This window comes from Eublepharis macularius, chromosome 7, assembly GCF_028583425.1.
Source record: "Eublepharis macularius isolate TG4126 chromosome 7, MPM_Emac_v1.0, whole genome shotgun sequence".
Classification (NCBI taxonomy): domain Eukaryota; kingdom Metazoa; phylum Chordata; class Lepidosauria; order Squamata; family Eublepharidae; genus Eublepharis; species Eublepharis macularius.
This window is the reverse complement of record NC_072796.1, coordinates 74,433,207-74,555,102: the sequence shown is the minus strand read 5'-3', so window position 1 is coordinate 74,555,102 and position 121,896 is coordinate 74,433,207. Positions and strand designations below refer to the sequence as shown.

At 41.3% G+C, this 121,896-nt stretch overlaps 1 protein-coding gene across 5 annotated transcripts; it reads right to left on the bottom strand.

Moving 5' to 3' along the window:
* Positions 1 to 7,810: 7,810 nt before the first annotated feature.
* On the bottom strand, positions 7,811 to 70,094 carry RBBP8 (RB binding protein 8, endonuclease). 5 transcript variants are annotated; one of them, XM_054985586.1, is made up of 19 exons: positions 69,953 to 70,094; positions 63,066 to 63,271; positions 57,442 to 57,484; positions 53,596 to 53,691; positions 53,265 to 53,377; positions 49,467 to 49,542; positions 48,178 to 48,335; positions 45,483 to 45,584; positions 43,433 to 43,518; positions 42,611 to 42,687; positions 39,042 to 39,918; positions 38,691 to 38,817; positions 38,288 to 38,379; positions 35,410 to 35,524; positions 29,867 to 30,040; positions 29,624 to 29,693; positions 28,821 to 28,917; positions 17,593 to 17,734; positions 7,811 to 8,401 (listed from the first exon to the last, which is right to left on the bottom strand). In XM_054985586.1, exons 2-19 carry the CDS (start codon positions 63,175 to 63,177, stop codon positions 8,304 to 8,306), a joined length of 2,655 nt encoding a protein of 884 aa, XP_054841561.1. In that variant the 5' UTR covers positions 63,178 to 63,271; positions 69,953 to 70,094; the 3' UTR covers positions 7,811 to 8,303. The 5 variants fall into 5 exon arrangements, with proteins under 5 accessions (XP_054841561.1, XP_054841563.1, XP_054841562.1 ...); XM_054985588.1 differs by lacking the exon at positions 69,953 to 70,094 and adding an exon at positions 66,308 to 66,343; XM_054985587.1 differs by lacking the exon at positions 69,953 to 70,094 and adding an exon at positions 64,633 to 64,699.
* Between the last annotated feature and the right edge of the window lie 51,802 nt (positions 70,095 to 121,896).

Below are 121,896 nucleotides of genomic sequence, written 5' to 3'. Positions count from 1 at the left end.
ACCAACCTTCAGGCTAACAGTTGGTTGCTGATAGGATTTTGTTTTCAGAGGGGGAGTGTGTGTGAGACTCTGACAAGGAAGGTCAGACAGATTTCCCTGTGGAGTGAGGAAAAAGGAATCTTTTGCCTGAACTGTAACGTCATTGTCCTGAGGAAGAATTCTAGTTAAGAATTCCAAGTATAAGAACACAAGTTGAAGCCCTTTTACACAGCCACGAGAGAACTGGGAGTGTGTGTTGGCAAGAGTGATAGAGTAGTGGGTTGAGACTCCCTGTCAAGCCAAAAGCAGAAGGGTTATATATTCTTAAGAGAAGATTAATTCCTGCTCAGTTTCTATTTTTTTTTTAAATTTTTTTTATTGGATTAGAAATCTCTATAATATCTATTACAATCAATTTCCTTTAAATATTCCAGTTCTAACCCCCTCCCTTTCCCCCCTTTTGTTGACTTCCAACAGTTTTCCAACCCCTTATCCGTTTTTCCCCCCTACTCATTTCAAACTTATTTTATTCTATTAAACATATACTTTCACTCTCTTCTAAGCTTCTATTATAACACAGTGCTATCTCTATTCCCTTTCCCACTTAACTTATCAACTAAATATTACATTCCTGGCATATATTCTTTAATAATAACAGTCATTTGTCTACTTTTGTACTCCATATTCTATCTTATTTCTTGTCTCGTCAATATGGGGCAAACAATTTGTCCCTTATTCTGCATAACTTTAAGTACTTCTATAAGCATTATATACATTCACTGTAAGTCAATCAATTTAACTCATACTCTATATGTTGCTCTTTACTTCCTTCTTTAATTCCTGCTCAGTTTCTAAAGGGGGTTTGGGTCTGAGAGGCCCCTGAGTCTGTTGTGAAGGGAAAACAGTTTTAAACTAACTCCAGGAAACCTGAGTTGTCCAAGGAAACTGTGAAGAAACACTGTTGCTGTAACTAAATAATTAAGTAAAATACCTCTCAATGTTAAGAATCATGAACATAAGTAAGTAATGAATGAATTTATTGTATATGGTCGTAGGCCTTCAACAATCCAAAACCATTACAAGCAAAAAAATACAAGAATACAGATATAATACATACATATAAATAAAATTATTATAAAATGCATTTTACCTAAAATGTAAAAGTTAACAACATTAAAACTCTCCTGGTTGCCACATTTGCCCATATTTTCCTAGCAGCCAGGGTATAGAGGGCCATCCTGTTTGAAATAAAAGGGTCTGTATCTGAAAGTATAAAATTTAGTTTATCAAAATCAGACAGAAGATGGAGACCAGATAAAATATTCGTGAGAAATTTTCCCTTGGTTCCTGGTATAGGGGGCAGTGTAAAACATAGTGTGGTAAATCTTCAATTGAGGGACCATGAACATAAGAAACTAAGCTTCAAGGAAAATGTTTTGCCTATTACTCATAGTGTAGTTTGTACTATCAAACAAATTCTACCTCAGCACTTTCATTCCCTGGCTACACCTATTCTATCCCTGCCTGTTCAATAAAGTTATTTCTTTTGAATGTTACATAGTCTCCAGTGCCATTTCCAACACAAAGGAAGAAGACTTCTGCTTCCCCCCATCAAGTTCCTGGGCTGGGCTAAAAAGCCAAAATTATAACTGCTTATCAGGGTGGGACAAACAGACTTTCAGACCACTAACAGAGACATGCTACTTGAGGTTGCTCAGCCAAAATGGGCAAACTTGAATTTTAGCAGGAAAATATGCCTCATAGTGGGGGAGTGAAGGGGAGTCCGTCATAGCATCATTAATGACCTGCAAGGTATACTAGAAAATGATACTGCTCTCTCATAGGCATTGGGAGGCAAACCTTTTCTTGCCCACAGACAGCACCCCAGTCTTAACTCCTCAGTCACAATAATTCACTTTCCAATGGGGACTGAATTGTAGGACCAGGGCTTTCAATTAACCAAGAAGCCAACTCTGTCCCCATATTCATTCCAACAACACAAATCACTGGACCTAACAACACCTGTTATACCACCTCAGGCTCATTCACTTGATTATCTTCCATCCTATGTTTATTTACAAATTTAGAACAATGGACCCCCCCCCCCGCCCTCCAGGATTGAATCAAGGCATAGGATTTTTTTCGCATTACAGATGCTAATTTTCTGCACTTTGTACAAATGCGAATTTTCATCACTTTGTTCTATCAAGCTATTGGTAGAGAGTGCCCTAAGTTATAGCTGACTTAGGATGACCCCAGTGGAGTTTTCATGGCAAGAGACTAACTAAGGTGGTTTGCCATTGCCTGACTGTGCAACCCTGGTCTTCACTGCAGGTCTTCCATCCAATTACATACCAAGCCAACCCTGCTTCGCTTCTGAGATCAGATGAAATCAGGCTCACCTGGGCCATCCAGGTCACAGCCTGTCAAGCTATTTCAACATGAATTATAGCTAGCTTCCTGACACTCTAATTTACAATAGCTCTCCCACCCTCTGCCTGGATTATAAAGACTCCTACCTTTTCCCAATCCTCATTTCTTATAAATGACTCTCAAAAGTTCATAACTTGGAAATCTGGTTGGTTTTTAAGGTGCTACTGGACCAAAATCTTGTCCTTTCCCTTGGTATTCTTTCATATAATTAAGCCTGCCTGTAAACAAGAAGAGGGACTTCTAAAGGTCAAGACTGCCTCATATCTGTCATGTCTGAGCTCCATGCATGCCAATGCTGATGCTGTTGTTCTGAGTCAATGTTTCATGCTGTAACTTGATGTCATATTGCCAATGCCGTAACTATTTCTTTCACAGCTTTATTGCAGGTGCTTTATCTAACGTAGAAACTTTCAGTGCTTCTCTCCTTGTAGACTGCTCACTCCCATACACTGCTATGTCTTGACTTTGATCTCTTGCTTTCTCACTGTCTCAACCTGATAGTACAAATATGTGAGACATTCTCAGGACAAGTTCGTGCCAAAAGTCCTGTTTACTGTTGGGAGGGGGAAGGAGTAAACGTGTATGTTAAGAGGAAGGATTTTCCCACATGTTACTATTCCTGTCAATCTTGCTCTTACTGTTTAGATGCTTACCTTGCTTCTGAGTAATCCTATTGATGTATCTGTGGAAATGATTTGATTTCTGAATAAAGCCATTTAACTAAGAGCCTGGATTTCTTGTTGCAATGGTACAGGGATCTATCTGCCATAGCCTGTCATCCATAGCCTAACAATATCCAGAATCTCTGCAGAACTGATATTAACTGATCTACCAATGACAGGATCAGATATATTTATAGTCTTTTTTAGACAGGGTTGTGGGAAACCTGAAGATCAAGCAGAGTTTTATCACAGCTCAGACTTTAGCCCTATGTGAAGCACGGGAACATTCCTGCGACTAGCATGATTATGTCACTTCTGGAAGTGATGTCATTGTGCCAGCTGGTGTGCTACCCATTTGCCTGGGTTGCCTGCCCATGGTGGACAATCACCAGGTGGCTTGCCACCTGGGGCAAACTTCCAGGAGTTTCCCTGCCACCAGCAGACACCTGGTAAGCCTACTTTGTACCCTTAGATATTTACATTCATCCTGGTTAACATAAAATAATGTTAGTTATTTACCAAACAACCAGAAGAACAATCAGAAGGTGAATGCCTGACTTGCCTTTTTATAAACCTAGTTATTAGTCAGATAGTATCTTCCTCACCCACACTCTTAGTGACATAAACCAATCAATAGGTTACAAGCCACAAGAGGAAGGAATTGTGAGAAGCCAATTAGAGGTGGTAAATAGCATGAATGACATCATGAACATGAATGGGGACAAACCATAACATTTGAATATGAGATTCCAGGAATGATACAGTTTCTACTTGACACCACTCCTAGGTGGATTGACCAGGAAATTCCCTAGAGCAATTCAGAACATTTAATAGTCTTTAGGCAGCAGATGAAAAAATAGAAGTAAAAGGTAAAGCCTGCTTAAGTGAAAGAAAGGAATCCTCATAATGAACAGACTAATAAGTACATAAGAAGAGCCTTACTGTGGTGCAGCATCCTATCTCACACAGTGTCCAACCAGTCTGGAGGGCTAACAACAGGGCCTTTCCTTGATGTTGCCTCCTGGCACTGGTATTCAGAAGTTACTACCTCAGTTTAGTACCTCTAAATGTGGAAGTTCCTTTTCGTCAACATGGCTAGCATTTTGAGAGAGTGAGAAAAGATCTCTGTTCACGCTCTACTCCATGCACAATTTTATAAATTTCTATCATGTCCCCATCAGTCATCTTTTTTCTAAACTGAGAAATCCCAGACTCTTCAGCCTTTCACCATAGGAAAGATGCTCCATCCTCTTATCTTGATTGTCCTTTTCTATACTTTTCCAGCTCTACAATGTCCTTTTGGAGGGTTAGTGACCAGAACTGTACACAGTATTCCAAGTGAGGACACACCAGAGATCTGGACAGAGCATTATAATATTTGCTGTTTTATTTTGAACCCATTTCCAAATAAACCCAGCATAGGTCACCTTTGTCACCACTTCGGTACACTGGATTGACATTTCATTGAGCTATCCACTAAAACCGCAAGGTATCTGGTATCCCTACTAGTCTCAGGAAATGCAGAGCCCCCCCCCCCCCAGTGTGTATTTAAAGTTGGGATTTTTTATTCCAGTGTGCATCACCTTACACAGAACTTTATTTGCTACATTCTTGCTGACTTCCCACAAAATGAGTTTTGTCCTTTTTAAAATGGCAGCTACTTAACATTTTAGCCACCCTCATTATCATGGTTAATATAAGCTAATGAGTGAGGATTGCTTTTCGCTTGCCTCCAGACATCAGCAAAGGTGTGGCTGTGTTAATATGTTTTATTGCTGTATTTATATAACTGCTTCTAGAGTTTAAATTGTTTTTATTATATGTATTTACATGTTGTTAATCTGCTCTGAGCCCATGCGTGAAGAGAGCAGAAAACACATAAAATAAATAAATAAATAGTACTGCAGCTATAAGCCTGAGAAGGAGGGAACTCTTCCACCTTAGCAGTCATTGTAGATGAGAGTTGCTACTGTTGCTGTGGGAACAATCCCCATAGTTGCTTTATTAGAGCCTCTCTAGATGAGACCTCTTACACAAGGACGCTCAAGCGAAGGAAGACGCAATGCTAGCCGGGAAGTGTAGTTAAAGAGCCAAAGGCCCTGTCAGTTTCACCTCTCTGCAGAGCTGGCAAAGTGCGCTCCTCAGAGGATTTATTAATTTCCTCTTCACCTCCTAAAGGCTATGTTAATTTCATCTCCCAATAGGGAAGGCGAAGAGGAAATAAACAAACCCTCTGAGGAGCACGCTATGCCAGCTCTGCAGAGAGGTGAAACTGACAGGGCCTTTGGCTCTTTTTAACTACACTTCCCATCCCAGCTAGCATTGTGTCTCCCTTCATTTGAGCGTCCTTCATGTAAGAGGTCTCATGTAGAGAGATTTAGCCCTGCAAAAGGAGACTCACAGGGAGGGAAAATTATGCTCTCTCTCTCTCTCTCCTGTCCATCTTGCCCCCCTTTTTTCCCTGTGTACGTTCAGCAATTTTTTTTTAAGCTGCTGCCCAGGCACTGCTGGTGCATGTTCTGTCCATGAAGAATCAAAATTCCCATTCTGCTTTCTTTCACCAGGAGCTGGTCTGTCCACTAGTAACCACTCCACCCCTCCTCAGCTCTCTGAACTCCTTTTCTGCCATTTTTATCAGTAAAGCGAGGTACAAGTTATAAGGCTGCTTCTCTGTTCACTTCCTTCCTCCTAGGTACGCACACACTTCCTTATTTTTTTTCAAAGCCAGGAACAAGTCCTAACGCTGCTTATTCCCTGCTGACTTTAAAAGCCAGGAAAGGGTTAAATGGCTGCTATTCCCTTCCTCCCTCGGGGGGTATACACACACTCTTTCAAAGTCAGGTAGTTGTAACTGCACATTCCTCCTGGCTTTAAAAGCCAATAAAGGGATAAATGGCTTCCCCCCCTCTCTCCTGGCTGTTTCAGGCTTCTCCTAATGCCAAAGAGAAAAAAACGCAAGCAAATTTGCACAGCCCTTTGGAAACAAACAGCAGGGAAGCTGTCTGGAGGAAATGAAGCAGCAGCATTTTAACCCATTCCTAGCTTGGCTTTAAAAAAAATGAGAGTGGAACAGGCATGAAAAGTACACGTTTCTCCCCATAACTCCACCACCAATTGCCTTTCCAGTGGGCATGGGAGAGCCCAATCAGCAAATACAGGGAGCTGTGGGAAGATGGGTTCCATCATTGCAATGGTACCACACATCCGAAGAAAAAAATGATGTCAACTCCCACCCCCACAAAATGCAGCTCCAAACATCTCAACTCGCCAGCAGACACCAAATCGCCTTGAGGTTGTGCAATGCAGAATGATGGGACCCCAAGTGGTTTCAGCAACAATCAGCATGATTGCTCAAAGAATAGCTGGCTTAATGTGTGCCATGCAGAATGGGCCTGGAACTGGAAAATCCAGTTGCAAATTATTACTAAAGTGCATTATTTAAATCAGTTTGGTGTGGTGGTTAAGAGCAGCAGGACTCTAATCTGGAGAACCATGTTTGATTCTCCACTCCTCTGCTTGAAGTCAGCTGGGTGACCTTGGGTCAGTCAGAGCACTCTCAGCCTCACCCACCTCACAGGGTGATTGTCGTGAGGATAATGATGACACACTTTGTAAACTGTTCTGAATGTGGCATTAAGTTGTACAGAAAGGTGGTATATAAATCAAATATTGTTATTATTATTAATATGCATGAAAGCAGTGTCTACGTGAAATCTTAGGAATATACATGAGCATGAATCGAAATACGAATCAAATTTTGTGACAAATCGGGTCGATTTGTGTTTCACGAAATGTGTTTCGTGGGGCCACGGTTTTCACGAAATTCATGACTTTTTGGGCTGATTTGTTCAATTTGTGAATGATTTGTGATGCCAGACAGGCTGGCGCTGATCCATTGATTCCCTAGGCAACATAGGCTTGGAATGTCTGCAGACCTTTTGTTGCCATTGGAAACCCCAATCTTAGCCCACATAAACTTGATAGGCAGCTCTCTCTGCCAACTGGAGAGCTTCATTTCTTCCCTATACAGCAAGGAGCAGGGGGGTTAGGGTTAATCCCCTAGGCAACTGAGGAGATAGGCTTTCTGTAGCCATGGGAACACCAATCTCATCTCTCCAAACCTTGTCAGGCAGGTCTGTCTGCCAACCAGAGGCCTGTTCTGCTCTATGTGAGCATTTCTTATATAAGGTACAGCTTTCTGCCTTGTGCTTTTCAGTTCCAGTAAACAGAGGGAGGACCTGTTGCTGGGATTTGGAGTGAAAGAGTGGAATTGGGAGCTTTTGGCTGGATTTGCTGCTGCTTTAAGAGACTGAAAAGCCTCTTTATTATTTTCAGTCTTGGCCTTGCTGGGAAGGTCCTTGGGTGAGGGTGCCTTCTTTTCTCCCCCCCATCCAACCCCAGTCTCAGGGCATTGCCTGACTCTGAGGCCTACCTTTTCTTTCTTTACTTATATTCTTATTTAGAACATTTGTTCTTGCTGACTTGTTGGGTGAGGGTGAGTGGAGGAGAGCCTGCTGAAGTCTCCCCGTGAGTTTGGCATCTCTGGGTATGAAGGAGGCAACTGAAGTGCTCTGGGTTCTGACGAATCATGAAATGGGACAATTTCATGAAAGTTAATGATTCATGGAATGTGACGAAACACGAAACGCTCGTTTTGATTTTTTTCCCATTTCATGCCCATCTCTACTTAGGAATCTAGAATAGAACAGAAAGCTTTTTGGAAAGAACCATTGTGATGTCATTAAGAAAATCAATTTTTATTATTTCTCCCCAGACAATTATTATAAAACAGTGGTTACAAAGTCTTTTAAGTTATCCAGTGCAAAATGGAAGCACCCTCTTAATATTCTATCTATAGCTCACAAGAATCTTCTGGAACTGAAACGAGTAGCTACAATTTTGCTTCAAAAAAGTAACATCAGCTTATACCAAGTTTGAATACAGCCAGCATGGAAACTGAACTGCAGACTCCAATGAAACAGCTACTGGCTCTCCTAATGAAAAGGTGCAAAATCACGATGAGGCACAATTAACATATACAATAAAAACAATTATGTACATTAAATAGTTGCATTTGTAGCCCAAAATAGTCAAACGATAGTTCAAAGGGAAGTGAATTTCCATTTGAGAAATGCTCCACAAAGAATACTTTTATCAATTTTTTCCCACCGGACATAAATATCTCGACACAAAAAACTTATATCTACATTCTTCAGTTTTGTATCTCATTTATGTTTTTTGTTCTTTGCCTTTCGGAGAAAATGTCACATTATATGGCTGTCTTCTTTTAGGACGAGGGCAGGGAACAAGGTCCTCTTTTATGTAACCTTTAAAATAAAACAAAGGAAAGTTTTTATCACATAGCTCATATAAGAAAAAAATGTTCTAGTAACGTGTAAATTCTATTTAAACATAAAATAGACAAAATAGTTTGATGGTTAGAAACCACAAGGACCTTATATACAATAAGTAGAGTATTAACTGTGTTGCTTTATTACACCTCTGCCCCTAAATGGAAACTGAATACACTGTACAAAAGTTAATGCTATTAGGACAATTTTGACAATGAGCTAAATGTTGATATACACAGAACTCAAACCCATTGGTTGGTTCAGACTTCAGAGCTCACACCAAGCCATATACAGTTGTGTGCTCCATGCTTCCTTTACACACTGCAAGTCCATTACAGTGCCATCCCAAGTAGAGTGCCCCCTAATGGACTTAGAAGGGTGTACCGGTATTTAGGATTAGGCTGTGAGCAATTTATAACTTCGATTTCTGTGGCATCCAGTTTGTGTTTTCCATCCATATCAAGATTGCAAACCTACTTCAATTTAAGATCAGGAAAGAAAATACAAACATAGTTTGTTGATCGGGATGCAACAGAAAACTGAATGGCATTAAACTGAAAGTTATTAATTGACCTAAAGCACATAAGAACAGGTGGTACAGGACTTGTTCATGTAGCACTAACATATGGTTTGGTATTATGAGTGAACCAACAGGCAATTTAGGTTAAATTTATGAATTTGAAACCTGTACAAATTCTGTGGTTATAAATCAAAACATTTCTTTTAAGAATTTTATAGTTGGGACTTCCGGTTTGGGATTAATGGCGATCTGACGAGCCTAGAGATCTGGGCTATCCGAGGCACTGTTTTTCTGGAAAGCAAGGCGCTGAATGCCTGCTACCAACCCAACTTCAGGGAGAAGTTGGGCTTGAACGCTACGCATCCCCGAGAGAGTGTGATCTCGGGGGTGGGTGGGTTCTGAATCAAGGATTCTCCCCACCACCTTGAGGTCCCCTCGGAGAAGGGCGAACTACTATCTCTGCAGTACCTCAGGAGTCATTTAATTGGCTTAAGATCATCAGAAACCAAGCTTCAGTAACAGCTTTAACCAACTATAAGTGAAGGAAACAGCACAGACAACCCGCAGAATCGTCGCAAGGTAAAGATCATTATCGAACTTTGTAAATTAAAACGGCAGTGAAAAGACCAAGATAAAAATTTCAAAAGGACAGAATTTAACAGAGTAAATGACAAGGAACAATTGTTGAGTAAACTGGTGAAGCTGGTGAAGTTTTTAGGACTAAAAAAGCGAAATGAAATATTGTTTATACATACTTGCGGTTAGAAGAGAGATAGCCAGCATGAGAGAGGAGGTGTGGACTAGGGGAAACATTGCGAGATGGGAAGTAAACAGGCGAGGAGACAACTTGGTGCCTAGAGAGGACAGCAGAGGGCAGGAAGTAAGAAGACTGACTGGAAGAAGGAAGACCCGGAAGCAAAACAAAGGAAACACTGGAGAGGCTACAAGGATTACAGGAACAGGAAGCACGCCATTTTAAGTGAGGTATGAAGCAAAGCCAGTAACCATAGAGAAGTGCCAGAGAAACCATAGAGAAAAAACGCCCGACATTTTGCAATTAAGAGAAACTACTTTCAATTGCCAAATAAGAGACATTTAAAAATATTGAAAGAAGAGAAGAATAAAAGAAGTCAAAACGGATTTAAGGAAAAGAGCAGATACGTGGGGAGGCACGAAGCTGAGTCCCATGATGGCTGGGGAAAAAGCAGATAAAGAATGGCAAGTCTCAGTAGATGCGGCGAGTGAAGGATTAGAAAAAAAAGTTACGGAGAATCACTAAGAGCTGCTGCAAAAAATGCAGGAAATGCTTGCAAAAGATTTAAAAGATACTATTAAGGCGGAAGTAGCAGGATTGGCAAAAAACATTGACAGAATAAAAAAGGAATTGCAAGCAACTAACAACAAAGTTGAAGAGGTAGAGCAAAAGGCTAAGGATATAGTGGTGAATATGAAGCAGGAAAACCAAGTGATGCAAGAAAGAATGGCAATGATGGAATGTAAGGTGACAGAGAGGCAACTTAGATTTCGGGGCGTGCAGGAATCGGATACACAAACTGTACAGGAACAAATGACAGAAATTCTGGCAGAATTCCTAGACAAAGAAACAGAGGAAATAACATCAAATATGGATCTGGTACTCAGAATTAATTCAGCTTATGCACAACAAAAGAAGATACCAAGAGATATTATTGTGCAATTAGTAACAAAAAGAATGAAAGAGGAAATTATCAAAAGGCATTTTGAAAATCCCTTAACAGTGGAGGGAAACAGAATCAGGATAATGAAAGAGATGTCAAAAAGGATTCTCCAAGAAAGGAAAAAATATAGAGAGTTGACCCAGAAACTAAGAGAAAAGGACATCAGATACAGATGGGAGATACCAGAAGGACTAAGTTTTTACTATAAAGCTTTAAGAGTCATTATCAAGACAAGAGAGCAGATGGAAAAGTTTTTTGAGGAAAATGCAGAGGATTTTCCCAGACCATTAAGAATGTAATATAATGGAATACAAATTACTATCGTGGAACGTAAATGGACTAAACTCACCCCAAAAGAGAAAAACAATATTTCATTGGCTAAAAAAACAAAATTGCAATGTAATTTGTTTACAAGAGACACATATCAAGGATCAAGACATTAAATATTTAAAAAACAAACAATTAGGAAAAGAATATATAACATCGTCCAAGCAAAAGAAAAAAGGAGTAGTGATTTATATTAAAGAGGCTATAGATTCTAAATTAATTTTTCAAGATCAGAATGGAAGGTATGTGGCTGTGGAAATTAATGTAAATGCTAAAAAAACATTGATAATAGGTCTTTATGCACCCAATGGTGCAAAAGACCAGTTTTTTAGAGAAATAATGGACAAATTGGATCAAGACTCATATGACCAGATGATAATGGCTGGAGACTTCAATGGTGTTGTGGACTTACAAATAGACAGAAATATAAAGGGATGAAACAAGAAATCTGGAAAGTTACCAAAAATATTTTTTGAATTAGTCCAGCAAGAACAACTTGAGGATGTGTGGAGAAAAGAAAATCCTAAAGGCAAAGATTTTACATACTACTCCGCGAGGCATTCATCATTTTCAAGAATAGACATGATTTGGACATCAAAAGAACTAGCTCTATGGACAAAAAAGTGGAAATTTTGCCAAGGGTGAGTTCAGACCACAATCTAATACTATGGAAAGTGATAATGGGTCGGAGAACAGTAAGATGGAGAATAAACGAAGATCTATTACAAGATCAAGAAAATTTGAAGTATTTGAGAGAGGAGACAAAGCAATTTTTTCGAATAAATAATAACAATGACGTTTCAATCCAGATGGTATGGGATACATATAAGGCAGTAATAAGAGGAAATTTAATTTCACTAAATAACAAGGACAAGAAAAGAAAGCAAGAGAAATGGCATAAAATACAGGAGAAATTGTATAAAAAAGAACAGGAACTAAAGAAAAAACCTGGGAAAAATCAGTAAGACAAGAGATCAAAATACTGCAGGAACAAATAAGAGCCATCTGTAACAAGGAACTAGAATGGAAATTAAAGGTATTAAAACAGAAGTCATTTGAAGAAGCAAATAAACCAGGAAAGTACCTAGCCTGGCAACTGAAGAAGAAAAAGGAGAAGAAAATTATTAACAAGATAATAGAAGAAGGAAAAGAATGGAAAGACCAGCAGACAATTAAGCATGCCTTTTACAAATATTATGCAAAATTATTTCAAAGGAAGGCAGTAAACTTGGAAGAAATAGACCGATATTTACAAAAAACAGATTTACCAAGGATATCATAAAAAATGAATCAGAGACTGAATGCTCCAGTAACAGAGGAAGAAATTATACAAACAATAGAAGCAGCAAATATTGGAAAAGCACCAGGACCGGATGGGATCACAGCTAAATTTTATAAAGTAATGAAGGAAGACCTTGTACTGATATTAAAAATATAATGAATGATATACTTCAAGGAAAAGGGCTTCCAAATACATAGAATGAAGCGAGCATTGCTCTGATTCCGAAAGAATTACAAGATTTGACAGATGTGAAAAATTATAGACCAATTTCGCTTATAAATAATGACTATAAAATATTGGCAAGAATATTAGCAGACAGACTTAAAATATGGCTCATGGACTTTATAGGAGAGGACCAGGCTGGATTCCTACCAAACAGACGACTAAAAGATAACTTGAGAGTGGTTATAAATGCCATTGAATATTTTGACAAGCGACCAGATAAAGAAGTTGGCTTTTTCTTTGCAGACGCAGAGAAGGCCTTTGACAACTTGAACTGGGACTTTATGTTTGCATCAATGGAAAAGATGGACTTAGGTAAAGAATTTATAGAAGCAGTAAAAACAATATATAAGGAACAAAGAGTGACAATCTGTGTCAATGACGACCTGACAGAGAAGTTTGAAATAAGGAAAGGTACAAGACAAGGATGTCCACTATCACCATTGTTATTTGTTACGGTCTTAGAAATATTATTAAGGCAGATTAGAGAAGATGTCAACATAAAAGGAATAGAAATAAAGGGATCTTCATATAAGTTGAGAGCTTTTGCAGATGATGTGATGTTTATAGCAGAAGATCCACTACAAACTTTGCCAAGACTACTACATAAAATTAAGGAATTTGGAGATTTGGCAGGCTTTTTTATAAATAAAAAGAAGTCAAAAATAATAACCAAGAATATGACCAAGAAGAAGCAACAGGAACTGAGTGAATTAACAAATTGTGAAGTGGTACACAAGACTAAATATTTGGGAATAGAGCTCACAGCTAAAAATATTGATCTATTCAAGAATAATTATGAAAAGCTCTGGACACAAATTGAAAGAGATATGATAAAATGGAATAAATTAAATTTATCGTGGTTTGGTCGGATTGCCACAGTTAAAATGAATGTGTTGCCTAGAATTATGTTTCTAATGCAAACAATACCAATCATAAAAGACAAAAAACAATTTGAAAAATGGCAGAAGAAAATATTGGAATTTGTGTGGGCATGGAAGAAACCAAGAGTAAAGATGAAAGTACTTTGTGATGCTAAGGAAAGAGGTGGAATGCAATTACCGGATCTTCGACTTTACCATGAGGCGATATGTCTAGTCTGGTTAAAAGAATGGGTGTCTTTAGCCAATCATAAATTGTTAACTTTGGAAGGCTGTAAGAAATTTTTTGGATGATGTGTATATGTGGTACGATAAGTACAAAATGGATGCAATGTTTCAGCACCACTATCTGAGAAGAAATTTATTGTTGACATGGCTAAAATATAAAAAATTTATAGATCAGAAGAAACCACTGTGGATTATACCTGCTGAGGTGATCAACCCAAACCTAGAATATAAAGTAAAAGAATGGCTTTCCCTCAAGGACTTAACAGAAGTAGTAGATAAGGAGGTAAAACTCAAACCAAATGAGGAGTTGCCATTTAAATATGGTTGGTTACAATACAGACAAATTAAAGACCTATTTTATACAGATCAAAGGAAGACAGGTTTTAGAACTAAGAATTCAGAATTTGAGGAACTTTTGTTAGGAGATAGTAATAAAGCAATTTCTAAAATGTATAAATTGTTATTGAAATGGTTCACAGAAGATGAAACAGTCAAGGTACAAATGGTAAAGTGGGCAATAAACTGTAACAATGAAATAATGATGGAAGCATGGGAACAATTGTGGAAATATACGTTAAAATATCAACATGTACCAGTATTAGAGAGAACGGCTATAAAATGTTATATAGATGGTATTTAACACCGAAAAAATTAGCCATAGCTAATAAGCAGCTATCTAATAAGTGTTGGAAATGTAAGGAGCATGAAGGTTCTCTATTTCATATGTGGTGGATTTGCTGTAAGTCTAGAGACTTTTGGGCTAAAATATGTGCTGAGATGTCTTTGATACTCCAGTATAATGCTGTTAAAAATCCAGAAATGTTGTTATTATCTTTGCACTTAGAAGATGTTAATAGAAATGACAAGATATTGCTATATTATATGATAATAGCAGCAAAAATATTATATGCTCAATACTGGAAGAAAGAAGAAATACCTGAAATTGAAGAATGGACAAGCAAATTGTTGTACATGGCTGAAATGGACAAACTAACAAGAAACTTGAAGGATCAAGAACCAAAAATATTTTTGGAAGATTGGAAAAAGCTGAAAAAATATATGGAAAAGAAATGGGATGTTAAGGGACAATTATGGTCTTTTGAAGGGTTTTAAGATACTAAGTAAGATAAGATATAGTTAAGATCTTTACTAATAATAAGAACAACTATAATATAGAAATAATGTGATATTAATAGGGGGGGGTTCGAGTGCTGTTGGAAGTCAACATTGAAAAGGGGGAGGGGAGGGGGTGGGGAAATATACTTGTGGGAATTGAAATGGATTGTATTTGTGTTTTAATCTGACTATATATTGACCCATCCAATACAATTTATTAATTAAAAAAAGAATTTTATAGTTGAAATAAACTTCTGATTCAATATTCTAAAATAAAAAACAAATGCATTGAATTTCACAGGTGAATAAGAAGTGTGTTAATATGGAACTAACATGCTGTTTGTGATGAAGAGAGTAGGAACCTGTGTTATTTATAAGATTAAGCTTCTTACCAGCTGTTGTCGGATGGCTTATACTTATAAAAGTAAAGAAAACTTATTATGCGTAAATAGGAAAATACTTTTGATGTTATATTGTCTCAGAATTTCTAGGACATTGGAGAAACTTTCCTAATGTTGTTCCATGCTTAAGAAAAGGAGTTCTAAATTAGGAAGTCCTTAGTTTAATTCTAGCCTCAACCATGAGCACAAAGTTTCGACTTACTATTTAACTTCATCTGAATCTGTCTTGTATCTGACAAGATAGTAATACTGTCCTGCCAAATAGGCTGTTGTAAATATTTCTGAGAAAATATTTGTAAGCACTTTTAGAATTAGGAAAAGTGATAAATATTATGATCCACTTAATTTTTTTAAATAATGTGGGTGGATGTTAGTAGTACAGCTGCTGCAATCTCATGTTATGGTGCAACTCATTTGTGGATCCCAACTCAACAGCAGAAGATCGTTGGATTTAGTATCACAATATGCTCAATTTGTGTGTAATACATTTTAGATATAGGCTTCAATGGACTTAGAATGGTGTAAGTCTGTTTAAGATTGCATAGCTAGTCATTCCTACAAGACAAGAATGGCATTGAAAGAACATGAGGGTTAAGAGACTAAACCACATTTCCCTGAAATCAGTAGTAAAATTTCAATTTACTGTAACAGTTCAAGACTGCATTTTGTCAAGCTTCTATAGCACCAAAAACTATTCAATACACATCAAAGTCATACTAACTGCATGGCATATGAAGACAAGATGCTGACACCTCATCAGTGAAGTTCTGTTATAAGCAATACATAGACTGATGGAGGGGGGGGACTTTTTCTTGTTTGCCACATCAGATAATGGTGGGCTCTTATCTGCTATGGATGCATTAGATAAAATTTTATTATGCTGAGGAAGCTGAGGTTTGAACTAGATGATCCAAGAGTATCTTCAATGCTCCAATGCTTTTTTTTACTCCCCACAACTAATGTAGCTATTATCAGGGTAAAACTAGTATATAGCCTTAATAGCTTTGTTTCCTCACACCCAGAAAGCTCCAACTGGCTGACATGGCTGCTGGTCTATCTGTACACTAAGCATAGGGAAGGCTAATGCCCTATCTGATAACCACATGGCTTGATGGGGGATAGACCCACCCCCCTTGCATAAACAGTGATGGCCCAACAACAAAAGCGGAGCTTTGCAGACAGTGTGGATGTGGCAGTGTTTGTTTAGTTAGATTGACCCTGGGTGAACAGATAAGAGAGAATCTCTTCCTGCCTAGACAAGCCTCCTGATAATTAGCCAATTTTGATTTAAAAGTGGAATGATGTATTTCAATACATGAAGCTGCTGTATATAAAATCAGATCCTTGGTCCATCAAAGTCCGTACTATCTACTCAGACTGGCAGTGGCTCTCCAGGGTCTCAGGCAGTGGACTTTCACATCACCTACTACCTGATCCTTTCAACTGGAGATGCTGGAGATTGAACCTGGGACCTTCTGCATACCAAGCAGAGGCTTTTCCACTGAGCCGCAGCACTTTTTCCTGTCTTACTATCTACTGGTGCTTCCTGCTTAATTAGGCATTTATTGTCAGGAGCATCTGGCGTGAAATGTTGAAATTAAACAGAAGTATTTTATCAGGAGTCTAACAATCTGATGATATTAATCATAAGATAATGAGGTTGCTGTAGGTTTCTTCCTGCATGTGAAAGCAACATAGCGCTGATCTGTTGGAAGCTCATTTTGCGCCTGGACTGCATACAGATAAATCCTCCGTTTATATAACTTCAAGCATGTCATGCAGCAGGTTCATAATGATTTAAGAAAGGCATATAGGCCCAATATTATATAGGCCCAACTCTTTCAACATGTATAATTCTCCTTGGAGACTAACATTTCCCCCTTTTTATATAAGCTATCACATAAATCTTACATTGGTTCTATTGTCCATTGGTTAAATTAGGGAAGCTTTTGTTTTGTTTGTTCATTTATTTATTAAAGCATTTTACGTGCATATCCTGGTGGTAAAAGGCAACTTACAATCATAGATTTTAAATAATTACAGTTAAAATAAAAATAACAACCTCCAATCCCCTTAAAAGTCATTCAAACACCTCGAAAGCCCTGACAAACAGAAAAGCCTTGCAGGGCCTTCTAAAGACCTCCAAGGTGGGAGCTTCCCTCACCTCCTCAGGAAACTCATTCCACAGAGCAGGGGCCACAAATGAAAAGGCCCAAGCTCTGGTCAATTCCAGATGAGCCACTCAAAGAGGTGGGGTTGCCAAGAGACTGTAGCTGACACACAGGGACATATGAAAGGATCTTAGAAGCACGATACTTTCAGTTGCTATAACTTAAAAAAAATGTGAAACAAGAGGTCCCCCACTCCACTGGTAACAGATAGTTTAGTATTTCAGGTTCCTACATTAGACATGGTCAAACTACTTACATAGCAGGCAAAATAGAGCTCTGGATCCATTTCATTTTTATACTTTTAAAATACACACACACCTACCTCTTTCAACACACATTTGGGTGGTAGGAAATCCAACCTCCCAGAAGTTCTCTGGTGTGTCAGGAGGAATGTAGCGAGACCGATGTCTTGAACAGGCAGCTAATTTCTTCTCTTTCTCTCCTTCTGGAAGGTCTGCGTAGTACTAAGGGAAATTGCAAAATTTTTGTATGAATAAACAAATACAACATATAATTAAGTTCAATACAATAAAAATTACCCCCATCAAAGCTTTTAACAATGCACACATCACTGGTTACAGGGATCGTGTCACCTCTGTGGTGAAAGATCTGCTTTGGTTACCCATCTGTTTCTGAACACAATTCAAAGAGCTGGTTCTTAAGGCCCTAAATGGCTTGGGGGCAAGATACATGAAGGACTGCAAGATCAGCCTCTCGAGCCTTGTTCTCTGTGGCCTCACCCTCACCAGTTGCAACTGGAGATGGTATTTTCTGTGGTGTCACCTCATCTTTGGACACCCTACCCCCTTGAAGCTCACCTGATGCCTGCTTTACTTTCTTTTAGGTGCCAGGTTAAGCACATCTTTTTACCCAGTCTTCTTGATGACTCTGTCTGGTGGCTTACACTTACGAAGCCTTGAATGACTACTTAGCTTTCCTATATCAAATCATTTAACTCCTGGCAAGAGGTACACCACAGGTAACTTCTTACATTAGTTGCTGGGTATTGTATACAAATGATACCATTATTGAGTCTGTGCTTCCATTTTAAGCCTTTATTATTACAAAAATAACTATTCAGTATTAATATCAATTCAATCAACAAAAAAGTACATCTATTATAACTACATAGATAATTAAAGTAGAGCAATTACATGAGCCTTACCCAAAGATACAAAGGTCACAGTCAAGAAGCCCCTTCTAAGAAGCTCTTTATCTGTTTAGCTTATCATATTTATAGGGTTTCAGAACTTTCTGTTAACAATAGCTGCCTATCCCACTTCAAAGACACAAAATCTTGGCCAACTTCATACACCAAACCAGGTTATTTATATTTGAAATATCTTCTTGAAATAATAGTTCATTCTTGCTACTTCTTGCGTTAATAAAGTCTATATAGAATTAGTAATTACAAGTTTGCAGGCCAGTGATGATAGGGGGAGGAGAGGCAAGGCGCCAGCTGACAGGACTCAACAGACAACCATGATGGAGTTGAAAGAGACTACAACTTTATTGGTTAACAGCTTATGGAGCATTGGTGCGGCATAGGGCATGGATCCCATCATCAGCTGACAGGCCTGCCAGCTATAACCCTCCCTGCCCCCTCAGAACACCTGCTGAGGAAACAGCCATGCGATGGCAGTTAGTGGGATACCATATGGGCAGATGCCTCTGTGTGGATCTTCTGCTGCCTGGGAGTGAGAATGCCCGGACGCCCCCAAGCTGGGTATGCACCTGCCATGCCTCGCTCACTAGATTCCTTAAGGGGATCCCCATAATAGGGAAACTGAGCTTGCAAGCCCTGTTTCCCCCTAAATGGATCTATGCCCAATGCCCAAACCTCTTGCTTCAAAGTTGTGATGAAAAGAAAGTACAACCATTACCCGCATGCTCATAGAGACAATAAGGGCCCTAGGGAGGACTTGGTGGGAAAGTTGGCCACAAAACAAGTAGCATGGGGCAGGGCCAGCCCCTCCTAAAGAGGGCTGGTGGTGGACCTGAGAGGGAACTGTGCCTCTCAAGGCGGTCGCTCCATTCCCTGCCCTGTTGTCTAGACCAACCAGCCCTGTTTGGCTGGCCTGGTATTCAAACCATGGTAGTGTGAGGTGCCCTGCAGAGGCTGCTGGTAACCTCCCCACATCTAGAACATGGCAACCGCCTTACACCCTGCCTTCCTCACCCCCCACAGCCCACAACAGGTTCCCTAAGGTGAGTCTGGGACTAGCGTTTCTCATACATCTGAATATCTTTTGGCCCTCTACCAATGTAACTATCCTTGAATAATATTGCCAGCTTCCATGAAGTTAAAACATTTCTGCCATTCTCAGATACTCCCTGCTCTTGAGCCTTGGTATATTGTATATATTGATATGGGTTAGATCACTCTTTTAATCTATATATGGTTATACAACTGTGTAACTCTATTGTTTTATGTCCCTTTCCAAGGCTGTTAAGATTTTAGACCTCTAGACTCCCTTTGTGGCCAGTCTAGTCATGAGGCCAGGCTAACTTGGTTTGTGTGTGCATAGGTGTCTTGAATAACCTTCTTGGTCTTATCCAGTAACTGGTCTGCTATAGTTCTAGCCATAATACCAGGCTTTTAATTAAGGGTTTTATCATCAGCTTTTTAATGGTATATTGCTGTTTTATGGATAGTTTTTATGCTGGTTATGCTCTGAAGAGGCAGCATAGAAATATTCTAAACAAACAAACAATAAATCACCACAAGTGCTAAACTGTACCTGCAAAGCTTTGGCCTTTGCCCAATGGCTTCTTTGCATGTTAGTTTTTCAGATGCACACTGAATCCTGTGCCTTGCACCAGTGTTTGCAAACATATTTTGAAACAATTAATAAGACTTTGAATACTTTAAATTCATATTGCCCAGAATAGTTTTAACGTAATTGGCATCTTAACCAAGATTCAGATCTCGAACATGCCAAAAACTTACATATACCTTCTTTCCCTTCTTCTCATGTGCAAGTCTCTCCCCAGAGATCATACTGCAGTGCTGTATCTGTTTAGTGTTGTATCTGTTTAGTGTTTGTAATTCGCTTCTAATTAAAAATCCTCAATTTTAAAGATAAAAAATGTTAGCACTAGCATCTGTGAAGTTGTAATGCTACCCTACAGTCAGCTCCCAAAACAAAAGAAGAGGGATTTTCATATTCAAGAGTGTGTGACATCCACCCCACACTTCAACTGTCCTATCTAAAGTTAGAAGACTGTTATGTCTGTACCAGTCACAAAAATATGCAACAGGCATATTCTTTCTTTTAGTCCTAATTATCAAAACATTACATTTATTGTTTAAAATGTTTTAACATTTTAACATAACCTTTAAACATTGATCTGGACTCTGGTTTGATACAGTAGGAAAGGAGTCTATACAGTATCTCTGGAATTCAACTTTTACTTATTCTCTTTTGAGTGTGGTTGACCAAGGTCAGTTCTAGTCAGGCAGACTGTAATAGTGCTAGGAACATACAGGTACTGAAGTATAGCTAGGCCATTGTGATTTCTGTAGGTATATTCAATGAGAAATATTTTGCATTCATATGTAATTAAGAGAGATTTCACTGACTGAATACCTGAGAAGTTTGTCAATGACATGTATTTAGACCCATAAACAAACTTAAACATAAAAGCTTTCAGATGTACTACTAAACCATTTTATGGACTAACTATCTGCTGAAGCCTCCCATAAATAATTTACCAGCTTGCGATTTTATCTTTTCAGGGAGACTTAAGGAAGGCAAGTGTAATGTCTCATTTCTTACTAAGACAGTTTTCCAAGTGAAAAACAACTTCTAGAAGGTAGCTTATGGCAAAGCAAATACTAGTTCATGCTAGTAACTCTAAAAGTAAGACATACACAGATCAGACTCCAAAGTTTGTTCATATGCTGCTCTCATAAAGAGGATATACACAGAAGGAAGCATTGCCCTGTCCTTCACCAGTTGGATTCTTACATCTAAGGTATATACTGGCTCTTAGAGCCAATGCTCTCTCTCCTATGATCCATTTCTCAAAATATACAAGGAACTTTACAATCCTTTATTATTTGTATTGTATGTATTATTGTATGCATGTATATTATATATTCTGCTTCAGTACAAGGTACTAGGGCTAGATGACTTTGCAACAGGTCCTGAAAAATGTATCTTTCCACTGACCATAACAACCGCATGTTCTCTCTCTCTCACTACAGAGTACATTAAGCAAGGAAAGAATTTTAATCCTCTTTGCTGAGGTCTACTGGATAATATGCTATATTTCTAGCCAGTCTCTTCCAGAAGTGTATGATGCAGACATTATACGGTACCATAATATTTATGCATCCAGAAATCTTTCTCAAGGGTAAATTCATGTTTTAGTTTAACTGGAAACTTGACAGCACTGCAAGCTGAATGCACTGATTTATCTCAGAGCAGAACCACAAGTGACAAAAGGCACAGATTGGACACTTGTCAGCTTCCCTCAAGTTTTGATGGGAAATGTTAGGCAGCTTGGCGGAATGTTGGACAAGTGACAGTTGAAAAGTCCATTGGACAGCAGTCGGAGAGCGAAGCTGCGAGACCGGGATGCCTACATTTCCCATCAAAACTTGAGGGAAGCTGACAAGCGTCCAATCTGTGCCTTTTTGTCACTTGTGGTTCTGCTCTCAAATAAGAGCTAACACATAGAGATGGGCACGAAGTGGAAAGAAAAGAACCATGAGGTTCACAGTTCGTCACGTTTCACAAACCACAAACTTTCATGAACCTGCCTGGTTCGTGAACCGGTTCCTTTGGTTTGTGAAAACGTCGCTTCCATGTCAGCAAATCGTCACTTCTGGGTCAGCAGATGGTCACTTCAGGGCCATCAAGTCTGCAAAAAGCCCAACCCCTGTTGCCTAGGAAACTGATTGATCGACGTCAGGCTGTCTGCAGTGACTAACTGAAAAACGAACCAAATGAACCAGCTTAAAGTTCATGGCAGTTTGTCAGAAATGGGCTCTGATGAACCACCAGTTCACGAACCATGAACTGGCCCCGGTTCATGCCGAACTTTGGTTTGTATGTTGGTTCATGCCCATCTCTACTAACAAATAATACCAGCGGGATCATATCAAAGAGAGGAAATGGCCAGTCTGGAATAGAATCACATTAAGCAGAAGCAAAACCATGGGTTGTTTGCGGCTAATTTATATGTGCATGTTCTGCATGTGATGACTGCAGTATCAAGGCATGTGCCAATTATATTTATTCAGATATTTATACCCTACCTTTCCACACTACAGTCTATATAGCAGCTAATATGTAAGATAAAATTCAGATAAAAAAAGATAAACATCACAAAAGAATTATATCCAGCAGAAAGCTAACAAAGCAGCAGCACCAGGTTGGGCATTAGAATCACTCCTCTAATAGTCCTTTTCTAATCCCTATGTGGGGTAGAGATAAGTGAGGACACTAAGAGCCAGTTTGGTGTAGTGGTTAAGAGTGACAGAACTCTAAACTGGAGAACCAAGTTTGATTCCCCTTGATTCTGCTTGAAGCCAGCTGGGTGACCTTGGGTCAGTCACAGCTTCTTGGAGTTCTCTTAGCCCCACCTACTTCACAGGGTAATTGTCGTGAGGATAATAACAACACACTTTGTAAACTGCTCTGAGTGGGTTTAAGTTGTCCTGAAGGGCAGTATCTAAATCAAATGATATTATTATAAGACCCCAGTTGGGATGGGGGGGGGGAAGAAACAGAATGTAAGAAAGTTAATGCAGGGCCCTGTGGATTTCTACCCGACTCTGCTTCCTGCCTAAAAGACATGGACAGTATGAGAATGCATGGAATCCTTTACTCAGGACAAAAGATGGACACTATCTTACAATCAGGAAGTGTTGCTGAACCTCACATTGATACTGGCCCCTCTGCTCCTGATACAGAATGATCAAAACTTATATGCAAAGACTAAACCAAAGCATGTAAAACTGATACAAGATGAAGCAACTTTGATCTACATATCATGCTATAAACGGTTATCAGAAGAGTGTAGAATAGGGGAGTGCGATTCGGGTTTTGGATTTGGGTAAAGTGTCTGAATCAGACCCGATTTGCAATGATTCGGGATTTCTAAATCAAAGCTTCCCAAAGCGATTTGGATCAGCCAAGCAGCTGATCCAGCCGGCGGGGGTTTAAATGCCCCTTTCCATGCTGCTGCAGGAGCCACAGGAGCTGGCTCCGGGCTTCTCCGCTGCCCAGCTGATTGGTGTCCCCTCTCCCTGCCAACCAGGTAAGTGGGGTGGGTGGAGGGGGGAGTGGGTTTGCCCCAGGGGTGGGAGGGTGGGGGGGAGGAGGTTGCTCCCCCTCACTTCAGTATGCTCTTAATCTTTACGGAACATACCAAAGTGAGCTAAATACCAGAATCCGCTTTGGGATTCTGGTAATTCCGGATTTCCCCCCGCTTCGGGTAAACCTGGAGCAGGAAACCCAAAATTTTGCATCCCCTAGTGTAGAATGACAATATGGAACACAGAAGAACAATATACGTGTTCAATAAACTTGAGATCATATAATTTCTTATAACAGGTCAGCAATGAATCTAATGGGTATTTGGTTCAAGCAGACAAATCAAAGTAATCTTTCCTAAAATGTATGATTCACTTAAAAATTTAGTGCCACAAGTGGATTATGGCTACTGCTGGATTAAATGACTTCAAAAAACCTATACACGCATCTGTCTACCAACAGTCATTTAACCTCGGTAGTAAAATGGAACCTGCATAGAAGCAGTATAGTTCTAATACCAGATGCTAAAGTTTAACAGGGGAAGGCTGTTTCTTTCATGCCCTGCTCATAAGCTTCCCAGAGGCATTTGGCTGGCCACTGTTGGAAACAGGATGCTAGGCTATCTGGAACTTGGCCTGATACAGTAAGATAGTTTTATTGATGCACTATCACTTACTGCTTCTATCTTCTTTGCCAGATGCTTCCTCATGTTTTGTAGGCTACATGCATAACCACAAGTATTAATCAAAACATTTTCATTCTACCTAAACTTTCTCATCTAGCAAGACCCTGATTTAGAAGTCTTCTGTGTTTCATCCCACTGTTTCGTTAAAAATGCTTTTACTGACATTCCATATGTTTTTGTGATAATATTCTTCTTGGACAGTTTATACAAAAGTTCTTTTAATACACATTTCAAAATTGTCCTTATTGAAACTTTTTCTCATTACAAAAGTCTCAAAACATTTCTATCCTTGCAGTTGCCAAAATGTAACAAGAACTGAGTTCTTGGAGAGGAAAAGCCCTGTACTGTACACAGACAGGAAATTAAAATTGTTCACACACAACTCTTGGCACAAGACACAGAGCTGCTTTTATGTCCTGTTTTTATTCAAGGCTTCTAAATTTCACATCTTTTGGAACAGAGAATTGAGTTCCACAGTGAGCTATAAATTAAGCTACATGTAATATATAAAAAAAGTCTTGTCGAGATTTTATTAAGCTGTTCTTTTTTAAGGTTCCATTTCAGAAATATATTAATCTGCTCATTTTAAATGAAGAAGTTTGGAAAAACAAAATGGCTAAAAATGGAATATGATGCATTACACATGCTCTCGTACGATAATTGGTTGCATTTTATATCTGGTTATTTGAAGCAATGCAATAACTTGACAGAGGCAAGAAAAAGCCTGCTAAAACTAGGAAAGCAGCAAATACATTATGAGTCAGTGTGTGCGTTATGGGCTGTCAAGTCACTTCTGAACTATGGTGACCCTATGAATGAAAGACCTCCGAAACACCCTATCGCAAGAATATACCCTATGCAAGAATAGTGAACAAAACTGGTAGGCAAATCTTTGAGAAGGCAGCTCCTGAGGTTGGAAACCCCTTTTGGAACAGCTTTGTTCAAAATTACAGTCTGAAACCGCTGTGCACATGCAGAAATGCTTGGGAAAAGTCACACAAATCTTGAGACCAGTTTTTGAGATATAAAACAAAAACAACAAAAGAGGATTGCCCCCCTGCATTCATTATTATTATTTATTGCATACTAGCTTGATACCCATGCTTCACTACAGTATTTAACCACTTTAAATCTAGTTATAATACTTACAGATGCGTAACATTTTTTGGTTTGTGTGTGTATGTGTGTGTGTGTGTGTTTTGAGTTGGCAACCCTAGTGACCTTTTAGGGGAAGACTGGGTGTTGCATTTTACCTCATTCAATGAGTCCCAATAGCAACTGCATACTGTTTAGAACGTGGAGGGTGAGGACCAATCAGGCTGCCTACACAAATGACCTCTGTGTTCCAGCTGTCTCTGGGGGGGGGGGATGAGGTGTGGAATGTTGTGATCCCCAATCAGCCCACATATGCAAATGACCTCGAAAGGCTGGCCCAATCAGGGAAGAGTGGCCAAGCTGGCACTGGGCGGAGGTGCAAGTAGGCAGCAGCCTGTCAGCCACACAGGGAAGCTTTGCTATGGTATTTAACGACTTTAAATTCATTTATAATATTTATGGGTATGTAATATTTTTGGGTTTGTGGGGGGTTTTTTTAGGTGGTTTTGTAGTATAATAGCATAGTACCTGAGCTTCACAAAGGTGTTTGAATAAAGCGAAGCATGTTGACGCCGAAAACTGATGAAGTGTATTTCAAAATGTAACATTTATTGAAGAGATTTTAAAAGGAAAATATTGTAGTGCAATAAATAAAGTGAAAATTACGTGCAACCTTTTTTTTCTACTGAAGGACCTCTTTGTAGACCTCATTGGTGGTTTTCCCTTCAGGTGCTAGGATCACCAGGCTGCTGGTTGAGCTCACTCTGAAGCAAGCCAAGTAGAACTGCCCATGTGAGAAGCAGTCCTCCGTCAAGTCAATTCCTGCCACCTTCAGTATCTGCCCCTGGGACTTGTTGATCATCATAGCAAAGCAGGCCTTGAGGGGGAACTGCAGTCTCTTGAATTCGAAGGGGTTCTCTGGTATGAGTGGTATGCATGGTATGAACACCGACTCCCCCCCTCCCAAGCACTGCCAGTGAACAATATGGCCTCGATGATGTTCCTGTGGAGGGCTTTCACTCACAGTCTGGTGCCATTGCAGAGTTTGGGTGGGTTGATGTTCCAGAATAGCGTCACTGGAGCCCCCAACTTTGAGGAGAAGCTTGTGGTCTGGGAAGCCAGAAGGGTTGAGCGTGTTGAGAAACTCCATGGGGTAGTGGATCACGTCATCCATTTGCACAACTAAGTCCACAGATCTGTACTCCATTTCTGCCCCTTCGAAAAAGTTAAGTTGTGTTTCATTAATGATGGCAGCCTTGTCATTCTTGGGGGTCAGAATGGCACGCTTGCACAGCCAGGCCATGGACTTCTCTGTGATAGTGACGATATCAGGGCATATTGTGGCTGTTAGGTCTGCTAGGGTTGTCGCTACTGTGCCCAGTAACCAAAATAAAAAATCATGACGACCTAACTAACAAGTACAATAATAATTACTCTCACAAACCAATTATTACAATATTTCAGCATGCATTTTATAAATAGTGGTTTGTGAGAGTAATTATTATTGTACTTGTTAGTTAGGTCATCACGATTTTTTGTTTTGGTTACTGTTTCTCTCGTGACTCCTTTGCTGGACTACTGTGCCCAGGCCTGCAGGGATGGTCACCTTTCCCTTGGACTCGGGGTACTCTTTGTCCCCTATTTTTAGTAGAAGTTCAGAGAATTCCCCAGCAGACTCCTCGCCTCTGAAGTAGACCCTCATGTTCTTTCTTAGTGAGAGTTTCCTGATGAGGGTCCACAGATACGACGCCTTGACACACACGGTAACCTCATCAGCTCGAGTTCCCTTTGGGACTACTGGCAGAGTCTGCCAGAAGTCTCCAGCCAGCAGCACAGTAACTCCCCCATCACTCTCTCGTTGCCCCTGACATCTCTGAGGATTATGCTCAGTGCCTCAAAATACCCCTTAAGTGCCATGGTGCCCTGATCCCAAACAATGAGTTTACAGTTCCACAGTACTTGGGCCATGTTGCTTTGTTTTGAGATGCTGAACAGGGGTGTTTCTGCATGGATGAGGTTAAGAGGCAGCTTGAAGGTAGCGAAGGATCATCTGCCATGCCTGAGTAAGCCTTGACCTTGCATGGAAGTAAACCTCTCTCTATTCATCTTCCAGGATTGCTTTGCTCATAGAGAGACTCTGCCGCTTTGTGCATTCGGGGTGATCTTGCCGGTACTTGGCTACTGCTGCTCGGTGCACCGCAGGAGTAGGATGTGCATATTTCTTTGCCGCATCTCTAAGTTGCTTTCTCCTTTTAGAGTCGGTGTATCTTGCACGACGTCTGCCAGGAGGCTTCTTGGGGGCACTAAGAGGTGATGGCTGCGAGAGGTGTGAGGTGGAGTTGGACTGAGGGAGGGGTGGTGTGGTGGGCACTTTGGCAGGTTCATGTGAGAGGTTCGCATTGAAATGGCCCCTAGAAAGGTCGTACACCATCTCCCCATGAACATTTAAAAACTCAGTTGCCATACTGACTTTTATATAAAATCCCTGTTCAGGAGTCTTGTACGGTCTTTCTTCAACTGTCTGCAGTTTCCTTTACCTGATTTTTACCTCAGAACACAGAGTTCCACAGCTGACCAATTAGGGAAAGGGAGGGTGTGAGCAGGCAGGAGCCACACAGGAAAGCCAGCCCCCACAGGGAGATTGGCAACTCTAGAGGGGAAGACTAGATTTTACCTTGGGACACATTCAATGACTCCCAACAGCAACTGCATACTGTTTAGAATGCTGGGATGATGACTAATCAAGCTGCATATGCAGATGAGTCGCTGAGTTGTCAGTTTCCGGGGGTGGGGGGAGAGGAGAAGGTTGCCAGGCACACAGGGGAGCTGTATCCCTATGGGAAAACGCATTTTACCTCTTTTTACCCCCTTAGGGGTCGAATTTCTTAAAATCTCTTCTTTGTGAGTCTCTACATCACACAAGGAATGGTCTTCGCAAATTTCACATTTCTAGGTCCCAGGGGTTTGGGCTGGGCATTGATGAGTCAGTCAGGACACTTGTTTATATCTATCTATCTATCTATCTATCTATCTATCTATCTATCTATCTATCTATCTATCTATCTATCTATCTATCTATCTATCTATCTATCTATCTATCTATCTATCGTTTAAATGTGTGTGTGTGTGTGTGTCCTGCAGAACACCAGTCAACGTCCATCAGGTTCTCAAGAGGTGATCGATCCAGGTGTTGATTAGACCATGCATATATAGATTCAGTAAGAGTTATGTGCTCTCCAACTTTGGGACTCTACAGTTCCATTTGGTTACAGCCAAATCTACATTTTCCAAACAAGACCTGTAGATAAAACTCCATATGCAAGACACAGATGGCATGTAGAAAATGATCAGAAATAAGGTTAAATCACATCTTGGTTAAATGCACACAGCATAGTTTTAGTCCTTTTAGATAACATCAAGGTTATTGCTCTTGACATTTAGCTAAATTATTCTACTGAAAAAAGGAACTCAGACTTATAAAAGAAAGAGAAATAATTTACTTACGATTTCACATTCCTTACAAGTATGGCCAAGTAACTTTCTCCTCTCATCTCTCTTACGAACAACCTCAACATGAGGAAAATCTAATACAGAGTTCTTTCTGCAAAGGAAGCAGAGGCAATTCAAGGACTGGAACGATGCTGCAAATATTATTTTTTAGATTCTGAGACTAAAACTTGCTTAATGTTGCTGCATTAAAAAGTATTCTACCAGGTGTCAGTAATTTAACTATTGTTTTATTTATACCAATAAGGAAAAAAAGCTGGATCATGCCACTATCATGGCAGTAGCTCTATTATTGTTCTTTTGAACATTATGTTTACCATTATCTAATAAGGCAGAAGCATATAAACTCATTAAAATAATTAATTATCATTTAAACTGCATAGACTTCAAGGGGACTGGATTGTAACAGGTGTCCAAGGGCAATATAAATGTTGCTACAGCTTAATATCCAGTTATTTTAATAAGTTATTGAACAGCTGTAATGAACAAAGTTTGAGCAAGTAAACAGCATCCCAACTGTCAATCTAACAATGGTAGAATAGAAGCTTTTTTTTTGCTTTTTATCTTTTTCAGTCCTTATGTTAGCAGCAGGTCTCATATACACATCATATTTTTCCTGTTAAATTGACAAGCATTCCAGTCATATATGTTGTACTATTTACTTTCTTTATAGGTCATTCCAAAGTTTAGTAGATAGTTTTCTAGCAACAGACTTCCAGTTTTGCAATGTAACAACTTGCAGAGAAAAAAGTCAATAATTTTTATAGTGCAGAAATCTGACTACATAAAAAAATATTTACCTTTCATCACTTTTGTAATAGGGTTCAACAAAAGCTTTCTGTTTGGTTTTATCTTTTTTGTCTTCATGTCCTAAAAATACATAGAATATGTCTTAAATTTAAATGTTGCTTAAGATTGTCATAAATTTCTCTGAATAAATTTCTTTTAGCATTAGAATATAAAAACAATAAAAAGTTAAAGATCATCTTTGTAGCATTCTCATCTCATTAAGACAGGGTAGGTTACAAAATAAAAATAAGTACTCTGTAGGTTTCCTTTTACTGTTGATATTGTCTTATTATCTTCCCCTTGCTCCTGAGACATCACTTTATTGTTACATTCTGGAAGATTATCATCTTCTAAATAGGATTTGTATTCTTCATATGATGTCTGATCAAATATTTCCAGTAAGCTGCCATTCTTTCTGCTTTCACTTTCTACAAACAAACACATGGGATTTACTAGCATCATTCTCGACAATTCAGGCTAATAAAGCAGCATGGTTATTTCAAATGTTTGCTTTATTCATCTGCAATTATTCCTCGATTTGTTGTTAGCAATCGGTATCATCTAGTATTGCATGCACCCATGAACAGAAAATTTTTCAGAGATTTCTGATATAAATATTGTTCCTATAACTCAGGACAGTGATACAGCCTGTAGCTCAGCATGTATCAAAAGGATTTTTACTATTATGTTTTTTGAACCTTACTTAATAAGGACATAAAACATTTCCTGTTCATATCTCTGCTAGGGAAGGGACTAGAAACATAACCTTTTTAAAAAATGAAAGCTGGAAATTCAGAGAACATGCTACACCTATCATTACAATGCTACAGTGCTATAGCAATATTTTTGCGCTGGTTTTTAAATAAAATGCAATGGCTGTGGTGGCCCAGGGAAGGGGGTTCCAGTGCCAGAAAAAGTGGCACTGTTTGAAATGGCCACAGAGATTCACCCATGGCTCATAAATGGATGTAAATGCTGTTTAAAACTCCCCCCCATCACTTTACATAAAGTGATGGCATCAATGGATCACAACCAGGTTAAAACATTAATGTGAAATGGGCCACTGTACTTCCAGCTGACCTCAAGGAGGCTGTAGAAACTCTGAACCTGTGCCTGGAGGCAGTTTTAGAATGTATACAGGCTAATAACCTGAAGCTTAAATCCAACAATATGGAAGTGCTATTTGGTGAAAGAAAGGTCTGACTCAGAATTTAAGGTATTACATTTTCTTGATCAAGTTGCACTCCCCTTGAAGGAGTGCATGGCTTGGGGGTCTCTTGGACCCAGGCCTACTGCTGGATGAGCAGGTGGGACCTGTAGCCAGGAGCACCTTTTACCAGCTTCATCTGGTTAGCCAACTGCAATTTTTCCTGGGAAGAAAAGATCTGGCCATTGTGGTGCATCTAGCCACTGTTTACATCGAGATTAGATTACTGCAATATGCTCTACATAAGGCTGTCCTTGAGAAGTGCTCAAAGATTTCAGTTGGTGCAGAATGCTGCTGCCAGGATGTTGACCGGGAAAACAATTATTTATCAATCATATATTACATATACATAATCATTCTTTTAATATAGCATATTACAATATTGCAGCCAATTTTTATCTTCGTTTTACAAGTTTCAGCATATAATTTATATTACATATATCATTCAAGAATCCTCCCCAGGAGGATCAAGGGGTACAGCGGCAAATTAATGACTTGTACTATATCAAAGTCCTTTCAGGAGCTGGTTAGACAAGTTCATGGTTTGTTCCAAGATGAAAAGTGGAACCTTCAATGGTGCCCAGAACTAAGGCCGGCAATTTCCAACTAGTTCTTCGTCCCCACGGACTTCCTCAGGAGCAACCATTTACAACTACATAAAAATGAATAAATATTAAATAAATTCATTTTGGCTTATTTATATATTCTCTAATAGTACATTGATTGATTATTTTATATATTACACATTACCAATAGTCTTGCTAAAACATCTACATGTGCTCACCCATCCAAAGTCATTTACAGGCACACCGTCAGTTCACCCAATGACGTGGAAAACTCCTATGTGATGCAGTTCCTAGCGTTCACATTTTTATACTAGCACTGATCAAAAAAAGATTTACAATACAGGGAGGTACCAATAACATCCATGATCTCATCACAAATCGGTGACACCTGCAAGTTACAACCTCAATTTCTCAGTATATCCTGAAATAACTTACAACCTGTAATGACATAATGCCTATACGGGTTACTAAAAGCAATGTGGATTCCATTCTACAAAGGCACTACACTCAAACCAGAAAGCTTTTCAGTGGTAATTCATTATTAAGTCCCCGTGGTGATAAGGTTTTTAGCATATGAATCCACCTCGCCTCCTTTCTCAATAGAGTCAGATTCTTTGGTGGTAGTAAAGAGTCCTGCTACTTTTATCTCCTCTGCCTTATGTTTCTCATCTAAAAAATGTTGTGTTAAAGGGGCTTCCTTCACCCCATTACATATTCTGGATATGTGTTCCAGAATACATACTCTCAGAGGTCGGGTTGTGCTGCCCACATATAATTTTGGGCAAGGGCATATTATTAAGTACACCACTCCCACAGTTTAACACGTTATGAATTGTTTCAAATTAATTACAATCCTTTTACTTGGTAAATCCACTGTCTCCCCCTGCAGCATGAATTTACAAGCTGCACAATGAGCGCAGTTAAAAGTTCCCCGAGGGGGTGGTAACCTACCCAACGAATAATCCTCACTTTCAATCTCCTGTAACCCAGAGTGGACCAACATATCCTTAATGTTTTTTGTACGTCTGTATCCAATGTTTGGTGTCATTTCACATCCTGGGATGTCATTAATGATGGGCCAATGTTTATTAATTATCTCCTAATTTGCCTTGATAATGGAGTATAATCCATTGCCCATGTGAGCCGGTCTGTTAAATCCTCACTTCTCCTGCAAAAAAGTGAGTCCCTAGGAGTATCACTAGATCTTTGTACAGCTTCATTAATAATTCTAAGTGGATATCCCCTCTGGCTGAAACGTTCTGCCATCCCTACACAACCTTTATGAAACTCCTCCAAGGAAGTGGAATTCCTCTTGATCCTCAGCATCTGGCTGTAGGGAATGTTTCTAATTAGGTGGGGCGGATGGAAGGAATGATAATTATTCATTTTTATGTAGTTGTAAATGGTTGCTCCTGAGGAAGTCCGTGGGGACGAAGAACTAGTTGGAAATTGCCGGCCTTAGTTCTGGGCACCATTGAAGGTTCCACTTTTCATCTTGGAACAAACCATGAACTTGTCTAACCAGCTCCTGAAAGGACTTTGATATAGTACAAGTCATTAATTTGCCGCTGTACCCCTTGATCCTCCTGGGGAGGATTCTTGAATGATATATGTAATATAAATTATATGCTGAAACTTGTAAAACGAAGATAAAAATTGGCTGCAATATTGTAATATGCTATATTAAAAGAATGATTATGTATATGTAATATATGATTGATAAATATTTTTTTTCCCGTTGGTCTTAGGACCTATATTTCTGGAAGTGTTACATCGGGAAAAGCCAGTTTTTTTCAGGATGTTGACCGGAGCAGGGTCCATCTATACAAGTTCCTAGTTTGTTTCTAGGTGCAATTCAAGATGCTGATCTTCAAAGCTTTATATGGTTTGGGACTAACATACCTGAAGAAACCACCTACTCCCTTATGAACCTATGTAACAACTTCAGACATCTTTGGAGGCCCTGCTTCAGATGCCCCCACCTTCTGATGTTAGGTGGGTGGAAACCCAAGAGAGAGCGTCCACAGTTGTGGCACCAAAATGCTACAATTTTCCTAGGATGATTTGCCTGTCTCCTTCTGTCGCCATCTTCCAACAGCAGGTGAAGATTTTTTGTTTTGTTTGGTGTTCCCTTAGTGAACCTGCCTTCATGTTTTTAACTCTGGTTTTAATTGTTTTAATTATGTGTTGCTATTGTTTGGTTGGGTTTCAGAATGTGATTTTATTGTGTATGTTTTGTTAGCTGCCTTGGTGGCCAATATGAAGCCAGAAAGATGGGATATAAATGTTGTTAAATAAATTAAAGTACAAAATCAAACAAAATAGCAAATACAATTTTACAACTCCTACAATTAAAGGCAACAGTGGTGTCAGTTAAATCAAGGTTATAAAGGGCCAGGTGAACAAAAATTTCAGCTAGCATTCATATGTGACAATTGAGTAGGCTTATTGTATTGAAAGGGGGGCAGTCCAAAGTGTTAGCGACATCATTGAAAAGCCTTATACCTAGACAGTGATGGTAATCAAATAATTACAATCCAAGTTCCTGAAAAGGTGCATATGGGAAAAAGTGGTCCTTGAGGTATGATAGACACCGCAGCTTAGAATTCTGCCCAGAAATTAGTTGTCTGCTAAAGAAGTTATTAGGGAATGCAAGGTAGTGGGATCAGATCAGTTCTATCTAGAAATATATGCAGCTAGTAAATAAGCAAAAGTTGAAACACAGACCCATGGCTATGACTGTCATCTACATAATAATGCTGGGCCCAAAAGCATCTATGCACCTACTCCACAAGTGAGGACATGATCCAAAAGCTCATAAAGTAATCCATTTTATTTTTATGTATTTAAAACATTTCTATGCCAAACTTTTCACCCAACTCAGTGTCCCCGTGGGAGTGATCATTAATACATTTCAAACATGAAAGTATTTAAAATCAAATATATAAATATTTTTTAAAAAACAATTAAAACAAACAGACTCACAAACAAGGAAGAGGGCTAATAAAAGATAGGAAGGGAACGCCAAATAAAACAAAAAAAGTCTTCACCCACTGGCAGTACTCAGAAGTCGACAACAGAGAGAGTGAAATGAATCTTCCTTGGGAGGGAGTTCCATAGGGCACCGCAACCAAGAAGGCCCTTTCTCAGGTTGCCGACTGTCTAGCAGCAGATAGCGGGAGCATCAGAACCTGGATCACTGAAGATGACCAGAGTGTTTGGGTAGGTTCATATGGAAGTAGGCAGTTCTTAAGATATGCTGGCCCCAAGCTGTGCAGGGTGTTAAAGGTCAATACCATCACCCTGAATTGTGCCTGGAAGCAAACTGGGAGACATTGCAGTTGGAACGAGTGGAGAAATATGGTTCCTGAGATCCACTCCAGTCAACGTTCTGGCCACAACATTCTGTACCAGTTGTAGCTTCTAGATGTTACCATGCAGTACAGCAGCAAGATCTATCCTGCCCAGGAAGGGCTACAGCTGGCTCACTAGCTGAAGCTGGTGGAAGGCACCCTGGCCACCACTGCCACCTGCTTATCCAACATGAGGCCTGGATCCAGCAGCAATCTCAAGCTACACATCTGTTCCTTTAGGGGGACTGCAACCCCATATAGAACACGAACCATCCCAATTCCATTTTAAGGCCTTCTGTATTTTGGCTCCCTAAGACTCCTATTTCTTGTAATAGATCTTGTGAGCTCTTATGTATAGCAATTGCTTTTCACTCATTTTGCACTAACTGTGACTTAGCAACAGGCTTTTGAGCTATTTCCTTTGTTCTTCATTCTTGAAACTGATTTACCCTCCTAAGTTTTCATTATTTCTGCTCAGCGATCCCTGGATTCTAATGGTTTCAAACCTGGTGGCATGTTAACACATTCCTTATCACCTCCTGTTAAGTATTTGATAATCGACTGGCAGAGTCATGTCTGAGCTCCCATAAGTTATTGTTTGTTATCAATAAAACTAAATTTCATATTCTGTTTTTCATTTATATTGTTCAATCTGTTAAAAAATAACTTACGTGGAGTGCTTGCTTCTTTTTGTTCTTGATTTTTCATTCTCAATAGAATATTTTCACTGACATATGTATAGTCCATATCAACTGTCTCCCCTCCAATGCTTGATTGGGTATCTTCCTTTAAAGCAATACAGTTATAAAGCAATTACAACAACCACATTTTAAAAAAAGAACAGCCAACTACATAAGATTGCACGGTTAGTCTGGTTGCTTTTTTCACTCACATGAGCTATAGGACCTCTCAGATTTCAGCTTCAAATGTCTTGATTTCTAGGACATGGATTACACCTTTGCTATGAGGTTTAAAACAGTTTGGAATTTAAAATAAACTGAATAAGATAGTGATTTAGACATGGGCACAGAACGGGAAAAAAATGAACCACGCGGTTTGTGGTTTGTTCATTTTCATGGAACACGAACAACGAATTAGCCAAATTTGAGCCGGTTCTGAACTGGTTCAAGGGAGCCCAGAACGGGCACCTTCATGCTCACAGCCAAACTAAACAAGACTTTCCCAATGTCCAATACCCACCAAATTTGCAGGTGACCTAGTCCTCACTGTCCTCTAAAGACCCCTCAAGTTTCAGAGAGATTGAACCCGGGAAAGGCATGATCCATGGGTCCCTCCCTTTCCAGTCATTTTCTCTTCACAGTGGCAAAACCTGGAGTGTCTGCTAGAAGCTACTTTGAGGGGTTACAAACTGACCTTCCCAATGCCCAATACCCACCAAATTTGCAGGGGACCTAGTCCTCACTGTCCTCTAAAGACCCTCCAAGTTTCAGAGAGATTGAATCCTGGGAAAGGCATGATCCATGGGTCCCCCCCTTTCTAGTCATTTTCTCTTTGCAGTGGCAAAACCTGGTGTATCTGCTGGCAACTACTTTGAAGGGCTGGCCCTTTTCCTGGCTGGATGGGCCAGAGTGGGAGCTCTCTAGTTCGCAGGGACAGCTGCTAATCAAGCTTGGAGGCCTCAGATTGGGGGCAACCAAAAGACTGCCACCGTTGCCTGGGCAATGTTTTGAATGGCGCAGTGTCTGGCTTCCTGAACCAGCAACAGAATGGAACAAAACAGTAGGAAAAGTCATTTATTCCGTAAAAAACACGGATCCATGGAACTTTGAAAACGAACCAGCCGTTCTAGTCGGAATTTTTTCCATGGTTCATTTTGTGCCCATCTCTATAGTGATTACATTCCCGATTCTGAATTTGAAAAAAAAAAAAAACCTCAGACCCAGTTCTGAGTGTACTTTTTAAACATAATAGGTTTCCTGAGGGAAAAAAAAGAGAGGACTTGTCTTCCATGCTTCCATGACCTCAGGGCTAGTATGTCCATTCATACATACACACAACAGGCTTTCAATGTGGCTCTCAAAGTAGAAACATTACCTGCTTGTTGTCCGTACGACAACATTTTCCCTTTTCAATATGTCCATATTTTCAGAATACTTTTAGCATGACAAAGGGGGGAAAGCACTGATCTTAAAGATAAAACTGCTTGAATTTTACTTGGGAAAATTGTGATTTTTCTGAAACATTATTGCTATAGCAGACTACCACTATGAGACCTAATTTCATATTGTTCCTTGAAATTTTACAAACATCTGAAGAGGCAAGATTTTCACTTATATGTTTCAAGCAGATAAACTGATGGCAAGTTTCTCAATCCAAAACTTTCATTTATGGAAGACAAGCAAGCAATTCAACAGACTTGAGGAAGATTCTGCTCAGGTTTGATCTCCAAGTCTCTTTCAATAAAGTGTTGATGTGACAGTGCTGTTAGCAGTCCCCTTCCTCACAGTAAGAGGGCAGTTTATGAATGGAACATCATAAAAGCTCCTCATAATTCCAAGGCACTGCTTGGCCCAGAGCAGATGCCAATTGGAGTGGAGCCTGGAATACTACCAGAACAGCAGTCAGAGGCTGTTGATTGACTGACAGCCCCTCCACGCCTCAAAGACACACAGAAGGAACAAGATTTCCTAAGAAAACCCTTATCTAATTCCATCAGTGCCCTGCTGCACTTCCTAATCAAAGCTATTTGGCAAATCTGGTAACTTTCCCACTTGGTGCTTACCACGTCATCAAGCAATATTTTCACCTATAGGCTATCCCAGATAGGAACCATCAAATCTCTCGCCACTTATTATTCTACCTCTGGACAAACCATTAAGCCATTTTTTTTGAGAGCAAGACCAAGGGAAGGTTTTGCTATATAATTGGGCTCCTCAGCTATGTCCTCTGTTTGTGTGTTCTGGATCCATACATCTACTCTCCGCTTGAGACTTCTCTTCTCTGTGAAATGCTGGTTGTTTGCTGCCTCCATGGACCCCTCTGCTCTCCACTGAACCTCACTGAAACTGCTTTCTCCCACTTTCCTCTCTGATTTTCTTAGTTAGCCTTGTATGTGTGCTGTGTGTGATTTCTGTATGTTTGTCCTTTTATTTCCCTTTAATTAAAAAACCCTTTCCTGTTGAACATCTGTCTGATTCATCTGAGATTTCTCTAAGGGAATAATCCCCAAAACATTGATGTAGATTCCTAGTTACCCCCTCTTGCTTGTCTCCTTTAATGCTAATTCCCCTAACTAATTAAGGAGACCTATTTGAGTAACAGTGCTTTCCCCACAAAAGTTCAGTAATTGTATAGTTACCCAAGACAACTGTCACAAGTCAGCACCTAAATACTGAATATCTCTACATGTTTGAACAACCAATTTAGATTTTGTTTTCTAACCTATGAAGTAGGCATACAGCACAGAAGCAGCATTCTGATTAAAAACCAAAAATGTTGTTTTGTTTTATCTCAAATAAACCTGCCTCATGAATCCCAATAACATTTGTTTTTTACTTTCTGTGTTAAGGACACTGGAAACCTGCTTACTTTTGAATCTTTTAGCGTTACATCCATTTTATACTGGGAAAGGTCTGCTCCCGGATCTATACTCCACTGTATGCTATCCAACGATGGGATATCTTCAAAAGAAAAAGAAGTATTTGTAAAGCATATTAATTTTATATTTTAGCAAGCATAACGTTCTAAACATAGAGATACACTCTATTATAGATGGCTATTATAGACCAGAGATTACACAGACATGACATATGGATGTCATAAACAGGCAAAATTTAAAAGGAAATTTGAAAGAAGCCAATTAAGGGCTAATTCCATGAAAAAGACACAACATATGAAATTGTTTGTACTTGGAAAAATATTTAGATTATGATAACACATCAAAGGCTAAAGTCAGGGAACATTATGCAAATGTAGCTATCTTAACAGATACCTTTCTGATTGCGTGGTTTTGCAGTTTTTGTCACTCTGCATGGATTTGGTTGAAGCACCGATGCTGGTTCACCCACTCCAGGTCCTGTCCTTATTTTCTTACTAGTTGGTTCACAGATATGAGCAACCTAAAAACACAATTATGCATTAAAGAAGTTTAGAACTAACTGTAAAATTTTAATTCTAACCTGTTTAAAATTCACTTTAGACTACAGACTGCTTGACCTCCTAGCACACCTGAACAAATAAGGTGCAGGAAAGTTGTATGACCTTCACATAAAAAAGACCTTTACAAATGCTAGCCCTCCCCCAAAACTATAGGGAAAAAAGAAGCCCTAACCAGTTAACTTACTATCATGTCTTCAGACAGGTCTGGCTCAAGGGTATTGTTTGGTAGCACGTTACCAAAGGCAAGTATTTCTTTTTTTATTTGTACTTGAGGTTTAACCTCTGGAGGTGCTTTGCTTAGAGATTTCAAGATTGCTTCCTGTATATAGGGATCCTCTTCCAAATCCTTGTTTGCTAAGTTGTTATCACTGATGCTTTTAATGGATGAAGTATATTTCCCTGATGGTTGAAAAACATCATGGAGAGTTGCCTGCTTTAGCTTGGTTTTGGAGAGCTCAGATGTTGCATGGCTTTTTTCTTGAGTGTGAAAAGAAGCAAAACGATCAGATAGATCTAGGGGTCTATCAGTTGTATTATCTCTAGTGGCAGCAGAAAGAATGTCTATTTGGGTTGGGAGGGCATTTTCTTTTCCACAGCAAATTACATGCCCACTTTTCTCCTCTGATTTCTTCCTTTTGGTACTTTTGCTTATCAGTAGTTTCTGTGGTGCAAGAAGGAAATCACTCTTGACAGTTTCATCTTTATCTGAATGTGTGTTAGTGACACAAGTTATGGGCTCATCTGTATTCTGTTTCTGAACCACCTGCTGATTGGCTGGTGCCTGACTGATAACAGAGGCTACTTCAGTTCCAAGGTTAAGTGGTGCAACAAAAGCGACATCTTCAGATTTTGATCTCATTTTCTCAGATCTGGAATGAGAAGAACTGTTGATAGAGCTGACTTTCATATTTGACTTCAGTCCCGTTGCTAACACAGAAGGGGAAAGACTTGCACTCAAGCCCAGGCTCTTTTTCACGTTTGAAGAATGCTCCAAAACAGGAGAAAGTGCCTCAGAATCCCAGTCTGTAGGCTGAGGAGTGTTCTCCGATGGATCTGAAAACCTGAACAAAAATAAAAATGTAAAGAAAAAGAGCACCTCTCTTATTCAAATTGGAAATGTTGAAGGATCACTCTGATGAGAGATGCTACATTAAGCATAAGAGAGAAATTGTAGAACATAAAAGGAGAATTAAATGTTGGACCATCACCAACTTGCTGAATGCACTGTCAGCACCTACTTCAACAAAAGGTGGTTTGGACATATTCCACAACAAGGGTTAGGGTGATGTGGCAAGGTGGGTCACAAGTGACAAGAATTAACAGCAACGCAGGGACCACTGTTGGATCCAGATGCGGGGGATTTCTAAGGCTTCAGTGGAGTCTACGAGCATATTCTAAACCTTTTGTTATGCTTACATTGACTTTTTAGTAGTACGTGAAATATGAACCCTGATGAAGAGTTTGTTTGTGTGGAACAATGGTTCATTTTAGTAACAATGAAATGCACTGTGCAGTTTTTATATATTTTATATCGTATTGTTGAATGTTCCAGCCGCTGATTGCATTGTTAAGTTGTTGCCTTAAGTCTCCATGAGAAAGGCAGACTATATATAGCAACAAACAAACAAATACAAACACAACATAGCAATTTATTACTTTTATTCTGATAGTAAAACAAGGCAGACTCCTTTCTTTGGCCCTTTTCTTCCTACTTCCCTATGTGAGGCCCTTTTCGTACTTACAGTTTAAACTGCCATTTATGAGCATTTGCTACGATCGCAATGGCTTCGGCATGGTGCCCCCATGTTCCATACTGTCCAAGGCAGTTTCGATTTGGCGACTTGTTTTTCATTTTAGGTGAGCCTTGAAGCCTCGGTGCAGTTTCGGGCTTTCGGGGCTTTGCAATTCACGTCACACTTTTTAAAAAAGCTTTGCGCAAACATAGTAACGTTGCAATGCTGGGAACCTCATATTTGCTGATTGGGCTGTTACATGCCTGCTGGAGAGGCAACTGTTGATGGAGTTCTGGGGGAAAACATGTACTTTTCATGCTTGTTCTACTCTCATTTATTTTTTTACAGCTAAGCCAGGAAAGGGTTAAAATGCTTCATTCTCTCCCAGTAGCTTCCCTGCTGCTTTGTTTGGCAAAGGGCTGTGCAAAATGCTTGGGTTTGGGGGGGGGGGCAGAAAACACTGAGGGAGGGGAAAGCAGCCATTTAACCCCTTTCCTGACTTTTAAAGCCAGCAGGGGATAAGCAGCAACATTAGGAATTGTTATTGGTTTGCGGGGGGGGGGGGGGAATTTGTGCATAGCCTGGAAAAAGGAAGCCAATGAAGAAGCAGCCTTTATGACCCTTATCTTGCTTTACTGATAAAAGTGGCGTAAAAGGAGTTCAGAGAACTAAGAAGGGTGGGAGTGGTTAATTCCATACAGAATTATTGAAGAGAAGAATTTGGGAAATAGGGAATGTTCCACAACTCCCCACCCACCCACCCGTTTTGATATTCTGAAGCCACTACGAACAGACTCCAATCCTATATCAAAACTCCACATTTACTTTTACGGCTCAGCCCAAGACATTTGTGGGCCAGTCCCTTCTCTCCAACACTTTCAAAAACTTAGTAAAATTGGAGGTGGGGAAGAGGGATAATAGCAGCCAAGGCTAAAGCCCAAGGCTGGTTCCAAGCTATTTCTACTGATGCAAAGTGTGGGAGTGTAGGGTTTAAAAACTTTTTCTCTTGACTCCTTGACTAGTAGGTTAATAACCTAATCCCAAGAGTTGTCAGTTTCTCAGTTCTTTACTCTGTACTGTAGACACTCTGTGCTTGCACTGCTGTCTTTTTATTTCTTCGGACGTTCATCAGGAGGAACAAAATGCAGTGAATGCCAAAATTTGTAGCTCACGTATGCTCAAAAGCCTCTATTACAGACAACTGGAAACTTCAAGGCAGCCCTCAGCTTTTGTAAATCCTCTCAGCTGCCCCTTTCCTTTCCTTTCCTTTCCTTTCCTTTCCTTTCCTTTCCTTTCCTTTCCTTTCCTTTCCTTTCCTTTCCTTTCCTTTCCCACTTCTACAATTTGATGTTAAAAGGTAGGTACGCGTACATGGAGGGAAAATGACAAATGAGAATAGATAGCAATAGTAAAGAAGTTTTTCTTAAGATGCTTAAGGCTTGAAGAGACCCATTTCATGTATTGTCGAAGGCTTTCACGGCCGGAGAACAATGGTTGTTGTGGGTTTTCCAGGCTGTATTGCCGTGGTCTTGGCATTGTAGCTCCTGACGTTTCACCAGCAGCTGTGACTGGCATCTTTAGAGGTGTAGCACCAAAAGACAGAGATCTCTCAGTGTCACTGAGTAGCGTCACTGAGAGATCTCTGTCTTTTGGTGCTACACCTCTGAAGATGCCAGCCACAGCTGCTGGTGAAACGTCAGGAACTACAGTGCCAAGACCACGGCAATACAGCCCGGAAAACCCACAACAACCATCAGACCCATTTCACTTTGAATAAAGATAGAAGGCTTCACCTGTTACCCTGATAAAACCCTTTTTATGGGTCATATAGTGTTTTTTGTTGTACAGTATCTGAACTTTGAACTGTACCATATCTGATCAACTGAAATAATTTGAACTGAAAATTAGTGACTGCTACTAGGTAACATTTATTTTTAACAAAACTGAAATAAAGTTAAGCTATGTATGTTCATTTATCTTTATTTTCAAATCCTTCATTTAAAAAAAATCCAAGACTCACCCCATATTGTCACCATTGCTTCTTGGTAATCCAGGAGCCGTCTGTTTTCTGGAATCTCCCAGTTTGTGCTGAAGAATCTATGGCACAAAAACATCACATAAGAAAGGAAAAACTTGATTCCTGGTTTGGCAGTTTTTTGTACACATCCCAAATATGCATGTGCACAAGCATGTACACATACTGTTCAATGGAGTGAGCTAAGATTCCACCCAATATGCCTCAGTCTTCCTGGTGTTTTAAACAGTACCTAAACAACACACAGCGTGTGGGGAGGAGAGAAGAAAACCAAGGCAGAAAACAGATTCTTCCTTTCTTCAACCTACAGTTACTTACTACCTTTTCAATTTGCTGTGCCTTCCTAATTGATGCCAAAGGAAGCCAAATTTTCACTACTAATTATTTTCTAAACCTATAACCAAAGGATCCAATTTTAATAAAACCACATAAATTCAAAGTTATACTCTGTTGTGGCAATAGAATAATTTTACATTGTTCTTCCATCCTTCCAATTCTTTTACCCTAAGAAATTATTTTTATGCAAGTATGGGCATTATTTAACAAAAACAACAGAATTTATTTCTGAAAATGAAAAACCACAAGAGGAATGTTTCATTTTCAGCATATACATTCTCATTTAATTATCTGAGTCAAGAACTCAAACAGTTACTATAGACTGCATTATACACAGTCAACTTCTTTGCATGTGACTGCTAACAGCTGGCAATACATTTATGTCGAATCATAAGATGAAACAAACAAGAGAGACTACTTTCCCTATAAGGATTAAGGGACTTTCTTACAACAAAGGGAAATTGCACATACAGGCTTATCAAGTCCAAGTGTTTCTGCAACAACTGCCGCCAAGTCAAAAGGTGATGTTGTGGTAGGGTCTCTTGTTCCTTTTTCATCTGTGCAGAATGAGAAAGAAGTCAGTAAGTTATACCATGCATGACAGCTTATTCTAGTCTTGTTGGTACATTATACAGATTGAATTAGATCTGAAAGGGAATGATAAATTGAGAACTGTGAAATTATGAAAGAACTAGTAACAGTCTTAAAAAACTCCCTCCTGCTGCTGCAACAGCCTCCAGAGGGAGAGGCCAGCTGGCATCGCAACAGAACAGGCTGCCCCACACTGCAGCGGGCTGTCGGCTGGGCTGCCACATGTCACAGCGGGCTGCTGGCCCGGGCCATGGATCAGCTGGGCAGGAAGGGCTGACCGGTGGGTGAGGGGAGGCGGTGGCTGAGCAGCGGGCAGGCTCCTCTGCCAAGCCACCCTGCACTAGAATGAGCCAGGTAGCCCTGTGTTGCAGTGCTGCAATGGGCCCGTCCAAGCCGGCTGGCACTGCAACAGGCAGAGTAGCCCCGCATTACAGTATGCTGCCAGGCTGGGCTAGGTTGCGCTGCAATGGGTCAGGCAGCCCAGGGTTGCAGTGCACCGCTGGGCTAGGCTGCCCTGCAATGGGCTGCTGGAACAGGCTGCCCTGCGCTGCAGCAGGATGCCAGGCTGGGCTGCAATGGGCCACTGGGCCAGGAAGCCCTGGACCACAGCAAAATGCTGGGCCAGGCAGCCCCGCACCACAGTGGGCCACTGGGCTGTGCACGCCTGCCACAGCAGCGGGAAGGCTCAGCGCCACGGTGCTGGGTTTTCCTGTCACTGGCCTGGGTGTTCCTAGGCCTCGCAAAGCCCCGAGACAGCGGGAAGGCCCGATGCCACGGCACCCGGCCTTCCCACTGCTGCCCTGGGCCTTTCCAGACTTGTGGAGGCTCCGAGGAGGCAGCAGGGAGGCAAACTGTTTTGCTCCCGCTTGCTTCTTATCTCCGCATACTGCGCATGCGCCGCATACTGCGCATGTGCGGGGATAAAAAGTGAGTCCTCAGCAACACAGTTAGCCTTTTATATATTAGAGATTATTTCCTTTTGAAATATATGATTTTGGAGGATTCTTAGTTATAATCATGAAAGGATGAGTTACACATACGCTTTTCACTCACAGACTTTCCTAAAACCAAAATCCAGAACATACCTTGTTAAACTCTGATCCTTCAGACTTTCTACCCTGTAATTGGTATAGAAAATTGTATATGCATATATCATGCCAGGAGGGCATAGTGATATGCACCTATGTAGTGTAGTGGTTAGAGTGTCAGACTAGGATCTGGAGACCTCGGTTCGAATCCCCTCTCTACCATGGAAACTTGCTGGGTGCCCTTGAGCCAATGTGTGACTTGCCCAAGGACACCCAGCAAGCTCCCACGGCAGAGTATGGAGCTGAACCTGGGTACCTCCCAGATCCTAGTCCAGCACTCTAACCACTATACCATGCTGGCTGTTGCTTGTATCAAAACATCTTTAAAATACTCTACCCAAATGAGACTAGCCTTTGTTCCTATCAATGATAAAAACATGGATAGTAGGATAAAAGTATCTATGTCAAAAATGTTATGTTTGACATGTTATAGCTTAGTTACTTACAATGCACGTTGTATTAAATATACCCTGTATGTTTGTTATTTGGCCTGTACAAGCAAATCAATTACAGAGCACTTGTTTTATTTTTATTATTTATTATTAAGAGATGGGCAAGTTCCTTTAAAACAAAAGCTAATCAGTAGTGCAAGAATATACAAACTTCACTTATTTCACAGTTGTAAAATACAATTTAAAATATTAAAATAGTTAATATCAACATCTTGTTCATATAGTTTTGTTTAGTACCTTCTGATTATCTTAGAAGTAATTCAACATTAGATCAAAGCTTTTTTCCTCTAGTCACAAACCCAAACAGAAAAATCACTTCACAATTTATTTTGCTCCTTTCCACTATTAAATGTCAATTAAATGTATCATGGTAAAACAGATTATATTTACTTGATATTGGTGAACATTGTAGATTGCAGGTATCCGCTACCAATATTTCTTCACTGGAATGGACATCCTTCTGAGTTGATAATAAAGCGACCTTCCCAATCTCTAGAAAAAATAGGTGCTTCATTTATAACTATATTTTGATTCAGGTTACAACCTTGATTTGTACTTCTGAAATATGGACACTCTTAAGGAATTTACTGCCCTTTAGGCAGATAAATTCCTGTTTGCTTCCATGCAAGTTGATCATTCCCTGTGCATATGAGAAATGGTATAGTGCAGTAGCCATGTATGAACTAGAAAACCACTAGTTCAAACTTCCTCTTAGCTACCAACTTACTATTGCCCTTATAAAAGCCATTATTCTTTTGATAATAATGCACTACTTTTGTTTGCCTTACAGGAGAGTTGCTGGAATTCCTGATAATTAGGAGGCTTTGCAGCCCTGAACTGCAAACTTCTTACAACACTGGAACTCATTTTCCCCTACAGTGAAGGTCTGACTGGCTGGCTTTTAATTTCCAGGATAAGCAGTTAATAAGTCAATTTTAATCTATTTTCCACATTACATTTACACTGGGCATTTTGTCTTGCTCATTATACTGTGTTATCTGCTCCAAAAGAACGAATGGGGAAGAGGTGGTGATAATTAAAACAAAGTATCATAAACTGGAAGCACCTGGATAGTTATGTAATTATGTACAGCACAGACCTAGAAGCTGAAGATAGCTCTCAGGACAGGGGTACTGACTAAATCCTAGGAATTTGGGGACTTTGGGGAGAGCGGGGGGAGAAGTGATGATACAGAAATAACCATTGAGGAAAAGAAGACGAAACCAACCAGGTGCCATGGAGGGCTAACAAACAGGGCTTTGGAGGCTTTCCCACCCAATGGTGCCTCTTAGCACTGGGTTCGAGAGGTTTATTGTCTCTGAATATGGAGGCTCACCATGGCTAGTTGCAGTTGATGGACCTATCCTCCATGAATCTGTGCTTGTAGTAATCACTACTTCCACTGGCAGTGCACTCCATAATTTAATTACGCATTGAGTAAAGAAGTATTTCCTTTTGTGTGTCTTGTATCGATTTCCCATCACCTTCATTGAGTGCCCCTACTATTATATGAGAGAAAAATCTCCTTGTACCCACTTTCTTCACCCCATGCATAACTTTATGAACCCTTATGAACCTGCACCCCTCAGCCTTCTTTTATCTAAACTAAATAGTCCCAGACTCTTCAGTCTTTTCTTACAGGAAAAATGGTCCAACCCAAGATTCATTAAATGAGGAAATTTCTACAAACTTGTCTATTAGATCTACTTCATGATACTATAGTGTTTCTCATATACAGATGAGGCTCATATGAACAGTTACCATATAGACTCAAAGTATCTAAGATAGCTTTAAATAACTTATGTAAAGATTTCATCTAATTAACACTTGAAGAGAATCACAAAAATACTGCTATTTTGGCAGATGAAAATATCCATCTACTGAATGCATATTAAAATGAAAATCTATTTAGAGGTACTTTGAATACATTAATTCTTTACTTAGAACAAATGGCAAATCATTCAATCTGGATTAATAAATTCCTCCTAATACAACAACGGAGCAGACACAACAAAGTGGACTGAAAAAAAATTAATATGGGGTACAATCTATCTTCGTGGACAGAGCTGTATCTCCTTGCCAGCCTTCAGCCTAAGAAGGGTGCACCATACTGTTGTGACTAGGCATCTTCTACCATATATAGATGCAATTGTTTAACTCTCATTTTCACTTCTTACTTCCCCAGATAGGTTTCTTGATCTCCAAATGAATAACTTATATTTTGCTGAGTGTGGCAGGCAGGGAAAGATGGCTGGATCTACACATGGAAATTGCTTGTTGTTCATAATGGCTGGCATACAGCAGTATATATAGTGTTTTAGCTAAGGTTGTATGGAACATAGGCCACTGTATGGCTGTATGAAACCTAAGTCCTATGCAGGGGGACATGGAATGGATACTTGCATGGATCCAACCTTCCTCCAGCCTAAGGAGCCTTCTTCCAATGGAAGAACCTCTTAAGTTGGACTTTGCTCAGCGGAGTGATAAGACAGAAGTAGGATCCACCACAGTGTTCATAACTCTAAAATTTTACCCAATATTTACAGCTTAATTCTTTATTAGCAAATATTTGTTTGGTTTTAGATGCATCTTTCTTCATTAGTTTAACAAAGCTTCTTATATGTAACAGTTTCTTTCCAAAGCAATATTCAATATCTTGTTTTCAGATTAAAAGAATTTTTAATAAGTAGCAATATGGTATTGTTAAAAGACAAAGAATGAGAAATATATGATCCATGTTACTTTTTGATCATTTTAAGATCATTTGCTTTACAAATGTGGATATGGCAGGACTGAAATCCTTCCATTGCCCACTAGGTGGTAGCATGAGAATATTCAGACAAGAAGTGCAACTACAAAAATTTAGGACCTATTTCCTACAAAAAAGATGATTCTGGAAGAATGAGATTTCATATCATATTACTAGCCAAGAAGAAATACAGTCTGGCCAGTGTTTTATATATTAACCTTAAAATGTGGACATTTAGAATTGCTTCTACACTAGCTACTAAATTATTACTTCCAGTCCTAGCAGTAACTTATTATTCCATACCATTTTAGGAAAAATAATTTTTAAACAGCTTACCATTAATTTTCCCTTTGTGTTGTAATTCTGTACTCTTCTGTTCCGCATATCGTACATGCCTATTCTCTCTTTTTCGCCGCATTCGATTAACCATTGAAAGTGAAAACGTCTGAACTGGTGATCCTGGAATAAACCCTTTCATATCTTCATCTTGCTCTCTTAAAAAAATAAAAAGAAATAAAAATTAGAAACTAGCAGTTCCTTTCTATTTGAGTAGGTTTTGTCTCACAGGGTTTAGGGGGTCCTGTATTAAAATTAAAGTAGTATCTCAAGATTTGTTTGTTCATTCCGTTAAGAGCGCAGGACTCTAATCTGGAGAGCGGGTTTGATTTCCCACTCCTCTGCTTGAAGCCAGCTGGGTGACCTTGGGTCAGTCATAGCTCTTCCAGAGCTCTTTCAGCCCCACCTACCTCACAGGGTGTTTGTTGTTGTGGGGATAATAACTGCATACTTTGTAAACCGTTTTGAGTGGGTGTTAAGTTGTCCTGAAAGGTGGTATATAAATCGAATGTGATGATGATGATGTGATGAGAGAAGAAGGGAAAGGGGAATAGCCAAGAAGAAGGGATTAAAAAAGCAACATGGAAAGAAGAAATAAATTTTTTAAAAGAGAAAGGGTGCAAGAATTATCATAACATAAGCATAATGAATGAAGAGAAAGATCTTAAGAGAAGAAGACAGTGGAGCTGGAAATGGAAAGGGGGTTAGGTAGAAGGATCTGGAGGGAATGAGAACAAACTGAGGAAGCTGTGCAGAAGTGGTAGTAAATTGGGAACCACAGGGTGCAGCTAAGACGCGTAATGGAGATGTACATAAGCAATAAGCGATTATGGAGTCAATGGAGCTATGAACCAGTAATGGGGAACAACAGCAGGAGCGTATTCCAATATTTTCCAGTCATCACTGAGTCTATGAGCTTTTGCTAATAAGCCAAGCCATAATTTGCATTTGCCTCGTCTCTCTCCCTCTACCCCTAATCTGCAGGTGCTAAAGAACCTCATATTGAAAGTCTCATTGCTGACACCTGCTGCAGCTTATGTGAGTCTTCTACCTGCTTCAGATCTCTCCAGTACAACATGAGAAATCCCTTCCCTAACTTGAGAGTGAGGATGTATGATCTCAGGCTGCACAGAACAGATGTCTTAGTCTGTTCTAAGCAACTTGAGATGGGATGCCCAAGAGCAATGGGCACTTCTCCTGGGCAAGTGGATTTATGGAATCTTGATCATAATAATCAAAATACTTTCAGCACAAATCCATCCCCCTGACACACACAGAAAAATACTTACTCTATCTTCTGCTGCATCTGGTGAAGCTGTTCAGAAATTTTTTTATTTTCGTCTTGTAAGTTATTTCTTTCATTCACTGAAATATGTAATAAAATGAAGTTTCCAGTTGCGTTTTATTTTTACATGAACTGATAATCAAACTTGCATGAACCTGTATTCCCTTATCTTTTGTTTTCATTTTAAACAAAGTATTCTAGTCAGCCAACAGGGCTGTTTCATGAAGCAATTTGTACCTTAATTATACCAAACTGATAAAATCCAGTAACAAACAGCTTACTAATTTATCTTTTCAGAGAAAGAATAGCGTTTGGTGGTATAACAAAAAAAAGCATGGAAAAAATATGTGCTGGTCCCACTGACTGTCCAGTGTGATATAGGCACATGGGGAGGGGGACTTCTCAGTCCTTCCTGATCAGTGAAACTGGAGACAAAACACCAGCTGCCATCTTTATTGGTGAGTTTTCTTGAGCTGCACAGCCTTCTGAAGCATCCAACTAATAGTTAATATTTAGGACTTTCTATTTCACTTTGAAGGCCATTGACTGATTCACACATTTTATCTAACGGCTTAGGTGCTATGTAGACTTCTTTGAAATAAATGAAAGAAGGCTGTTGACCAAGGTTGCTTCACTGATAACAGAAGTAGTATTATGGAAACCATCTCAAGTTAGTAATCTCTTCATAAGAGTGCACGACAACAAAATCTTAAGTATTTCAATTAATGCGAAAGTCACAGAGTAAAGCCCTGGCTGACATTCCCCTTCCATTAGAATTAAAAAAGAATACAGATCAGAACTGAAGAACAGAAAATCTATATAATGGAATCCAATAGCTCCAGATGATCACTGCAAGTCCAGTCAAATACGGAAAAGTCACCTATTCTTTTCCTCTTCCCTATATTCCATAATTATTAGCCAAGATCTAACCTGCATTTGGGATGAGATCTTTTACCCATGTGTGATAACTGGACCTGTCTACAGAGTCACTTTAAAATGAAACGGTCTCTTCAATAACTTTCACCCTACTATCAACCTAAGCCTGGACCACTCTACACAACAGGTACACTTCCTGGACACCACTGTACAACTACATAATGGACGAATAAATACCTCCTTATACCAGAAACCAACAGACCGATACTCATATCTACATGCCTCCAGCTACCACCCTAAACATACCACTCGGTCTATCGTCTACAGCCAAGCCTTACGTTACAACCGTATCTGCTCCAATGCTCTCGACCGAGACTCACACTTAAGAGATTTACAACAAGCATTTTTGGGACTACAGTACCCACCAAATGAAGTGAAGAAACAAATCAACAGGGCCAGACTAGTACCCAGAAACAGTCTGCTCCAGGACAAACCTAAAGGAACTAACAACAGAACACCACTGGTTGTCACCTATAGCTCCCAGCTCAAACCCATCCAACGTATCATCAGTGAGCTACAACCCATCCTGGAAAATGATACCTCTCTCTCAGAAGCCCTGGGTGGAAGACCTTTCCTTGCCTACAGACAGCCCCCCAACCTTAAACGACTTCTCACCTACAATCATGAATCGGCCAGCAGAGTCACCAGCATAGGTACCAGGCCCTGCAACAGACCCAGATGCCAGCTCTGCCCCTATATCTACCCAGGGAATACAATTACAGGACCCAATGGCATCAACTACACTGTCTCTGGCTCTTACAGCTGCTCATCCTCCAATCTGATATATGCCCTCATGTGCCAACAATGTCCTTCTGCTCTGTACATTGGACAAACCAGCCAACCTCTACGCAAAAGAATAAATGGACACAAATCTGACATTAGAAATGGAAACGTCCAGAAACCAGTGGGAGAACACTTCAACCTACCAGGACATTCCATCAAAGACTTAAAGGTCACTGTAGTTCAACAGAAACCTTTCGAAAACAAAATCCAACGGGAGGCTGCTGAACTGGAATTCATATGCAAATTTGACTCTGTCAAGCTGGGACTGAATAGGGACTATGAATGGTTATCACATTACCACAGGTAACAGATTTCCTTTACAGAGGTGGGGTCTGGGGGAGCCCAGTGGCACCTGGTGTGGGCTTCCGAGGACCACAGTTCTCTTTGTCAGATGCATCTGGCAGGGAGAGCTGTGGTTATCGAAGGCTTATACTACATTGGAATTGGATGGTCTGGTTGTTTTGCTGCCACTAACCAACACGGCAAACTCCTTTGAAGCCTCACACAAGCCAATTAATCTCCATTCCAAGAGGAGATGTTTACATTTACTAGCAAAGGAATGTTTTGGTTCCATCCCTCTCTGTCCCCCCCTAACTGCATCTTCTCTCTCCTCCCCTCCTCTTCTATATTTGACCAGTTTCTGTACCATGCTTCTGATGAAGAGAACTTGATTCTCGAAAGCTTAAGCTACAATAAAATTGGTTAGTCTTAAAGGTGCTACTGGACTCTTTTTGTTCTTGGAGAACAATTCAGTACTACCCAAATGCCAACTATATTTGTGTTAGTGCATGACAGCTCATAGGAATAGAAAAATATCTTATACTAGCAACAAAGCCTGTTGTGGGAAAAAATGCAACGGGATTTAGAATGGGGAGGGTGGGCAGGTGGGAATTCCCTCCTCTTCCGTCACTGATCCCGTCCAGATGAAGGCGGGCATGGCCACCTGGTCTGCACCTGATCTGCACCTGATCCTGACCCGGTGAATGGGAGGTGGGCATTGCCTCCTGCTCCACATCTGATCCAAGCTGGGTGAACAAGGAGCAGGCATTGCCACCTGCTCCACTCTTGATCCCGGCCAGGTGAAGGGGCAGGCCTTGCCACCTTCTCCGCACCTGATCCCAGCTGGGTGAAAAAGCGATGGTCATTGCCTCCTACTCTGTGCCTTATTCTGGCTGGGTGAACTGGGGGGTGCATTGTCACCTGCTCCGTGCTTGATTCCAGCAGGTTGAATGGGCAGGGGGGCGGGCATTGCCTCATGCTCCGCTCCTGATCCCGGCCAGGTGAATGGGGTAGGCATTGTCACCTTCTCCTTGACTGATCCCAGCCGGGTGAAGGGGGACAGGCATTGCTAACTGCTCCACTCCTGATCCCTGCCAGGTGAAGTTGGGGGCGGGCATTACCTCCTGCTCTGCGCCTGATCCAGGCCAGGTGAAGGGGGATGGGCATTGCCTCATGCTTTGGTCCTGATCCCAGCCGGGTGAAGTGGGGCAGGCATTGCCACTTGCTCCACTTCTAATCCTGGCTGGTTGAAGGGGAGGGTGGGTATTTCCTCTTGCTCTGCAGCTGATCCCAGCTGGGTGAAGGGGGATGGGCATTGCCACCTGCTCCATGCCTGATCCCAGCTGGGTGAAGGGCAGGTGGTCACTGCCACCTGCTCCGCTCCTGATCCCAGCTGGGTGAAGGGGGAGGGTGGGCATTGCTATCTGTTCTGCTCCTGATCCCAGCTGGGTGAAACCGGGGGGGGGGGGGAAGAGAGATTGCCTCCTCCTCTGCGCCTGATCCTGGCCTGGGCTTCTCGCTGTGGTGCGCTCTCTGGAGGTCTGGCTGCCTTACCTGGGCTTCCCTCCACATGCGCGCCCTCTGGTGGCACCCCAGGGTAGGAAGTGAGTTGTCTTGAATATGCTTAGCTTTTTATATAGTAGAATTAGTAAAATTTTTGAAAACAACATTCACTAGTTACTTCAAAATTTAACCAGCTAAGCTTGCTTGGGAGGATTAAGGATCTATCAGTGAACTGACAGAAAGCCATGACAATGCATATACAAGGACTTAATGACCCATGGTTGAGGAAGAGAAAACTCACTCAGTTCAGTGATTAGTTTCAGATTCTGTTGCCGGATATTTTCAAATTCCTGCTGTTTCTTCTTCATATGTTCTTCAGTTACTGCACAACGATCACATAATCCAGCTCTTAAACTAAATTAAAAGATTTATTTGCCATCTGTTGTTAGATCAGCTTAATAAATAGTAAAAAAAAATTAAAAATCCTAGTCAACATAGAAGAGCTCATGAAATGATTTTATCTTGTTTTATTTTGTGAGCTGCTTTGAACAAGTCTCTGAAGAGGAGGCATATCAGTATTTTAAAGAATGGTAGTTACACATTACAAACAGAAAGGGGTTATTCCTACTTACCGATCTTCTAAAACAGTAATAGTGTCATACAGAGATTTCTGTTGCTCTCTAAGCTGCTGGTTTTTGGTGTAAAATTCTTCAAGCCTCTCTGCATCCCTGAATATAAGAAGAAATTCTTTACAAACAGAAACTGTACATGTGACAGCTGTATTTTCATTACACACAAACTATGTTAACTCAATGTTAGCAAAAAGAGCTGCATTTTTTAAATTGCTGTGTCGCAGGAAATGGATTACTATTACTACGAATAAATATTTGGTTTCTTGTCTATTCTTATGTGTGACAAGCAAGACTTTACATTAAAAGTAGGTTTTCATGAGGGATTGAATAATAATAGTGTCAAGCTTAATGAATTTGAATGGGAAAGCTGTTCTAGGTACAGAGGAACAATGTCAAGAGTAACGGAGAAGAAATAAGGAACCCAAAAAAAGAAGGGCTTGCGTAGAGCATGGAGAATAAAACAGAAGGAAAAAAAATAAGTAATAGTGTCAAGGTTGAACTTTTTTTTTTTTTTATAAATTTTTTTATTTTTCATAACTACAAAACACTACACCAGACTATCACAAGGAAAGGGAAGAGGGAAGGGACAAAGGGGAGTGGAAAAAGAAAAGGGGGGGGGGGAATGAACTACAAACACTAAACACTACACTTCAATGTTTCCCTTCATACTGTCATAATACAAAAATAGCTCCATAGAATAATGATGGAGTGGTTAATCATACAGAGAATAAACATTTCAAATTCTGATTAAACTTTCCTCCCCCTTCTGGGTCCCGGACGCAATTCTCTCTGTGCAACTGCTGTTGCAATGCTCTCCTCTTCCCCCCCCCCCTCCGGCTCCTCCTTTTCTTCGTTCTTGGTGCAGCAGAATTCTGGGTTTTTATTCTCAAAATCCTTTAGTTGATCTTCTGATAATATCTTATAGGCCTGATCTTTATATCTGAACCATATTCCTTCCGGGAATAACCATTTGTACTTTATTCCATGGTCCCTCAGAAGAGCTGCAAACTTTTTATATTTAAAACGCCGTTTCCGGACTAGAAATGGAACGTCCTTCAAAATCTTGACTTTCAAACCCATAAAGTCCAAATCCGCATTGTATGAGTTATATAGGATGGTGTCCCGAATCTTTTTAGTTGAAAAGTCAATAATGATCTCACGAGGCAACTGTCGCTTTGTTGCATATTTTGAAGAAGCCCGACGGACCTCCAAAATGGCGCTTTTAACCTCTTCTTTAGTCGTCCTCGCGGGTGTCGCCAGTAGTTCCGAGACCAAATCCCACAGATCCTCATTTTCCTCCTCTTTCACGTTTTGGAGACGCAAAATTGACTGCGTTCGTTCCACTTGTAGCCCGATCAGTTGGTTCTCCACCAACTTCAACTCCTTTTTTGTAGCCTTCACAAGTGACGCACTTTCCAGAGCAGACTTTTCTGCCCCCCCCGCTGCTGCCTTAATGGTTTTCACCTCGCTTTCAATTAAGCCCACCCTTTGATCAGTTTCGTTCAGCTTGTCAACAAAGGGTTTTATAGCTTCCACCACCGCCCTGCGCACCAATTCTTCGAGCGACTCCCCTTTCTGCAAGGTGGCCGAGATTGACTTACCGAGAGCGGGACTTTGCTTCTTTGCTGCCATTTTGGGGGGGGGGGGGGTGCCAACAAAATTCTGGAACTCCACGAAGGGGAAGAGCGAGTCTTCTTCAGATCAACCTCTCCTTCACAAACGCTTGTAGAACAGAAGGGATTCGCTTGTTTACAGGCTTCCGCCTGTTTCTTTTACTTGCCGTTTCTCGTTGCCCGGCGGCACTCGAGGCGCCGCGCACATCTGCCGGCCTCCATAGGGACAAACGGGCAATTCCCTCCCCGCATTGATTTCGGGGAGTTCTTCCCGCCGCGTCCCGGACCCTGGCTCCCTCCCTGGGAGTCCTGGGGGCTAATCCTTGCAGATCAGCCGCCCGGTCAGGGTGCCCGGTCGTTTCCTCCCGGACCAGCCGAGAGGAGCGTCCGGCATGGCTGAGAAAACGAAACCGACTCGTGTCAAGGTTGAACTTGATGTGACAGAAGAAGCTCTGTGTATTTAAAAATATAACTACTTTAACCACATAGATAGAATGGGGAAATCCAATTCTAACAGCAAAAAGGGCACAGGGGGCGGGTTCCTGCTTACATACCTGTAGCCCCTCTCCTCACTTTTCCCCCACTTAAGGTGAAAAGCATCAAAGCTTGCTAAACAGAAAAGTTCCTGGGCAGAGAAGGTAAGTTAGTGTTGGGAGGAGAGTTCTGTACTCCTTATCATATGTGCACTTTCCATTATTGCTGCAGAAGGTGATGTAGCATAGCAGCTTGATCTCCTAATTAAGGTATAAACTTATTGAATGGCATCAAGCAAACTATTATTTCTCCCCTTCACCCAATAATGATATTGGTTACCTTACAGAGGTGTTCTATAGTACTTTGTATAACTGATGCACTTCATAATACCAAATAGGCTTGCTACCTTTAATTTCTGACAAACTGCATTTTAAAGGTTTACTATCAATCTAGAAAAGGTTATTTGCTAAATTTCTGCTTCACAAATTCCTGTTAGATGCACAGGAGCAAATCCAATAATAAAGTATTAAGTCAGGAATACTCAGGAGTATCAGGTAGGTACAGTAGACTAGCAGATGCTTAATAAGTTTCCTGATACTGCTACTGCTTAGAACTGCAACAGAGGTTGTCAAGCTCCTGGCATATCAGAGTGGTGGACTATGCTTCACCTGTGCAATTAAAATCCTGCATAACCATCAATCTCACAAGAGAAACTTCCATGTGAAAAATACATAGCTAATCAAAACTTTGTACGAAAGGTATGAGGCTGTGATATTTAACTAAGGCTGAAAACTTATCCATAACTCTCTATTAGTAAATCCCATTGAATTTAATGGAACTTACTCCTGAGTAAATATGCAGAGGGTCAGAGTGCATATGGTTGCAATCTTAAACACTAGGAAGATGTAGTAAACAAAAATTAGTAGTAGTAAACAAAATTAGGAACGCACTGTAAGTACACACACATTCTAAGAACAGAACAAGAAATGAGAAAGGAAGTTTTATTCATGCTGATGCTGCTTTACAAAACTAGCCGGCTTTTTGGCTATGAAAATAGTCTTCCTAATGAATGGCCCCTGACCCTGCATTTACAAGACCATTAGCTTCAGCACTGAACATGGGTGCAGCATAAGGAGCTCATTGTCTGGCTAGTTATCAGCTCTGAAATATTAAACCTCAGGTATTCAAGAAGAGTTAGGGAGAACAAGAACTCCTATAGAAGACTATTGTATCTACAATGCAGTACTTGTAGGATGATTCCAGCAAATAATAATTAAGCCATTTAGTTTGGTATGTATTAAGTCACAACAGAATGTCATCAATAATACCTATCTCTCACCGACTCTGAGCCAACCATGGATGGAAGCTTTGTAAACATGGACTTAGAAACAAGCAAGCATATATAACAATAAATCATAACAAGTATCAGACAATCATATAGTTTAAATGAAAGTTACAAGGAAAAATTGTTCCCCAATAAACATTAGTAAGACATTCCTATGCATATTTACTTAGAAGTAAATTCTGCTTAGTTTAATGGCACTCACAAGGAAGTATATTTAACAGTGCAGCTTTAATGTAACTGAATTTTAGACACAGCAAGAAACCACTTCATATACAATATTACACTCACACGAGTCTGGGTGCACAGACATATACGCATGTATGTTTACTGAGCAGGTGCTGAATAAACACACACACACAAATGTAACTGTTTTCTTTCTAGTTAAAATATTACTGCATACAAGTGGATACTTACAAACACCTTTCCTTTTTCAGTTTGGAAATCTTTAACTGTAATCCTATAGGGAAAAAATACAAAAAACAAAGTATATTTTAAAATTCTCTTCCCATCACGGATTATTTTATTACCAAGTACTTCTTTGGATGATTTGTGAAAATTTAGACTTCCAATCAGTCCTTGCCCTTTCATATTTCTAGTGCTGAATTATACCTTTATTTTGTTTAGGAGCTGGTGCTCACTTTTAATTCTTTATATTCTCAAACCAAGGAACAGAAAAGATAATGGAAAGAGATTGGAATAAATGGTCTGGAAGGCGCCTTCCAACTCTATGGTTCTATGAATTCCCCAATGGCAATAATAAAATGTAGCAGTTAAATATTGAGATTGCAAAAGAAGACAGATCCACAGATAAGAAGCTAACGCCTGAAAAGATCTAGTCCAAGAGGTTAAGTTTACTCTGAAGGGTTTGAACAAAAGTTTCATCACCTGCTCACTGTATGCAGGCACAGGATTACTGGCGGGAGGGGGGGGGAGTGGATAAGGGATACAAGTTTCCAGGGGCCAAGGAAGCCAAGAGAATATTATGGGCTTTAGCAGCATACCTGTCTCTAAGTTTATTTAGTGGTCCCATCCAGGACATTTTTCCAAGGAAAAAAAAACACCAAAAGATTAACAACCTTTGCTTTGAGTTAGTTTCTTCACCCCCAACCTGCCCAGCTTCGAGCAGCCGTTCAAGGGTCAGATGAAAGCTGAAACAGAGTGGGTTACCATCAGCATATTGACGGCATTCCAAATCTACATTTCAAATAGTTGGGAGAAAAGGCAGATCCCTGCAGAATAATTCCCATGGGAAGGGCAGAAATATTCCAGCACACAATGCCATGGTCTTCAGATGGACAACTGGAAACCCAACAGGGTCAAATTTCCTCATTTATCTCCTGGTAAGATATTCAGCCTAGATGACCAGGGCAGAATCAGTCCTGAACACCAGAAGCCAGACTGAAATAGGTCCACGAGTGTTATCCATGAGCATCTGGTGGTGACCTATGGCTTAACTTTCTTTCAGTAAATGCATTATAATTAACGCATTGATTTATAAAGCAACAGTCACAACAAAGGGGACTTTGAAAGAGAAAAATAAAATAGAAAACACATGAACACTACATCAAAAGAAAGGTTTTTTTAAGGACATTAGGCAAGATGACTCTTCCCTCACAAGCACTCAAAAACAGAAAGGCATTATACTCAGCCATGCAGATCAGCTGAGAAATAATTTTGCTTTAAAAATGTTGGCTATTCAACAAGTCAATTAGATGTCTGCAATTAAGACCCCTATAAAGTGCTTCATTTTAATCCTGCTCCACACCCTTGAGAAGAAATGAGGCTACACAACAAAGAAGCTCCTGTAAAAAGAAGTCATCTGTCTGGCAAAGTATTTGGTCATGTAACACTAGCAAACTGAGCCACTAATGAAGAGGCAGTGCTTAAAAGGCTGTGCTATAAGTAACACCACCTGAATCCAGGAAGAACAAACCATATCAAAATGTCTCAGTAGTCTAGAGCAATTCTCATGCATTAAATAAAAATTATGATATCCAGTATATAATGTATAATTTGTTTGCTAACGTTACAGAAGTTGTTTTTCAAAGGAATAGAACCCTTTCTTTCATTGCTCTGCTTCAGTAAAAACTAAATGATTCATAAATCATCATCAAAAGATGGCATACTTATACTTACTCCAAATTAGTCCTAATAGAGTGATATCAGTTCACTGGAGGGCAAAGCCATTAAAAGCATGGGATAAGAACAATTGCCCTGACCCGCATAGCCCAGGCAAGCTTGCTCTCATCAGATTTCAGAAGCTAAGCAGGGCCAATGTTGGTTAGTGATTAGATGGGAAACCTCCAACGAAGACCAGGGATGCACAGGTAGGAAATGGCAAACCACTTCATGCCTTGAAAGCCCCACTAGGGGTTGCTGTATGTCAGCTATGTCTTGATGGCATTCTCCACTACCACCACCACAATAATTACCTACCGTTAATGCCTTCTTCAAGTTCACTGTGCAAAGTTTTCACCAGGATTAAACAATAAAGCTGAGGAATTTTTTTAAAGAACTTTTATTCGTTCAGATTGTCTCCATGAAGGGTGGAACTACATGTTATTTCAACACCCAGATGATTCCCACTTGCTCAGTATTTGAAAGGAGAGAACAGAAGGTTGGGGAAGAGAGATTACTGAATCCCTCCCTTGCTTTCCAATTCTCCTTCACAACCCTTTCTCTCAGCTCTTTTCTTTTATCTAGCCCAGTCATTTTCCAGGCACAGCACAATGGGCCAAACTACATGTTATGGCTGTCATGGGTTCAATCATGGCAACCAATGCCATTTTAAAGGAGAATTCAGCCATTTAAAAATTGCCACAAAATTGCTACAAACAACTGATTGGGCCCTTGCAGCAATTTTAAATAGTTAAAATAGGAAAACACTGTTAGGATCTATGTGGGAGGACAAACAAGGAGAAGATATTCAGGAGAAAGCTTTAAGGTTGGCAGGAAAGAATCAACCACATCCTTTCCTGCCAACCCTCTGCTGCACACTTGCATTGGTATAAATAATCCTGTCCTAAGAGTAACTAGACACTGGGCCTTTATTTAGTCACTGTACTTGTTCATTCATCCCCACGCAATGTATTTTTTATAATTTAAGCTGCTTTGAGCAGAACTCTGAAGAAGTAGCATAGAAATATTCTAAATAAATAAATGTGTCCAATCTAAGGCAGGCAGGTAGGCCAACAAAAATTGTGCAGTATGAAGATGAAAAATGTCACTTCGAATTCAAGACAGTCTGCACCAAACCCAGAATGTTCTCTATTATATTATATATATTTTCCCTCAGCCATAGCTTGTTAAAATTTTAGGGAAAAGTTAATAAAAATGTAAGCATCTTTTTCAACGGTAGCATTTGGATGATGGGTTCACATACAGAAAAGAATACACAGTGTAACCAAAAACAAATTTGGACACTTTACTTTCCTCACGACTGGCTTATGTAAGATATATTTTGCCAACAACTTAACATTTATAATGAGTCAGTTTTAATGCTTATTTATAGACCTCAGAAACAAGCAAAGTCCAGGCAAGCCTGTGTTTGATGTGTCTTAAGTATCATACGAGATTCTAGCAAAGGATCCCTACCTTTAGCAAAAATTAACTATTCTTGAGGTATGTCTTTGATGTACTCATATAGGATCTAATTTTATCAACCATTGTGTGGGTCATAGTAACAAACGTTTAGGCATGAGATAATCTGCCTGTGGCAATTCTGTATTAACACACCTATGAACAATCCAAACCATATATACTTAAAAGCAAGTTTCATTGACTCCAAAAGGATTTGCTTCAAAATATACATAATGTTTATAACTGTGGCTGTAACATGCCTCGAAAGATCCTCACAAGTTCTTTATTTTTCAAAGTTTCAGAGAATTTCAAATTTTTGTGCAGAACAATCCAAAGACACATTTCAAAGCTTTTTCTACTAAAGCTGAATTAGTTTATTTATTTGACTCCATGACATATAGACTCTTCTTAGCCTCCAAAATGCTGCTGTGAAGGTGCCTGAGTGTGGGCTCTGTTGATTACATCTCATATCACTCACTATACAAACTCAGTTGATGAATGAACCAAACTAAGAAGAGTAAAGATTATATTCTAAAGTAGACTAGAGTAAATGCTTACATTTCATGCCCTGCCTTCCTAGCAATGCACTGACATTTCCTCTGGTTTGCTTCAGACATTTCTGCATCTAATTAGGAGGGCATAAATGGGTATTTTCAGAATGCATTACATTTATTAATCTTAGTAAGTTTACAAGCATTGTGACTGTGAAATAATGTTATTCTGGGAATTGTATGTTCTTGGTTTTTTTTGTAGTATGAGTTACTTTGGGTTACTTTATTTGTTGCTTTGCCCATGCCAGGTTACACAGCAGTTTCTGCAGCAAGCACAAAAGTAACTGAAGCTCCTGATATCTGGCAGTACCTGTTCCTCGGGGCTCCTTTTATAACTTCCATATAAGTCTACCTGTAAAAGTAACCCTGAGGAAATTGGCTGCTGGTTCTGTTTCTGCTCCTTGCATTCAATTGTTGTGCCTGAGTATAGCTGGTATTCCTTAGATCACAACAAAAGCTCTCTCTCTCAGTGGACTGTACTGCAACTTATCAAGACTGCTAGCTGTTGCTTCAGTAGGTGTCTTTCTCAAATATGTATCTGAGAGATCCTCCATCCACCAGGGTCTGCATCAAAAGAGTATTATTGTTTCACTCTCATTTTTATATTTCAAACATGAGCAACAGCAAAAAATCAGCAACAGTAAAGCTCATTTAAATTTCTTATACACATTATCTGCTTAGTCTCTGAATGCCAGAAAAAACAGTATTTTTAATCTGGCAAGAGCCAGTGTGGTGCAGTACTCAGAGTGTACTAGGATCTGGGAGAGTCAGGTTTGAACCCCCGCTCTGCCATGGAAGCTTACATGGAAGCTTAGACACATAGTCAGCCGAAACTACCTCACAGGGTTGTTGTGAGTATAAAATGGAAGATAGGATACTGATGCAAGTCCCTTTGGGTACCCACAGGGGAAAAAGACAGGATAAGTAAAGTAAGTAAATAAATAATATACTTAATGAAATAGTTCTCTAACTTTTATCTCTGCTTCCCATTCTGCTTGATAAGTACATGGAAAAAATTCCAAGAAGAAAAAGAATGATAGGGTTAACTCTTTCTTGTTTATCTGAAGAGCTCTAATTGATAAAGAGCTGAAGACTTTGACATGTCTCAAGAACTTAAATTTTATTTTAAGTGACTAGAAACTGAATGGATTAGGTCTATTCAAATAAGATTAGTCACCTGGAATAATCATTCATGCTTGTCCATCACCTGATTGCCATCTCGCTTTATTTTCACAGACTGGCTGAATATATAAGGCCAAAAGAAATCAGCTGATTAGGAGCCAACTTTGAGGTATATGTTTGGTAAACACATGCCAGTCTATTACACTACATTAATATTCTGGGCCCTTATCCAATAACCAGAGTAAAAAAGGCCTCTTAAAATGTTAAGTGTATGGAAATGGTTAAAAGGGCACATTCTGTACTAATTATTAAGAAAGGAGCTGAACACAGTCAGCTGGTAGCAGAATGCCTTGTAGAGATCTATGGCACAGCTTCATTTAGAATAATGTATACAATTCTGGTCACTGTATCTCAAAGAATATTGTGGTACCATAAAAGGTACAGAAGGCAACCAAAATAATTAAATGGCTGGCAAGACTAAGGGGCTTCTTCATTCAGAAAAAAAGTTGGCTAGGGCATGGCATGATAGAAATTTATAAAATTATGCAGATCCAGCATATTCAGAGGCAGAAACCCTCTGAATGGGTGCTGGGTTGTAATAACAGAGAGGCTTTGGCCTCTGGGCCCTGTTTACAGGCCTGCTCTTATGTTCTTACTAAACTTATGTAACATGGTGAGTAGATGGCACTCCCGTATATATATCTCCTAAAGCTGCTACTCCAAGAATGATCCATATTTCTTGACATGCTTCTGTCAATTGAGATATGTATAGACCAACTGTATTACCTTTTACTTCTTTATCATGACATTCTTTTAGTTTCGTCCACAGTTCCTTGAAGCAGTCTGCAACAGGTTCTACAGAGCTGGGACTTCCACAGCTACCTCCGGAAGTATTCATTTTGACTTGCACTTGTCTGTGCTACTTGCTGTTTGTTCTCTTTTCCAATTTATATCACATAGTTATAACGCTGTTTTCCTAGACAATTGGATTACTGCAATGAAAGGTTCACAAAGTTTACAGTTTATCAAAAATATAAATTACAGCAAGAAATGAAATATATAACTTTTTCCTGGCTATGCAAAATTTACAGGTCAAACATGCACATTACAAAGTTCTGTGCAATTCTCTCCCTACCCTGTTTTTGTTTATTTATCAAAAAGTAGAAGGTAAAATGAAGTGCAGAGGTGCTTAGCCTTTTCCCTAGTAGCTGTGTTTTTTTAAAAAAAAATAAGCCTGTGCTAAGTAGCCTTGCTCAGACACACACGTTTTTTTTTTTCTGACTCCAGCTAGCAAATATACAGGAAGTATGAGATTAGATACAAGAAAACTTTCAGGAGAGCTGAAACATTGTTTCTAGTACATGACATGCAATTACCTTTTATAGTTTCCTTATAGAGCATAACAACTATAGTATAGTTCAATGACCAAAGCAGAGAACTCAGTCCACACGTCTATGGTGAACAGTCTTCATCGGCCATAATTTCTTTGAGGAATCCACTGTCAGGTGACATTCTACACATATTTAAAGCATTAACAGCCTTCAAGTATATCTGCATATACCCAGTACTCACTGGGCATCGATTTGAATGCTTTGAGCCTTCAGTAGAAGATTTCTCCCCAGCTTAAGGATTTACGCTCCAGAAAATATAGCTCTAGTACTCTCTTTGACACATTATTCAACCCTATTCTTTAGGAGGATTAATATGATTAAAATGCTTGTAACTGACTATTTTTGTCTGGCACAGCTCTTGCACCTCCAACAACTTCTCAAGCAGCAGAAATTCAACAGGGCCTTTCTAGGCACCCAAAATGCCCCGCAGGGAAAAGCTGTTGAACTTTGCCTGTAATGCAGCCGATGAAGACTCAGGAGCCTGGCCAGAGATCAGGCGGAGCTCCTGTACGAGACATGATGCGCGCGCACGTCCTGAAGGCACAGAAGCCTTCTCCGAGGTTTGAAAAGGGCGGCTTTTTCAAAACAGTGAAGTCAGGAGGAGGAGGATCGCCCTGCATCTCGGAGGCGATGAGGCGCACGTCCTTTGCCTCTTTCCTTCAGTGAAAGGACTAGAGCGGCCAGTCACAAAACAAGGTGGCACGCTTTCCTCCCTGGGGGGCGCGAATGCCTCTCTCCATACGGCTGTTCTGAGGAAGGGAAAATTTTGCTTTCGCACAGAACGAGGAATTCGGAGGGGCGGGGGGGGGGATTATCTGAGCCTGCGGCACATGGACCAACGAGCGAGCACCGCGACAAGCAGCAGCAGCAGCAGCGGCCCCCCTCCCCGAGTAAAGAAGGAAGACGAGACACAAATTCCGTCCCGCCGTCAGAGCCGGCACGGAAGGCCGGCGTGTTACTACCTGGCGGAGGATTCGGCTCCCTCGATTCGGAGGCAAAGCGAAAGCGAAGAGAGTATTTTACTTTCTCCCGCCCGACAAGTATGCTTTCCCAGAGAACCAGAGAAACAATAGCTTGGTTGAAGAGCTTGGTGCTTAGCGGCCCCTGGTGGCCGGAGGCTATGTCGACTGTGGCTTTCCGCCTCTCAGCCAGGGAATAATTCCTTTTCACCCGGAAAGATGCGCGTTTGCTCTTTATCCTTTCCTTTTAGCATCATTTCATGCTGGCAGAATTAATGAAAGCCTGGCTTTAGAGTCGGTGTCCGTTATCAAGAGCCACAGCTCGATGCAGTTATGATGAAGCATAAGCTTCGTCAGAGAGCTGGAGCTCTCGAAAGCTTATGCTACAATAAAGTTGGTTAGTCTTAAAGGTGCCACCGGACTCTTTACTATTTTGCTACTACAGACTAACACAGCTAACTCCTCTGGATCTATGAGTATCTGTTATTAGTCCGGTGAGGTTGCAGTAGTAAGAGTGCAACAGAGCACGTGCAGCGTGCCCTTTCTTAGGAGGGAGGAAACATCTGTTAAAATGTTTATAAAACTGGCCTTGCATTTCTTACAGAAGATGGACAACAGAGGGGGGAGTCTGCACTTCCATGGGGAGGGAATCCCATAATGATTGAGTTGCACAAAGAAGAGTGACCCTCTTACTAATAATAATGCTGACATTGTTCACTGCTCTGAATAAGACCCTAATCTGTCTAGAAGAGTAGTAGATAAGAGCAATTATTAGTACTACTACTACTAACGATTTATATATTACCTTTCAGGACAATTTAATGCCACACTCAGAGCAGTTTACAAAGTGTGTTATTATCCTCACCACAATCATCCTGTGAGGTGGGAGGGGCTGAGAGAGCTGTAGAAGCTGTGATTGACCTGAGGTCACTAGACTGGCTTCAAGCAGAGAGTCAAACCCGGCTCTCCAAATTAGAGTCCTGCTACTCTTAACCACACCAAATTGGCTCTCACTGCTACTGCTACCGCGGTCATATGTACAACTAGAACAGAGGGCTGAACCAGAAGGAAGCCCTGGAATGATCTGAGGTGACAAATAGGTTCATAAAAAGTAAACAAGTCAAAAGACATTAAAACAACACTCCAGACAAGGCAACTTAAATATAGGTGTACTTAAGCTACAGCAGCCCAATTAGGCCATTTTGGCCAGACCTCGTTAGGGGTTGGGAGCTAAGCAGGGTCAGCCACCACAGTCAGTACTTGGACAAAGGCTGCCAAGGAAGACTGGGGTTGCTGTGAGAAGGAAGGCGGTGGCAAACTACCTCTGCCTGTCTTATGCCTGGAGTACCTGTGAAAGTTGCATTGTGAGTTGGTTGCCTGTGAAGTGGTTGCAACTAGACTGCACATTTTCTTCCTCATTTATGATACAAGAATTTATCCTTAATGCAGCAGCAGAGCAGTATAAAACAGTTATCCTCTGCTGGTTATCAGAAGCCACTGCAAGTGGGTAGAAGGAACTACTTGAAGTCTTAAATTCCAAATGTCCCCAAGTTCTGAATCTCTCCTCAATTTGTAGATTGCCATCATTAAGAATAATTGTGCTAAGGAATTACTTATTATCTTCTTTGAAAAAATGTAACTCATTAGTTTGGCCACAACAGACTGATAATAATCCTACCTCATTGAAGATGATGAAAACTACTGAATGAGATTGTCCTGAATGAGTTCAATAATGACAGTGAAGTTTAGTGCAGCATATGTCACTTTTCCAGAAGTGGTAAACATCCACACCTAGGCAATAAACCTGTGGGGAAAGGTATTGCATTGTTGTACTTGAAGACAGTTGAGAATTAGGAACTCATGGCTCAATTTTAATGCAGTATTTAATGTATGAGAGTGATGAATAATGAACAGGGACTTCAATTGTTCGGCTGCGAATCAACACTCTACTGGTTTGAATCCCCCTACTGCCATGAGCTCAGTAGGTGGCCTTGGGTAAGCCACTCCTCTCAGCCCCAGCTCCCCAGCTGCATTGTGGGAATAATAATAACACTAACTTGTTCACCGCTCTGGGTGGGACACTAAACTGTCTAGAAGAGTGGTATATAAGCACAGTTATCATCATCATTATTATTAATATTTAGAATTTAAATAATGCTTCTTGCACCTTTTCTTGTAATCCCTACAACAGTTACAAACTCTGAAGCAGTTATGGAGTTTGAAGATTATTTCAGTACTAGTTACTACATCAAACTAACTGTTGAACTGCAAAAAATACAGCAGTAAGAAATTCAGTAGTTACTTGAACATGATTTCCAGAACACCGGATAAAATTACTTAAATTTCTACATATTTTTAAACAAAACCACTCAGTGTATATAACTAAATCAGTGATAAAATCCAGCAGAGACTATCTTTGTCATCACACGAATGATTGTTTGAAGTAAGACTGAGAAATTGGGGGGATGTATTAGAAGATGTTTTACTGCTATTTTAAATACCAAGAGAGCATAACTGAAAGAAGGCTTGCCATTGGCTACAAGGGCTTCAGGAAACTGGGCCCTTGAATAAATGATACAATAACATTAATTGAACGCTTTCACAGTGGACACACAAAATGTTTCATTCATGAGCTGCACACACAAAATTGTGTTACAGCGATGGCCATCTGCTGTTTTTGGAAGAGATTCACTTGTCTGTCTAAGCAGGAGGAGATGCCCATGAGATATGCACTTTGAAAGAGACACGTGTTTGGACACATGCTGAACAGAGCAAGGGCTCTTTGCCAGGGGGTAAATATGATAGTTTAGAATTTTGCATTCCCTAGTTTTTCTTCCTGACAATGGCAACTCTTAATGAAACTTTGTTCTTATAAACAATGCCTCTGTGCCTCTGTTTGTCTCAAACCCTAGTGCCTTCATCCCAAAGGATGTCCAGCTAACAATTCCTGTACAGAATTCAAGAGTATATAATATACTTTTTAGTAGGTTAGTTTTGCCAGGCACTTGTACTGTGATCCTGCATAGAGTTTGTCTGGATAAATCTCATTCAGAATTGAACAGTATGTGCAAGATTAGAGCATCAGCCAATGGTAACCATAGCCCTGCTCTGCAATATTAGGAGGAAATGTTCTTTGTAACTTCCAGAGGAGTTATGAATTGCCACTTGCATTGGGCTGTGCTCAGAAATGCTCCTTAAGCCAGCTTCTAAAATCAAAAGCACTAACACTACATTCCCAAGCAGTGTTAGATCCTTCTAAAACCATTGACTTCAAAGGATTTAGAAGGGTGTAATTCTAGTTAGGATTGTATTGGTAGTGATTTAGGCAGCATTGACTCTTCATATACTAACTCTTTGTCTATACATTACAAAGGAAGATGGCAGAAGTTCCAAATGGTCTCTGGTTTGAAGTACTAGTCCCTAATAAATCACTGCTCCTGTTTTATCATTTTAAAAACTCAGATATGAACTATGTAATAAAGCAGATAAATGACTATTCACTGCTCTTTAATAATATTCAAAATCTATCTCCTAAATGGATTGTTTCACCGTCTTTTTCAAAGAAAACTGGCCTTTTCATTTATTAATGAATGCTAATTACTTAAATGTTGTATCAAAAATCCATTACTTTGTCTTCATTTATATGTCAGGAGATTTTGAATTGCAGATAATGGACAAGGCTGTGGTTCAAGTTAACAGCTTTCAGAGTCCTGTCTAAAGCATTTAGTGTTTTGAACCCAGTGAATAATGACATGGCATGCTGAGTGACTTGCATCTAGGCAGGACCAGTGCAAGAGCCAGGTCACCTTAGCTCAGGATTCTTGCCTCTTATTGTTGGTTTCTTGTAAGCAGTAGAAAAAATTTATGCATGGAACAGTATCACAATTTTTGGGCAGACAGATGAATGTGTTACTGTCCTCGTGAATAAATAAATGGTGATACGGGATAAAGAAATTTCAAAAACTCTCTTCCTCAAATCTGCAGCTTTTCTTTTTTCAATTTTTCAACAGTGAATTACAGTAAAAAAAAATCTCAGGCACCCATACAGCCAATAGTAGTCAAGCCTAAATCCTATTGAAACAACTGGATCAAGTTAGTTGTAGATAATCTAAACTCTATTGTTTCTAATGGGATGTAATTCTAATTAATTTAAAATGGACTAAATAACAAGATTGCAGTCTCTTACTTAGGGGGAATAAGTGCTATTGAATTCAATGGAATTTACTTTCAACATAATATATATAAGACACTAGAAAGTAAAATTAAACTTTTATTTTGAATGACACATTACATGTTAAAGAAAAAGTTATCTTATGCCTCATTTTTCAACATTTTTCTCCAGACTGGATACTACCTGTTTCAGATTATGGGAATATCTCACTTAACATGCTCTTAGTTTCAAAACATAGACCACTAGGTACCAAAATTTTACTTACTTGTAATTGGAAAAAAACTACTAAATATGTTATCTCTTCATGAGGAAGAGAAACCACTATACTTTGTGTATTTTTAATCTAGTTAAATAAAGGATAAGAAATGTACATTTGTTTTAAACAAAAGTTATTTTGTCCTAACAGGCATGACAAAACCTGTCTTCATTCCTTTCTGTTCAGCTCAGCCAGTACACCTCTTAGCTTCAGTAGTTAATCAGTTACCAGATTCCACAGCCTTTGTTTTCTAATTCTTAGTTGACACTGTTCTTGCAAATGTACTGAAATCCATAACCTGAACAGTAAGTAGCATTTAACACATTAAGATGGAGTTACCTTTTTGCTAAATTCTTCCAACTTTTGGATGCTGCATTAGTATAGCTGCTTTATTTATTGCTTAAAGCAAAGAATGGATTGAGCTTTTAACATCTTCTATGTTAGGATATACTATATCAAAGCCTGTGAATGAAATTTACTTTCTTAAGTGATGTGCATGTTGCAACATTACTTATAAGATGAGATTACAGTGCAAAACAAAATTTCATTCTGCATGATATTTTTCTTGTTATATTGCCAGTGTGAGATTTACCAGTGTCTTCAATAACTGTTCTACAAACACAAGATGAGATTGGAAAATTAAGCGACCCTCCAAAATTCATTGAGCAAGAGCAAGACTAAAAACCAGGCACTCCAACTTTATGCACTGAGCTGTACTTCTAGCCATGCATTTGATGGACAGTTAGTCAAAGAAATTGCCAAATGATGTCACCAGTAGGATATGATACAGCAGTGATAATACATCAATAAATACAGAAGGAGACAGCTGCATGCATGATATCATTCGAGTTCTGGGATAAGGTCTTAAAATATTAAGGGAGGCTTCAGAATCTTACCTTTTTTCTTAAATGTGAAAGGTTAGTCTGCCCTTGATCAGCAGTGTTGATTAGGTATTGTTGATTTCCCCCCTCTGATTCTCTAAACAACAAGCATATATAGGATGAGGAAGCCACTGTGGACCACACCAGAGAATGCTCAGAGGAGCTCTGCTGCACCTAAGATATATACAATTTGCAATGGATAACCTAATATGTCTTTCATTTAACTGGCTGGGCAGGTTTCTACATTCTCTGGAACATGGAATCATACCAGAATTTGTTGGCATAACAGGCCTGTCAAACCAGTTCCTCAGTAGATCAGGAACCTGCTCAACCAGTCTGCATCAAAGAGCAGCTCGACATGCTGCGGCTCAGCTCAGTTCTGAAGCTTCATAAGTGGTGAGTTATTCACGCCTCCACCAACTCCCAGCATCAAATGCTGTAGCCTGCAGCAAAATAATTTACCAAGGGGCTGTATCCATATCAAACACAGCAATATCCTATTGTTTCAAAGACTTCATTATTACATATCTAGATGGAGCAGTTGATAGACTAACATTTCATAAATGAACAGGTTAAAATGGAAGGATGCCCTTTGAAACAACTAGAAAAGAAGTTATGATGAAATGACATTTAAACATTATTAAAATGCTACAGACTATAACTGAAGCTCAGTCCTAAACTGTTCTCTCTCCCCTAACCGTGAGTAATGAATTCTCTGGGAAGCAGTGGTAAAGGAGCTTTTCTATTGCACAGAGAAGAAAATGCAGGTTGCAGCTGCAGTATTAATTATCTGATTTGGTACAGGAGGTTTATACTGCAGACAGAGGCCAGTAAGAGAGAGAGAGAGAGAGAGAGAGAGATTGGTGCAGGTATATTAAATAGCAAAACCTGTCGATACATTACCATACACTGGTAAAATGTTCTTCCTACCTTTCAGTTTGCTATAGTATACTGCGAGCTTTGTAAGCAGTTACATTTTATGACATTAATGACAATCCATATGGAAATCCCCTTTAATTCTCACTGCAGTTCTGGTGCTCCAGCTCCTAACAATACTATTTCCTCATTACCCTATATGATCAGAATGTTTAAAATGGCAACATGATTTTCAGTGATCCAAAGAGAACATTACTGCTTCCATTTACACGACTCTTTCACATTATTAGCAACCAATGCATCCTAATTGTTGTTTGTTATATCCTATTCAGATGCCTTCCCTCAAACAAGCATTTTTTTCTTTTGAGACATTTAGGTTTTCTAAGTGAAACTTCTCCCAGCATTCAGAGCTATTTGCTGAAATGGGGTTTGCAAATAGATATTGGAAGAATATAAAATGTTGCAAAGTTTGTGTATGTATATCTGGAGATACCTGTGTCACTTGTCATGCATACATTCGCTTCAATATATGCCTGTGATACTCTGGTAATAACATTGCACAGATAATTCTAAATTGTAATATTTTCAGCTACTTGGGGGAAAGAAATCCATTATACCAGGAAAAAAATTGTTTGCTTAGTTTTATAGTTTGCCCTGTCCTGAAAGTTTACACATGAGATGCTGCACAAATTTGTTCTCCTATTTATGGCATTTTACAATCTCTTTTTGTTTTTTTACAAAGAATATATCTGTTCTCAAACATTCCAGAACATGGATAGCTTTCCGTGCAGCAAGTCAATGTTTAGAACCGTGTGAATGTCACCACAAGCATGAACTAGGTAAAGTCCATGATATAACTAATCACATAAGTAGCATACATCTTCCCACTCTTCCTTTGCTTTCTCTTCAGGGGCAGGGTAAATCGAAGATGTCCTTCCTCTCTTTCCGGAAAGGCTGCTTTTAAGCAGAGCCGTCACAAATAACTGCCAAATCTCCGTCTTGAAGTTAAAGCTGGAGGAAGAGAAAAAAATGCACTGAAAGGTAAAGAAGAAAAAAGATAAAGCAAGAGTAGGAACAGAACAGAGAGCAGACAAGAGGATGGAGAGACTCTAGAGGAGAAGGGAGGTCCAGTAGAAGAACCGAATGGCAGAAAATACCTCATGCGTTCTAACTTGTTCATTATTTCAAGCTGTGCAGTTTCCTGTTGTATCATTTACACAAAGAAATATTCATGTTTCCTTTTAAAAGAATAAACCCCCAAAGTGGCAAATAGCATCTTTGTCTGCTCCATAACTCTTTATGGGAATTTTTAAAAACTTATTTGATTTGATTTGAAAATATTCCCTGCAGCCCTGAAGTTCAATCTCAAATCTCCCATGAATGGGAGAACAGCCTACCTACCACATGTGACCAGAAAATTACACTAGAGGGGCTGAAGTAGACTAGTATGTGTATAATGTTACCATATCCTTAGCAGAATGTGCACTGCATGTTTTTAAAATAATAGAACAATGACCTAAATTTGATTGTTCAATTGGGGATCTTCAAATCTAACCAAACTCCATTGATTAAGGACTGAGAATTTTGGTCCTAACACACAAGATGAAAATGTCTGAAAAAATGAAAAGATGGTAAATGGTACATTATTTCTACAGCTTCAGGTATCAAGCATTAATACAGAAAAGTTGATAACAGTTGCTAAATGACTAGTTCTGGAGAATGGGATGATATGCACATGCTTTCCTAATCCCCATTTATCCATCGCTTTATAAACTAGCATTTTTGTAAGCAAAAATATTTTTTTTGCAAAGACCTAAAATGCATTCAAATGTACAAGATTAATCTTTGCAAATCATTCTGAAAGTAGGAGCAAACATGGTAGAAATCAGTGAGACTAAGAATGTTCAGATAGTACAACATATGTGCAATGTTTACACTGTAATTGCACTACCTTAGGCTATTGATTCCTACAGCTAAACAGGGTTGGGCTTGGTTACTACCTGAATAGAAAATTTCTGGTTAAACACACTGCAGGAAATGGCTTTATGATGTAGTTGACAGAATGAGTAGGATTAGACTCATACTATATGTCATAAGGAAGGAGACATTTCTGGAGGTGCTTATTCCTGATAAGAAAGATAATTTATGCCACTTTAAGTTAAAACACTAATGTGTTGGACAGCCCTGTGCACTTAGTGTCCTATGCTGCTTACTTAGTGTGGGAAAATTTGTACAGAAAAGGTTCTGACTCCAAGGTGCAGGGAGCATAACAATTGCCCTGGAATCCATAACAACCCAACTGCAATGCACCAGTCACTAAATGACTGGCAATGCTCCCAAGTCAGCCATGAATGAAGCAGTCAACCAGCACATGCTGATGCCAGCATGCCTCTCTGATGTCACACTACTCTAGTCCTACCAATGTGCAGAGCGTAATAAGGGTTGCAGGCAAAGCAATTTCACTGTAAGGTGAACTGTGGCATCCTTGGAATAAACATACTCCAGAAAACTCTGCATACATGTTGTAGTGAATCCCCCGCCGCCGCTGTACCCTTCACCATCTGACGAAGTGGCCAGGGGATTCCCTGGTTGCTTCTGCAGTGGGCAAATGGAGTGCCTGGCGGCAACGGGGCTGCAGGCTTAAGCCTGCAGCCCCGCCACTGCTGTTCTCTTCACCTGCTGCAGACCCGCCGCCGCTGGCAGCAGGAGAACAGGGCTATCAGTTTCACACACCCTGCGCTAGCTTCAGCAGAGCAAGTGCGAGGTGTGTGTGAAATTGACAGCCCCCTTCGCCTGCAGCTTGCTGGGGGCAGGAGAATGGGCTATCAGTTTCACACGCCCCACTCCAGCTTCAGCCGATTGGCTGAACCCAGCACAGGGGTGTGTGAAAGTGACAGCCTTCTTCTCCTGCCACTTGCAGTGGCAGTGGCAGGAGAGTGCAGCTGTCAGTTTACCACTCACAACTCTCACAAACTGGGCAGGAAAAGTCATGGAGTTCATGGAAAACATGGCCCCATGAACCACGTTTTCACAAACCATAAATCGGACTGGTTCATGCCTTTTTTTTTATTCGTAATGCCATTTGTGTCCACCTCTAGTCAGGAACAGAAAAATGGGAAGTGTGCCTACTTAGTCCTTTTACTTCTGCCATTTGTACACTAATACTGTTTTTCTAACCATAAAGGGAAATGTATGCCCCCCCCTCAACAGCTCTGTTCCCTATCATGTCTCTGCTCTCAGATTTACAGCCTACAAAGGCTACTTTGGGTTTTGGAAAGCGCATTGGACAATAATATGCCACTGGCATGTGGCATCTAGTCTAGTGTGGTCCAGAAAGCATAACACCAGCAGAAGCATAAGGGCCCCCACTTTTTCTTTTTTAAAAAAAAATTGTAGAAATGCTGCAACTGGGAATGAATAAATTGTAAGGGAAAATGGCTCAACATCCATCTGCATTTGTGCACCAAAAATTGCTCCAAAAATTATGCTAATAAGCAGCAGTGCAGAAGTTTGTATGAAATGAACTCATACCAGGTTGGAAAATTGGACCATCTAAGCTCAACGCTGGTTACTTTGACTGGCAGCAGCTCTCCAGGCTCTCCGCTTATGTTCTTAAAGGCCTGTCTCAACACCTGATTCCTGCAGGGATTGAAAAAAGAACTTGCTTTATGAATGAACCATGATCTACGTTATCCACCAGCAGGGCAAAATAATCAGGTCCCTGTATGTTTTCCCCAATGGGAGAAAAAGCAGCTCTGAGAGGATTTTGCAATACAGAAATACAGCTAGATGTATTCTTGTACTCACATTTCTAGCCTAGAGGCTGCTTTTGTTAAAAAGTTGGGTAAAAGTAACACATGCCTGACATGTAACATCTAGTTTGTGGCATGCAAAGTGGGAGCACACCTCAAATGTCTATGTGCCATCAAAGAGGCCTCGGGGCACTCTTCCTGCATGGAGGAGTGCCAGGGAGGTTTGAAGCAGCATCCAGGTTTCCCTATTGATGCTTTTTGCCTGGGCAGCACTGCTCCCTGAATGAAGTCATACTGGCATTGAGTAAAAAGCGATGATGCACTTCATCCTGTATGGGGAGTCCTTCAAGCTATTGTTTTCAGTTTGTGCAGAAAGGGGTTCAGGTGAGAAGCAACTGTTCAGACCCAAGACATGCTTTAAGTGTCATGAAAAAAAGGGATAGTTAGAAATCTCATGGAAAGTATGGGAATCCTTTACATATTCCCTTTGCTGTGAGGTAGACAAGCCATCTGCATTGTCAGGGTTTATGGAAAAAGTAATCCATATTGTATTGTCGAAGGCTTTCACGGCCGGAGAACGATGGTTGTCGTGGGTTTTCCGGGCTGTATTGCCGTGGTCTTGGCATTGTAGTTCCTGACGTTTTGCCAGCAGCTGTGGCTGGCATCTTCAGAGGTGTAGCACCAAAAGACAGAGCTCTGTCTTTTGGTGCTACACCTCTGAAGATGCCAGCCACAGCTGGGTGTAGCACCCAGAGGTGTAGCACCAAAAGACAGAGCTCTGTCTTTTGGTGCTACACCTCTGAAGATGCCAGCCACAGCTGCTGGCAAAACGTCAGGAACTACAATGCCAAGACCATGGCAATACAGCCCGGAAAACCCACGACAACCATAGTAATCCATATTCTTTCTTATGATGATGATGAAGCAAGCCAGAATCTGATTAGCATTCACTTTTCACAGCTGCTACTTTTGGGGTTGAAAAATTAGGAAACCAGTGAGTAAAAGAACAAACAAAGCCCTTTGCAGACATTTCAGCAAGCCTTGGCTATCGTGCCTGGCTCAAAAAGAAAACAAAAGGCAACGCTATTAATTGTCTTGCATAACAAATGTCCCTGGAATTTAGACTTTAGACTTATTGCAGATAAAATCCACACTTTTAGTTCTGCTTACAGGAACTATAGAGTAGCACTAGCAATGTAAGCCATAGTTGCACTAACACTTGCATGAAGAGCTTTTGATTAACTTTTTAACAGATGAACAGCATTTTATTATGTTTTTCATGTCTTTTAATGGACTAGATTAATATCTACTTAGGCGCTGCCATAAATTGAATACCATGCTCTAGCAGTTATGTCGAGTATCAATTTTATGTGTATCCATCTAATGCTGAAATCCTAAGAGGCTGAAAACCTCATTGGATTTACTTCTGAGTAGGCCTGCTCAGTACTACTTCCTAAATGTGCTACTCTGCTTTTAAATGGTCCTGTACAGGACTCTACTGATCCCTTAATAAGCAGAACTTTTTATTCTGCCACAAGCCTTCATGGCCTGGAAGCCACTACTTCAGATGCAGGGTAGTGGCTTCTCATCAAGCAGAGATTTTACACAGGAAGTATGAAAAGATATCTTACCAAAACCAGGGACTCTCCACCTAATGTAGGTGCTAACTAGTTTAGCAAAACTAAGAATGCTCTCTGTACTTTTCTTGATTATGTTTGCATTTTACATACTTAAATTTTACCCTGTACTTCCTAAATTTTACTCTCTGTCCCCCACCTTGTTTACTTTCTGATTGGGAAAGAGTGGTAGGGGCTGCCATCCTGGGATTCTTGATTGTATATAGATATTGATGACTGTGTTTTTAATGCTACTTAAATGTTTATTTTTGTATTATTCAGGGTGGGTGGGCTATAAATCAAATAAATAAATAAAATGGCCTCTTGACCTTACTGTTCCACCCTACTCAATACTTCCTACATTGTAGGTCAGCCTGGTGAGGAGCTGCTGTGTTGCGCCTGAAGAAAGAGGCAAAAGCTTAAAATGAAATAAAATTTTGTTAGTCTCTACAGTGTTGCTAGAATCTTTATACCGTATTAGTGGCCAAGGATGTAAAACAAGGATAAATACAATATAAACTGTGGTCTTGAATAGTTCTTATTCTGTAAATGGAGCATGCATTGGCACAGTTCCTGGTGGAGGGTTATAAAGAGCTATGGTCTATTCTTCCACTTTGTTTACTTTTTCTATGATAAGTGGTATGAATCTGAAATTGGTAGCCCTGAGCATTGTTTAACAACATCTACTGCAAAGCTACTTTATCCTTCCTGTGTTCCATGAAATTGTTTGATACTTACCTTGACTTAGTGATCTATTATTTTCATCTCCTGGCCAGCTTCACATACCCAATTAGCCACCTGCACTGCTCTTGAGCTGGGAAACACAGCAATAAAGCTTCATAAGAAATTAGATTCCCTTACCTGCAGTGTAATTAAATAAAACCAGATAGAAAATGTGCATCTGGGTGTTCCTAATGTGAGCACAGGATGTGGAACACTGATTTTCATGAAAAGCACAAGATTGACACTTAGTGTTGGATCAATAGTTTAGCTTTGTGAAATGTAAGTTCATGAACTTGCAAACCATTATCTGTTATTTTTTCCTCTGGAGTGATACTGCTCAAATTACTGGGTAAGTGACATTATTTTCAAAAGGAAAAAGAGGCTTGCCAGGGCAAAGCAGAAGACACACTGAGTGTGAGGTTTTACAAGAACCTTGAGATCAGACAGATTTCTTTATCATTAGCTACTGCTTTCTTTTCAATGATGAGGGTACAGCGACTGAGTTGTGGATATTTAGAGAAGCAGATTGGGCATCAAATCGAATTGGATATTAATTTGATTGGGCATCTATAGCTTTGCATGCTTAGCATGATTAATGCACCCTTGTAGAATACTTAATGCTTTTTGCTGACTCTGCAGACCTAACTCAGGTGATTTGATGCATTTATATAGTATTTGTTCCATTTTAGAATAAAGAATAGGAAAGGGAAATTTACATGATTGCAATCTTGGCACCTGAGAGGCTACCTGTAAATTGCAGAAAGAGGCTACCTGAGGCTACCTGTAAATTGTAGAGTTGCCAGGTCTCCATACCATCCTTAGGAGTGATATACCATCTTTAAAAAAACCAGAAAACCAAACTGACCCTAAATTTTGAGAAATCGAAAATCATGGTTTTCACAAAAGCGTGGAAACCCTTAAAATGGAATATAAGAGGTAATAGGATTGAACACATCAAAAGTTTTCATTATTTAGGAATCCATTTCAATTACAGAGCCAGCTGGGTTCCTCATAGAAGGGAATTGATAAAATCTGTGAACTGCAATGTACTTGCACTCACTCGCTTCTATTTTACCAAGAGTAATCAATTTGTGCACGTTGCTATTAGAGCATTCAACTACAAAATTAGTGCAGGATTGTTTTATGGAATACCTATATGGATTATGGCTTTCAATAAGGAAGTGGAGAGACTACAATCTAACTTTCTATTGAAAATACTGGGCCTTCCCATGTGTGTGTCTTATGCGGCCATCTGCCTTGAAACCGATCAACGACTCCTTGAGACTAAAGCATGGATTAATACTATCAAATTTTGGTTACACCTACATTTTAAGAATAATGAGAATAGCCTCATCTTTCATATGCTCACGAAGTCTCAGTTATCTATGTGGCTAAATGACATAGAAGAGAAAATTAGCATTGAAGATAATTAATATCGAAGATTTATTTTCCCTCGCAGAAAAATCAGCTTATGCGCTAATTAGACAAAGACTCCTTGACATCGAGATTCAGAATCTTAGGAGTCTTGCAAAATTCATATGCCTTTTTTAAAAAGATGGTATATCACTCCTATACCATCTCAGCCGAGTGGTGGGGGGGAACAGAAAAATAACAGCTTTGATGCAGGGGAGAGTCAACAGCAGACTTCCTTTCTGTCCAGAGCAAGGGTATGATGAAGGTGGGGAGAAGAGAATGGGAAAGGGTTCTGGTGCTGTCGATTTCCCATCCAGAGCAAAGGTATGTGTTTCTTCCTTCTCTTTTGCATGGAAGAGAAAGAGGACTGACACTGCTGTGGTAGCTTTAAAGGGAATTTTTACAGCAAAGGAAGAGGAAGTGAACTACTTGGTGAATGACTGGTCACTGTCCAGTGACCTTCTGCCAACACCTGCTTTAGATCATGTTTACGGTAATAATTTGTGCAGCCGTTTGTAGCTACATGTCACTTAATAATATAATGTGTTTTTCTTTACTAGTGTATGCACATATATTCATATACCCAAAAGACAAATTAAGCTTTATAGATCTGATTATTCCCTCACCGGAAGAAAAGCAGGATAGAAGAAACACAAAACCAGTCGCTTCTGGGGAGATGCAGGCAGAAAATGACTTTGAAATGACTCATTGCTACAATAGTGCCAGTTAGATTCCTTTGTGTTCTCTAATTACAGCAGTATGTGTACTGCCATAGTATTATATAAAGGAAAAAAATCAACACAGTGTAGTCAGCTCACAGTTGAATTCCAGGATGTATGTGCGGTCCCAAAATCTCAGAGAAGGCTTGTAACAGATCTCCAAATCTCTCTCTACTTGTAGAGACCAGTATTAACTATAACTTTTTATTCTAAAAATTAAAATTTGCATTGTTTTGTTTAAAACAATCCATTCTGTGTTGATAAACATTCCTACTTTCTAAAATACTCTAGGGTTATTCCATTCCCTTTTATTGTCACTTTGTTGTTTCAGACAGGCATTTTTTTTTGTTTTTAGTTCCATATTTTGAAGTATTTAAAACTAATGGCTGTTGGGTACAGGACTGGGAAAATCTGAACTTTTCTGCCATCCAGGCTTTTCTGCAATCTTTCATATAACTTCAGAGGAAAGCAGGTTTGAGAAAGACTGGAGAAAAGTGAGCAAAACCATGGAAGGTGCACGAATTCACCACACTGCTGTGGGGAAGCAGGAAAGAAACACGCTTATCCAACAGCAGAAAATCTGGGACAAATATCCTGTATGGAAATGGCCCTTGTAAAACTTATAAAAGGACCAATAAGAATGCATCCATACCAATGGCTGTCAGACTATGGAATCCCAGTTATCTAGAGTTCGTCTCCCCCCTTCTGCAAGAAGCACAAAGTTCCTTGATTCCAAAAGCTTTATTGAAAGACAATGCTCAAGATACAAGTATCCATATTCCAAGGATTTTAGGCCTTGGCTGAACAGAAGCTTTGTTGAGAATGACACATAAAATGAAAGTAACAACACTTCAAACACCCCTTCCCAGCTTCCCCCCTTAGTCCTGTCTAGAAGGCCTGGGAAGGCGAGGACATCAAGGTCGGCCGGGCTGATAAGAATTCTTCGTTCCCATGGATATAGGCGGCCTTAGCAGCACCTGGGCCTGGAGGGAGAGAACTAAATAACTACAGATTATAACAGGAGAACATGGCGTAGCTTTGGCTTGAGAACTGACATTCTGACATTCTGCCTCCCTTAAGACCCCTCCCCTCACCCTTCTGCCCCTGCTTTTCCTGGGTACTTTTTATGGAACTTAGCAACCAGTCTAGGAGCATTTACATGAGAAGCTTCTACCCACTCACGAAACCCCTCCTCAAAGTCTTATTGTATCTGCACTTGGAATCCAAGATTTCCTCAATTTCATAGTGAACTTGGTTGTCTATCATGGTTGGGTGTGGCTCCAATTTGTTGGGATGCCACTCATCAGGAAGAGGTGCTTTCTTGAGTAGGCTGATGTGGAAAGTTGGGTGGACCTAGCATAGATTTTTTGGTAAATCCAGTTCTACAGTCACATCATTGATTACTTTCTTTATTGGGAAGGGTCTGTATTTTAGGCCCAACTTTTTACTAGGCTGTTCTGTCCTGAAGTTTTTTGTGGAGACATACACTTCATCTCCTGGGTGTAATTTCCACTGTGCCACGATGGTGATCTGCATACTTCTTGTAGTCAGCTTTGGCTTTGTTCAAGTTTTTTTGGATTTCCGCCCACTGTTTTGCCAGGGCGGTCCACCATTCGCTCAAGTCTCCTGAGCGGTTGCTGGGAGGTTGCTCTTCGAAGGGGAATGCTACTCCGTCGTAGCCATGGACGATTTTAAAGGGAATCTCCCCTGTTGAGCTGTGTACTGCGTTGTTATACGCGTACTTGGCAAGATGCAAGAGCTGGTTCCAATTATCTTGTTGGAAATTAATATAGCATCGGAGGAACTGCTCTAGTACTTGATTAGTTCTTTTGGGCTGCCCATCGCTCTGGGGATGGTAGGCGAAGCTTATTCCTTGTTCGATGCCCGCCACTTGTAAAAGCTCCCGCCAGAAGTTGGCAACAAATTGAACTCCGCAATCCGATATTACCTTGGAAGGAAAAGAATGGAGTCTTACAATATGTTTCATGAACAGACTGGCCAACTTTTTTGCTGATGGAATACTGGAGCATGGGATGAAGTGGGCTTGTTTGGAGAACAGATCCACCACGACTAGAATACAGATGCAACCCTTGGATGGGGGAAGATCAGTAATAAAGTCCATAGAAATTACTTCCCAAGGTCTGTTGGGAGTCTCTAAGGGTTGTAGTAGTCCCAGGGGCTTCCCCCTTCTGGGTTTCGCCATGACACACGTAGGGCAGGAAGCTACATATTGAGATACATCCCTTCGGATACTGGGCCACCAAAACTGTCTTTGTATTAAATGTAAGGTTTTCAGGTATCCGAAGTAGCCGGTGGTCCGAGCATTATGACATTGTTGTAGCATCAGCCTTCTCAAACTAGCAGGGATATATAGCCGATTTCCCTTAAACCATTCTCCAGCCGTCGTTTGTGTCATTTTTCCTGTGGGCACTTGTACCTCCTCCTTTTCCACTTCGCTTTTCACTTTAGCTCTCCACCCCTTTTGGTTATCTGACTGTTTGGTTGCCTGGCTACGAGTGGTAACCACTCCCCCCAATTGGGTGGGGGAAAATACTGTGTCAATAGTCTCCTCCTTCTTGCTCTGGTGTTGGGGCATGCATGAAAGAGCATCCGCCAGGAAATTAGATTTGCCCGGTAAGAAATTCAGAGTGAAATCAAACTTAGAAAAGAATTCCACCCAGCGGAATTGCTTAGCATTAAGGCGTCAGGGCGTTCTGAGCGCTTCTAAGTTTTTGTGATCAGTCCAGACCTGAAAGGGATGTCGTGCCCCCTCCAACCAATGGCACCAAGAATCAAGGGCAATTTTAACCGCAAACGCTTCCTTTCCCCAAACACTCCAATTCCTTTCCGCTTCTGTAAATTTTGTGGACAAATTTGCACAGGGCTGCACCTGACCATCTTCCCCTTTTTGCATGAGGATGCCACCAATGGCAGAGTCACTGGCATCTACTTGTACTATGAATGCTTTATTCTCATTGGGGTGTTGTAGAACCGGCTTGGTAGTAAACCGATCCATCAGCATTTCGAATGCTAGCTGACAACATGGGGTCCAAAGGAGTCGGGCCGTGGGTTTGGCTGTTTGCTCCCCCTTCCCTTTTGTCTTGAGTAATTCAGTAAGGGGGAGAGCTATCTGGGCAAAGCCTTCAATGAACTGTCTGTAAAAATTAGCAAAGCCCAGGAACAATTGTAATTGTTTGCGTGTGGTGGGCGCTTGCCACTCTTGCACTGCCTTGATCTTCGCTGGGTCCATTTTTAGTCCTTGTCTTGAAATGCGGTAGCCTAAATAGTCCAATTCTTTTTTGTGAAATTCACATTTGGACAGTTTGATTGGAAGCTTGTGGCGCATCAGGGTGGCAAGGACTTTCTGGACTAATTTTACTTGTGCTTCTTTAGTTTCTGAATAAATAAGCACATCATCAAGGTAAACAACAACTCCTTTGGTTGTTGTGGGTTTTCCGGGCTGTATTGCCGTGGTCTTGGCATTGTAGTTCCTGACGTTTCACCAGCAGCTGTGGCTGGCATCTTCAGAGGTGTAGAACCAAAAGACAGAGATCTCTCAGTGTCATAGTGTCACAGTGTCACACTGTGACACTGAGAGATCTCTGTCTTTTGGTGCTATACCTCTGAAGATGCCAGCCACAGCTGCTGGCGAAATGTCAGGAACTACAATGCCAAGACCACGGCAATACAGCCCGGAAAACCCACAACAACCATCGTTCTCCGGCCGTGAAAGCCTTCGACAATACATCAAACAACTCCTTTGTACAAAAATTCATGTAGGACCTCATTTATCATTGACATGTAAACCGAAGGGGCCCCAGATAAGCCAAATGGCATGACCAAATATTCATATTGGCCTAAGGGGGTATTGAACGCGGTTTTCCATTCATCCCCCTCCCTTATTCTAACATGAAAATATGCATCTTTGAGATCCAATTTTGAAAACATCTTACCCTGTGCCACTACACTTAGCAGGTCACGGATTAACGGGTTCGGATAGGCGTTGGTCATAGACACAGCATTGATGCCTCAAAAGTCTGTACAGTCTGAGCCCCCCATCCTTTTTCTTCACGAACAACACAGGGGCTGCATGTGGGGAGCTAGCCGGGCGAATGAATCCTCTCTCCAGATACTTGTCTATGAATTTCCTGAGTTCTCGTCTCTCTGCCAGACTCATGGAATATAACTTTCCTTTGGGGAGCTTCTCTCCTGGAATTAATTCAATAGCACAGTCCGTGTTCCAGTGCAGCAGCAGGCTATCCGCCTCCTCCTCACTAAAGGCTTGAGCCAGGTCTTGATATTCTGGAGGTTAAATGAGGGATTAGCTCTTCAGCAGTTAACAGAGCGACCTCTGAATTCGTGGGGGCTACTGCACCCCATTCTGCCTTCCAACGGTGTTTTTGGCAATATTCCGGATCAAATACTATCATTCCTTTGGCCCAGTTGATGTAGGAGTTGTGATCCCACAACCACCTACTGTCTAAGATGAGTGGGTATTTGGCTGCTTGGCTTACAATAAATGGACGCATTTCCCAATGTTTGCCCATGCCTGTGGGCACTTGCTCTGTTTCTAGAACCACTGGGTTCATATTAGATCCGTCCATTTGTTCAAAGATAATTGGGACTTTTAGTTCATGCGTTTCTAGTCCCAGTCCGTTTACTAGCGCTGGTTCTATAATATCCCGGGAGCATCCTGAGTCAATTAAGGCTTGGACTCGAATGTGGGTCCCCCTCTTAGGATTTACTAGCATAACGGGAATGAATAATATGGCCCCTCTTTCTTTCACCTCCTCCGGGGTGGTCTTCTCCTTGATCTGCCGTTGGGGCTTCCTCACGACAGATCCATCTCGTTTCCCGATGGCGGGCTGAGCTCATCGGCCTCTGAGCTCTGGGCTTCGAACTCCATGCACACTTCTTCTGCCTCTAAACTGGTTTCTGAGCGCCCCTTCTTAGGTAAACCCCGGCCCCTGCTGGATCGTGGGGCTGGAGTGGGACGCGCCGGGGGTGCTGGCGCCTGCACCCAAAGGGGGCATTGGGCTGCAAAATGCCCACTGTTTCCGCATTGGAGGCATAGTCCTTGTCTCCATCTCGTCTCATGGGCTCCTCTCGCAGCTTGAGAACTGGCTTGAGAACTGACATTCTGACAATGGCTGACAATGGCTGTCAGATCTCATCAAAATCCTCCCTTTTCTAAGCCAGTTTGAACAGCTCCATGTTAAAAATTGCTTTAAGCTGTAGTGATATTTTATGTATGTATGTATGTATGTATGTATGTATGTATGTATGTATGTATGTATGTATGTATGTATGTATGTATGTATGTCATTAATAGTCCGCCTTTCTCAGTGAGCCTCAAGGCAGATTACATAGTGTGAGATCAGTACAATCAATATCAAGGATTGTCTGGATGACCTAAAATCTCAGTAGTGGAAGTGGAAATGTTTTTTTTTTTAATAAAAATTTTTATTGGATTAGACACATATAAAATTTATTACAATCACATTCCCTTAAATTTTCCAATTCTAACCCCCTCCCTCCCCCCCTTTTGTTGACTTCCAACAGTTTTCCAACCCCTTATCTATTCTCCCTCTACTCATTTCAAACTTATTATGCTTATTGTAATATACTTTCAAACTCTTCTAAGCTTATCTGTAGTAACATAGTGCTATCTCTAATTCCCTTCCCAAATGGGTAACAATATAACACTCTTAACTTATCTTCTTCAATAATAATAATAATCATCATTTTGATAGTCTGTACTCTATCTTACTCTTTCTAATTACTTCAAAATGGGACAAACAATTTGTCCCTCTTTATGCATAACTTCAAATACTTCTATAAACATTGCATACATTTATTGTAAATCAATCAGTTTGACTTATACTCTATATGTTGCTCTTTACTTTCTTTTACATATCTAGTCCATTTTAATTAACTAATTTCTCCATTATAAAACTATCCAACAAAAATAAACAATTCATGTACATGTTCAGCATAAGTCTATCAATTAGACCCACATTCTGTATGCTAATGTATATTCATTCTCCATTGTACAGTTATCTACTAGCATAAAAAATTAATTAAATTCTATCCTTATAATCCTTATGATAATAACACTATTAATACCCAACTATTCATACTAATCAAATAAAATAATTGCTTAGAATTTTTTCACTTAACTCTCTCCCACCGGGAAAAGTCACTCCCCTCTCCTTTTGTTATATTTCAGTAATTTTCGAACTGCCACAGTCCTCCCACCTCCCATTTTTTCACCAAATATCATTTCAGCTTCTCCCAGTCCGTGTTAAACTGTCCTGGGTCAAGGTCTCTCAGTTTTCTTGTCATTTTATCCATCTCCGCCATGTACAGCAATTTATAAATCCAGTCCTCAATAGTTGGCACTTCTTGTACTTTCCATTTCTGCGCGTACAAAAGTCTAGCTGCTGCTGTCATGTAAAATAACAATGTCCTGTATTGTGCTGGAATGTCTTCCATTCCCAAGTTCAGTAGCAGGAGTTCTGGGTTCTTATTAACTTGAAATTGTAAAATCTCACTCATTACTCTTATTATTTCCCCCCAGTACTACCTAGCTACCTCACAAGTCCACCACATGTGATACAAAGATCCCTCATGCTTTTTACATTTCCAGCATTTATTAGACATATTCAAATTCCCTAGCGCAATTTTCTTTGGTGTCAAATACCAACGGTAAATCATTTTGTAGAGATTCTCTTTGATACTAGTGCATGTCGTAATCTTCAATGTATTTTTCCACAAATATTCCCACGCCTCCATTGTTATTTCTTTATTAAAGTTTATAGCCCACTTCACCATTTGCACTTTAACTACCTCATCTTCCGTGTACCATTTTAACAGCACTTTGTAAATCTTAGAGATTTCCTTTTTATCTTCTTGTAAAATTACTTTCTCTAAGTCTGAATTCTCCATTGTTATCCCTCCCTTCACACAGTCCGAGTAGTAAAGATCTCTAACTTGTCTATATTGAAGTGGAAGTGGAAATGTTAATTTCCTTCAGGAGCAGTTCTTTTCTAGTAATTAATTTGCTTCATCAATTAACATGATCAATTTGTTTCTGCAAACAAGGATTTATTCTTGCTTTTTAAGAAACCTTATTTGAATCAGGTTTGGTGCATTTATTCTTAGAGTGAATATTTATAACAACAACAACAACAACATTCAATTTATATATCGCCCTTCAGGACAACTTAACACTCACTTAGAGCGGTTCACAAAGTATGTTATTATTATCCTCATAACAATCACCCTGTGAGGTGGCTCAGGCTGAGAGAACTCCTAGAAGCTGTGACTGATCCAAGGTCACCCAGCTGGATTCAAGTGAAGGAATAGGGAATCAAACCCAGTTCTCCAGATTAGAGTCCCGCGTTCTTAACCATTACACTAAACTGACTGACCAACTGTAATGAGTCATGTTCATCATCTTAAGTCTATGGATGTTACAGTGAAGAGGAAGAAATAAACTTAAAGTTGCATGTGGCTGTATGGTAAATGTTTTAGGATTGTCCTAAAAGTCGCCAGGGATACCATGCTAATGCTTGCAAAGCTGGCGTATTACCAGAAAAATGTAGAGTTAAGAGTTCTTTCATGGAAATGGAAGGCCAGGTCTTTAGTCATCAGCTTCATTGCCTAAATGACCAGGATGCTGTAATTGGATCTTGCCATTTACTTATGCTCACTGAGGTGCAAGCATGTTTACTACTACCACTGTGGTAACTATGCAAGGATTACAAGGATAACTATACAAAGGTGTTTTCTTGAATATCATAGAACCAGTCACTAAGCAGAAGCCCAGTGTTATCCCTTTCTTTCTTTACAGTACTTCAGTTTCGAGAATTCTTAAAATATATTTTGTTTTTGGTTAAGGGAAGTTGCGGGGGGGGGCGTGTTTATTCTTAAATAAGCTAATATATACCACTTTTATTTATTTTATTTATGTCGTTTATAGTCCGCCTTTCTCACTGAGACTCAAGGTGGATTACACAGTGTGAGATTAGAACAGTCAATATCAAGAAAATTTCCATAAACAATGCCATAGAGAAAATAGATACAAGTTCACAAAGACATAGCATTAGCAGGAATCCAATACAACATAGTAGTGGAGTCTATAGTGGTGAAGCATATGGTTCCTAGAAGAGCCCTGTGGCACAGAGTGGTAAGCTGCAGTACTGCAGTCCAAGCTGTGCTCACGACCTGAGTTCAATCCTGATAGAAGCCAGGTTCAGGTAGCTGGCTCAGGGTTGATTCAGCCTTCCATCCTTCCGAGGTCGGTAAAATGAGTACCCAGGTTCCTGGGGGTAAAGTGTAGATGACTGGGGAAGGCAATGGCAAACCACCCCGTAACAGAAGTCTTCCAAGAAAACGTTGTGATGTGATGTCCCCCCATGGGTCAGTAATGACTCGGTGCTTGCACTTTTACCTTTACCTTTACCTTTATATGGTTCCTAGCTCATTAGCGGAGCATCTGAGATCCCTTCCCTACAAAAAAGCATTTTTGAATAATTTGATTTTGTCTCATTTGCAGAAAGCCAGGATGGGGGGGGGGCTCTCCTGACTTCCTTGGGCAGGCCGTTCCACAGGATAGGGGCCACCACAGAGAAAGCATGTGTATGGGCTGCTGTTGATTTTGCCCATATGCAGGGTGTCACCTGTGGGTGACCCTGTTTGGAAGAGTAAAACTGCCATGGAGGAGCATGGGGGGTGGGGGGCGTCCCGCAGGTATGCCGGGCCAAGGCCATGAAGAGCTTTGTAAGTGATAACCTATACCATGAACTGAGCACGGTAGCTAATAGGTAGCCAATGGAGTGACTGCAGGATGGGAGAGATGTTCATGCTCCTGCTTGCTCCTGATAACAGTCGAGCTGCAGCATTTTGCACCAATTGAAGTCTCCCAGTTAATTTAGATATGAGACCTATATATAGCACATTACAATAGTCAAGTCTTGCTGTTACCAGGTTAGCCACATCAAGGTAAAAAGCCATTTTCCAGGCTAGAGAGAGGTTGTATAAAGCATTTTTTGCAGCTGCCTTAATTAGTTTTTCTAGTAATAGCACTGGATCCAGTATAACATCTAGGCCTCTAACCATCTGCAAAGGTCATACGAACTCCATCAGAAGTGTGGAGTACAACGTCCTTCAAGCTCTCTGCCTCCCCAACAAGCATCACTTCCACATTGTCTGGGTTCAATTTCAGTTTATTCGTTTTCAGCCATTTTACCACGGCTATCAGGCAGCGATTTAAGTTTTCTACTGAATCTTGTGGGGACCAGTATAGCAAGTTCTGTGTCACCTGCATATTGATGACATCCAACTCCATAGCTGCGAATGAGTTCTCCTAAAGGCTTTATGTAGAGGTTCAATAACATGGGAGAGAAGATTGTGCCCTGCAGAGCCCCGCAAGATAGCTCCCATTCTGGAGAGAGCTGATCTCCAATAGCAACCCTTTGAGTCCATTCCATGAGAAACTATTTAAACCAGTCCAAGGCACATCCTTCGATGACTACTTCTGTCTTTAAACACCTCAACAGGATGGCATGGTCTATTGTGTCAAAGGCTGCAGATAGTTCCAGGAGGAACAATAAGGAAGCATGACTTTTGTGTATGTTCATATGGAGGTCATCTTCTAATGCTACTAGTCACTTCTCTGTCTTGTGTCCTGGTCTGAATCCTGACTGGAAAGGGTCCAGAGCACTAGAATTAGCCAAAAAAATCTGGAGTTGGTCAGCTACCACTCTTTCAATCACTTTGCCCAGAATGGGCAGTTTAGAGACTGTGTGATAATTGGCCACATCATTTTTGTCTAGGGATGCTTTTTAAATTAGTGGATGGATAACTGCCTGTTTGAGCAGCTGGGGGAAGGTGCCCTGAGTTAGCAATTGATTTACAATAGTGGTTCACTTATGTTGTCCTTACTTGATTTTAGCAGCCAAGATGGGCAAGGATTGAGTGCACAAGTAGTGGCTTTCTGTTAAGATTGTCATTGTAATTTGTTCAAGGCAGTCCAAATGTAAGCCAGATGGTGCATTAAGCATTTCTTCTATCTCTTCTGCATTCCAGCTAGCATCTAGATCAGAGCATATTTGTGCTATTTGATCAACCTAGCAAAGGCCTTGCAGCTAATTGTCTAATCATGGGACTGTAAAGATTCATATTTAGGGGTTAAAAGGTATCTGGATATCTTAAACAATTGGGATGGTCATGAACTAGCAGACCCACACTCCTGGGTCTTAGTGAGAAAGGCAAACTTTGACTAATGTAGACGAACGGTTTCACCTCTTCACAATTCCTGGGGGAAATTCCGAATGGTGACAGGCTCAGAAGTTTTCAAGCAGGGTGCATTCGCCTGATGGATGGTCATGCAGACTAGGTTCCCACACATCCTTCCTGCATAGAGCACCTTCTGGTACTACTGACTGTGTCCATGCAGCAGGGGGCCCTCCAGGGTTGAATGTGCCTGTCTGCTAATGAGTTGTCTCTTAGCCCATGCGTAGCAGGATTTGGAAGAAGCTCTGCAGACCCTGAGGAACAGGTCTTTGACACCTATATTCCTGGATGGAGTCATGACCAGGACCTGCTTTTGGTGAACTAGGGAAGTTTGTGGATACTCATGAGTCATGACCAGGACCTGCTTTTGGTGAACTAGGGAAGTTTGTGGATACTCATGAGTCATGGCCTGGACCTGCTTTCGGTGAACTGGGGAAGTTGGTGGCTGCCAAGAGTAAAAAGGGGTTTTTGGTCTTGGCAGAACCCTTCGCTCTGCTAGCCCTCTCATCTTCCAGTTTGTGCCACAGTCAGCCATGGCTACAGCCAGGCGTGTTTTGGTCTCACTGGGGAAAATGGGGCTTTGCCTTCAACAATGGGAAGAATTTGCAGGCAGGAGTTGCAGGTGGGAGCTGTGGCACAGCCCCAGGCATGATCCCAGGGGCCAGGGAGAGGTGCGGGGGCTTCGGGGCCTGGGGGGGTTATGCCAGCTGGGGTCCATCAGTTGGGGTCTATGGTCAACTGTGGAGGACCCTCCTTCTGCTCCAACCATGCTCATTCCTCAGACCTTCCCCTCTTCCTTATGACCACCTGCCTGCTGATCTTGTCTCACCTGGTTCGTTCTGTACTCATTTGGTTAGCCACTGCGAACCTCTGCTGGCAGTCCAAGAGAAAGGCATGTGGGGTTTTGGTCAGGTGGCCCTTTATCACCTGCCCAGGGAATTCTGATTGCCAGTTTCACTTCAGGAAGGATGGCACTGCCCCCCATAGGCAGACCTGTGGCTCAGTTCTTAGCATGGCCCTGTGGGTACCTGGTTGGTGGTCGCCCATCCAGCCACCACCTGGCTTGGTTTGAGTCATGCCCATCACTGGACTTTCTGCCAGCCAGCTAGTGGGAGGGTGCTTCAGGTGGGATCAGGTGGCCTCTTCTCATGTGCCCATAGTAATGCTGATCACCAATTTGGGGTCAGGAAGGAATTTTCCTTCAGGCCCAATTAGCCCTGGGGTCCTGGAGGCTTTTTGCCTTCCTCTGGGCATGGAGCAGGGGTCACTGGGGATGGGGTTAGATTTCCCTCGAGGAACCCTTCGAGTTGCATGACCTTGCTCATTGGTCTGTATCCACCCTTTCAAATGTGTAGGTGGTCACCAGCTTGGTGGCTTGTGGGCTTCCCTCCTGCGCATTGATGGGATTGTGCAGTCAGGGGCACCAAGTTACATTACCAGAGACTAGGCTCCTCACTGATTCTCTTTCTAGTTTCAGGTGCTAAGGTGGTTCCATGTGGCATTATCAGAGAGGACGGAGGCTTCCAGGTCCAGCAGCATCAAAGGGGCTAGGACCTGGGGGGAAGGTCCTCCATACCTCTTGATACCAGCAGCAGCCCTCAGAGGGCAGCCTGAGACAGTCTTTCAGGGCCCGGTTGGGACTCCTCAAGGGGCCCTTGCCCAGGATGTGCCTCCTGTGGTACAGCTGGCTGGAGCATTGTTCGTGGCACCCAGCTCTCAATTTGACAGGAAGAAGGGGTTTTAGGCTACGGAGTAGTCTATTGGGGCCTAAGAGGTGATTCCTCATCCTTTCATCTCTTGTGGAGCAGCAGCCTTATTCTCGCCTGGTGGTCCCTGTGCAGCTGGGGTCTGGACGTGTGGTTTCAGGACATTGAGGGGCCCACTGGGTTTGATTTTACAGCTCTTGGAGCATTGGCGGGAGCCGTTTTGTGGCTCTTGTGGTGGACTGGGCATTGGGCACCAATCCGTTTAGGGGGAAACAGGGCCCACAAGCTCAGTTTCCCTATTATGGGGATCGATTTAACTGGCCTGGGGAGTGAAGCATGGCAGATGCATTCCCAGTTGGGGGGCTGTCAGAGCCACCTCTCCCAAGTGGCAGGGAATGATCCATACAGGGGTGTACATCCACGTGGTATTCCACTGATGGTCATCCCATGGTTCCCCCCTTCAGCAGTGGTCTGAAGGAGCATGGGGGTCATTGGCTGGCAGGCGGGTCAGCTGATGCTTGGATCAGTGCCCTATGCAGCACCAATGCTCCGTGAGCTGTAATACCAATAAAGTTGTGGCCTTTTTCAACTCCAGCATTGTTGTCTGTTGTGTTTTTGCCACCTTGTCCCCATCCACTCTCCTCCCCTACTCAGCACTGGCCTGCAAATATAATTTCTTTGCTATCTTCATTTCCACTTCATAGGTTCTCCAGTGGTCCTGTGCATGTTCTGTCAGCTTCAAGGAGCTTTGCATTCCACGCTCCTACAGCGGCTTCCATGGAGCATGTGTCTGGAATTCTAAGATCCCCCAAGGCAATTTGGAATCTAGAAGCATCTATGAGCCTTGGTGGGAAAATGAATTTAACTGGACTCCCTATTTTGTGGGGTTTGGGGCCATATTCACTTTTGCCTTCAGCAGATGATGGTCTGACCATGGTTCAGGCCAAATCTCCAACATTGAAACAAGACTTTCCCTCAAAGGCCTCATTGCTGATGCTACTGGAGATTAAAATTAAGAGCAGGAAAGATCTCCATTACTAAAAGAGAAAAGGAGCACCTAAATTTACTTTGGAGCTAGATTAGATATATTTGTCTTGTTGTTACTAAGCTTACTAATCCCAGTGAACTGGTGATAGTTGACTTGCAATTTAGGATCAATATTAAAACTAATTAATTTGTTTCTCTTCTGTACCAATTAAAAGTCATATCTGGGTTTACCTAAGTAAAAGTGGGATTGTGGCTTTCCTAGGAGTTCTGTCCCTGTGACTGAGTGGGAATCTTTGTTTCCCTCCAGTGAGAGAAAGACAGTGGCCTTGCTTGGCACAGCTGTTTTACAAAAGGAACTAGTGGGGGTATAATGGAAAATGTCATCAATTTAAATTGAGATACTCCTGAACATCACCTAAAGTGAATTTTCAGAGCAGATTTGGAGGTTTGTCATGCAGTATCTTAGTGTGTGTTTTCAGAATTGTGTGTTATTTTAGCCTGACAGCAGTTCTGCAGTATCATGCAGATCAAACTACCAGTTAGGTCTGTACCTGTTTGCCATGGGGACTTGCAGCAGGACACCCAGCTATAAATTCTCGTGGGAACTCAATTTAGAGGAGCTGAAGGGGTCTGATTGATGTAGTCTTGGGGGTTCTCTTAGAGAATGGTGGGAGAAAGTATTTAGAATAAAGAAACAAACAAGCCAAAAATGTTTACAAGTTGAGACCTAGCTCTGTGAGCATGGAGGTGGTTGTCCTGTATCACTATCAATGCTCAAATCCGTATCTTATTCAATGAGCTCTAGAAGCAGAGTGTGGCTGGATGAAATCAGGCTGTGCAGAAATGAAATGCTTTAGAATCAATTTTAAAAACAACCCTTGAATTTTACGCTTAGAGCAACTCTCTGGGAAAAGCAGCATTTATTTAAACCAACAACCTGCTTAGCCCTCATACACTCAGTATGGACTAGACATGGGCATGAACAGAAAAAACCCCCTGAACATCCACGAACAACGAACAACGAACAACGAACATTGATGAACATAACCTGTTCACAAACATGTTAGTTGTTTGTTGTTCATGGAGGCCAGCAGGCTCTCCTCCAGCCATCAAGATCCCTACCACACCACTCCCAGAAACCCTACCTGAGCAGGCAGCAGGAAATGAACCAATAATAAATAATAGCTTGGCACCAGAGCCTGGCAGCAGCCCTGGAACCTGAAGGGGTAGATCCCTATTGCACCACTCCCAGAAACCTTACCTGAGCAGGCAGCAGGAAAGGTACCAGTAATAAATAATAGCTTGGACCAGAGCCTGGCAGCAGCCCTGGAACCTGAAGCTGCTGCCAGGCTCTGGGCCAACCCTATCCCACCACACACAAAGAAAATTCAAGCTCCAATGCACTCTCCCTGTCTCTCTCTCTCAAAATGCCAACAACAACTGTCTCTCCCTCTCCACTGTCTGCAAAACTAGAGCTGGGAGCCCCCCTCCCCCCTGCTCTTTGCTTCCTTGTAACAAATTTAGAACTCCACACTTGAAAGGAAGACCTGCCTATCAAACTAAATTGGGCTTAGATTGAGGTTTTCAGGGCAGCAGCAGGAATTCAGACAGAGTTCAGGCAGTCCCTGCCTCCGGTTGCCAAGAGAATTGATTGCAGGTGCCAGATTGTCTGGCTTGACGAACAGCAATGAATGAGGCTTGCAACGACCACCTGTTCATTTAGAATGGGGCCTCACAAACAGCTTGTTTGCGAACAGCTGATTGGGCTGTTCGTGACTTTTTTTTAGTTCGTATTGCAGTTCGTGCCCATCTCTAGAATGGACCACCCAGCAAAGTAAAACAATTAATGTACTACAAGAAAAAAATATTATCCTTTGCCAAAACTAATTTGATAGCAATTATTCTTTTTTAAAAAAATTATTGGATGGGTCATTATACAAATATAAAAACATACACAGTTAACTTTCCATTATATTGTAATACCCCCCACCCTTCCCCCACCCTTTTCTGTTGACTTCTGACAGTTTTCCATTCCCTTTATTACCTCTTAAATAAAACCTTAACCAAGCTAAAATATATATAATATAATAATACCTATCTAATGATAAATACCATTATCTAACATTCCATATCCTTTAGTACTATCTATCCATAATATCCAATAACCTACAATATAATATATCCCCTATATTAATAGCTATATACTACATTCTAAGAATGGGTCATAGTAATATATTTTATACCATTGCATATCTTTAGATAGCACTATTACATATATCTATCATATCTATAATGTTCAACATTATTAATATCCTTTATATTTTTATCCAATTCATGACGTTATAACCTAGTAAATTATAACATATTGTACCTACATATATCAATAAAATGGTATATTATCACAAACTAGATTTTTTACCTCTAATATAATATAATGATTACTACCTCTATATTAATTCAAAGTAACAGAACACTCTCCTCCCCTCAGAAAGTATCCAAAGACCACACCTTCCCTTTAATGTCCCTTTTTTTCTATGTAATTCTTGAATTTCTCCCAACTTGTTACATACTCTTCCATATCTTCCTCTCGAAGTTTCCTCGTTAGTTTATCCATTTCAGCCAAGCTCAATGTTTTTAAAATCCAATCTTCCACCGATGGTATCTCTTTTGTCTTCCACAGCTGTGCATACATTATCCTAGCCGCTGTAGTCATATAAAATACCATTATTCTATCCATTTTGTCAAAGTCTTCTAGGTTCATACATAACAATAACAATTCTGGATTTCTAACAACTTTTTTCTTCAATATCTCTGACATAGCGTCTACTATTTCCCCCCAGAAATGCTTAGCTTTTTCACATGTCCACCACATAGGATAAAAAGAACCCTCATGCTTTCCACATTTCCAACATTTATCTGACATCTATTTCCATTGGCTAGCTTTTTTGGAGTGAGATACCATCTATAAATCATTTTATACACATTTTCTCTTATCGTGGTACATGTTGATATCTTTATAGATTTGATAGCAATAATTCTTAACTGGCATAAAAACAAAATCTTCTCCATTTTCATAGCTGGGCTGACTCATATCAAGGAAGGCCTAGAGAGCATGCTGTACCCAAATCCAGAGGAGTTAGCTATGTTAGTCTGTAGTTGCAAAATAGTAAAGAGGGGCCAGTTAGAGGCAAAAACATGACAGCAATTATGTCCTGATAAAAACCATGAACCCCTTCTAAGCTACTTTTATAGATGTAGGTAATAAAAACTAACCCATTGCATCTCTCTCTAAACATTTAATGACTGAGTTCTACATAATTGCCTCTGATTCACAAGTATGAATGCACATAAAAACAATTAGGCACAATAACAAAAATTCAAGTATTTGGGATTTGATACGCGCTCTAATTGTCTGAAGATACTAATGGTTTAAAGTATGACATGGCTGGACTAGAGATCTAGCGCTTGATACAACTGGAACAGATTTAAGTTTATTCATGATTTATGAAAAATGGCTTAGCAGGAAAAGCAAATAAAAGGCAGGGTTCTTTTTTTTTATTCAAGTCACATAATCCCTGCCTGAATCCTTGCTAATTTGGCCAGTTCTCTTTGCAGTTATGGTGATGGAAGTGTAGGCCTGGTATATGCATGCATTAGAATGAGATGTTGATGAAGTGAACACTGAAGTAACAGAAAGGACTGCAGGTAGACAATCACATTTGGGGATGCTTTCCTATGTTAAAAGCTCCTTGAAAACAGAAAAAAATTGCAGAGAGAGCATAGAAAATGTTTCTCTGATGTGCCGGTTTTCTATTAGCACAAAGTTGTTTATGCAAAGGAATAGTCAAAATTAGAATCCTTTACTTCCGGTCTGTTCTTCTACCTCAAGATTCTACCACTTCATTCTGTCTGGAATTCTTCACTCACTGCTGTTATATTTGTGAGTTAGATAAGACTGGGCTCTATAAGACCTTTCCTTGTCCTTTGCTCATGTCACAGTGATGGTGGCAGCTGCTTGTGTGTGTGAAAGACTTTTGTTCAACTTACCAGCAAAGGGTTCCAGACAAAAAGAAACACTGACAAAAAGAAACACTGGCCCCCAGAATCACCTGGGGGCCCAGGTTGCAGGCTGCATGGGGAGGGGGGCAGGAAGGGCATGACAGCTGCCGTATTCAGCAGGGGGTGGGGAAGTTTGGAGGGCCTGGGAGGCACAGTCCGCACATATCCGCTGCAAGCCCTGCTTGGGGAAGCTAGCCTCTTCCCCTCAGCAGCCCTCGCATATAGCTTGGACCTTGCAGCCTAATGAGGGTGATCCTCCTGGCTACTGCCCTCTCAGTGGTTTTCTCCTCTGACTGGTTCAAACATGTCAGGCTGACACAGGTCCCTCTGTCAGGCCCGTGTCACCCTCCTTTTTGCGCCCAGGGCTCTACCATCTGTGCAGCCATTCCCTGAGCTCTGTCCAGTGGGGTATGCCTATTTAACTGACTGTTGGGCTTGGAACACCTGGGGCTTTAGGGCCTGCATCTCCTTTTGGCCAGGTGCATCATTCAAAGTCTTTTAGCTTCTTCCAGGGTGCCCAGTGCCCCCTGCTGCCAGGATCAAGATTTAACAGTACCTGGCAGGTTGACAATGTTTTGTTATGCCATGCTCCATTGCCTGCACAATTGTCAACCTTCAACACCTTCCCAGCATGGGCAGCAAGGGATTGCAGGGGGAGGCCTGCACATGTCCCCCTCAGTGGATTCATGAGCAGTGGCCCTTACCGCCGGCATGTCCGGGTTTTGCCACTCGGTTGGTTGTCAAGCCAGGGGGCCAGCTAGATGGGGGGGGGGGCTAAACACAAGCAACTTGGGGTGGGGTTTCTAAGGGTGGTGCATTCGCTTGATGGATGGTTATGCAGGCTAGTTTCCTCTGTGTCCTTTGTGCATGGAGTGCCCTCTGGTACTACTCACTGTGTCCACTCACCAGGGGCCTTCCAGGGTAGAAATGTACCTGTCTGCTAATGAGTTGTCTCTTAGTCCGTGTGTAGCGGGACTTGGAAGAAGCTCCGCAGACCCTGAGGAACACGTCTTCGACACCTGTATTCCCAGATGGAGTCACGGCCTGAACCTGCTTCCACTGAACTGGGGAAGTTTGTGGCCACTCAAGAGTCAAAGGAGTTTCTTGGCTTGATTGAACCCTTCACCCTGCTAGCCCTCTCATCTTCCAGTTTGTGTCTCAGTCAGCCATGGCCACAGCCAGGCGTATTCTAGTCTCACTGGGGAAAATGGGGCTTTGCCCCCAATGCCAGGAGGGATCACTTGGCACTGGTTTCTCCTCGGGTGGGACCTGTGGCTCAGCCCCAAGCATGGTCCCAGGAGCCATGAGGAGGTGAGGGCTTCGGGGCCTGGGGGGATTAGGCCAGCCACAGACTGTCCTTTAGAGCTCTATGTAGAAGCCCTCCCTCTGCTCCAGCCACTCTAATTCCTCGGACCTTCCCCTATTCCTTATGACCACCTTCCTGCTGGTCTCGTCTCATTTGGTTCATTTATGTACTCGTTTGGCCAGCCACCATGGACCTCTGCCGGCAGTCCAGTGAGAGAGGCGTGTAGAGGTCTGGGTCACATGGCCCCTTCTCATCTGCCCAGGGTAATGCCGATAGCCAGTTTGGGGTCAGGAAGCATGGCACTCCCCCTCCTTGGGTAGACCTATAGCTCACTTCTAGGCATGGCCCCGGGGGGCACCAATTTGGCGGTCACCCATCTGGCCACCACCTGGTTGGGCATGAGTCATTTCCATTACTGGTTTGGCTTTCCTCTATGGACTTTCTACTGGCTGGCTGGTGGGAGGGTGTGTCAGGTTGGGTCAGGTGGCTGCTTCTTATGTGCCCAGGGTAATGCTGATCACTGATTTGGTGTCAGGAAGGAATTTTCCTACAGGTCCGATTGGCCCAGGGGTCCTGGAGGTTTTTCACCTTCCTCTGGGCATAGAGCAGGGGTCACTGAGTTCAATTTCTTTTTCAGTAACCCTTCAAGCCACATGTCCTTGCTTATCGATCTGTGTCCGCTCTCTCATAAGTGAGGTGGTCACCAGTATGGGGGCTCATGGGCTCCCCTCCTGCGAATTGGTGGGTTCGCACAGTCGCGGGTACTGAGTTACATTCTTGGAGCCCAGGCTTCTTGCTGATTCTCTTTCTAGTTTCAGGTGCTGAGGTGGTTCCTTTATGGCGTTATCTGATGGGGATGGATGCTTCCAGGTCCAATGGTGTCACAGGGGCTAGGACCTGGGGGGGGGCGCTCCAGCTGTTCTTGGTACCAGTAGTAGTCCTCTGTGGACCACCTGAAACTTTCTTTCAGGGCTAGTTTGGGCTCCTCATGGGGCCCTTGCCCAGGAGGGCCTCCTGTGGTACAACTGGCTGGAGCGTTGTTCGTGGCACCCAGGTCTTGTTTTGACAGGAAGCAGTAGTCCAAGGCTGTGGAACAGTCTGTTGAGACCTGAGGAGGTGTTGGTGATTCCTCACCCAGTTGTCTGTTGTGGAGCAGTGGCTGTGTTCTCGCCTGGTAGGGCCTGTTCAGCTGGGGTCTGGAAGTGCGGTTGTAAGACAGTTGAGGGGCCTACTGGGTTTTCTTTTTCAGCTCTAGGAGCATTGGCGGGAGATGTTTTGAGGCTCTTGTGGTGGATTGGGCATTGGGCTCCGATCTGTTTAGGAGGAAAGGGCCAAAAAGCTCAGTTTCTCTAATATGGGGATCCCCTTAAGGGGTCTGGGGAGCGAGGCATGGCAGGTGCATGCCCAGCTTGGGGGCTGTCAGAGCCTCCTCACTCACAGATGACAGGGGATCCACACAGGGGGTACACCCACGTGGTATCCCCTTAATTGTCATCCCATGGTTCCCCCCCTCAGCAGAGGTCTGAGGGGACGTGGGGGTCATCAGCTGGCAGGCAGGTCAGCCGATGCTCGGATCAGTGCCCTATGCAGCGCCCATGCTCCATGAGCTGTAATATCAATAAAGTTATGGCCTCTTTCAACTCTAACACTGTTGTCTGTTGTGTTTTTATTGCCCCCCACTCTTCTCCCCCATTCAGCACTGGCCTGCAAACCTCCATTCTCCATTTTTTTCATCCAAGTAGCTATTACCTGTCATGTTTGCCCCACCAAACTCTTGATCATGTAAAATTTGAAGGTATTGTATTCCTGATATACCATATTGACAGTTGCCTTATAGTTGTTGTATTCTTCAGTTACTAGCACAAAGGGTCACTTAATAAATAAGGAGCTGTGAAGCCATTCTGTAATTTTAAATGTAGGTATTCTTCTTAGTTCCAGAATTAATGAACCTGGGGAAATACTGTGTAGCTGATTAATTAAGCCTTTGGAGGAACTTCCTAACAGAAAACTGACAAAGACATCAGTAAGAAATTCTAAGACAAAAGTGTCTTTTAATAATCTCTTGCTTGAAGAAGGCATCAGGTGTTTAATGGAGTCCCTAAAGGCAAAAGAGGAGGATAACATAGCACTGAAATAATGTTTAACTGCCATAATCATAAAGTATTTTACTCCACCCAGGATAATTTGCACTTTTGAAGGAAGAAATATAGCAGCCTGTGGACAGATGGGCATAAATTATGATTTAAGTATTTTCAATGTTGCCTTATTTCAGAGTTGTGTTGCAAAGGGTTGCCCAGCTAACTCTAGGGGAGATGGATTCAAATCATTGTTCAGCCACTAACTCATTAGATGACCTTGGTCAAGTTGCAGTTTTATTTTCCTAGTGATAAAAGAATAATAGATACCTATCTCACAGCATTCTTCTGAAGCTGAATAAGATAACACACACTAAGCACAAGACTTAAAAAAAAACAAATGATGGGAATTCAGAGAATGTGCTGCGTGTATTCTTACAATGGTATGAAAATGGTTTTTTTAAATAAAAAAATGCAAAGCCCTGAAGTCCCAGGTGAGGGGGCCAGAAAAATCAGTGCCTTTTCTGCTGCTCTGGGCTCCACCCCAACAGAAGTTGGCTTGCCCCATGAGTACCAGCCTCCACCTCCTAGCTCTGGGTCAGCCCAGGCAGCCTCTCCAGTTTGGACCAGGGGGTGGCTTTGGTATAGATAGAGGAACTGCTCCCCTTATAGGCTTCCCCATACAACAACTTCCCCATGTGTTCATTTTCAATCTCTTCTTAAAAATTCAGCCCTTATATCAATATGATGTTATAAGCAAGCACAAAAATAAAAAGAGAGGGGTGCTGACACCACTGATGAAGACAGCACCCTCCCTTGAAAATATTGATTATTTAAGGCGCATGTAGAACAAAATAAATTGACTCTACAATTGTAACAATGCAAAGGGAGGGCAGATGTGTGGAAGAACTTTACCCAAACCTATTTCAGTGGTTGGGGATTGACTGCTAAGAAAATCAGTAATAATCTGAGTATGCAGAAAAGCCCACTGCAATTGCAACACACTTATTTGATATGACCACTCTGGCATATTCTCCTAAGAACCCTTACAGTTTGGACCCACTGAATTTATAAACTGCTTTCAAGAGCATGTTACAGTAATTCAACATGAATGGTACCAAGACATGTGTGATTTTGGCCAAGTCAGCTTTCTCTCTAAGAGTGGCAACAGTTGGTGAAGTCTGTAAAAAGTGTTCTTAGCAACTTATGACACCTGCCCATCCAAGTACAAGGAGTCCAGAAAAAGCTGCAAACAAAAACCTGGTCTTTCAGGTATCTGCTGAGAAAATGTTTGCTGAACTAATAGTCTAAGCTTGATATCCCATTTCTTGTTATTGATTGCTAAGTGCAAATGGCACAAAATAGTTCACAGAAGCCAGGCAGTTTACATGGCTAAAAAACTGATTTTTTTTTTTAAAAAAAAACCTGTTAGCTTGCCATACAGTAAATTGAAGGTAACAACATCATTAAACTAGTCTATTTAATACTACTTCAGTTGAAGTCATGAATCAAATTTGGCCATGGTCCATTGAACATCATAGATATCAATCCCTTCATGGTTCTTTAATAGTTCCTATCTTTTATATTTTGTACTCAAGACGAGCCTCCGAGTCTTGGATACATGATATTGTACATAATCACAGCCTTGCAAACAGCGCCCTCTCTATGAGTTTAATGAATCTGATAGGCCACCAAACCGAAATACGTACAACAGTTCAGGTGGTTCATTGTTTGCTGGAAGAAGAAAGGGCTTGCCATGGCACCCACACTGGAAAGAAGGAAATGTGTGGGCAGATGTTAGGAAAGCTTGGTTTGGACAAGTGAATAGTCTGAACTATTGTCATTCCATCTGGCATGTGACCTAGAAAGGCTTGGCTCAGAGTTCTTTGCTCTTTCTCATGGCCCTTTGTTCATTGTGTCACGTCAGAGACGAAGGTTTTGAAACCTATAAATGATTATGATGCAGAGTTTCTGTATTTCAGAGACAAACAGCATACTGGATTACCTAGTAGCCTAAGCACTCTAGTACCTTGCTAAACTCTTATTTTGATGCAACGCAGGGCTACTTTCTGTGGAAAAACTTCTCCCTTAATACAAAATTTAGTGCTCTTGTCTTTCATAGTACCGGTGGCTGCACCTTAGATGTGATTGTATGCCAGTGGCCAGCATGAAGAGCCTAATGAGTGACTATACTGTTTTTAGAGAGTGGCATATTTCTAGTGTGAGCAGTGAAAGGATGTTTGTTTGCACATTTTTACAAGATTGCTATGGTTGTTTGCCACTGAAATATAAGCAAGTAATAGTTTATGTCCAAAGAACTATCATCCCCCAGAATACAACATGGGCCTGCACCATGTTATTTAATCTATCATTTACAAAGCAATGCCAAAGATAATTTAAAAAGTAAACATGTTTATTTCCTGTTTTTTTCCCTCTACTGGATACCTAAAGTGGCTTACAACATCATTCTCCCCACATTAATTTATCCTTATAACAACAATCCTGTGAGGTAGATTAGGTTGAGAAACAGTCAGTAGCCCTAGGTCACCCAGCAAGCTTTTACTCTCTAATAATATTTAGCCCCCCTGACATCTTCCATGAGGCTGTTCCATAGGCTTGAGGCAGCCTCTGAAAAAGCTCAATCTCAGACCATTACAGAGTATGTCCTAGATAAAGGTTGCACATGTGCAGGGAAAAGCAGTCCTTTAGATATGTGGATCCAGGTAATCAAGAACCTTAAAGGTAAACACCTTTAATTCGACCCAGAAAGAAACACGTAACCTATGAAAGGACTTTAAAATAGGACTAATATGAACTCAGTGGCTAGTCCTTAATAACAAATGGGCTGCCACATTTTGTATTCACTGAAGTTTCCAGATTGCCTTTAAGGGCAGCCCAAGGTAGAACATGTTACTGTAATTTAGCTTCAAGATTATGGAAACATAGAATAGCATGGCGAGATTGGGTCTGCAACCAAGGACTCACAGTGCAATTCTGAAAAGAGTTACTCCAGTCTAAACCCATTTAAATCTTAGGATTGCATTCTTAGTTTTCCATCTAAGTGAAGTTCAAAGAAAGCATTGTGACTGTGAGATGGATTTTGGATCCCTGCTGCATTTTGGATCTGTCTAACTCACATTTTAATGTCTTAATCCTGTGACTCACTTCATTTAAAAAAAATATTATAAAATGCAAAGAGTTTGAATGTTTTCTTTCTTTTAAAAATTACATTCTCAGTCAAAGAATTTTGGAAATCAAGCAAAGAAGATATACTGAAAAATATATTTTGGTTTATTGAGAATTGTTTCTTAAAGCAAAAAGGTTAGTTTAGATGACCTGTAGTCAAACAAACAAACAAGCAAAAGATAGAAAAATCTGTAGGAATTTTTAAAAAACCAAATGATATCAGTATGTTACTTTGTGTGTATGTGCGTGTATGTGCAAGTTTGCATCAAGAACTAGGGTTGGCAACCTCCAGATGATACCTGGATATTTCCTGGACTTGCAACTTATCATCAGACTACAGAGATCAGTTTCCCTGGAGAAAATGGTTGGTTTCGAGGTGGACTATATGGCATTAAATCCCCTTAAGGTCCCCTACTCCTTAAACGTTGCACTTCCACAGGCTCCGCCTCCAAATCTCCAGTAATTTTCCAACCCAAAGTGGAGAACCCTATCAGGAACAGCACCATAAAAGAAAGGAGTCTCATCAGCCTCTACCAATTAAATAACTTTAACTAACAAACAAACAAACAAACAAACAAACAAACAAACAGGAATGAACCTTTAAGTAAAGCCAACAAGGTCTTTGTTTTCTATTTCATAAAAATATTGCTTTTATTATGCAATGTGTGGAAGACATGACAGAAATCAAATGTCAATTTAATGTTATTTTATGTTTTATGATAGTAGTAACCTTGTGTTAATACTAATGTATTAATGCAGTTCCTCCCTGGTTAATTAGATTTGGCCTATGACTGTTGGCTGGATGTGACACTGAAGGACCTTAATGTTTTACTCTGAGTGCCTGGTACAGCCCTGTTCCATTTTGTTAGAAGACCTTAAAAGCTATAAAACTTGAAGTACTGGTCATTTTTTTCTAGAGACCCATTTTCAAAACCAAATAACGCAAAGTAATAATCCGTTACTACATACAGTTAAGGTTACTGTTGCTTCATATATTTGTTACTCTTGAAGACATCTGCAGATTTATACCCTTCCAAACTTAAGTGTGTGTATGAAAAAGAAATCTAAGTGTCTTTTGAAGAAGAGGCTTTCCCCACCAAACAAGGAGATGGAATGGCACATCACCTTCTTTCCATTTGTGATATTTAAGTGTTTCTGTGCTATGTGCCATTAAGTCACTTCCCCCTTATGGTGACCCTCCAAAACATCATGTCACTGATAGCCTTTCTCAGCTCTTGCAAACAATGCTGTGGCTGCCTTGATGGAGTCAAGCCATCTCGTTTTGGGTCTTCCTCTTTTTCTACTGCCTGCAACTTATCCTAGCATTGTTGTCTTTTCCAGTCAGTCCTGTCTTCTCATGATATGACAAAGTATGATAGCATCAGTTTAATCATTTTAGCTTTTAGGGAGAAATCAGGCTTGATTTGATCTATAATGCACTTATTTTTCTTTTAAAGGTTCCTAGTATTCATAAAACTCTTCACCAACACCACATTTCAAATGAATCAATATTCTTCCTGTCAGCTTTCTTCATTGTCCAACTTTCAACTTTCGCATCCATACACACCATAGTATTAATTATGGTATGATCCACAGCGTATTATAGTATTAATAGTATTAATTATCTTGATCTTGATCCACAGCACCACACTCTAATCCTTAAAGAACTTTTCTTTTCCCATCATGTCTGTCCTTCCCAATCTATTTCTGATTTCTTCATTGCAGTCTCCCTGATGATTGAGTCAAGGAATAGAAAATTTTGAACTACTTTAATTTCTTCATTGTCATCCTTAGAGTTGTGTAAATTCCTCAGTAGTCATTATTTTGTCTTCTTGATATCGAGCTGTAATCCTGCTTTGGCACTTTGTTTTTTGACCTTCATCAGGAGTTATTTCAAGTCTCGAGTCCTTTCTTGCCAGTAAAATGGTGTCTGCATATCTCAGATTGTTAATGTTCCTTCCACCAATTTTCACTCCAGCTTCTTCTAAATCTAATCCAGCTTTCCTTATGATATGTTCTTTATATAGGTTGAACAGACAGGGAGAGAGTATACATCCATGTCTGACACCTTTGACAATTGGAAACCATTGTGTTTCCCCATATTCTGTCTTAACAGTAGCCTCTTGTATGGAGTACAGGTTGCTCATCAACAGAATCAGATGTTGGGGCACACCTATATCTTTAAAAACCATCCATAGCTTTTCATGATCCACAGTCAAAGGTAATCTTAAAAACACAATCTGATTTTCTTCTGAAACACTCCAATAACCACCGTAAATGTGCAATATGGCCCCTTTCGCACACATAGTTTAAAGCGCCATTTTTTAGCAGCTGCAGTGGCGTTGGCTTGGCACCGATCCTTGCACACTTCTCAGCAGTTTTGATTTGGCCTCTTGTGATTCCTTCAGACACCTGCCTGGAAGCCTCTGTTCAGTTTCAGACTTTGGGGGTGTTGCAGTGCACGTCAGCTTTTTTTTTTTTTTTAACTTTGAGCATGTGAGGTAATGACCCTGCATTACATCTTCAGACAGGCAAGCCTTCCCCTTCAACCACCCACCCCCACCTCACTCTTCCCGGGGTAAGGCAGGACTTGCCTCCCCAGGGGTTAGGCATGGTAGGGGGAGCAGACTCATACCTGCCTCTGGCTCTGCTGAGACGTGCCGAGCCGGGGCTTGGCATGCCTTCTGAGGGGCTGCAAAATTCTCTCTTGTGTGGGGATTGCGCGCATGCACGCACTCCAGAGAGGAGAGGCTGCAGCAGCTCTTGAACTGCAGGCACAATTTGGCTGAGCTTAGCACATTGGCTGCATGAAGTGGAGAGCCAGTTGAGAGCCTCTGTGTGTGTGTGTACGCCCCTCTCTCCCTCTCCCTCACACCAGTAATGTAACTTTAACATCCCCACCACCCACTCCTTCTCCCCCACCTCGCACTCTCACTAGCTTGCTTGAAAGGGTGGAGGGGGGGAGATGAAAGAGAAACCCCGCCACTCTGACTGACAGCGTTTTGAGAGACGCTCTTGAGAGAGGGACAGAAAAGGAAATGGAGCCACGCTGAGGAGGGGAGGAAAACAACCCAACCCGGCTTAAAGAGTAAACAGGCAGCGCTTGCATGAAACGCGCTGGGGCACAGGGATAGCACATAAAGCAGAGAAAGGGGAATGAAGTTAAAACAACCCCCCTCCCTTGCAGGTCCCACCCAAAGGAAAGGTATATGTCAGAGTCATAAAGTAAGAGAGACTGTATGTGCAGCCAAAAAAATGGCGGAAAAGAGGAGTTCAGAGAGCTATGTGGGTGTGGTTAATTTCACACAAACCAATCAGCAACCAGGGAAAAGAAGAGAGGGGGGAGCGCTGCAAAACGTTCACATTGGCATTAATCGAGTCTGCCCTGACTGGGCAGCTGATTAAAAATTAACATCGGGGTATGTCAGCAGGGAGAAAAATTGGGGTAATTGGGGGGAAAGAACAGCACCGCGTCCCATGACTAGCTTGCAAATGTGAAACCGCTGCAAACATGGGATGCGGAAGAGGTACAGACACGCTTTAAAACCCAAGTGTGAAAAGTACCCATGATCTCTATCTCATCTTCCTATTCTGGATCCAGCCTGCATATCTGGCATTTCTCATTCCATATATAGTAAAAGTCTTCATAGTAAAATTTTGAACATCACTTTCCTTTCATGGGAAATTAATGCAGTGGTTTGATAGTTGCTGCCTTTTTTGATGTTTCCTTTTTTTGGAAATGGAATGTAGACTGGACATTTCCAGTCTGTGAGCAATTGTTTTCTATATTTGTTGGCACATTTTTCTTAAAATGTTGATAGTTTCTGTGGCTTGAAATAGTTCTATTGTCTATTTCTGGTGATTTGTTTCTCTCAATTGCTTTGACTACAGCTTTCACTTCACTTTCTAAGATTTCAGGTTCTTCATCAAAAGATTATTCTTTGAATGAATCTGTCATCCTTTAATCTCTTCTGTATAGTTCTTCAGTGTAGTTTCCATCTTTTCTTTATTTTGTTTTAATAGATATGTATTTCCATATTGATCTTTTAGCATTCCTAGTAGTGTTTTGAATTTCCCTTTGATTTCCTGGATTTAATGGAACAGATCTCTTATTCTTCCATTTCTGTTGTTCTTTTAAATTTCTTTGCTCTGGTTATTATAATAGATCTTTTCATCGCTGTGTGCAAGTCACTGAAAAGCTGTGTTTAGAATTCTGACTCTGTTTCTGTCACCCTTTTGTTTCTCATCTCTCTTAAACAATTTTCAGTGTTTCATCAGTCAACTATCGAAGCTTTTCCTTTCTTTTGGCCACAGGAATAGTCTTTGCATATTCTTCCTTGATAATATCTATGGTTTCAGTTTACAGTTATTCTAGTTCACATTTAATTGAACTTAGTAGTGCAAATTTGTTCTTTATGTCAGAACTGTGGCTAGATAATGTCCTTACTCCAGACTACCTTCTGCAATCAGACAAAAGCCCGTTGTTTGTAAAAGTTTACTGAAGAAAGAATGCATTATAGTCCACGAGCCTGAATACAATATTCAGGATGGTACATGTGAATTGTTACCAATGACAGGCAAAGCATGAGGCACAAAATAACAGATCCCAGCAGGCCCAACCTCCCCCCCCCATAGTTCTCATAGTTCTCAAAACAATCCCTTTGAAGCTTGGAAAGCGAAAGTCCTTCGAGGCTGGAACAGCGGTAGCCAAAACATTCCTCTTTTGGAGATAGCTGCATGGGAACGTCCTGGCACCTGGGAAGAAAGCACTCATAATACTGAAAGGATTAAAATGGAGTCTCTTTGGTACTAGCATACCTGAACATAGCATAGCATATTCTGAACATGACATTCTGCCCCCTCTAAGATGCCTCTCCCCCAGGTCTATGGGGATAACGCTTATGGAATGCTCTGACAAGTCTAGGAGCATGTACATGCACAGAGTTCACCCACTCATCAAACCCAGAGTCAAAGTCTTTCCATCGGATGAGGTAAAAGAGCTGGTTTCGTTTTATTTTAGAGTCCAAAATTTGCTGCACTTCGTAATGGGTCTGATCATCAATTAGAGTTGGAATAGGAGGGGCACGGGTGTGCCATTGGTTTGCTGGAGGAGCTCGTTTCAGCAAGCTGACATGGAAAGTATCATGAACGTAGCGTAGATTTTTTGGTAAATCTAGGGCAACAGTCACTTTGTTGATTACTTTACAAACAGGAAAAGGTCCTAAAAATTTCCCAGCTAATTTGCGGCTGGTTTGGGCTACTTTTAGATTCTTTGTGGAAAGATAGACAAGATCACCAGGTTGTAAATCCCACTCAGCCGCACGGTGGCGGTCGGCGTATTTTTTGTAATCCTGTTTGGCTTTGTCGAGGTGTTTTTTAATTTGAGTCCATTGTTGAGCCGCTTCCCCCCACCATTCTGTGACGTCTTGGGATGCTGTAGTCGGAGGAGGGAGTGCATCAAACGGGAAGGGTTTGAAGTGAAAGCCATAGACAACTTTGAAAGGAGTCTCTCCTGTGGAGGTGTGCACACTGTTATTGTAGGAGAATTCTGCCAGTGGGAGTAAATCGACCCAGTTGTCTTGCTGGAAATTAATATAACAGCGGAGGAATTGTTCTAGTATTTGATTAGTTTTTTCTGACTGTCCGTCAGTTTGCGGATGATGGCTTGAACTTAAACCTTGTTCAATACCCAGCATTTGTAAAAGCTCCCGCCAGAAGTTGGCAACGAATTGTCCGCCGCGATCCGAAATCACCTTTGATGGAAAAGAATGTATTTTTATAATGTGCTTTAGAAAGATATCAGCTAGTTTTCTAGCCAAAGGTATAGTGGTGCAAGGTATAAAATGAGCTTGCTTGGAGAACAAATCCACTAGGACTAAAATACAGTTGTGCCCCTTGGAGGGAGGTAAATCAGTAATGAAGTCCATAGATATTATTTCCCACGGTCTGCTTGGCGTTTCTAAAGGCTGCAATAGTCCTGGTGGTTTGCCTTTGCGGGATTTGGCAGTGAGACAAATGGGGCAAGACGCTACATATTGGGAAATGTCTTTGCGCATGCCCGGCCACCAAAATTGACGTTGTACTAAATGAAGCGTTTTTAAGTATCCATAGTGCCCTGCCATTGGGGCATCGTGACAGCGTTGTAAAACTTCTTTTCTTAAACTTTTGGGTACATAGAAGCGGTCTCCCCAAAGCCATTCCCCTTGATCGGATTGTTGCAGTTTGTCTTTGGGCACGTCCCCCCCTCCTTTTCCACTTCAGCTTTCAGTTTTTGTCTCCACCCCTGATCGGGTTGAGGGGGTTGGGTTGTGCGGCTGCGTGTGGTTACCACACCCCCTAATTGTGTAGGCGAAAAGACGGTGTCAATTGTCTCCTCCCTTTTGCTTTTGTGTTGGGGCATGCGTGATAGAGCGTCGGCCAGAAAGTTAGTTTTGCCCAGTAGAAAGTTTAACGTGAAATTGAATTTGGAAAAGTATTCTGCCCACCGCAGTTGCTTAGCATTTAGCCTGCGGGGGCTGCGTAGGGCCTCTAAATTCTTATGGTCCGTCCAAACTTCGAAAGGATGACGGGCTCCTTCTAACCAATGTCTCCAGGTAGTGAGAGCTGCTTTTACAGCAAAAGCCTCCTTTTCCCAAACATTCCAGTTCCTTTCCGCTTCAGAAAACTTTCTGGAAAGGAAGGCACAGGGCTTGAGCTTCCCGTCCTCCCCCCGCTGCAATAGTACGCCTCCAATTGCGGTGTCACTGGCGTCGACCTGCACTACAAAGGGGCGGTTTTCATTGGGGTGTTGTAGAATGGGTTCTGAAACAAACTGTGTTTTAAGGTGGTTGAATGCTGTTTGGCATTCTGGTGTCCAAGGCAATTTTGCACTTGGTTTTTTGGCTTGGTCCCCCTTGTCTTTGGTTTTTAACAGTTCGGTTAGAGGGAGTGTAATTTGAGCAAAGTTTGCAATGAATTCTCTATAAAAGTTGGCAAAGCCCAAAAAGGATTGTAGTTCTTTGCGGGTAGCGGGGGTTTACCAATTTTGTACTGCTTGTATTTTGCCTGGGTCCATTTTCAAGCCATCTTGAGAGATGCAGTAGCCTAAGTAAGTGAGTTCTGTTTTGTGGAACTCACATTTAGACAGCTTGATGGGCAGTTTGTTACACATTAGGGTGGTTAAGACTTTTTTCACGAGTTCCACGTGTTCCTCTTCGGTTTCCGAATAGATTAAAACATCATCTAGGTACACCACCACGCCTTTGTATAAAAATTCATGTAGTACTTCATTGATCATGGACATGAAAACCGAGGGGGCCCCAGCCAGGCCAAATGGCATAACTAAGTACTCATACTGGCCGAGGGGCGTATTAAAAGCGGTTTTCCATTTGTCCCTTGCTTTGATACGAACATGGAAATAAGCATCTTTCAAGTCCAATTTCGTAAAGATCTTATCTTGAGCCACGACGTTGAGTAGATCTCTGATGAGCGGGATGGGATAGGCGTTACTGGAAGATACAGCATTAAGTCCCCGAAAGTCCGTGCACAGTCTTAAGCCCCCGTCCTTCTTTTTGACGAAGAGTACTGGCGCAGCATGCGGACTGTTGGCAGGTCGAATAAATCCTCTTTGAAGATTGGTGTCGATGAACTTGCGGAGTTCTTCCCTTTCGTTAGGGCTCATGGGATATAGGCGACCCTTGGGCAGGGAGGCACCCGGTAAAATTTCTACAGCACAGTCCGTCCTCCTATGAGGAGGTAACGCGTTCGCTTCTTCTTCTGTGAAAGCTTGAGTGTAAGCTCTGTATTGCTTGGGTATTTGATTGATTTCTTCCTGGGTGAGGAGAGCAAGCTCAGTGATGGTAGGGTTGTTGCCCCAATTTTGATTCCAACGATGACTTTTACAAGCCTCATGGGTGAACGTGATGCTTCCCTCTGCCCAGTTGATGTAGGGGTTGTGATCGCACAACCATCGGCTTCCCAGGATCAAGGGATATTTGGCAGTGGCACTAATAACGAATGATCTTACTTCCCAATGTTGTCCCATGCCGGTTATGACTGGAGTGGTTTCGGTAGTGACTGGATTCATGTTAGTGCCATCCATTTGCTCAAAAATGACAGGCGTTTCCAATTCTTTCACCGGAAGTACTAATCCATTCACTAGGGCTGGTGCAATAATGTCTCTGGAGCAGCCCGAGTCTATTAGCGCTTGCACGCGGATGTGCATTTTCCTGTCAGGATTCACTAAAGTTACTGGTATGAAGAGTATGGACCCTTGAGGTCTGTTCGAAATGGGAACTGACTGATGTTTGATCTGCCGTTTGGGTCCTTTTACGACAGATCCATTTCATTTCCCGAGGTGGGACTCTCTGGATCCTCCTCCCCGGTTAGGGCTGTTGGATCATATTCCATAACTTCTTCCAGCTCTAGTCCTCTTTCGGGAGGGTTTCTCCGAGGAGCTCCTCTACCTCTCGCTGTTCTGGGAGCTGGAGTTGGGCGCAGTGGTGCCGGGTAGGCTGCGGGGGCTGGGCGTCTTAGTTGGAGCGGAGGTCTTTGCACAGGCCAGTACGGGCATTGCGCCGCAAAATGACCACTTTGGCCACACTGCAGGCACAACCCTTGTTGCCATCTAGCATCTCTCGCTCCTCGAGTAGCATATCCAGCACCTCTGCCTCCTCTGACCAGAACTGAGGAGCACCTTTGTCCCGTATGTTGTTGTTGTTCCACTAAACGAACTTCTAGCATGCGGTTTTCTACTTCACAAGTTAATTGGATCCATCCTAGTAGAGTGGGAGGATTATCTTGCATTAGGGCTCTATCCAACAGTCTAGGGTTTAAGCCCTGCTTGAACAAAATTATCTTGGTCGATTCCTCACACCTTGGGCATTTAGCGGCCAGTTGTCGGAATTTTGTAACATAGTCTCTAGCCGACATACTGCCTTGCCTAATCGACTGTAATTCAGTCCGAACTCTAGTTTCTTCTAGAGGGTCTTCATATTGGGCTCGGAGTGCATCCACCAGCCCTTGAAGAGTATTTAATTCGGGGGCACCAATATCATAAAGTCCTACATACCAGTCGGCAGCTTTGCCTTGGAGTCTCGACCCAAGGTGTTCGATCTGGCTGGCCTCACTTCCGAAAAGATGTCCCCATCGATTAAAGAACTGCACCGCTTGTACGATAAAGAATCCCAGTTTGGACGGGTCTCCATCAAAGGTAGCTTCCAATTTCACCCAGCCCATGGGAAGTTCTTGCCTGGGAGCTGGCGCTGGCATCAGATAAACGTCGAGTGGGGCGAGTTGCAATGGAGGCTGCTGTGGGGCGGGCGGTGGTAGTAACGGAGGTTGTTGCGGTGCGGGCGGTGGAAGTGACGGAGGTTGCTGAGGCCGAGGTTGAGGTTGTCGCGGAGGAGGTCCCCCCGGAATTGGCTGCGGAGGGCCTCTGGGTAAGGGTTGTAGCGGAGCTGGCCGAAAAGGCGTTGGCTGAACCGGTGGTGTATCTCGAGGCACCGGCAATCTGGGTGCTGGTAACAGAGGAGCTGGAATTGGTCCTTGGGGTGCCGGTTGTAACGGGGATGGGTGAGGAGACATAGGCTGAAGAGGTACAGGAGTTCCTCCCGGGATCGGCTGATGTGGCGTTAGGGTCCCTCTCGGCCCCGGCGTTTGGAGTGGCTGGGGAGTGGTGCCTCTTCCAATCCCACTCGTCCCTGGGATGAGTTGCGGCGTATCCCCCCTCAGTAGGACTGGTGGCTCACTCCCTTGGGTTGTGGGTGGAGGCGCTACAGGGGACACGGGCCCCGTAGGACGTTCCGGTTCCCCACCTCCTCCGTTGGTTCCGTTGTCATCTGGTGCGACCAGATCCTCTGGGCAGGGGTCTTCTGGACAAGGGTCCTCTGGACAGGGGTCTTCTGGACAAGGTCCTTCCCCGGTATCAGGCTCAGAATCTCCAGTTTCCGGAGGCTGTTGCGGCCAGGGCTGGATTGGGCCCTCGGGACGGGGCACAAGGCTTTGTAAGGTAGACAAACTTTGACTGAAGTCTGGTAGACCAGCTGGCGGTTCTCGTCCACTGTCCCCCACTACAAGTACGGATAGCAGGTGGACGGCGTGAGCTAAACTTTCTTCCATGCTTGCTAGTCTGGTCTCCAAGACTTGCACTCTATCTGGATTCTCCACCTCCTGTTCAGTATAGCCAGTAGCTTGCGAGGTAGGCACATATTCAGCATGTGGCCTCGGTTGACCAGGCAGGGTCTCTTCCATGCCTTGTTCTTCTTGAGATCTTGCAGCTAAGATCCCTTTCGCCAAACCAGTGATTGCTGATATCCCAGAGTCAATTGCAATCGTTCTGCTTTGAAGCTGCACCCACTGGTGCTCACTTACGTCCTGTTGCCCCGACCACGGGGTGACTTCTGAATAATCCCAGCTTAGGACGCCGCGGCGGGACGTCTCCCACTCCGTTTGTTCAGTCGTCCTGTTCCAGTAGAGCCACGGTTGGCTGCTGGCATGCTCGGGTATTGATTCTAAACTTCGTCGACTGTCCACCTGTGCTTGCGTGAACATCGTACTAGCTCTCCGTTCCCTCGTCTCCCTTGGTCTCGCGCCCCACTGCGTCAGGGTGGGTACAGAAAACAGTGGTTCGGCTGTAGCTCTTGGCCGAGTATCTGCACTGCTGGGAGCGAGAGTGTAGAGCGTAGTAACAGAAGAGCCGTTGCCTCTTGGTACGGGTCTTTGAGGTTCCAGTCCTTGAGAGCCGGGGGAGGCATACAGGTCAAACAAAGGGTCCCTGACCGGGACAGCTTTGGAGTCCGTCTGATCCGGCTTAGGCATTGGAAAAGGTGTGATTGGTAACAAAATGTCAGAACTGTGGCTAGATAATGTCCTTACTCCAGACTACCTTCTGCAATCAGACAAAAGCCCGTTGTTTGTAAAAGTTTACTGAAGAAAGAATGCATTATAGTCCACGAGCCTGAATACAATATTCAGGATGGTACATGTGAATTGTTACCAATGACAGGCAAAGCATGAGGCACAAAGTAACAGATCCCAGCAGGCCCAACCTCCCCCCCCCCATAGTTCTCATAGTTCTCAAAACAATCCCTTTGAAGCTTGGAAAGCGAAAGACCTTCGAGGCTGGAACAGCGGTAGCCAAAACATTCCTCTTTTGGAGATAGCTGCATGGGAACGTCCTGGCACCTGGGAAGAAAGCACTCATAATACTGAAAGGATTAAAATGGAGTCTCTTTGGTACTAGCATACCTGAACATAGCATAGCATATTCTGAACATGACACTTTACATGGTCTTTAAATTTTGCAGGAATGTTTTTTAGATTATCTTTAGACACTAAGATTCTTTTAGTATTTCTCATCAGCTTAATTCTAACTTTTTAATATTAATAATTAGTGGTCTGTATCACAATCAGCGCCTAGTGTTGTTTTATCAGAGTTAATAGAGTTTCTCCCTCTTCTGCTTCTGATTGTGCAATTAATTGGATTCCTGTGCTGGGCAATGCCATTCCACATATACAGTCATCTATTTGGTTGTGGAAGCATGCGTTTGCAATGAACAAGTTACTCACAAAATTATATGAGTCATTCTCTTGCTTCATTTTATGGTCCTAGTCCAAATTTTCTAACACTATTTGATTCTCTTTTGTTTCCTACTATTGTGCTCCAGCCGCTTCTGATTATCAGCACATATTGTTTAGGTGGGCCCTTCCTGGGCACTTGCATAAAAGCATTCCATCTCCTCCTCTTCAGCATCTGTAGCTGGGGCATAAACTTGAATGAAGCTTTCCATGAAGTCTGATTCATATTATTTTGTCAGTTTTGCAGTATAGCTCCTGATTGCTTGTGCTACATCTCATCACACTATAAGAGCAACACTTTTGAATTTGTAATTTCAACAGTAAAACACTTCCTAATTTTCTGACTGAAAATGTCCTAATCCAGTCTGTTTTAGTTCACTCATACTCTGGATTACTACATTTAAATATTCAATTTTTTGTTTTACAATTTTGAGTTTACCTGGTTTCATACTTCTTACATTCCATGTTCCTATTATGTGTGTCACACAGCTTTGGATTTTCCTTTTGCACATCTGCAACTGGACTGACTTTAGGCTTTAATCCAGTTTCATCATTAAGAACAGCACTAGTTGTACCTGTTCTCTGCTCTTCCAACTGTTCCAACCTGTTCTCTGCTCTGCCAACTGAATGTCTTCTGGGATCGCAGAATTATATCATTTAACTGTCTCCCAGAATTATATCATTTTTTTGGTTTGGATTGTCTCATTTTAGGGTTTTTGAGGTATGAGATGATCAGAAGTGGTTTATCATTGCCTTCTTCTGTGCAGTAGTAAACAGGGTTAACTGAAATGTCTTTGCCCTTATTTGTGAAAGATCCTCCATCAGTGTCTCCTTCTACTACTGCCCTGTAGCTATCCTTCAAGGGTTTCTCTGCCTCATCACCACTGGAACTGTCAATTATTATCTGCTGATGTGACCACTGATTCCTGAAAGAGGTGGATATATCTTAGTCTGGTATCTCAGCTTTGATCATTCTAACTTGAGTGATTCTGCTATGAGTTTAGACTTTTGACTCTGGACAGAACCCAAGAGTCTGATGGTATTGCTCTCAGTTTCACTGAAACACTCAGACCTCCTCATCATGTTAAGGAGTGTATCCAAGGTTGGTTACTTAAGTATGTCTAAAAAAACCAAAGCAGAAAAATCACCCCAACAAACAACATAATGGAAAAATGCTAAAAGCATAAATGTACAAGCAAATGAGGAATCCACTTCCTATAGCTGCTATAGATGGGGTGATTCTATCTTGAACGCATTGTCTTTAGTAATATTTGACTTCCTGTAACCTCTGTAGCACTTGCAAGGAACCCTGGCAATCTTCAAGAAATTATTTCCTGTATTTGCATGCATCCAAATACAAGGGCACCCTATACTTCTTCCTTCCCCCCTCCTATCAGGTAGTTCAAGACCTGTTACCACCCAAGACTCGCCCATATCTTGTTCATCAGTGGCTTGGGACACAAGTTGGGCCTGTGTGTGTGAGAGGAATATAAATGCTCCTCCCTCCCTTTTCTCCTGTTTGCTATCCAATCCAATCTAGTCAGAAGATTGTAGCATATATGTGAATAAAATGGTCAGACATGCAGGTGAGGATCTTTGAACATAGTCTTTGTTCTTAAAAGAGTGAGAACTTTACTACACTATACTACAACACATTTTAAACCATCTAAAACACCTGAATATGTATATCACAGCAAAAAAGAAAATAAAAACACTTGAGGCTAGACTCCTTGAGATGGACACGAGCCCACTGAAACTTATGAAACAGAGAGGGTCTGGCTTCTTAGTGACAAAAGATGGTTTTCAAGTGATAAGACAGTTGTTAATAAACATAGGCATAAGAGAAAAGTAAACCTCTGGAGAGTAACTTTCAATATTATAAATGCAGGCATTACAGCTAATACTGTTATGGGGCAATATCCATAGCAATTCTTTAAAAATATTAAGAGTACTGCTAATGTCTACTATTGTTCTTGTGTATAGTCCACGGTCTTGCTATGGAAGGGTGGAGAAACACAACTGAAAAACTGGAGAAAAGAACACTTTGTTGTCTGAGCTTGGCAGATCACCCAACATCTCCTCCCAATTTAACAAGCTTTAAGCTTCAACCAGACGCAAGATATTGCAGGAAAAAAATATAGCCACAGGGCTAATGATGACAACAGCTGCCAGCAAACTTTCCACTGCCAACAAGTAAAGACTTGAAATGTATTTTACCTCAGTTTTTGTTGTAGTAGCATCAGTGACAAGCCTGTGCGGGTAGATACTCATATTGCATTCCTTAACACTAGGACTCTCGGCTTGCCTTTGAAATCTACTCAGTTCAATTGCAGCTGCACAGTAGTAAAAAAAAGTACTAAATTAATTAATAGTATAAAACATGCAAATACACTCACATATTTTGCTCCCAATAGCTTAGATGAGAAAAGGAGTTCCACATGTTATAAAAATGTTACAATTTATTTTATGAAACCTGATGGATTGACCACTTCTCTGGCTTCTGAAATTTACTATAATTGCTCATTTTCATTTTTTTTTAAGTCTAAATGTGGAATTTTTTAAAAAAGTGTTAAAACCTGGAAACTGAAACTACATTCATATATAAGCCTTGGGTGTGACAGGAAAATGACTTGTCTTCTTTGTTTCTTTTTTTTAAAAGGACTCATCATTTTTGTTGGGTAAGAACAAGTTTTTGCTTCTTTTAAAAAGTTATGAATAAACATTAACTACCTCAGCAGTAACTTGGAGCAAAACCCTCCTTGCTGCATACAGTAAGGCAAGATATAAGTAAAATGGGATAGTAGGGAAACAATGATGTCATGTATAAAGAGATATAGCAGAGCTTAGAAAAACATTGGGCCTGTAGCTGTCTTTCATGAATGTTGTGGGAATGGTAAGAGGAAGCTGCAGCAGCAGGATGCAGGAGCGGAGGGGGGGGAGCAAGGATGGAAGCCAGAAGACAGGAGAGGCTCAGTGGAGGCCTTGCCAGAGGGAGAGATTCCTCATCACATTTGAGCTGTTTGCTTCTCTACACCGCCATCTCCTTTTCCTTGAACTGATTAGTTTCTGTGGATCTAATAAAACCCACCCTCCTCAGCACCCCGTCCACTTTTTCTGTATTTTTTTGGGTATTTCTAAAGGACAGTAATGCTTCAGCGTTGTGCATCTTTTTTTAAATCAATGGATAGGGAGAAACGCTCTTACATTACTGCTGTTTGGGGAAAAGGTGTCATGGGAAATCACCACCAGTAGATATGCTTTCTGGCTCTGTAAAAAACGCACTTCTTTTCATTTGAATGTTGGACACGTTTCCCTTTTGATTTTTAATGCTCAATATAAATGATAACGATGGCCTTAAAAATGGCATTTGAAGAAGCATGAGGAGTCAATTTTCTCCAAAAAAAATCAACCATACCCCACCCATTCAGGGTTCACGTGATCATGTGAGACCAATGGTGGCCAGAAAATTTGCTGGGCAGGGACAATCAGCTCTCAACACCCCTTGGTGCTATTTTCAAACGTGAAATGTTAGGGTGTGAAATTGGCCACACGGAGATGCAGTATTGATGTGCATAGGGAGGGGTGGGGTTTCAAGTGGTAACATCACAACATTACAATGCATGCACAAACATTAAAAAAAAAAAGGTGACGTGAATTCCAAAGCCCACAAAGCCCGCAACAAAACCAGGGCTTTGAAGGGAGTGTGAAACACAATGCAGGAAGCCAATTCAAAACTTCTCGGACAGTGTGAAATGCACAGGTGCCAAGCTGGATCTGTTGCGATCATGGTGACTACTCAGAAATGGCGCATTAATCCGTGAGCGTGAAAGGTACCCCTGCCAGCCACTCAATGTATGGAATAAATATATGCTGCCTTTAAGAAGGAACAATAGAGTATTCAGATCCAGCCCCATTGTGTGTGTTGCAAATCCAGGCAGCCATTACTAAACAGAAACTGAGAAAGAAAAGTGTTTTTTCTGGGAAAGCTTGCCTCCCTATGAACTAATGTTATCAATCTGCAGAAATTGTTACAGTCCTCTGGAGAGGCTCAGTGGACAGTGCTAGAAGTGCTCAAGAGACTCATATTGCATTCCTTTACACTAGGGGTTGGATGCTAGGACTCTCTTCCTCTACAAGATGTTAAATTCATGAATTTTAATCAATGATGTTGGGAAGCCAACACATGATAATGTGAACTTCATTGTTCTCGCTTTAGTACACCAAGCACACACTGAATAATATTTGGATTCTGAAAGGCAAAAGAAGACTGTTTTGGTCTTGAGTGGTGATTTTAAATCAAAAAGTAACACTTAAATAGTAAAAAAGATAGAAATCATCTATTTCTCTCTCTCTGTGTGTTATGTGCTGTCAAGTTGCTTCCAACTTATGGCAACCATATGAATGAAAGACCTTTAAAACATCCTATAATTTAACAGCTTGTCTCAGAGTTTGCAAATTAGAGGCTGTGGCTTCCTTTATTGAGTCAAGCCACCTCATTTTGTGTCTTCCTCTCTTTCTACTGCCTTCTACTTTTCCTAGCATTCTTTTGTAGAGCCAGCTTAAAGGCTTAGGGGTCTGGACAAGTTAACAAATACACATGGTGTATCGTGTGGAGAAAAAAAGCCACAACTTTTATTGATAACAGTGATAGGCGCGTTGGCACAGCATAGGGCACAGATCCCTGCATCGGCTAACCTACCTGCCAGATGATGACCCCTTACCCTTCAGCCTGTCTGCTGAAAGGGAAACCGTGGGATGACAGTCAGTGGGAACCCCAATGGGCGCCAGCCTCTGAGTGTTTCCCCTGCCACCTGAAAGCAGACATGCTCTGGCAGCCCCTGAGCTGGGCTTTCCTCTCCCCCTCCCCCTGCCCCTGCCTGTTTCAAGATCCCTTATGGGGATCCCCATCTAGGGGGGAAACTGTGTGTGCAGGCCCTGTTTCCCCCCAAGGGGATCCGTTCCCAACACCAAAATTGCCACCATATCAAGATAATGATAAAGTCACGTTACAATAAAACCAACCACATGTAAACTGTTCCAACCCACCAAAATCACTATCACCAAAAGTTGCGACAATGATGTAACATTGCAATTCAAATCCAGAACGTCTTGCTAAACTTGGTTTAACATTAGAATAACAACATGAAGCAGCCCGTACCTAAACCCTAAATGAAGTGGAGGGTGGGAGGGATTGCTTCTCAGATCCAACTGCCTCATGCTCCTGGCCGGCTCCCTTTAAATGGAAGGGATCCGGCCCTGAGAGAAAACTTGTTCTCTCAGGTTGGGAATGAAGTCCCTGCCCTTCTTCTCCCAGCTGGCTGCTCCAATTGGCCGGCTGGGTATTTGAATGCCACAGTCCCACGGAGCCATGTTGGAGCCACTGACTGGGAGGCAGGGAGCCAAGCTGCCCTCCCCTTGCCTGCGGCCCGCAAACTCTGGCCCTGTTAAATCGGGGCTGGTGGCTTCTTTTCCAGGGAGTCATATCTCCTCATGATGTGACCAAAATACCATAGCCTCAGTTTCATCATTTTAGCTTCTAGGGAGAATTCAAGCTTGATTTGATCTAGAACTCACTTATTTGTCTTTTTGGCCATCCATTGTATCTGTAAAACTATCCTTCACCACCACATTTCAAATGAATCAACTTTCTTCTTGTCAGCTTTCTTCACTGTCCAACTTACACACCCACACATAATAACAGGGAATACCATCGTTGTTATCTTGATCGTGGTCCACAACAACACCTCCTTTTCCTTATGGATCTTTTCTAGTTCTGTCATGGCTGCTCTTCCAAGTCTCAGTCTCCTTCTGGTTTCTTCATTGCAGTCTCCCTTTTGGTGGATGATTGAGCCAATTAAACAATTTCAATTTCTTCATTGTCACCCGTAGAGTTGTGTAATTCCTCAGTAGCGATTTCTTGGTATTCTCGATGTTCAGTTGTAATCCTGCTTTGGCACTCCCTTCTTTAACCTTCGTCAGGAATTATTTCAAGTCTTGACTCTTGCCATTAAAATGGTGTCTGCATATCACAAATTGTCTATGTTCCTTCCACCAATTTTCACTGCAGCTTCTTCTAAATTAATCCAGCTTTCTTTATAATATGTTCTCCATATAGATTGAACAGACAGGGAAAGAGTATACATCCGTGTCTGACACCTTTGACAATTGGAAACCATTCTGTTTCCCCATATTCTGTTTTAACAGTAGCCTCTTGTATGGAATGCTCATCAACAGAATCAGATGTTGTGGCACAGCTGTATCTTTAAAAACCATCCATAGCTTTTCATAACCCACAATCAAAGGTTTTATTGTAACCTATAAAACACAATCTGATTTTCTTCTGAAATTCTCTGGTACACTCTAGTAACCACTATATATTTGCAATATGATCTCCTGTGCCTCTTTCGTTTCTGAATCCAGCTTGAACATCTGGCATTTCTTTTTCCATACATGGTAGGAATCTTCGTTGCAGAATTTTGAACATCACTTTGCTTTCACGGGAAATTATTCCTTAAGGTCTGATGGTTGCTATATTCTTTGATGGTTGCTACATCCTTTTTTAAAAATTGGAATGTAGATTGTCTGTGGGCCGTTTTTGAAATTGGAATATGGATTGAGTGTCTGTGGGCCATGGTTTTGTTTTCCATATTTGTTGACAGATTCTTGTTAAGATTTTGATGGACTCAGTTTCTGTAGCTTGAAATAGCTCTATTGGTTCCTCATCCACTCCTAGTTATTTGTTTTTCCCAACTGCTTTGAGTGCAGTTTTCACTTCACTTTCTAAGACTTCAGGTTCTTTGTCAAAAGATTCTTCTTTGAAGGAATCTGTCACCCTTCCATTTCTTCTGTATATTTCTTCAGTGTATTGTTTCCATCTTTTTTTGTCCTGATCAGAAATATATTTTCATGTTGATCTTTCAGCATCACTAGCCATGTTTTGAATTTCCCATTGATTTCTTGGATTTTGTGGAACATTTTTCCTTTTTTGTTGTTCTATTTCTTTGCATTTGTTATCATAATAAATTTCTTTGTCCCTTCATAAAGGTCACTGAATAGCTGTGTTTAGAATTCTGATTCTATTTCTGTCACATTTTACTTTATTTCTCATCTATCTTTAGAAATTTTAAGAGTTTCCTCAGTTATCCAGTTAGGCTTTATCAGAGAACAGAGCATCTCCATTTTCTGCTTCTCATTATGTAATCTATTTGATTCTTGTATTGGCTATTTGGTGATCTCCATATATTGAATCATTTATTAGGTTGCCTGAAGAATGCTGTTGGAAGCCAGGCTGGGGTGGCACTGGCTGTGATGCCTGAGCAAGGAGTGGATAAGGTGCGTACACCAACTCAAGTATTGTAGTCAAGCTCCTGTCCTAGGTCAAAAGCACAGAGTCTAAAGTAGTCAGCAGTCTGGTTTGAGGGTCAGTTCATACAGCAAGGTCTGGAGGTCTAAGAATTGTCCATGGGCAGGTTCAAGGGCTAAGGTAGAATCAGGGAACTGTCCAAAGAGTCACGGGAACAAGGCAGGATCTGATGCAATGGTCATAGTGTCAGAGAGATTTTGACTTGTTGTGTCCATGCCTAACAGTCATCCTTGGCTGATTTTATAGCCAGGTGCTGGAAAGCCATACTTACAGCCAGCTGCTTGGGTGGTATGCTGCAGCTACTCACTCTGGCTATCAGCAAG

What these genes read in the sequence shown, in the direction of transcription:
- RBBP8 (XM_054985586.1), bottom strand. Translation starts at nt 63,177, where the DNA reads ATGAATACTTCCGGAGGTAGCTGTGGAAGTCCCAGCTCTGTAGAACCT. An exon ending in CAGATGCAGCAGAAGATAGA is followed by an intron (nt 48,336 to 49,466) that starts GTAAGTATTTTT and finishes TATTTTTTTAAG; the next exon opens with AGAGCAAGATGAAGATATGA. An exon ending in AGCAATGGTGACAATATGGG is followed by an intron (nt 39,919 to 42,610) that starts GTGAGTCTTGGA and finishes ATTTTTGTTCAG; the next exon opens with GTTTTCAGATCCATCGGAGA.